The 130,594-nt window shown below is 46.2% G+C and overlaps 9 protein-coding genes, 1 long non-coding RNA gene and 1 pseudogene across 35 annotated transcripts; 7 read left to right on the plus strand and 4 right to left on the minus strand.

The window, feature by feature from the left end:
* Positions 1 to 4,152: 4,152 nt before the first annotated feature.
* LOC134408242 (zinc finger protein 526-like) lies at positions 4,153 to 9,680 on the minus strand. Its single transcript, XM_063140444.1, has 3 exons — positions 9,523 to 9,680; positions 8,117 to 8,206; positions 4,153 to 6,507 (listed from the first exon to the last, which is right to left on the minus strand). The coding sequence occupies exons 1-3, from the start codon at positions 9,580 to 9,582 to the stop codon at positions 4,402 to 4,404; spliced, it is 2,256 nt and encodes a 751-aa protein (XP_062996514.1). The 5' UTR covers positions 9,583 to 9,680; the 3' UTR covers positions 4,153 to 4,401.
* Positions 9,681 to 9,855: 175 nt separating this feature from the next.
* On the plus strand, positions 9,856 to 25,882 carry SMG9 (SMG9 nonsense mediated mRNA decay factor). The gene is made up of 15 exons (XM_063140445.1): positions 9,856 to 9,963; positions 11,458 to 11,686; positions 13,740 to 13,896; positions 13,978 to 14,052; positions 14,645 to 14,888; positions 15,247 to 15,344; positions 16,631 to 16,743; positions 17,529 to 17,640; positions 18,724 to 18,819; positions 19,287 to 19,372; positions 20,915 to 21,021; positions 21,874 to 21,981; positions 23,131 to 23,256; positions 24,082 to 24,226; positions 25,116 to 25,882. The coding sequence occupies exons 3-15, from the start codon at positions 13,753 to 13,755 to the stop codon at positions 25,192 to 25,194; spliced, it is 1,533 nt and encodes a 510-aa protein (XP_062996515.1). The 5' UTR covers positions 9,856 to 9,963; positions 11,458 to 11,686; positions 13,740 to 13,752; the 3' UTR covers positions 25,195 to 25,882.
* Positions 25,883 to 28,366: 2,484 nt separating this feature from the next.
* Positions 28,367 to 84,361, minus strand: LOC134408147 (interferon-inducible GTPase 5-like). 22 transcript variants are annotated; one of them, XM_063140274.1, is made up of 7 exons: positions 64,995 to 65,084; positions 62,033 to 62,248; positions 55,001 to 55,909; positions 52,297 to 52,412; positions 51,920 to 51,986; positions 48,725 to 48,985; positions 28,367 to 30,631 (listed from the first exon to the last, which is right to left on the minus strand). In XM_063140274.1, exon 7 carries the CDS (start codon positions 30,612 to 30,614, stop codon positions 29,376 to 29,378), a length of 1,239 nt encoding a protein of 412 aa, XP_062996344.1. In that variant the 5' UTR covers positions 30,615 to 30,631; positions 48,725 to 48,985; positions 51,920 to 51,986; positions 52,297 to 52,412; positions 55,001 to 55,909; positions 62,033 to 62,248; positions 64,995 to 65,084; the 3' UTR covers positions 28,367 to 29,375. The 22 variants fall into 22 exon arrangements, with proteins under 22 accessions (XP_062996344.1, XP_062996347.1, XP_062996346.1 ...); XM_063140277.1 differs by lacking the exon at positions 55,001 to 55,909; XM_063140276.1 differs by lacking the exon at positions 48,725 to 48,985.
* On the plus strand, positions 35,385 to 44,762 carry LOC134408152 (uncharacterized). Its single transcript, XM_063140297.1, has 2 exons — positions 35,385 to 35,439; positions 43,838 to 44,762. Exon 2 carries the CDS (start codon positions 43,842 to 43,844, stop codon positions 44,760 to 44,762), a length of 921 nt encoding a protein of 306 aa, XP_062996367.1. The 5' UTR covers positions 35,385 to 35,439; positions 43,838 to 43,841.
* LOC134408150 (interferon-inducible GTPase 5-like) lies at positions 63,859 to 65,069 on the plus strand. Its single transcript, XM_063140295.1, has one exon. It carries the CDS (start codon positions 63,882 to 63,884, stop codon positions 65,067 to 65,069), a length of 1,188 nt encoding a protein of 395 aa, XP_062996365.1. The 5' UTR covers positions 63,859 to 63,881.
* LOC134408153 (interferon-inducible GTPase 5-like) lies at positions 70,138 to 73,082 on the plus strand. Its single transcript, XM_063140298.1, has 2 exons — positions 70,138 to 70,257; positions 71,576 to 73,082. Exon 2 carries the CDS (start codon positions 71,589 to 71,591, stop codon positions 72,756 to 72,758), a length of 1,170 nt encoding a protein of 389 aa, XP_062996368.1. The 5' UTR covers positions 70,138 to 70,257; positions 71,576 to 71,588; the 3' UTR covers positions 72,759 to 73,082.
* Positions 76,842 to 89,075, plus strand: LOC134408149 (interferon-inducible GTPase 5-like). 3 transcript variants are annotated; one of them, XM_063140292.1, is made up of 2 exons: positions 76,842 to 77,069; positions 87,852 to 89,075. In XM_063140292.1, exon 2 carries the CDS (start codon positions 87,880 to 87,882, stop codon positions 89,065 to 89,067), a length of 1,188 nt encoding a protein of 395 aa, XP_062996362.1. In that variant the 5' UTR covers positions 76,842 to 77,069; positions 87,852 to 87,879; the 3' UTR covers positions 89,068 to 89,075. The 3 variants fall into 3 exon arrangements, with proteins under 3 accessions (XP_062996362.1, XP_062996363.1, XP_062996364.1); XM_063140293.1 differs by having other exon boundaries at positions 87,862 to 89,075; XM_063140294.1 differs by lacking the exon at positions 76,842 to 77,069 and adding an exon at positions 86,449 to 86,464.
* On the minus strand, positions 85,020 to 89,105 carry LOC134408154 (uncharacterized). The gene is made up of 2 exons (XR_010026082.1): positions 88,993 to 89,105; positions 85,020 to 86,276 (listed from the first exon to the last, which is right to left on the minus strand). It is a non-coding gene; the product is annotated as an uncharacterized LOC134408154 (long non-coding RNA).
* A 5,019-nt stretch (positions 89,106 to 94,124) lies between these two features.
* Positions 94,125 to 97,061, plus strand: LOC134408151 (interferon-inducible GTPase 5-like). Its single transcript, XM_063140296.1, has 2 exons — positions 94,125 to 94,252; positions 95,572 to 97,061. Exon 2 carries the CDS (start codon positions 95,585 to 95,587, stop codon positions 96,752 to 96,754), a length of 1,170 nt encoding a protein of 389 aa, XP_062996366.1. The 5' UTR covers positions 94,125 to 94,252; positions 95,572 to 95,584; the 3' UTR covers positions 96,755 to 97,061.
* Positions 97,062 to 104,149: 7,088 nt separating this feature from the next.
* LOC134408103 (interferon-inducible GTPase 5-like) lies at positions 104,150 to 112,748 on the plus strand. Of its 3 annotated transcripts, none has more exons than XM_063140195.1 (4): positions 104,150 to 104,273; positions 107,095 to 107,801; positions 109,669 to 110,720; positions 112,264 to 112,748. In XM_063140195.1, the coding sequence occupies exons 2-4, from the start codon at positions 107,110 to 107,112 to the stop codon at positions 112,281 to 112,283; spliced, it is 1,764 nt and encodes a 587-aa protein (XP_062996265.1). In that variant the 5' UTR covers positions 104,150 to 104,273; positions 107,095 to 107,109; the 3' UTR covers positions 112,284 to 112,748. The 3 variants fall into 3 exon arrangements, with proteins under 3 accessions (XP_062996265.1, XP_062996264.1, XP_062996262.1); XM_063140194.1 differs by lacking the exon at positions 112,264 to 112,748 and adding an exon at positions 105,369 to 105,446 and having other exon boundaries at positions 109,669 to 112,159; XM_063140192.1 differs by lacking the exon at positions 112,264 to 112,748 and having other exon boundaries at positions 109,669 to 112,159.
* Positions 112,749 to 119,079: 6,331 nt separating this feature from the next.
* LOC134408394 (small acidic protein-like) lies at positions 119,080 to 125,414 on the minus strand (annotated as a pseudogene).
* Between the last annotated feature and the right edge of the window lie 5,180 nt (positions 125,415 to 130,594).

Below are 130,594 nucleotides of genomic sequence, written 5' to 3' on the forward strand. Positions count from 1 at the left end.
CTCAAAATAATCTGAAGACAGCAGGGCTGGGGGAACGTCCCCTTTGTGTCTAGGGTCTGAATGGTTTGCTGGTCCAGGGAAGACTGCACAACACTGGGCTAGATGGACCACGTCATACGGTCAAGCTCTAAAACAGCCTTCCTCAACCTGGGGCGCTCCAGATGTGTTGGACTGCATCTTCCAGAATGCCCCAGCCGGGGCATTCTGGAAGATGCAGTCCAACACATCTGGAGCGCCCCAGGTTGAGGAAGGCTGCTCTAAAAGTTCTCAAGCAACAGGTGGGGATACCCAGGGAGGAGGAGAACACAGAAGTTTCCCCAAGTGCTGGAAACCTTGGGAGTGATCCACTACTGAGGTTCTTTGTTGGCCCAGAGGCAAAAGGCAAGGAGGAGCTTTCCAGCCTCCTGTTCAAGACCTGAATGTAGGCAGGCATGCTTTGGGCAGAGTGTGGATGGAGCAGCTGCAGGGCTGGTCTCAAAAGTAGGTATAACTGGGCACATGCTGAGGGCCCACCCACCCCCTGGAGAAGCTCCTCTTCACCCTTGCAACCTGCTCATTCACCTGCCTCTGGCCCAAACAATGGTGGTGGTGAAGAGATGCAGTTCTTTTGTATGCGGACGATGATGTTTTGATTTCTGCTACCTTAATTGGGATGCGGAGACTTTTGAGGACGTTGAACGTCTTTTGTGCAAAAGAGCAGCTAACAGTCAATCATTCCAAAACTAAAGTGGTGGTCTTTGGGAAGAAGGGAAAACCTCACAGATGGATTGGATAACAAACCCATTGAACGACATTATTTGAAATATTTGGGTTTGGGTTTGAATTCAAAATTGTCTTGGAAGCCACACTTGCTCACAGTTAAGTTGAAATCCTCCCATTCTATCCATTCTTTATTATGCTTCTCCAGATTCCATGGGGGGAGCTCGGTTGCTCCCACAGTTGAGGTATTCCGAAAGAAGATTGTGCCACAATTATTGTATGGTGCAGAGATCTGGGGGTACAGTAATGCTTTCCCCTTAGAAGTGATACAGAACTCTTTTCTAAAATCGTTGCTGGTTGTCCCCAAAGAAACGCCTGCCGCCTTTTTAAGGGCTGAAACAGGGCGAATCTCCATTCAAACTGGTGCACATGTTGCACTAGACAATACTGGCTGAAGCTGGCTAGCATGAGTGATTCCCGGCTCCCCAAAAAATGCTACTTAGAGGGCCCCCCCAAAAACCCCAACCAGCACTGTTGCTTTGTGGCGAAATAGCGATCTCTACATGAAGGTCGCTTGGGTCCTAAACAGCAGGTGGACACCAGGACTGAGCACAGAATGATCAGGCCCACCTCTCCCTGTTTGGTGCCATCTTCGTACACAGTAAGGATGTAAAGGAGGCATCTGAGCTGGCTCTCGCCATCCACGGGAAGCGAGGACATCTAAATTCTTTGCCCCTGTGTCATGGGACGTGGGCTTCGCTTATTTTGCACAGGCTAGATCAATGACCTCAACCTACCTCACATGGTTGTTGTGAGGCTGAAGAACGACATTTTGTAACCTCACCCTGAGCCTCTGGGAAACGAAATCCAGACCAATAAAATTGATATCTGTGCAGCGTTTGCCTCGTTGACAATCTGTAGAAGCCATATATATGCAGCAGGACTCTTGAATTTTGGTGCAGTCCCTCCAAGAGGAGGGGAGGGGAATATCTCCCCCTCTCCCATGGAAATACATCATGAACTCCCCAAAATATCACATCTGATAGTGATGAATTGGGAGCAGGGGGAGGCTCACAACGGAAAAGACACAGCCAACGAGATGAACTGAAGCACTTGGTTATAGATGAGAGAGGATACTAAACCTCTACATATACAGTTGTGACCTGATTCGCACATATGCTAACCTATGGTTTATTTAACCCATGGTTTGTTTGTTTCCCTCCTCCTTCACCCACTCTCTGTCTGTGTCCCAAATTCATAGAATAGTAGAATTGGAAGGAGCCTAAAAGGCCATCTAGTCCAACCCCCCTGCTCAATGCAAGAATCCACTCTACAGCATACTTGACAGTTAGTTGTCCAGCTGCCTCTTGAATGCCTCCAGTGTGGGAGAGCCCACAACCTCCCTAGGTAACTGGTTCCATTGTCGTACTGCTCTAACAGTCAGGAAGTTTTTCCTGATGTCCAGCCGGAATCTGGCTTCCTTTAACTTGAGCCCGTTATTCCGTGTTCTGCACTCTGGGAGGATCGAGAAGAGATCCTGTGTGTTTTTCCCCACCTTCTCTGTAACCTGACAAAACAACCCACAGTTCTGGGCTCCCACATAACAACCACCCATGGTTTAAACAACACAACAAAACATGGATTCTTTCTTGGTAGTTCATGGTTAACAAACCATGCTTTGTTAGCACAGCTGGGTTCACACATCAGAACAACCCAGAATTCAACAATCCATACATGGGTTAGTGTTATGTGTGAACCTGGCTCGCATAGCAGAGAAGGTCCTCACTTTCTTATCCAGGCAGGTGGTGAGCAATACATAAACACTTACGTTGAAGGACTTTGATCTGATCTCACAAATGGGCTTTCATTTTCTTATTAAGAAATAGAAGAAATGGCGTTTAAAAGGGCTTTATCAGCAATATCAAAGCATGCCCCATTCCACCACTTCTCAGAGCACTTTTGCCCAACACAGGGATATTTTTTTTCTTTAGAAAGCAGAACAATGATGGACCCCTGGGATATCTTCTCACGAGATGACTGAAGATTATTCACTTTGTGGACATGTCATAATCATAGGGTTGTCGTATTTTTTACTGGCAGGACACCTCCAACTGTAACGTCTGTGTGACAGACAAATTCTGCAACTGACTCTTTCTCCTGGCCTGGAGGCCTAGCGATGGGAAAGGCTTTGCCTGCTGAAATCAGCTTCTCCCACAGCTTTTAAAGACACAGGAATTCTGCTAGGAAGAAAACCGGCAACTCTTAATTTTTCCTACACAGAAAACATGTGAAACGGTAGTCCTAACAAAGGCTGTCACCCCATTAGTAGATTAAATGTAGGCGTTTTACTCAAATTGATAAGTTTGCATATCAGAATCCAGGTTGAAACCAGGCATAGGGCACAATCCTATGCATGTTTAGACAGAAAGAAGGCCTACAACTAGCATTTGTCTAAACATGTATAGGTCTTATTGTTTACGCCCTTGATGCTCATAAGCATCCAGCGCAGAGCAGGTCACCTCCCTACTTCACATTTTTGCTCGACGGGCTTTTTTGCCCATCTAGCTGGGGCTTTTTTGCCCATCTAGCTGGGGAATTTCAGTCCTCCTCCTGCCCATCTCAACAGCCTCTCTACAGGGTTGACTTCCCCATCTTGGAGAGGGAGCTGCATGGTTCTTTCCACGCTGGCGTGTGTCTCTGACTTCAGACATTTTGGATGGTCTCCCATTTTACCTGACTAGTAAAAGTAGAGGTGGGCAAATTCATTTGAAGATGCTGCTTCTGTCTTAAAATTTGGCGAAGCACTAAGACAGATGAAGGATCGGAAAGACTCTTTGTGACACATTTGGAAAAAAGTGGCCCCTAAGGCGGGAAAGTCCTTTCTGAAACACACGGGGCATAATGTTTTGTTTCGTTTAGGCACCGGAGAATATTTTCTGTTTTGGGGGACACATAACAATCTTCCCCTCTTCCTGTTTCCTGGACTGCTATTTCCATGATCCCTAACCATTGGTTGTGTTGGCTAGGGCTGATGGGACTTGCGCTCCCTGTAACATTGCAGCCTGGGACGTAACGTATCGCCACCCCCACCACCCCAACAAATTCTCAATCATTCCTGCCTTTGTTCACATAAACACACAACTTACAGAACTGATCCAGACCTCTGCTGTGTGGTTCCCTTGCCAGTGTGGTGTAGTGGCTAGTGTGTCGGACTGGGAGTCGGGAGATCCGGGTTCTAGTCCCCACTCGGCCATGGAAACCCACTGGGTGTCTTTGGGCCAGTCACAGACTCTCAGCCCAACCTACCTCACAGGGTTGTTGTTGTGAGGATTATGTATGGCACCTTGGGTTCCTTGGAGGAAAAAAGGCAGGATATAAATGCAATAAATAAATAAAATAAATTTCTGTTCCCAAAAGCCTCAGCGGCAGGCAAGCAACAAGTTAAGCACTCCGCATCCTTCACTGTTTTAATTGCCTTCATCATAATTACACCGGGGTGGGGTGTGTGGGTGAATGGGGAGAACATACATCCCAAAAGAAATCAGTTAAGCTTTACAACCGGTAAACCCTTTCTTGAAGACTGCTCCCCCCGAAGGAAAAGGCCTCGCAGCCTCATGCCCCGTTCCAAGGTGAACCGGAGTTCTGAGCAAGGAGCGCCATTATTTCCACCCTGCCCTCGGTCCCTGAGCAAGGCGGACCGTCTCAGGCCGAAGAGAGGAAGCCGGACAGCGTGTACACCCGCAGGCCGGGCCGCTGGCTCCTCACGTGATGCCAGAGGTAACGGGACAAACGCCGGAAACGGGCTCCACAAGGGCAGCTGAAACGGGCCGGGCCGGGCTGGCAGGTCCCATGTCTCGCTAGGCCCGTGTGTCCCTTGAGGGACTTCCCACAGGTAGCGCAGATGAAGAGCGCTTCCTCCAGGTGCTGGAGCTGGTGCCTCAAGAGATGGAGCAGGCCGCGGAAGGAGGCCCCGCATTCGCACAGGCAGCGCCACCCTCGGCGCCTCGGCCCCTTCCGGTGGGAGCGCAGCTGGGACAGCCGGCTGTAGCGCACGTCGCAGTCGGGGCACGCGAAGCCCTGGACCCGGTTTCTACGGGCCCGTTTTCTAGTCCTGCGTGAAGGACGTCTGCCGGAGCCTTTGCGAGGGCGGCCCACCACCACCCCTTGGTCCCCCGAGTCTCCCTCCAGCTCCACCACGATCACACTGTCCTCCGTCACCTCTGCAGCACTGTAGGCCTCCTGCTCCGGCCGCGCGGTCGCCTCCCATGGCTCGGAGGCCACCGGGATGCCGCCCCCCGTGTCGTACTCCAGGTCTAGGACCTCGGGGTGGTCCCCAGGGGTGCACGGCACCAGGCGGACCACGGCGGGGCTTTTGGGCGAAAGGCCGGTGGTGGGCACGGGAGGCGGCTGCTTGTTCTGCTGGTACAAGCCAGGGAGGTAACCAGGGAGCTGGAAGGCCGTCACCGGCGCCTCCCAAGTCTTCTCCCCTTCATCTGCCGGAGCTGCCTGGTCCAAGGTCAATGAATTCCCATAGGGGACGGTTACAAATTGAGGCTCCTGGTGCACGGGGACAAAATGGAGGGTGGCCGAGTCCAGAGAAGAGAGGTGAGGGTCGGGGTCCAAGTAGAAAGTGGGCGAGACCTCCGACGTCTTAATGATCACCTGTTGAAGGGGCCCAGCCTCCACCGGGCCATCCAGGGCGGCCCCTGGCTCCTCAGCCTGTAGGAACACAGTCCTGTAAAGGGCGCAAGGGCTCTGGCCGAGCTGCAGAGAACTCAAGCTCATCTGCGTGTCCAGCAGGGCGGCCTGCTCCTCCGCTCTGAAGAAGAGGGGCCTCACGGCGTTCACGTTCCCCTGGCCGTCGAACAGGGCGGCTTGCAGCTCGGCCAAGTGGTGCTCCGGCGCGACGGGCACGGCCCCCGCCTCCTCGTCGAAGATGATGATCTGGTTTTCGGCGGTCTGGAAAAGCCCCCCGGCCACTTGACCTTCCAAGACGGCCTCCTGCTTCTGCCAGGGCTGCAAGAGGCTCACGCCGGCGTCCCCGTCCAGGATGGCTACCGAGTTTCCCGGAGAGATGGAGCTGAGCGGGCCCTCGCCCTGCAGCCCCCCGGCTGGCCTTTTTCTGGGGTGCCGGAGAACCTTCCGCTTGCCTGCCTTCTGCAGCCTGGGCGCTTGGAGACGCTTGGGCTGCTTCGGACTTTCCCGCGCGACTGGAAGGCCGGGAGCCTCCCCGGTCCCCGACAGGCTCTCGGCGCTGCCAAGGGGCTTGTAAACGTAGGAGACCTGCAGGGAGCGCCTGCTTCCCTTCCGGTGGCAGACCTTGATGCCCTTCCGCACCAGCTTCAGGTGCCACTTGGTGTGCCGGGCGAAGTGCTCGGGCCGCAGGAAACGCTTGCCACACTCCAAGCAGCGCAGCTTGCGGGGCGGGGAGTGGGGCCGCGGCGGGAGCCGAAGCAGCCGTCGCTGGGCCTCTTCCTCTTGGGCGTGGTCCTGGAGGTGCTGGGCGTAATGCCACTCCTCCATGAACACCTGCAGGCACTGCTGGCACTGGTAAGCGCCGCACACGGGGCTCCCGGGCGAGGCGGGAAGGCTCGGGAGCAACGGGCAGGGGTACAAGGGGGGGATCCATTTCTCGCAGGCCGGCGGCTTGGCGGTGGCGGGAGGGGCTGACGAGCGCTGGGCTGGGAGGCGCTGCACGGGCCGGGGCGGGCGTCTCACGGGCAAGCAGAAGGTCAGGTAGGCCTCTCCATCGTCATCGCTGCTTGAGATGTCCAGGGATTCCCAGGAGAGGCAGTTCTTCGCATTTTCCTGGTAGTAGAGAGAGGGGAGAGTGCTGTTAACGGAAGGAAGGAAACGGATACTATTAAACGTCTCATTCCATAGAGACAGGACTAGGTGTATGTCACAGTTGTACACGAGGCTGGGAAAAGCACAGAATTCAGTTTCCTGAGTCATCTCTCTAAGGTTCTAGTCCTTATTATTCTAAATATAGGCCTGGAAACATGTTGGCATTGCTTGGCATCTCAGAAGCCAATGGAGTCGCTGAATAAGGTTCCACGCTGTTTGGAGGGGGACAATGCACAGCCGTTTGTCCCTGTATTGATTTCAATCACTTGCATCCGACTTTTCCTGTTCAAAACAACATGCCAAACAGCCAGTGGGGTGGAGGAGTAAATTAACACAAATAGAAAGAAAATAATTTTGGGGAAAATAATACAAGACTGACAGAATAAGCAGGTGCATAAATTAACCAAACACACACACACACACACACACTAAGCCAAAAGGGAAATTTAAAGAATCCTGGAAGGCCCAGAAGGGAGCCAGGTGATCATCTGGGGTGGGGGTGGGCAGAGATCTGACTCCCCAGCCTGACACAAGGGGGCTGTCCCATGTACCAACCCACCTGCTTAATCTCAGGAGGTGTGCGGGCAAAGAGCAGGGCTTCGTTGGGGAACAGACAGTCCTTAGGGTATCGAGGTCCTTAATCGTTTAGGACTTTGCACTTTGAAATGGACCCGAGAACAGACAGGGAGCCAACCTGTTTCCAACTGGAACTCTCGCTGCTGCATTTTGTACCCACCGAAGCATTGCAAGTAGTATAATTATTACAGATTAAGGGCACAATCTGTAATAATTAAGAAAAAAGTCCTACAACTCCCAGCATTTCTCAGCCAGCCTGGGGCATGTTGGGAATTGGGGAACCTTTTCCTATCTAAACATGCATAGGATTGCGCCCTACGTACTACAAAAAGAGACAAGGTAAATTATACCAAGCAAGAAGTTCTGCCAGTTTGCATCATTTATACATATCAGAGCCCAGCTCTTCTCGGTGGAGAAACTGGGTTCCTGGTTTCAACCCACAAAGCCCTAAAGTAGCCAGGACTGAAAAAATGTAAATAACACTCCTTTTCATAAAACCAACCAAGAACGCCTTGTTTGAACATCCAAGGCACTTCCTCTCTGTAGCAATTCCACATTTATGGATCATTTCCCCCTGGAGGCTGCCTATAGACTTTGCCCTGAGCATATTTATTTTTTAAAAAATTGTAAACTGCCCTTCACCCACAGGCTCCCAGCTTACGGCTCATGCTTTCTTTCTGCTGTGATCAACAGGGTGATTAACTGAGATTTAATTCAGAGAATGGGGATTATTTAAACACTAGAATGTCTTATCAGTATATTTGATGCCCCCCTTAAGCCTCTGGGTTGGAGCAAATTAAGCAACTGCCAAATAAACTCTCAGGGAATTTGGAGCAATTGCAAAACAAGAAAAAGGGAAGGGAGGTTGCCAGGCATGCACAGAGCAGAATAGGGACCCCTGGGGTCATTCTCCACCCCATATGCTGTATACTGGTGGGCTTCTGTATGTACTGGATTTCGGGTATTCCCACACCAAAAGGCCCCCGCTCCATACCAAGTGCAGAGGCAGCTCCTCTAGATCCCCGTCTTCGGTCACTTCGATTTCAGCCCCAACTTCCATCCCTGTCACCAAGTCCATGACACCCTGAAACGAAGAGAAACATCTTGAGTGACCTTCGGTTTCTCCTGAAAATTGAAACTCTGAGTCCAGAGCTGCCCGTCATGTCGCACGAGCACTCAGGCCCTGGGAATGGGGAACGGGACGGCCTGCTGAGCTTGGAATCTTGAAGGAAGGGAGAACAGAAAGGCAACTCTGATGGTGAGCCTCTTACCGGACAAGGGGAGGACAGGACCCAGGAGCCCTGGATTGATTTAGGGAACCTGATGCAACCGAGGCCATGTCCCCCACACCAAGTCCCCCAAAGCTGGCACAGCTCAGGGTTGCCACCCAATCAGGGCGAAGGCAAATCGCACCTGCCAACGGCCCATTTTCTACATCACTTTTCCTTCTGAGCAAATGCTGGTGTGCCCCACTGATTCCAATGGGACTTATACAGTAAGAAGCGAGTGCAGGCCTGCATTTATAAAGATCCCAAAGCCCTTCCTCGTGCTATTGGGGGGGTCCCAGCCACCCAGCGCTAGTCCTAAATTAGAACCCAAGCATTCCATGTTCAGGTCCTGAACGGCAGACCCCCCCCACCCCTGCTAAAGGCTCGGGAATTGTGGTTTGCAGCCACCCTAACGGGTAACCCTGGTGATCTGGGCAGCAGCAGGCAAGCCAGGCCACAGGCCAACCTCTGCGACCGCCTTTCGCAACCTGCTGCACTTCAGATGTGTTGGATTACGACTCCAGCAGTGCAGGCTGGGAATGATGGGAGCTGGAGTCCAACACATCTGGGGAGCACCAGGTTGGGAAAGACTGCCCTGTTTGGGCCATTGGGGTTTTTTTGCAAAAAGTATCAGTGGCGCCTTGCTTCAGCCCAGGTCATCCGGAGGATCCCTTCACACAAGGGGAGACTCACGCCAACTGCTCAGCTCCCCCTCCCCACCCGAGCGCCCCTCTTTCTGTGCTTTGCACCATTAAAAGCGTCAACGGGAGGTCCTGGTTGAAATAACGAGGATGAGGCCACCCATGACTGAGCCCAGCCCAGCTCTGCTGCAGGCCTTCCTGATTCCGCCTACAGGGCATGAGTTATTGGGCGGATTAGAAACGCATTTAATAATAATAATAATAATAATAATAATAATAATAATAATAATAATAATAATAATTTCACTGCTAAAGAGAAAGAGTCGAAACCCAGCAGACCTGCCCCCCCTCCCCCCGGGGATCCCAGCCAGCCCCCGAGAAGAACCAAAGCCCCCAGCGGTGCTCTCTGCACGGTCCGCGCAGGGATCGGGGCGCCCGCGGGGTCGCCACTCCGGGCTGCAAACTTGCCCGCTGCGGCCAGGCAGACCTACCAAGGCGTGTCCGGTGGGCCTAGCAGCTGCTCCGGGCCAGCCCAGCAATCCCTCCCGCATGGTGCTCGGGGGGCCGCGGCCCGAAGCATCCGCCCGGCGCCCGCGCTCCGAGGAGACCCCCCTGCGCCCACCACGCGCGACCTCCTCGGCGCGGCCGCCTCCCCTTTGCACAGAGCACGGCGGCGCTTCCAGCTCGGCCGGAAACTGGCCCCACGCGCGGGGCGGGGAGGGCGCGGGGCCTGCTGGGAGTTGTAGTTCGTTCTTCCTCCCTCCCTCCCTCCCTCCTTGCTGCAAAGACTCCTTCCTAGCTCCTCCCGGAGATCTTTCCACGCACAGAGACCCCCCGACCCCCGTACTTGGGTTGCTGGAGCTGCAAGGGCTCGCGTCCTCCGTGGCCACGGAAGTCTCTTTCTCCAATTCCGGATGTGCGAAGGCCAGTCGGTGGGTTCAAAAGCGCTCTGCGTATGCTCTAAAGCAAGGGCGGGCCGAAGGTAGATTTCCAGATGCTTTGGACTTTGACTCCCAGAACTCCCCTCCCCCCGCCCGCATGGCCTACGGTCAGGAATGGTGCGGGGGTTGACGTCCCAAACACCTGGAGATCTTATTTTCTGCCCAAACCTGCTCTAAAGCATTCTTTCAGGGCTTGCACATATTTTAAGCCCGAACCCAAGCAAGGGGTTTGGGATGGGTTAAAGGCACTCTGTGCATGCTCTAAAAATACTGGTGGGTAACTTGTGGTCTTTAGAGAGAGGGAGAGACGAAGGGGGCATAAGGTTGCCATAGAATCCAGATCTGGACAGGACTGCTTTTTCACTCCGCATAGATTAATTATGCCAAGTTGCACTTTTTGGTAACGTTGCAGTATTGTGGCTCAACAGCTTAAAGGAAGTACTGCTGGTCAAGGAGCTGCGTATGTGAGTGAACTTCAGATCCGAACTGAGTTTAGATTGCTTTAAAAGGGGATTGAGCAAATATATGGGAGTACAGGGCTATCAGTGGAGATTAGTCAATTTATTACTATTATTAATATTACACATATGCTATTTTTCCCTTTTGCAAGGAACACAAGGCAGTTTATACCGCCCTTCACTTTCTTCTCACAACGATGCTGTGAGGTATCTTAGGCTGAGAGTCATGGAACCTCCGGCTACAGGGGCAGTCTACCAGTTGCGGAGTACCAAGGGAAAGGATTATTGCTTTCAGGCCCTGCTTGTGTACGCAGGATGCTGGATCAACTGGATCTTAGGTCTGATACAACACAGCTCTTATGTTCTTATGGCAGCAATCCTATGCACATTTCATAGAATCCCAGGCTTTTTGGTGTTGGAAGGGGCCTTGGAAATAATTTAGTACAACCCCTCACCTTGATTGGTGCAGGATCTACAATGCAAGGAGTAAATGACACAGAACTCAATGGGGCTTACTTCAGAGTAAAGGTGCTTAGTATTGTATTGAACGTTGAACTAACCAGCCATATTTTTTTGGCTACAAACTTCTGCTTCTTTTAGAGATCTTAGGTTGCATTTCTTCACACACTTACCTGGGAGTAAGTCCATTGAACTTAATGGGGTTCTGAGTAGACATGAGTAGGAGTACATTGTTAGAATTAAGACTCCGAGTAACAGCAAAATGACAGCTTTCGAGTTTTAATTCACATATGACAGTCCCTTTAAAAAACAACCCCAAAACCTGCTCTAACCATTGTACACTACTACCATCCTCCCGTCTGTCCTTTAGCCTCGGTATTCGTTCTACGCCACGCCCCCTAAACAAAGTCGGTTTGGACAGCCTCTCGGCGCTTAGCGCATGCGCACGAAAGAAACTTCGCCTGCAACATCCGGCGTTGGCTGGGGGAGGGCCGCCCCAAAAGGGAGAGCAGCTTTGGCACATACTGGGCATGCGCCAACTCAAAGCTAACGGCGCTCACTCTTCCAGGAGCGAGGAATTCATTTCCTGCGCGTGCGCAGTGGCTAAAACAACGGTGGCCGACGAGGCTCTTTCCCCTGCTACCTTTCCAAGATGTGCTGAGACGCAGTACCACATCCTAGCTGCCTTGCAACGAAGGGATATCGACGCCTGACGCTACCTGCTGGCTCAAGTGACGCTCGGCCGGTATCCTTTCTCCATAAGCAGGGTTATCGGGTTTCACCGCTTCGCCACTCAGGTATTTCTCCCCGGGACGGCGGGCGGGTAGGTAGTCCCAGAATTCACGCTAGTATCCTTCCGCCGTTCGTTAAGGGGTTTTAGTAGTATCCATCCGCCGGCTGTGTAGTTCCGGTAATTGTCGTTATTCTCCCACCTCGTATCACTCCGCAGGGCTGGTGCTTAGCAACGTCAGTACAGCTGATGCACGAGTATCCCTCCGCAGGCTATTATAGTCCCTTTGTACCCCTCCCTCCCTTGGGGGCAAGCTAGAGTTAAGTCTTCCCTAGAAGCCATGACCTCTAACCTGGAAGCTTTTCTTTTAATCCCAGATGTTTGGCTGTTGGTTTTAAGATTACTCAGTTGTAGGGTGACCATATGAAAAGGAGGACAGGGCTCCTGTATCTTTAACAGTTGTATTTATATTATGGTTTTATACTGTTGTTTTATATTATGAATGGTTTTAATTTTTGTGAACCGCCCAGAGAGCTCCGGCTATTGGGCGGTATAGAAATGTAATAAATAAATAAATAAATATTTCAGCAGGTGTCATTTGTACATATGGAGAACCTGGTGAAATTCCCTCTTCATCACCACAGTTAAAGCTGCAGGAGCTATATTAGAGTGACCAGATTTAAAAGAGGGCAGGGCTCCTGCAGCTTTAACTGTTGTGATGAAGAGGGAATTTCACCAGATTCTCCATATATATATATATATATATATATATTTGTAAACTTCCCAGAGAGCTTCGGCTATGGGGCAGTATATAAACGTAATAAATCAAATTAAATCAATATATACAAATGACACCTACTGAAATTTCCTTTTCAATACAACTGCTGAAGATACAGGAGCCCTGTCCTCCTTTTCATATGGTCATCCTACTCAGTAGTGAAACACTCTGCACATGATCAGCCGCACTTTATTATTTGCACGCTCCTTACATACTTCATTATTTATATTCTCGTTACTCAGTATTATTTATTCTCGTTACTTAGTATCATTTATTAAATTTATGTGTTGCTTCCCACTGCATAAAGCAGTCTCGAAGTGAGATACTCACACATACAGAAAACCATACATCAGAAACAAACAAAATGTTAATAATAATTGTTAATAATAATAAAATCAATATAAACCTTAATCTTTTTTATGAAAACGTTTTAAGCCCGTCTTTTGGCCTCACATGCCCTCTGCCCCCCTAAATAAAACCTATTTAACATTATAAATAGATCAAGTGTTAAAAACTAGAGGCAATTTAAAATATAATCTGTAACGGCGGGGAAGAAAAACTTGACTGAACCGTAAAATTTGAAATAATGGGCCTCTTGAGATAGGAAGAACCGCAAATTTGGTATTTTTTATGGCTGATCATCTGAAAAGCAATTTCCTTTCCTGTTGTTCTTTGAGGTATCCCCACTGATCATCACTCACTGCTTAGAAGTGGGCTGTGTTTGTGTAGACACACGTGGTATTCTGAACCACAGCTACTTTCTTCCAACCTAAGACAAGGGCAGTTAACTAAACTGCAAGGCTGTAGCAGAACCCTTTGCCCTAATTTATTTATTTGCGATATTTATAGTCAGCTAAATATAACAAAATCCCCAAGTTGTTATATGACTCAACTGCTCACTTCTGTGTTTCCAACACTTTCTTCTCCAAAACCAGGAGTTGGTTTGGGAGGCAGGGAAGGTGACATGGATAGCGAAGGACAAACTTGAGCAACTTTGATGCAGATTGGCTGAGTGTGTCAAGGAGTCCCCGTCCCCTCCAGAAACAGATGACCATTGCTGGTTATATGCAGACAAATGCCTATCTATTGGTGTTCCCCAGACTTCATGAAATTGTGCCTTCTAATAAACATTCCTATGTGCACGCACACTGCTCCCAAATTAGCAATTTCACTTGATTATACTTACCTGTCTCATGCCTTCTTTGCGATCCAAATGTTGCACCTGTCCAGGCCCTTTCTGTGATGTTTCACCCCATCTGGCTCCTCCCCTGTGAAGTCTCTTTAATATCCTTCTCCCATGTTATCATTCAGAGGCTTGATGGGATCCTCTTCCCCTCTCCAGGTTCCCTTTTCACATGTCAGAGTCGGGGCACAGCCAACCTGGGCTGTACGAACGGCGCCGTCGCTGGAACCGTGAGAAGGAGATGGGTCATCAAAGCCTGTCTGGGCCGGGCCGGGATCGCGACTATGTCCCCTGGGACAGGGACAGGGACCGACGGGTAAAATCCATCCTTTAGCTGCCATGGGAATAAAGTGAGGGAACCTCTTGGGTGCTTAGCCTGACCCTGCTCTCTTTGTAGGACCCTATGGATGAGCCGGTGGGAACCGTGATGCAGAAGACACCCATCATCCTAGCCAAGCCGCCTGCAGAGAGGGTAGGTTGGGGAAGTGTGATCCACCAGACTGTCCCCTGATGCGCCCTAGTAGTTAACTTGATCCTACAGTGCCTATTCTATGGGCCAGTCCTTCAGAGGGCCTGGCTTACTTCTGAGCATCAGCCTTGTCATTCAAGCTGCCAATAAAGCAAAACTAATATCTACAAAGCTTTGAGATAAAAATGGATCTTTAAATGATTCTATCCCCAATGGGTACTATATGCACCCCCCAGTTGCCATTTCTCCCTTTGCTTCCGTCTGCCTCTTACGTTTTGAGAGAGGAGGAGTTTCCTGCTTCTTGCATCTGTCCTTTCTCATTCCGGATTTTCCATGTAAGTGGACTTTTTGGAAGACGTAGAGAGGTTTGTGTGTCTGTATGCAGAGACACAGAATCCAGAGCATACCCGCCAGGGAAGAGACTCTCCTTTACCAGTCCAGCTGCTTTAGGTAGCATGGTGTGGCAGGGAGGAGGAGGAGGAGGCCATATACCCAGCTCTGGGAAAGCAGTGGATCTAGGGGTTTCAGCCAATGCAGCTCTGTATCTATTTGTGGTCGAGAGGGATTTTGGATCTCAGCCTCTGTGTCCTCACAGTCCAAGGGGGCCCCAACCCCCACTCCCACTCCAGCCCCAGCCGCTGCCCCTGCCCTCGAGAAGCCCATTGTGCTGATGAAGCCACGGGAGGAAGGCAAAGGCCCCGCAGGAGCAGCAGAGGCGTCAGCTCAGCCCCCTGCAGCTGTCGCCAAGGTGGAGAAGGAGGGCCAGCGTCCCACGCAGCCTGTCTATCAGATCCAGAACAGAGGCATGGGCTCCACGGCCTCCAGCGGCATCATGGATCGTAAGTACAGCGAAAGGGCCGCGCCCGAGGTGCGGCCGTGGTGGTCTGTTGCAGGAAAAGCAACGGAGTCTTCCGGCATTCAAAAGCTAGCTATGATTAAGGGGCGGCTAGGTTAGGGTGACCCTATGAAAAGGAGGACAGGGCTCCTGTATCTTTAACAGTTTCAGTGAAAAGGGAATTTTGGCAGGTGTCAATTGTACGCATGCAGCACCCGGTGAAATTCCCTCTTCAACATATCCGTTAAAGCTGCCCTCTTTTGGATCTGTTCACTCTAGGCGGGGCCCCTGCAGCTTAAGCCTTTACGTGTGACTCGTCCATGAAATGGTCATTTGGCTCTAACTGACTCTTGCCTTTCTAGCTGTGGTTGGCCAGGCCAAGCTGCTGGCCCCGGAGAAGATGAAGCACAGCATCAAACTGGTGGACGACCAAATGAACTGGTGTGACAGCGCCATTGAGGTATGGTTGAGTCCAAGGGAATCTCCTTCCGTCGGTGTTCCCTTTATCTTCCTGCAACGTCCCTGCTCTCTCTGTCAATGTCCTCCCCCCCGCCCCCCATTACTTGACACTAGTGCTGTGATCTGGCATACTTCCAGTGGAGTGGGCCTTTCCCCTGTGAGCAGCCTCTAAGCTTCTGTGATTTCTGTTTTGGTTGGTGTAGAATTATGCAGTTGGAGATCGCGTACTCCAACCCTCTACTCGCTGCAGATTCTGCAGTGCATCTACAGGAGCCCTAGCAGACCGTTATCCAGCCTCTGCTTTAAAAACCTTCAGCAAAGAGGAAGCCATTTCTTCTTGAGGTGGTCCGTTCCACTGCTGAACAGAGCTATTAGGAAGTTTCACCTACTGCTTAGTTGAAATTTGCTTCCCTGCAACTTCCACTCACTGGTTCTAGTCCTGACCTCTGAATCAACAGATAACAAGTCTGCTCCATCTTCTGTGTGACAGATATTTGAAAACCACTATCAGGCCTCCCCTTAATTTTATTTATTTATTACATTTATATCCCGCCTTTCTTCCTCCTTAAGGAACCCAAGGCGGCATACATAATCCTCCTCTCCATTTTATCCTCACAATAACAACCCTGTGAGGTAGGTTGGGCTGAGAGCCTGTGACTGGCCCAAAGTCACCGAGTGGGGACTAGAACCCGGATCTCCCGATTCCCGGTCCAACACTTTAGCCACTACACCACACTAATTTTCTCTTCTCCAGGCCAAATATATCCAACTTTTTCAGCTGTTCCTTATAGGATTTAGTTTTCAGCCCCCTCACCATCCTGGACTTATTTATTTATTATTTATTTATTTAGAATATTTATATATCGCTCCTCATTGAAAAAATTTCGGAGCGGTGTACAAGGTAAAGTGAAAATAAAAACAGAATAAAACAGTTAAAACAAAATTTAAAAAGAAGCAAAACAACAACAACACAGAAATCCAAGGCTGCATGTTAAAGAAAGGCTTCTTGGAATAAAGATGTTTTCAGGAGGCGCCGAAAAGAGTACAAGGTTGGAGCCTGTCTGACCTCCAGAGGCAGGGAATTCCACAGGAGGGGCGCCATCACGCTGAAGGCTCTTCCCCTGGTGCATTCCAATCTGGATTCCGTTCTCTGGGCTTACTCCAGTTTGTCCATGTCCTTAACATGTGGCATCCAGGTCTGGATAGGCTAACAGACTAGAGCGGAATTGTCCTCCCAGCCTGGACGCTTCACGTTTACAAGTGTGCTTTTTTTCTATCTCACGTTAGTACCTCCTGGACCAAACAGATGTGCTGGTGGTTGGAGTGCTGGGACTGCAGGGTACTGGGAAATCCATGGTGATGTCACTGCTGTCAGCCAATCAGCCTGAAGAAGATCAGAGGTACTTGGGAGCTGGACTGGGGGAAGTGTAGTTGCAAGTGGATAGTCAGATTGTTTAGCCAAAAAAGGGTTGGATGAATCAAACGAGGAAAGTAGTTGGGGAGATTCCTCTTGAATGCTCATGGTTCTGGTTAGTGGTTCTGGCTTTGGGCATTTCCCAGGGTTTTTTGGTTGCAAATAATGAAGCTTGGGCATTTTGGGAAATAAAGTTTTGAAGTAACAAAAAAAGGAAATCTTTATGGCCTTGTAGTAATCTTGATCAGTGAGATGACTTGAGTGGGCTGAAAGGCTGATGTTATAGAGTTACTAGAAGTCTGAAATCAAAGAACTGGTTGGTTCAAATCAATATGACCTTCAGCTCTCCCCTTATTTTTAATTTTTTTAGCATTTGTCTATTTCCTCAGGCCTTTTCCTCCATTTAACTCTTTCTTAGGCTGTTGTGTTTGGAACCTTTCTGTCAGCTACCATGCCTTTGGGGTTCCTGCCCATTCGATTCCCTTAGCTCCCAGGATCTATTTCCAGACCACAGCTTGACACATGAAATTCCACCTATCCCCAGTAGCAAAGTCAACTTTTAAACTCAGCTAAACTGACAACTTTCCCTACCCTTACAAATACTGCACTGCAGACATTCTCTCAGCTTTGTTCCTTGAACGCTTGTCTGAACGTTCCATGTCGTTACACCAGCTCAGCCAATAGGAGTCAGGCTTCACTTCCACAAGTGCAATATATTATAAATTATCAACACCCCTTTCCTGCCTGCCAATTCCTTCTCCTTTTTTCTAGGACCTATGTGTTCCGCACTCAGAGCCAAGAGATCAAGGAGCGTGGGGGAAACCAGACCAGTGGCATTGACTTCTTCATCACTCAGGAGCGTATCATCTTCCTTGACACTCAGGTTTGTAGTTTGGGTGGTCTTCTTGTAATTCCTTCCAGCTATCTTTTTGGAGGAATACTTCATGCAAACTCTCATTGTCCCTGGACAGATTCAAATGCACATCCCAGTTGCTTTGACCAATCACTTATTTGTTTTTTGTTTGAGACTTGAAGGTATTTGATCTCGTTGGATAGTAGATTCTATGCTTGGGGCAGTGTTCCTGCACGTATGGCAGATAACGCAGCCAGAACAGCTTCTAGTTGGTTCCCCTTTGTTAGATCAATGTTCTTTTCACCCAAGGACGAGATCCAAACAGCCCTTAAGCACGACTCCACCATTCCAACGACAGAGGGTTCAAAAGCGCTTTATTGATTAGTAATCAAGGCCTGGTCTCTTCAAAGGGAGCAATCAGACAAAAGACATAGGGAATATGGTACAGTATTAAAGCTTTCAAGGGGCAGGGCCCAGTAGCAGCATTAACCAATCAGAACATAACACTGAGGCATAGCTAATTATGCTAAACAGTCCTGTAAACAATACCTTTGGCCTGACAGTAAGTTACAGAGAGTTAACTTCAACACAGACAGCTGGAGCCAGGACTCTTGTTTATATTAGTAATCAAGGATGCAAGGACGCACACAAGGAGACATTCTCATACAGGGCATTATGACATTTTGCTTGGAGTGCAATGGAGATTTTACAGTTTCCTGTTAAAAATGGAGGTGGTTCTGCTAACACCTTCATACCAGCATATTACGTTTGGGTCCGTTCTGACTTGAATCCCCTCATGCATTTGATAACACCTCTGTTCCGCAAGGTGCCTGATCCTGTAGCGTAGGAGTTCAAGCTAGGGGAGCCTGTACTGTCCAGGCTGCAGGACGGAAGGTGGTGGTCTGGATTTGTTGGAAGGAGTGAAATGGGCTGCAAGAAAAAAGGCAGAAGATTGGGGAAATTAGGATACCGGGTTAAGCGACTTAAGTGAACAAAGGAAGCCAAGCAAATAGAAAGGTACGAGCTTTGGCTAAGAAACTAGGACAGTCGCCAGGATAGCCGTGGTCTGGCATTGAGTAGGCCTTGAAAGGTCTTTATTTCCCCTCTCTGCAGCCCATTCTCAGCCCCTCCATCCTAGATCACCTGATCAACAATGACCGCAAGCTGCCTCCGGAGTATAATCTACCCCACACCTATGTTGAGATGCAGGTAAATGACCGTTCTTGTTCTGTGTTGGTCGATGGGTGCTGCTGATGTGGGTGAAGAGGATGAGCTACAGAACCTTCACTTCTGGCAGACGATGGGGTGAACCCCCCCCCCCTATAGAAATGGGTGGGCCCCTGTCCTTACAGGGTTATGTGGAAGTGAAACATGGGGAGACACAGGGGAAGCAGACTAATCCTTTTTCCATTCAGTTGTGCTTCTTCTTTTTGGCTCTGTCATCCCTTCTATCCTTCTTACAAGCTGGCTTCACCCTCACGGGTTGTCTCTTCAGTCAACTCATCTATATAACGCCAAACTGTTTCCCAAGCATGGTCTGCTCCGTTCAGGAGCAAAGGTGTTACTTGTTCTTCTGAACAAGGACTCGGATCAAAGCCTCCATCTGTGGTTCCTTGTATCCTGGGGTCTTGTAGGACCTGTGCCATCTCTCCCACTCACGGGTGCTTTCCTTTCAGTCCCTGCAGATCGCTGCGTTCCTCTTCACCGTCTGCCATGTGGTCATTGTGGTGCAAGACTGGTTCACTGATCTAAGCTTGTACAGGTGAGAGACGGGGAAAGATCTAGAAGCTATAGGAAACTGAGACAAGCCAATGGCTCATTTAGCCAGGCATGGTCCAGTGCCTGGGGGAGGGCTGGGATAATCTTTCCCGTACACTTAAATATGAACTCTGCTTTAAGGTTACCCAAATCCTGTTCCAAGAAAAGCTGGAATAATAATAATAACGGACAGACACAATACAGCTACAAAAATAATTCACCAACTACTGGCCATCAAATCCAACCTTATCAAGTAACCTACACCATACTATAAATACTCACCTGAAACAATCTTGGAAAATGCAGACCATAAAATATACTGGGTCAGAACAATTCGTACTGACAAAACAGTCCCTTGCAACTGACCAGACATTATAGTCATAGACAAAAAAGAAAAACACACACACCTCATCCACATAGCAATACCGAATGACAAAAATGTTTAAAAGGAAGAGGAAAATAGTACACACCACTGGCCATGAAAGTCAAAGAACTATGGCAACAGGAAAAGGTCACTATTATTCCATTAGTCACATCAGTCACTGGCATCACATCCAAAAACTATACAGAAAACCTTCAGAAACTGGGCCTACCAAAATACATCCACACCACCATCCAGAAAGCAGTCATACTTAAAACATGCTCAATTGTCAGGAAATTCTTGAATCTGTAAAAGACAGCATGACTTGGCAATGCCCATCATGTCCGTCTAGAAAAACTGCCATGAGCGAGAAAGGAAGGAAAGGAACCTCTCGTGCAAGCACTGAGTCATTACTGACTCTTGGAGGGACACCAGCTTTCGCTGATGTTTTCTTGGCAGGCCTTATAGCGGGGTGGTTTGCTGTTGCCTTCCCCGGCCGTTATTACCTTTCCCCCAGCTAGCTGGGTACTCATTTTACCGACCTCGGGAGGATGGAAGGCTGAGTCGACCCGAGCTGGCTGCCTGAAACCAGCTTCTGCTGGGATCGAACTCAGGCCGTGGGGAGAGTTTCAGCTGCAGAAACTGCTGCTTTACCGCTCTGCGCCACTCTTATATAGCACTTTCTAACAAAACGCTGTCCATGATTCCACAACATCCATAAGTTAATGCAACTTACACTGTGTGTGTGTGTGTGTGTGTGTGTGTGTGAGAGAGAGAGAGAGAGAGAGAGGTGGGTGGGGTGGGGGCGTTCATGGGATTTTAGCTCTATTTTAGGCAGGACACAGATCTGTTTCTGTTGTCTACTTTAATGCCAACTAGTAAGTGTAAGTTCAGCAATTTAAGATCTGTTGTCTGAATGAATGCAGAAAGGGGGGGGGAGATGACATTTGCCCTTTCCTCATCCCTTATTCTGCCACCAGCTTGAAAGCCATTGCCCCTTTCTCACCCCACTTCATACTATTGGCGTTGCATGTTTTCCTTGCAATAATTCAAACCGGGACACATCGCTAATAGCACAAAGATCCTGCATTCCTCCCTGTTACCACACGAGGGAGATGATGTCCGTTCTAGCAAGCCATTTTGTCTTAACAGTGCTATACTAAAGCTCTTCTATGTCGGTTGCAGGTTCCTTCAGACGGCCGAGATGGTAAAACCCTCCACTCCATCCCCTAGTCATGAATCCAGTGGCTCCTCTGGCTCAGACGAGGGCACAGAATACTACCCACACATTGGTATAGCAGAGCATATGCCTGGGGCTGGGTCAGCCATCTGCTCCTCCATCCCAGTATCCTATCTCCGAGAGTGGTCGCATCTGGAGTAGGCAGTGGGCTGGAAAGCAGGAAATGGTGGGTGGAGGAGGCAGAAGTTGGAAGGGAGGAGGGGCAGAGGAGACAGGGAGTCGAGCCAACATGGGGCCAAGTGGATAGAGGCCACTAAACGTTTCTTCTTGCAGTGTCCTCCTGTGACTTCTGAGATCCCTAAGTGCTTTCCATACGTTTCCCCCAGCTTTTCTCTTCGATGAAAGCTGCGGTTCCCAAGCTGCGGAATTTCACATTGGATAGTAGATTCTCTGTTTGTGCAGCATTCCTGCACGTATGGCAGATAACACAGCCATAACAGCTTCTAGTTCAGTGGTTCTCAACCTTCCTAATGCCGCGACCCTTTAATACAGTTCCTCATGTTGTGGTGACCCCCAACCATAAAATTATTTTCGTTGCTACTTCATCACTGTAATTTTGCTACTGTTATGAATCGTAATGTAAATATCTGAGATGCAGGATGTATTTTCATTGTTACAAATTGAACATAATTAAATATGTGTTTTCCGATGGTCTTAGGCGACCCCTGTGAAAGGGTCGTTCGACCCCCAAAGGGGTCGCGACCCACAGGTTGAGAACCGCTGTTCTAGTTGGTTGCCCTTCATATCAGCATATTACGTTTGGGTCTGTTCTGACTTCGTGTATGTGTGGCGGGGAGTGGGAGGGGTCCCGTATATTTTCTGTACTACTGAGAATTGGAGGCAGGGTGCATTTAATTCACGGTGCCTGTAAACCTTTATCTTCTCTCTCTCTCTCTCTCTCTAGTTTTTCTCCAGAACAAAGCCAAGAGGGAGAACTTCTGCCCCCGGAACCTGAAGCAGATGCACCTTGTTATTGACAAAATCATGATGCACTCCCATCTGAAATACAAAGGTAACGTCTCTCTTTCCAGTTCGCTTGGAAAACCAGAATGTGGAGCTTAAATCTTAGTAGGTCACGGAATCAAGGTGGGCCTGGTTTATACATGCAGGAGAATGAGGTGGCAGAAAAGAGTGTGTCACTTCAGACTACAGGTGGAGAGATTACCGTGGATTAGTATGGGATTCATCTTTACAGTGGGCCCCCAGAGCGGTCTGAGGACAGGTGACGAAGTTGCATTGCTAAAGGAAAGCAGGTTTTAGAATGAGCACCACAATGGATGGGATTGAGTGTGATGAAGTCGTTTCCCTGACCGTGAGAGCCTTGGTGCTGATGTGATCATGGAGCCCCCATTCAGTCTCTGCATGAGTTGGGACCCCAGAGGCTGCGAAGGCAACATGGCATCAAATGCCTGTGCCAAGCAGCCCCCTAGTCAGTTTGGGGGAGAGGTGGGGAGCGTTAAATGTAAGGGATAGCATGGAGGAAATGGAGCCTATGCAGAGACTGGCATTCTCAACCTGCTTGCATTGGCTGCCTATACATTTCCGAGCCCAATTCAAGGTGCTGGTTTTAACCTATAAAGCCCTACATGACTTGGGACCACAATACCTGATGGAACGCCTCTCCCGACATGAACCTACCCGTACACTGCGCTCAACATCTAAGGTCCTCCTCCGAGTGCCTACTCCGAGGGAAGCTCGGAGGATGGCAACAAGGGAGAAGGCCTTCACGGTGATGGCCCCCTGACTGTGGAATGATCTCCCCGATGAGGCTCACCTGGCACCAACACTATTATCTTTTAGGCTCCAGGTCAAGACTTTTCTCTTTTAGGCATTAAACAGCATCTAACAATACTAAGTTTGTTTTTAACAGCCCCCAGAACTGTTGTTTTTAAATGGATACTGTCGTTTTTATACTGCTGTTTTTATGTTTTTGATGGTTTTAAATTTTGTATACTGTTTACTGTTTTTAATTTTTGTAAACTGCCCAGAGAGCTTCGGCTATGGGGCGGTATATAAATGTAATAAATAAATGTGTTGCTATCCAGGGGTCAGCACTGGCTTTCCGGCCACCTCCTCCTCCTAAGCTCCTGAGCCAGAAAAATCATGTTTCTCAGTGTCTCGGTTAGTTGTCTGCTTAACTGAGCCATTTCTCCTCCTCTAGGTACCCTTTCCATGTTGGAATGTAACATATTCCCCGGCCTGCCCCAGAGTTACCTGGACTCAGAGGTCAACCTCTTCTTACTGCCCTTTATGGATACAGACGCAGATGACGCTCTGCCCAGAGCAAGTGAGTAGCCAGAATTCTGCAGGTCTCTTGCTGTTCATACAGCCAGAAGAGACCAAAAGCCCCTTTTGCCCCCCTTCTTTGGGCAAGTTTGTCCTGAAATCTGTTCCCAGCATATTTAACTTCCATAGTTCAGACCACAATGTGTGAACAGGCACAAGGGGTGGTGCTCCGTGACGCTGCCTTCTCCCGTAGCGGCCGCGGGTGGCTCTTGAGAGGGAGATGGGTGTTGCTTACGCTTTTCTTTCCCAACCATTTGAGCGCTCAGAATCACTGTTCAGATGTGGCTCTAAAATAAATCCTTCCCACCCATGCCAAGCTGCTTTCTTCTAAAGAGGTTAAAAAGTAAGGAGATTTGTATCTTATCTCTTGGTGGGGGGGAAACACACCCACACACCCGGGGGTGGTGTTGAGTGAAGAAACAGCAGGGTTACATGATACATTTCCTCTCCCACCTCTGCTCAGCTGGAATTGCAGAATTCCCCCGCACACACTGCATATAGTTATGCCCTAATATGATGAGTTATGGAGACCGTGACACAGGAAGCAAAATCTATTGATTGAATCATGTCCGATAGGTCGGGCTTGGAATTCAAAGCAATTTACTTCCCAAAGTAAATTGCTTCGGGTTCCAAGCCCACCCTATCAAATGTTCGCTTGGGACGGCCAACGCCGCCCCTGAAAAAAGGAGAAATTGACCTACGGATCTGCATGCGATTGCTTTGTTCTTCCAAGGAGTCCTTTTGGAAGATACTGTTTGCAGTCTGCTAAAAGCTCTGAGTGTCTCAAAAGATGGAGTAATCGCCCCGTCTTCCTTTTCCTTTGCAGCCCCGGGAGGTGCCCCCCTCTTCTCCCTCCTGCCTGGGTACAAAGGACACCCCAGCTTCCAGTCTCTGATGGCCAAGCTTCGGAGCCAGATTATGTCTATGTCCCGGCCTCAACTTTCCCACACCATCCTGACTGAAAAGAACTGGTAAGTGCCTGCGTGTGTGTGTGTGTTTGTGTAAATGCTCGGTAGTGGAAGTATTATGGGAAGATTTATTTTATTTTATTTATTTATTTTTAAACTTGAAGGTACTGAAGGACACTTTGACTCTGTTCAGACGACACGCTCAGCATTTTACGCTAAACGTTATGGCTTAGCCAACCATGGTGGCTACATAACCACAGTTTAAACACGCTCACTATTTGCTGGAAAAGGGGTAGCAGCTCAATCATGGCTTAGCGTGTTGTCTCAACAGGCTCTTTGTGGGGTTAATGTCCTACACGTCTTTCCTGTGTAAAACTGTAGATGTCTCCCTTTGAGGGAAATGCAGGTACGCATTCAGAAGCCTGTCCATACCCACATCCTTTCCTTCGATATGAGCTCTTGAGCTCCTTTTATCCGTAGCAATCCTTACTTGCTGGGTTTAAAAAGCCACCACAGCCACCAATGTTGTTTAGATGTGCTCCGTCTTTCTTTTACTGGCACGAAGACTCTAGTTCAGGGTTCTGCCTCATTCTCAGTTCTGCTAATATTCTTTTTATTGGTCTCCCACCTCTGGATCTTTCTTATTTCATTACTTGATTCTGCTGCTCATCTTGTTATTGATATGCTTCTTTTAAGGCTCTTCAGCTAGATTTTGCTCTTTTCTCAGTGTCTTTTTACCCAGCTTCATTCATTATGCTCCATTCAATCTAAGTGTCTTTTCCTTTGCCACTTCTGCTGCATATTCTATGGCCTCATAGAATCATAGGACTGGTTCACACCTATGTATTTATTTATTTATTTATTGCACTTATAAGTTGACGGCTATGAAGAGGAGGTTAACCGTGCTTTTGATGAATAAAGGAATACATTTTGACTCTTCTCTCTCGGGCAGGTTCCACTATGCGGCACGCATCTGGGATGGTGTGAAGAAGTCCTCTGCTCTCTCGGAGTACAGCCGCCTGCTGGCGTGAGCGTGAAGTTCTCACACTGGAGCTGCCAAGGGGGTAGCCAGGCTCCCCCGCCCCCCGAGCTGGGTGAGCCAGGGTGTCTGTGCCCTCGTCCAGAGGCACAAAGCGATGTGTGTATCCCAGAGAGGGGAGCTGTAGGGGGGCACCAGCCCTGCGGAGGTGCCAGGCCAGGTTTCGGGAGCAAAAATGCAGAATTGGTGGTGTCCCTACTGGGCCACCATACCGCCCACTGCCCAGCATGGATCTTACCCTTTTGTCTTTTAAGGGTCTGATTTCCACCTACTTACCTAGATGGGAAAGAGCTCTTCTTGACTTCTGTGCTACGCGGTCTTCCAGTGTTGCAAAGCCCTTCAGCCAGGGTGAAAGTTAAGGCCACCATCAATCTCTTACAAACCTTATGGGGGTGGATGGACTCCTCTGCAGATGCAGTGCTGGGTCTGGGCAAAGATCAATGGGGGAGTTGACTTGGCTGCTTTGAGTATTTTCAGACTTGATTCCTAATTCTTTAGTGTGTTGAGGGAAGTGTACTCCACCCCATCTCTCTCTCTCTCTCCTTGCTCAAATCTGTGTCCCTTTCCTTGATCCACTCCCCCACCCCACCCTGCTTTCTTGTTCCTCCGTTGCAAAGTGGATCATTCATTCCCCCTTTGCATGAATATACTATTCTTGTTTAATAAACTGTTCAAGCTGCTTCATGTTATGATGGATTTTTTAAAAACAACAACACCCCGACAGCCACACCACCACATTGTGCTCTTCTGTTAGCAGCATTGACTGTGTGTTTGCGTGTGTGTATGCCATCTACAAAAGAGCCTCGTGTGGCGCAGAGCGGTAAAGCAGCAGTTTCTGCAGCTGAAACTCTCCCCACGGCCTGAGTTCGATCCCAGAGGAAGCTGGTTCTCAGACAGCCAGCTCGGGCTGACTCCGCCTTCGCTGGGGGAAAGGTAATAATGGCCGGGGAAGGCAACGGCAAACCACCCCGCTATAAGGCCTGCCAAGAAAACGTCAGCGAAAGCTGCCGTCCCTCCAAGAGTCAGTAATGATTCAGTGCTTGCACGAGAGGTTCCTTTCCTTTTTCTTCCGTGCCATCTATATGTGGGTGAGTGCGCTGATCGTTGCTTGGACTTCAAAATGATTGCAGGAACTTCCCATGCAGAGAGACGCATCCTACAGAAAAATGTTACACTTCTCACATCACGGGTCTGTGTCTGAGATTAAGGGCATAGCTAGACAAGCTGATATCCCGGGGATAACCCCTGGATCATCCCTGTGTGTTCACATGACATACAGGGGATCCTGGGAGCAGGGGGATATCAGCCTACCCTTTCCCCCCGCAGTCTCGGGATGATCCCAAGACCACAGAACGTGTGGGCGGGTGTTGCAGGTTGTCCCAGCTTCTCATGAGTAACCAGGCACGGGAGCCCATCGGGGGTGGGGTGGGGAGAGGGTTTTCGTTTTTTTTTTAAAAAAAAAACTTAGTTTTCAGATGAGCACTCCTTCTCCTTTAAAAAACCAAATCCAAAATGGCGGCTGCGATGTGATGCCCCGCGTGTAGACGAGGGCGATGATCTCGCAATTATAAAATCGCAAGATCGTCGCCCTCCAACCCCCTCATCTAGCCATGGCCTAAGGTTGCCTCGAAAATAATTGCTTCACATCCACACCCTTGAGCTGCTGGAACTTTTCTTTAGCAGGCAGGCAGTTCTAGCATGACACTGGTTTAAATGCTTCATCGTTCCTCTTTGGTGTTAGAGCGTACTAGCCCAGTTTGGTCTTGTGGCTACCAAAGCACAGCCATGATAGGAAGCATCCATTTCTTGGTTTAAACTAATCAGGGCTTATTGTTACATTTGAACTAAACTACGGTTTCTTGAAACAAGCAAGGATCAGAAACCATGCTTTGTTCCTGACTTCTTTCAACAAACCATGCCTGCTGGGGCATGTTGGGAATTGTAGTCCAACACATCTAGAGGTTGGGAAAGGCTGGTTTAAACAAATTGCAGTTTCTTTGTCAGCCATAATGACCCAACTGCTGTTAGTCTAGAAATGGAAATAGGTGCTTCCAGTCCCATGGGTGTACCAGAAATGGGAATAGGGGAGGATTATATGAACTTAATGCTCATTCCTGTCTTGTGCTTCAGTATTGCATCCAAATCGGGCCATTATTGTGCAAAGTTAATGATTTATGGCTTGTTTATCTGTATTGCACAAGTTCCTACTTTCATGTCAGTTTAATGCCCCCAGCCCAAATGGTGGCTTGTGCCGCTGAATCTTGAAGCCTTCTCAAGTGGGGGGTACAAAGGTGTCCAAATCCTTGCTCTCTTTCTGCCCTGCATATTATTTTAGCAGCCTGACTCTATAATCTTTATTCATAAACAGCTCCCACGGGATGGGGTTCCATGGGATTTGCTGTCAAGCAAGTATGCAGAGGAATTATTTGTATCCTGGATTTCACTGGGCTTGTTTATAGGTAGGCAGGAGTGAAGAACATACAGAGTGAAGTCCCCAAGAGCTTTTTGTTTCTGAGCTGGTGCCCATCGGACATCGCGGAGGGTTACTTCCACTGACGTAGCTGGGCCATATTCTGGCCTTGGAGAAAGATGAGATACAGAGAACATCCCAGGAAACACAAGTCATTATTCTCTCTAGAAAGCTAAATTCACAACTATTGGGATTCGACACTTGGGGAAGGAGACCAAGTTTGTTTGCTGCGAAGTCTCATTGCATACTTTCATAGTTCTTACTGTACCCCTCAACCTAAAAGAGAATTAGACAGTGAAAATATGCTCCAATGTGTCTTGCCTGAATTCAGTTTTTAAATCCAAACAGAGAATTTAATAGGAGGAGCTTCGGCTATTGGGCGGTATAAAAATGCAATAAATAATAATAATAATAATAATAATAATAATAATAATAATAGTAGTAGTAGTAGTAGTAGTAGTAAAGTCACACACACATTCAGAGGCAAATTGCAGCACTGCACAGCCAAAAATGTGTATTTCTTTGTCAATGGTAGGAGCACTAGTAGATTCTCCTAACAAATTGGCTAGACTTTCTTGGGTTAACAGCCAAACTTGACCTTTAGTTTGCCAAGGAGTACATGTTTAATCTCTAAATTAAACATCCTGGGGCCTACCTCTAGCTGCAAAAGATGACTTATGAAAATAAAGAGTCCTTATAAAGAAGGATTCCTGTAGCCTTTATTTTTCTTCTTCTTTGAAATATAACAAGAGGATTTGCTGTTAAGTTTAATCTTGAATCCTCCCTGGAGAACCAAAAAGCTAGTGAGATTAGAGCTGGATCACATGTTAACTTTTTCTTCAGAAGTGCCCTGCAGACCTCAATGAAAGTCACTTCTGGATGATTAGATGCCTTGTGGGTTCACTGCCCTGGTTCAAACCTGGAAACCTGTTTTCTTCAGATTGCTTTGGGGGCTAGACATATTTACTCATTCACAAAACATGTGTGAGATGGGCCTTAAGATCCAAGTTGTTCAAAACTATGGCTTAAAACACCACTTTCAACTCCTGAATGCTACACAAGTCACTTCTTTAGCAGACACAGAGCAGCAACTCCTATTGTCTAATACACATCTGTCTTCTGAGGTATCCCAGCTTTAAGCAAAAACAGTCCCCCCCCTCTGTATTTAAAATGTGTGTTTATTAATTAAATTTATATACCGCCCCATAGCCGAAGCTCTCTGGGCGGTTTACAAAAGTTAAAAACAGTGAACATTAATCCTTCAGCTCTTCAATAAAGGAAGCAGGCTTGTTTGAAGGAGGTGTCTGGTCAAAATCCACAATGAGCTTACACCAAATAAACCAGCTTCATTCTGATTTAACTGTCATGGCTTTCCCCAAGGAATGCTGGGAACTATAGTTTTTGGAAGGGTGGTGGGCACTCTTAATTTTAGAGAATCCTATCCACTTCAGAATAATAATTACATTCTCTTGAAACCAAGATAAAAGAGCACATTTCTTTTCCACTCACAGGCACCATTAAAAAAAAGTTACTATCATGGACCCACGTGTGTTGTTATATTTTTGGTATCCTTTCCTGCCAAGTTGGTGAGCTTAGTTCTGAGTTTCCAAAAAGGGCAAAGCTCTGTTAGATTCAGTGAAGTTACACAAGTGAAAACTGAGCACCCATCCCAACTCTTCCACAAAAGTGCCTTAAGAACACCTTCAGACGTCAGTCTCAAAGGCCTTGATGAGGACATTTTGAGCATCTTCTGCTACCTCATTTAGGAAACTCCAGAGCATGTAGTAGGTGGTTCCAAAGGAGATCCCCCCAGCTGCCAAGGAACCAAATATGGGCACTGTGCTGGCAAAGTACTCCACCATCATCAACGCACCCCCACCCGCCTTGGTCAGCATCTTCACCACCAGGTCCTTCGAGATCTCTTTGGCCAGCGGTGACTTGATTGCCTCTTTGATCTCCTCCACAGGCTTATCAACCTTCTCCGCCAACTTGGAGAGAGACTCCTCATCCAGACCAAAGTTCTGACGGTATTCTGAGAGAGACTTAATCAAGATAGTTACATCACAGGCTACAGAAAGGCCCGGGATGGGCACAGCAGCCACTCCACAGGAGAGTGTAGCCAGCTTCCAAATCTGTTTCTGTAAGGCCTCTTTCTTCTTCTTTAAGATGGCTAAGGAGATGTTAGGCAGGGCGAGGAGGAAGGCATGCCTCTTGTGCTTTGGAAGCTCCTTCTCTAAGGTTTCCTCTAACAGCATGAAGTCGTACTTGTTCAGCTCCCAGCTGGAAAGGAGAAAGACCCGAGGAGCGACCACTCCCTCAGCCTCAAGGCACTCTTGGCAATTCTCTCGGATCTGCCTCAGTATCACCTCCTCGTTGTAGGCTCGCGGTCGACGCTTTTTGGTAGCCTCCAGGTCTGCGTCCACTTTGGAGCGCACAAAGTAGAAGTGTTTGCCTAGCCGCTGGATCTCACACGCCAAATGAACATGGTTAGACTTAAAGCGCTCCGAGGCAATGAGAATAAAGAAGTCATAACGGGAGAAGTTTACCTGCTCCAGGTAAGTACTGGAATGGAATTCTGGAGTGCCGATTCCAGGAAGATCCCACACAGTCACATTGGGGTGCTTGGGATGTGAGTAAGGAGTGGGCACCTTGGTGGTCTCCACTACCCCAGTAAGAGCAGATCCATCTTCTTCATCCTCAAGACCTCGGATGGCATTGACAAAGGAGGATTTGCCAGCGCCAGACTCTCCTGTTACTGCAATATCCAGGCAGGCGTTCTCCAAGGCCTGCAGGTTTTCCATAATCTTGGAGGCAGCTTCTGCCATTCTCCCTCCTTCAAGAAAACCCTTAATTTCTTCAATGTCCTCTTCAGTGATGATGTCATATTCTTCTAGCAACCCAGAAACTTGATCTTGTGAAGCTAATGGAGGCTGAACTGCCATAAGTTCGAGTTTAAGGCCTAGGAGAAAGGCGAGAGGGAAAGTGAGCAATAGCCCCAGATTAGTTTGTAAATTTAAGGGAGTGAATTAGAGGTTGAACCGTGATAAACACCAGTCTTAAAATCCCTTCACTGGCTGCCAATTAGTTTCCAGGCGAAGTATAAAGTGTTGGTTATCACCTTTAAAGCCCTACATGGTTTGGGCCCAGGCTACCTGTGGGATCGCCTTCTCCCGTACAATCCGCCCCGCACACTCAGGTCCTCCGGGAAGAATTTACTCCAGCCAACAAAAACAAGGCTGACAACTATTACCCAGAGGACTTTTTCTTCGGCCGCTCCCAGTTTGTGGAATGGCTTGCCAGGAGAGATTCGTCAACTTAACAATCTTACAGAATTTAAGAAAGCCATAAAGACTGATCTTTTCCGGCAGGCCTACCCAGTTGAATTTTAAGATGCTTTTTTTAATGGTGTGCTGCTTTTAATGATGCACTGGTTTTAAACATTTGAATTAGTTATATGTATTTTATGGTATTTTTATTTATGTTGTACCCCACCTCGATCCAGAGGGAGGGGCGGGTAACAAATAAAAAAATTATTATTATTATTATTATTATTATTATTATTATTATTATTATTATGGAATTGATAACCCTTGGAAAGATCAACGGGTTTTAATTTGCTCCTCTTTTATCTGTGATATAGAGAAAGAAATCGATGAATAACCTATGCTATTCAGCTAAAGAGTGTGGCTCTAACTGCTGTTCTTTAACCCCAAACCAAGAATGGGATATTTAAATACCCAAAGTTTGTTTGAATTATTTATTTATTTATTGCATTTTTATACTGCCCAATAGCCGAAGCTTCCTGGGCGGTTCACAAAAATTAAAACCATTCAAAGTATAAAAGAAACAGTATAAAAACAAGATATAAAATACAATATAAAGGCACAACCAGGATAAAATAAGCAGCAGAGCAGAAATACAAATTTAAAACAGCAAAGTTAAAATTTAATTTATAGACTGTTAAAAAATGCTGAGAGAATAAAAATGCCTTCAGCTGGCGACTAGAAGAGCATAGCGTAGGTGCCAGGCAAACCTCTTTAGGGAGCTCATTCCACAGCCGGGGTGCTACAGCAGAGAAGGCCCTATTCCTGGTAGCCACTTGCCTTACTTCTTTTAGCAGGGGCTCACAGAGAACAATTCCTGAGGATGACCTTAGGGTCCAGGCAGGTACATATGGGAGGAGGTTTTCCTTCAAATAGCTTGGTCCCAAGCTATTTAGGGCTTTAAATGTTAATACCAGCACTTTGAATTGGGCCTGGGCCTGGACTGGCAGCCAGTGAAGTTGGAAAAGGACTGGTGTGATGTGGTCTCATTGGCCAGTCCCTGTTAGTAAATGCGCTGCCCAGTTTTGTACCAGTTGAAGTTTCTGGACCGTTTTCAAAGGCCACGTATAACGCATTGCTGTAATCCAAACGAGAGGTTATGAGAGCATGGATAATTGTAGCTAGGCTATCTCTGTCCAGATAAGGGCGCAGTTGGTATATCAGCCTAAGCTGATAAAAGGTGAACAAATCCATAGTCACCTTTCAGCTCTTGCTAAGTTGTTATTCTTATTATTTATTATTTATTTATTACATTTTTATACCGCCCAATAGCCGAAGCTCTCTAGGCGGTTCACAAAAGTTAAAACCATAATAAAACAACTAACATGTTAAAAGCACAATTACAAAATACAGTATAAAAAGCACAACCAGGATAAAACCATGCAACAATACTGATATAAGATTAAAATACAGAGTTAGAACAGTAAAATTTAAATTTAAGTTAAAATTAAGTGTTAAAATACTGAGAGAATAAAAAGGTCTTCAGCTGGCGATGAAAGGAGTACAGTGTAGGCGCCAGGCAGACCTCTCTGGGGAGCTCATTCCACAACCGGGGTGCCACAGCGGAGAAAGTATTATTATTATTATTATTATTATTATTATTATTATTATTATTATTATTATTATTATTTGCATACCGCCCCATAGCCGAAGCTCTCTGGGCAGTTCACATAAGATAAAAACAATATACAAAGATTAAAAACCACAAAAACAAGCAAAATACACATACATTTAAAACCACTATAACAACTTTAAAAACGTTGATAAAGTTCTGAAAACAGAAAAAGTTGTTTCTTCTGGTTGCTTGGCAGCCGTCTTGTGCTAAGCCTCAGCACATTGGGAGTCTGCTCAGTAGAGAGTAACATGCCCTTTTCTAGGCCTTTATGGTCAAGTCAGGCCTACACCCTCAAAGTACAGGAGTCGCCCCACAACCAAGCCTTGCGTCTTTCTTTCTGCCCTACAGCTCTTGGCCCAACACACACGGCCTAAACATTTTCTTAAATCCACCACCCAACTCTCATTTTCCCGTCCCATCACTTTTTGCACCCTTTAAATATTCCTCTCCCTATATTGCCACGGTACCTCCCTCTATGTGATTAGAACCAATTTAATAGGCATAATTCTCTCAAGGCAGGCTTGGGGTCTGCAATGAAGGTACTGAGTCCTACCACGTCCTTGCAGAAGTGTAAGGAACTAACTCCTTGCATTTCTCAAGGTAGTGCTTTACCTTGTATTTTAACTAATTGTATAGAAAGAATTTTGATAGGTGAATTTTTGTTGGGTCAGAGTGCGGCAGGCAAGATCACAAATGCTTTAATAGGTTAATTGGTGGAGATTAATTTCCCCACTTCCCTTTTATATATATATATATGGAAGCTATTTCGCTTCTGGTGTTGTTTTGCAATCGAGAAAGCAAAGGGCGTTTATGATTGACAGCTTTTCCAAACAATGACAGGGTGTCTCTTGTTTATTACATTAGAAGGAAAGGAACCTCTCCTGCAAGCATTGAGTCATTGTTGGGTAAACACACACATTTATTTAAATTGCTGAAATAGTTTATAAGACAGTATTGGCATAGTATGGCCAGAGTGTTAGGCTGTAGCTAGACCTAAGGTTTATCCCTGGTTCGTCCAGGGGTCCAACCTGTTCATCTAGGTGACACACAGGGGATCCAGTACTCAGGCAGGGGCGAACCCTGGATGATCCCAGGATAAACCTTAGGTCTAGCTGTGGCCTTAGTTTAGACTGGGATTGGTGAGTCTGTAGCCATATAATATATAAGATTATCATGTCATGTGTATATTTCATGACGAACAGCAATCCAACTGCAGTTCTGGAACACTTTTAAAATGGCGTGCCAGGATGTGGCCTTGTTTGAGTGACATATCCGGTGTTCCTGTACCTCGATATTAGACGTCTACCGCCACTATTTCCAAACTTTCTTTTTAAGCAACGGCTCACCTATCTCAGTGGCGTTTGCAACAACAACAACAACCTGTTTTAAAAGTTCCACGGAAGTAAAATCGCCTTTTCTTTTTGCCGGATTGACTTAAGGTCATAGCTAGACCTAAGGTTTATCCCTGGTTCGTCCAGGGGTCAAACCTGTTCATCTAGGTGACACACAGGGGATCCAGTGCTCAGGCAGGGGCGAACCCTGGATGATCCCAGGAGAAACCTTAGGTCTAGCTGTGGCCTAAGAACTTAAACACTCCCACAGAAATCAATGGGGCTTTCCCCATCGTCCTGTGTTTTGCTGTGATTTGCTTTTCTCACGCTCCACATTTTACATCCCACCTCCTCCTATAAAACGAAGCGTCTCTTGATGGCCCCCTCCCGAGCGGCGATGCGCCCTAGGGAACCACGTACTGGGCGGACCCAATCTCTTGCTTTGCAGATCCGATTTTTCCCAGCCCCAGTTTTTCCTGCCGGGGCAAACGGCGCTGCCCCTGACCTCTCTGGGTTAACCACATCCAACAAGCCCGCTCTGCTCCTTTCCTTGTCCCGTCCCGGCCTCGTCCTTCGCACGATGCGTTCCTCGCCCACCCTCTCCTTCGCCGTCTTCCGCATACCTTCGTCGACAACTCTGCTGCGATTCAGGGGTTGCAGGATACGGCTCCAAAACACGTCGGAAAGGAGAATGGAGGGAGGGGGGATTGAGGGGGTTTCCTGAGGGCGACCACGGCAAAGTTGAACGCCTTGTGCGCCCTGCTTCCATGGACGTCTGAATTCCCTTTGCACGATGCGTGTGCGTTTATGGTGCCGAGGCGTCCGTGCTGACCTCTAGTGGGCCGAATGAGTTCAGAGCAAAAGATGATGCAAACTGCTTGGCCACTGTGTGGACAGAGTGCTGGACTAGATGGACCCTCGGTCTGACCCAGCAGGGCACTTGTGTTCTTATGATAAGGAATTTTGGAGAGGAATCGATCTCCTCTTCCATATCAGTTTTGGACTCTGTAGTCAAGGCAGACAGCCTTGACTACAACACCCAGGCAACTTCCCCAACCCAAACCTGCGTTTTGTAACATCTTGCCTGATGAAAGGATCTGGAGAACTCGAAAGCTTGCACTTTTTGGTGTGTGTGTGTGTGTGTGTGTGTGAGAGAGAGAGAGAGAGAGAGAGAGAGAGAGAGAGAGAGAGAGAGAGAGAGAGAGAGAGAGATCTTTGAGTTGTTAGTCTAATAAAGGTATTTGCAACAATATGGTTCCTGGCATTTATTTATTTTCTTTCTGCCTTTGTTGTAACAACGGCAGAGAGAACTGACACCTTTAGCGTGAGCTTAACTAGGAGAGAGAAGTGTTAAAGAAATGCGATGCGTGGGAGGTTCAGCACGCTTCTAAGTGGGTGACGTGGATTGAAGGAAAGTGAAACTAATAAGATCAGAGACACAAAGTGAATTTCTTCTCGTTTAAGGAGGAAAGATAGTGGAAAAGTCTGCATTAAATCTGTAAGTTCTGGGGGCTTGACCATAGGCGTGCGCAGCACATTTCATTAGGGGGTTCAGCCAGGGGTTGTTTTTTTTAAGGTAAACATTGATTGAATATACAGTAATAAAGGACTTTTTTCACTCATCAAACAAACGAAATAAACGAAAACTGAAGTAAACTGTATTTTTGTTATTAACAAGTAATATGTACTTTAAAAATACACATTTTGAAACAGAGACTCTGAATACTTTTTTTTGCTGTAGTAATAACCAGGCATATATAAAGATACAGTCAATTTTCACCATCTTTAAATTTAATCAGATAATGACCTAATCCAAACTTACTAAAACAGATTCAAGTTTCTTGATCTTCTTGTCCTAAAGAAGGAGGCGTCGCTCACCAGGTGTTATGGACTTAAATTCCTCAATAACATCATTATAATTAACTGACAAAACCAATTCTTGTTCAATGTACAAAATCATGAGTGAGTCGAGTCGCTGTTGGGACATTGTAGTTCTTAGTTTGGTTTTTACATGTGTTAGTTTCGAAAATGCTCTTTCACATGAACAGCTTGTAACAGGCAAGATTACAAAACATTGAATACATTTGTAAAAGGCCTGGAACATGGAAGACCGATCCGATTCCTTTAGCCAATCAAGCCATTCTCTGGTGGTGTTTGTAGTGCTACCTTTAGGAACAGATCCTTCATAACCCCGAAGCAGTCTGACTTCAGCTTCCAACTCATCCAAGGACACTTTAATTTTTTTGGAAATGATTCTAATATCATCCCTGCCAATGTCTAAGCTCAACAGCTTTCCCACTGCAGTCACAATTTCACAAGTCTCCTGTTCAAATCGCTGGTCAATGCAAGTAATCATTGAGTCTAGGAGTGGGTAAAAGGAAGTTATTCTCTCCTGCTCCTCTTTTGTATCAAAGTGATGCTGGGACTCAAACATGTCATCAATCCGAGTAGATATTCTTCTCTTCTTAACTGGGCGAATAGATATATCACGCTCTTCACGTATTTTCACGCTGTCATTGAAAATAGATTTAAAATGTTCTGGGTCACTTCTCATCGCAGCCAAAGAGTTACGCAAACTTTTCACCCCTGTCATTGCAGTCAGTAGGTTGAGTTCTGGAGCTTGAAGAGCCTTACTCACTTTTACCACCATCTGGAGAATAGGGTGCATCATATGAAGGGCAAAGATGAACTTGAATGAACTTAGTTCATGGATAAGGCCCTTGGCTTTTATTTTAGCGTCAGCAAGGCGAGTTTTTTCATTTATCTCTTTTAAAGCTTGTAAAATGATGGAGTAGTTTTGTTTTACAGCAGCCACTGCTTCTGCTCTGCATGCCCATCTTGTGTTTGACAGTGACTTCAAAGTTTTCAACTGGGATCCTACGTCTTGTGCAATTTTCTCCAATACTGCATGTCGCACAGCACTCCCCTCCATGAAAGCATAAAGAGTCTGAATAACACCAAAAAAATGAAACACAGTTCTGTTTTGTTGACTTGAAGTGCATGCATCTACTAGGACGAGGTTCAAGCAATGTGCATAGCAGTGAACATAGAGTATTTCACTGTTTCGATGTTTACATTTCATTTGAACTTCTGCAGTACATCCAGACATAGTAGATGCACCATCAAAACAGACAGACATCACTGAAGACCAGCCAATTTTAAGAATGCCAAGGACCTGATCTAACTGGTCAAAAACAGATTGAGCATCAACTGCTAATAATCTCTGAACAGATACAAAACGTTCAACTGGACCATGTTTTTCATTGTCAAAATATCGCACCACAATGGACATCTGTTCATGGTGTCCACAGTCAGTAGTGTCGTCAGCAATTATTGAAACCATTTTTCCATTTAGTGAAGAAATAATTTGTTGTTGCACAACATTGTGACAGGCCACAATTAAATCATTTTGGATACGATTGCTCAGATAGGTAGCATTTCGAGGAGAATGTTGCACATGCTCTGCCATTACGGGATCATATTTTTGGAGCGTAGTGACAAGATCTAGAAATAAGCCTTTTTCAACACTGTCAGCTTTTTCATTGTGACCTCTGAATGGTCTCCCACCTTTTGCCAAACACAGAACAATGTCAATCAGACGCTCCATTATTCTTCAGTTATTGTCTGCTCCTTTCTTTATCTTAACCACAAACCGATCCATATTTTAAAATTTGCTACTGTACCCCACTATTTCAGTGCACAGGTTGCTACACTTGATGGTCCCGAGTGCTCAGGATTGCAACTCCCTTTTCTCCAAAGGCCCTTTTTCTGAAAATAAATAAATATTGTAGAGCTAGGAACAGTGTAGAAAAAAGCAACTAAAATGTTCATTTGGCTTTAACAACTTTAGCAAAAACAGCTGAACCCAATGGAAATTTTTATGCAAGTAAGTAGGGTGACCATATGAAAAGGAGGACAGGGCTCCTGTAACTTTAACAGTACTGTAGAAAAGGGAATTTCAGCAGCTGTCAATTGAAGAGGGTGAAATTCTCTCTTCATCACAACAGTTGTTGGAGGAGGGCTAACGTTGTCCCTATCTTCAAAAAGGGCAAAAAGGAGGAACCTGGGAACTATAGACCAGTCAGTCTGACATCCATCCCTGGGAAAATTCTGGAGCAGATTATAAAGAAGTCAATCTGTAAACACCTTGAAATCAATGCAGTGATTACTAGAAGCCAACATGGATTTGTCAGGAACGAATCCTGTCAGACTAATTTGATCTCATTTTTTGATAGGATAACCTCCCTTGTGGACTGTGGGAATGCTGTGGACGTCATATATCTTGACTTCAGCAAAGCTTTTGACAAAGTACCACATGACATTCTGATTAACAAACTAGCTAAAAGTGGGCTAGATGGAACAACTATTAGGTGGATCCACAGTTGGCTACAGAATCGGACTCAAAGAGTATTTATCAATGGAACCTTCTCAAACTGGGGAGAGGCAACGAGTGGGTACTGCAGGGCTCAGTCCTGGGCCCAGTGCTCTTCAACATTTTTATTAATGATTTGGAAGAGGAGGTGCAGGGAACGCTGATCAAATTTGCAGATGACACCAAATTGGGTGGGATAGCTAATACCCTGGAAGACAGAAACAAACTTCAAAGTGATCTTGATAGGCTGGAGTGCTGGGCTGAAAACAACAGAATGAAATTTAATAGGGATAAATGCCAAGTTCTACATTTAGGGAATAGAAACCAAATGCACAGTTACAAGATGGGGGACACTTGGCTCAGCAATACTACAAACGAGAAAGATCTTGGAATTGTTGTAGATCACAAGCTGAATATGAGCCAACAGTGCGATATGGCTGCAAGAAAGGCAAATGCTATTTTGGGCTGCATTAATAGAAGTATAGCTTCCAAATCACGTGAGGTAGTGGTTCCTCTCTATTCGGCCCTGGTTAGGCCTCATCTAGAGTATTGCGTCCAGTTCTGGGCTCCACAATTCAAGAAGGATGCAGACAAGCTGGAGCGTGTTCAGAAGAGGGCAACCAGGATGATCAGAGGTCTAGAAACAAAGCCCTATGAAGAGAGACTGAAACAAATGGGCATGTTTAGCCTGGAGAAGAGAAGATTGAGGGGAGACATGATAGCACTCTTCAAATACTTAAAAGGTTGTCACACAGAGGAGGGCCAGGATCTCTTCTCGATCCTCCCAGAGTGCAGGACACGGAATAACGGACTCAAGTTAAGGGAAGCCAGATTCCGGCTGGACATCAGGAAAAACTTCCTGACTGTTAGAGCAGTGCGACAATGGAATCAGCTACCTAGGGAGGTTGTGGGCTCTCCCACACTAGAGGCATTCAAGAGGCAGCTGGACAACCCTCTGTCAGGGATGCTTTAGGGTGGATTCCTGCATTGAGCAGGGGGTTGGACTCGATGGCCTTGTAGGCCCCTTCCAACTCTGCTATTCTATGATTCTATGATTCTATGAGTTAAAGCTACACTAGCTATAGTAGAGTGGCCAGATACAAAAGAGGGCAGGGCTTCTGCAGCTTTAAGTGTTGTGATGAAGAGGGAATTTCAGCCTCTTCAATTCACACCTGCTGAAATTCCCTTTTCTATATTACTGTTAAAAATACAGGAGCCCTGTCCTCCTTTTCATATGGTCACCCTACAAGTAAGTGATCACCCAATCACTCCCTACGTAGGTGGAAGGGGGGTGGGAGAAAGGGGATGCCTGGCAGGTTATGAAAAAGCCCAGGGCAGACAAATAAAGCCACGTGCATGCACGCACGCACATTGCAACTGGATCTGGAAAAAGGATTTGCACTTGAGGCCAGGGCAGGAGGGCATTGCAACAGCTGGAGAAAGATGGAGTGCGAGGTCTGGGCAGGGAACAACCCCATCAAGCCTCACGCAGTGCAGCTGGAGAGAGGAGGGGCACTTGAGCCCCCGCAGGAAGCAATCCCCGGCAGGCCACATGTAGCACACACCGTGGCTGGGAAAACATGAGGCGTTCGAAGCCAGGGCAGGGAGGGAGCAATCTCCGGGGAAGCCGTGTGCAGCATGCACTGAGGCTGGAGTTAGGCGAGGCGTCCGGCGCGAGGCCCGTACAGGGAGCAACTCCCAGGGAAGCCGTGTACGGTGTGCGCCGAGGCTGGAGATAGGTGAGGCGCGAGGCCCGGGCAGGGCCAGGGCAGGGAGCAACACCCAGGGAAGCTGCAGTGTGTGTGTTTTACGTATGTGGCGCCAGATTTCTGTTCCTCCGTGCCTTGCGAAGGGAAAGGAAATTGGGCCAAGGGCTTCAGCTGGCTGACACACACACACACACACACACACACACACACACACACACACACACACACGATGGAGACTCCAGCTTCAAAATTGTGACACTTGCCTCCAGCACGACACCCACCCAGCCAGTCACCCCAACGCAGTGCGCCCTACACGCCTCCGCCCGCTCGCCAGCCTCCCTCTCCCCATCCAGAACAACACGAGAGAAAACCTTCTCGCCCCGGCGCCGCTTGGCCGCCCCTACCGCGCTCGGCTCCTGCTTCCTCCTCTAGCTGCTGCTGGCTGAGCTGATAATAGTGGCCGCTCTGTGCTGAGGCAATGGGGAGGAGCGGGAGACACCCCAATCACGGACCCGAGTGGCTTCACCCTAACCCAGGGCCGGTGCCAGACTATTTGGCGCCCTAGGCGAGGGGAGCTATTTTCACCCCCTCCCCCCGAAAAATTGCCAACTTTGTTTTGTCTACTCAGAAGCCCAATTGGGTTCAACAGGATTTACCCGGGTGTAAGCGCGCTCAGTATTAGAATCCCGAGCTGATCAACAGCAGCTGGGAATCTCCCCATTGAGAACTGGATCATTCTGAACTCAGACAAAGACGGGCTTTGGCCCACAGGTTTGGAGGTTGGGGTGGGAGCGGAGCCCCCCCTTTTTGTTTCAGTGGGCCCAGCTCACCCGGGACAGCCTAGCAGAGAGCCCCTTACCTTAGAGTAGGCTTCGCTCCCTGTCCCTTCCTCGGCTTCCATCGGCCTGCTCAACTTCCTCATCCGAGCCCTCTCTCTCCCTGCGGCAGAGGAGGAGGAAGCCCCACGTGGGAGAGAGTCCCTTACCTTAGAGTAGGCTTTTCTCTCCCTTCCTCGGCCTCCACCGGGCCGCACCTTACGGCCCCTCTTCCCCGGCCTGCCCAAGCTCCTTTGCCGCACCATGTGGCGCGGACAGCCTTCCACGTGAGAGGAGTTGCGGCCGGAGCGAGGGGCTGGAACCGCCTTGCCAGCCGCTCGCTCCAGAGCCACGTAAACGGGCGCAGCCGCCCCAGCACGAACACATGCAGTGAGGGAGCCGGCCCGCCTCCTCTCCTGCATCTGGGCACCGCCTCGCCTACGGCCTACCTCCTTCGCCTTCAACGGGAAGCCTTCCACCGCTTCATCCCGGCCCACTCTATTTCTTCTCCCCCCCCCCCCCGGCCTGCGGCGGGCACGCTCGCAGAGGGGAGCCAAGACCGGCTTGCTAGCCCAACCAGCGCAACCCGGAGCTGCCAGGTGACATTGGGCTGTCGGAGGGTGGGCCCATCCACTGCCGCGCCTCACGGCCGGGCTCTCCGCCTACACCAGCCGAGACAAAGCGTAGGAGGCTGCGAGGGCCTGAGATCCCAGAGCTACTTTGGCACGGGCAAAGTGAGGGGGACCAATGGCTACTATTAGCAGACCAAGAAAATAGCTTACTTTCACGAACTCGCCTGTAGCTTCGTGGTGCTCCTGGCTGCCCTCGCCTCGCCTGTCGCCTCGTGTTCCTCGGCTATTGCAGCTGTGGGAGGGGCGGGCAGCTTCCGGGCGCGTTCCGGAAGCCTGAATGAACGTGTGTCGAGTGGAGCCGCCCCTCCCCCCCAGCATCCCTCCCTGCTTTGCTCGGCTGGGCAGGCGCAGGGGTGGATCTCTCGCCCGCCCAGTCGTTTCTCCCTAGAGAGCTGCTAGAGCGGCTCTGGGAGCAGCAGCGGGCGGGGGCGGAGGGCGGCTTGCTCAGCAGGGACGGGGAAAACAACATGGCGGCGGCAGCACATTAGGGGGTTCAGGTGAACCCTCTGAATCCCCTGTGCGCACGCCAATGGGCTTGACTGTTGTAGTTTTTAAACCGGGGGGGGGGTTATATAGATAATTCGATTCGATACGTTTCTAGGCTTCCAATAATATATTTACTTTTATTTATAGGCTATAAATAGGCTGCTCGCTGATTAATGACATCCTAAAGTGCAATCCTATACATGTTTAGAAAAATGTCCTACAATTTCCAGCATTCCCCAGCCGGCATGGACAGCTGGGAGTTGTAGAATCTTTTTTTCTGTCTAAATAAGCATGGAATTGCATCCTTAGTCCCAGACCCGCAGCACGGAACTCCAGGGCAGGGTCCGGGAGAACGCGCACATGAACCACTCCGTCATGTACAGGATGGGGTCGATCTTCTGCTTGCTCAGGTGCTTGTAAGCCACGGTGCTTGTAAGCCCGCCTCCTTAGTCAATTCATTGTAAGGGCTTTTGTTGATTGATTAATTAAATCTGCATAAATCTGCATGGGGGGAATAGTTTTTTTATATTTATTTGGGGTCAAAAGAGTAGTTTTCTGGTTTGGAGCTCAGACCCACCTCTTTCTCATACTTAAGTTAATAATAATAATAATAATAATAATAATAATAATAATAATAATAATATATTTATTTATTTCTTACCTGCCTCTTCCTCTGGATCGTGGCAGGGAACAACACTGAATACAAAAATACTATGAAATATATAAAACTGATTAAAAACATGTAAAACTAATACATTATTAAAATAACAGATATCTTAACTTTCGACTGGGTGGGCCTGCCAGAAGAGATAAGTCTTTATGGCTTTCTTTTAGTCTCACCGCTTTGCCTTCTGGGAAATGTGTGTCTTCTGACCGGCTATGCCAACCATGGCAGCCTCATTTCATGAATGGGCAAGCCCCCTTCGTAGGGAAGCCATTTTGTGTGAGCACTCATGACACTCCCATAAAATTTTCAATGTGCTCACCACCCATAAAGGCTGGGGACCCTTAGTGTAACTTAGAGGCTGTCTTTACGATGCCAACTTGGTGCCACTCCACCACCAAACCCTGCGCTATTGGTGTTGCACAGTGGCAGCAAGTGGTCCTTATGAGGGGAGGCGCGCAGGCTTTCCAGTGGCCATTAGGCTCACCAGGCCCGCTCCCTCCTGTGGCTTCCGGCGACCAATAGGAGGTCGCCTTCCACTCAGGAACGCCCCTAGACTGGCTCCGAACAAGGACAGACTGGCAGAAGAGTCAGCCTGACCTTGCTCTGGCTGGAAAAGTCGGGTTAAGTCCCCGACTTCTCAGCCGTGCGTCTTCGCGTCTTTGTCCCGGGGTGGCTTTGAAACTGCAGCTGCGTCATATAACTGACGCAGCATGGACTCGGAGCCACCCTGGCGCAAAGACGACGTCAAGACAGCCCCCAGTCAGAAAGCATAACTTCCATGCCTCTTTAATAGGACAATTTGGGTTGGGGTATGCACTCATAGCTTAAGAGGTTTATGTAAGCTCCATGGGAATGTAACCATGGGATAGGAGGCTCTTCCTCAAAACTAAGGGGGTCACGGCATGGAGGCTTGTGTCTGGCGTATGAGGTGATGAGGCAGAGAGGGATTAGATAGAAATTTTCTTCCTCTTTCCCACCAAAAGGAACTGATTGGCAAAAGATCCAGGATCCAGAAAAGGAAGTGTTACTTTTTTACACAGCACACCACCACCACCACCACCACCATCATCATCATATTTCTTACCCACCTCTCCATTCTGATCTGAATTCAGGGTAACGGGGAAGATGTGGAACTTTAGAATATGATATCAAAGTTTAGAATAGCGTCTTTGGGATATCTCTTTCCAAGTGCTGATGACATCTCATTCCATTTAGGAACATGGCTGCTCTTCTGAGACATGGCTTCCAATGGCCGCTTGATGCATTGATCCCATTCTTTGCAGCCCAGGCCAAAAAATACCTTATCAGACTTTTGACTATTATCATGATTGTGTTGACGCTCTCTGCCCTCCTCTGTGCCTTCTGGCACGCCTCGGACAGCATGGATTATTCTCCCATGACCACTGGGCATGCGGTGGGCATATCAAACAAGCAATGGTGGAAACCCCCGGACATCATGAAAATCCTAAAGGATACTTTGTTGTACGTGGCTACCATGCTTCCATCCTACGAACCGCTGACCGTTGGGAATCTGCTGAAGCACCGCGATCAACTGGGTGGTGTGAACTATATGGTCCAAGCTTGTTTCAACTTGGCCATTGATGTCTTCAACCTGGAACCCCACTTGGTGCAGCAAAATGCCCGGATGGTTATCCAGTGTGACGGACCGCCCATAGAGTTTCTCTCCGGCAATGGAGACTGTGAGATTTCTGTGTTTCTCTTATATGAGAAAATCCATCACAACATCCGGGAACTGACGCCTGAAATGTACCTTGCTAGGCTGTCCGTTCGTAAGGAGCCCTTGAGCATCAATGATCTGCTGAGAGTGAGACGTAAATTGAAGTCCTGGGGGGTTCTTTCGGACGAACTTGGCGGTTGCCTAGAGTTTGCGGTACAGGAGTTTGCCAAGGAGCCCTCCTGCGTCCAAACCAATGCCCACATGGTTGTAGACTGTGGTGGACAAGTGGTGACGTTCGTGTCTGGGAGGGGGGAGAATGACATCAATGTCTATGACGTACGGGAGGGCACCATCCACTACCGGATCAAGGTCTCGGGCCCTTTGACCAGCGCTGTACGGTTCTTCACTGGGAACAAAGATCACGTGCACACCCCTGCGGGGAAGCTCTTGCAGCTTGAATGAGCTCAGAGATAAAATGAGAGTTCAGACCTTGTGGTCTTTAAGGGCCAGATCTACCTTCAAGAGCACCCTATGCAATTTTCCTGAGCTGTACCACTTCAGGCCCAACATGGGAGGGAGGCAGCATGCTTGAGTACCCCCACCCCAAATTTTAATAAACAACAACATGAGCCCTTCTTGCTCATGGGGGAAAAAAAACCTAAGACCTGAAAGAGAAGGCTAGGTGTTCAAACAATACAGTGTGAGGAAATTACAGCTAGTGCAAAACGCAATGGCCCAACTGTTGTCTGGTTTATAGACTGCGTAGCACCAGTCTGGAAACAGCCCCGCTGGCTTCCTATTTTTTCCAGGCTTCAGGGCTGGTGTGTTGGATAGGCAGAGGTGGGCACCTCCTGACAGCCCACACCCCAGCAGGTGCCAACCGTCAGGAGTCCCCTGGACTTCCTCCTCCTCTTCACCACTGTGATCTGCTTATTTCCCTGCTTTTTGCTCTGGCCCAGGGCGACAGTGCTGGTGAGAAAGCGGAGCAGCGGACGCCGCTGCCTCCTTGCTCTCTCTGGCTCTCCGCCTGTCAAGCAAGCAAGTGGTGCCAGTGATGAGAAAGAGGATGAAGAGCAGTAGCAGCTGGTGACAATGGCAGTGAGAAGGTTGAGTCAGTGAGGGTGTCTTGCCCAACTCCCCCTCAGATACCTGGAGCTGGCACTGCTGAGCCCCATTAAAGGTGCTGGTTCCTACCTGTATAGGCCTAAACGGTTTGGGTTCAGGGTATTTGAAATATTGCTTCCTCCCCTATAAACATGTCTGGAGCCTGCATTCATTAGACAAGGGCCTATTACATAGCCCATCACCTAGAGAGGTGAGGTGGGCAAGGACTCAAGACAAGGTCTTCTGTGTAGCAGCCCCCTCATTGCAGAATTCCCTTCCTGAGAGGCTAGGTTGACGCCCCAGTTACTGTACTTTAGGTGGCTGGTAAAATCTATACTTAGTGACTGATGCCACTCTTTCATTTTAGAGGATTTTACTGTTTTATTGCAATGTATGTGTTTTATCAGTCTGGTTTTGTTTTCTTATTTCTATTTTTTTAAAATTGTGTACTGTATTGATGTATTTTATGTTTACTTTGTTTTCTTGTTTGTTTTTAAATGTGTGTTTTATTGTGGATCACTTTGAGCTGGACTGGGGATTCAAAAAGACATTAACGGAGGCTTCCATCTTGTGGACAGCAATTCCATAGGAATAAGAATAAGAATAAGAATAAGGCCAGGATCTCTTCTCGATCCTCCAAGAGTGCAGGACATGGAATAACAGGCTCAAGTTAAAAGAAGCCAGATTCCAGCTGGAATCAGGAAAAACTTCCTGACTGTTAGAGCAGTGCGACAATGGAATCAGTTACCTAGGGAGGTGGTGGGCTCTCCCACACTAGAGGCCTTCAAGAGGCAGCTGGACAACCATCTGTCAGGGATGCTTTAGGGTGGATTCCTGCATTGAGGATGGGGTTGGACTCGATGGCCTTGTAGGCCCCTTCCAACTCTGCTATTCTATGATTCTAATCTTTTTCCTTATGCATTAGCCCTCTTTTGAGTGCCCAGATACAAAAGGGGGCAGGGCTCCTGCAGCTTTAACTGTTGCGATGAAAAGGGAATTCCACCAGGTGCTGCAGATGACACCTGCTGAAATTCCCTTTTCTATACAGCTGTTTGAGATAGAGGTGCTCTGTCTTCCTTTTCATTTGATCACCTTATAGAAACCCATCTATAATGGCAGAGACCGATGCTCTGAAATCCTGTAATTAAAGTATTCTGAGGACCATTTTCCAAGTTAAAGCCATGATATGATGGCTGATTTTAAATCTCTCTATGTGGTGGCTAATACCACATGGTGGAGCATTTGTCATGTTGCTCACCACTCAAGGGGTGACATTTTTTCACCAAACCATTCCAAACATTTCTTTTTGGATATTGGCAGTAATGTGTAGTGAGCTACTGCTTGTGATAGTAACATGCCATATGGAGAGATTTTTAAGGTGTCCTGTAACTGGCACTCATAACACATAAACCATACCTGAAGGAGCCTGGAGATACTGATTATTAGGTGCGCTCTCTGCCCCGGAATTATCTGGTAACCGCAAACATCCGCGGAGCAGTTGATCTTCCAGAGCGGAGATTGGCTGCTTCTAAACCCATCAAATAATTTCAGCATGGAGATGTACCCAATCAGAGCTTCTAGCATCTCCAAAATTATCCGAACATTTTGTGTGTGTGTGTGGTGTGTCTAAATGAAAACCTCCCAATAAGGAATGTGACCGTTTTGTGTGTGTGGTGTGTCTAATTGATGGGGTGGGGTATTTTTAATAATTGATATTGACATCTATGGCTAACCAATTAGGAATTGCTAGAGCACCCGCCCTCCCTGTTCTGTTCTCCTCCAATCACAGTGTTTGGAGGAGAGAATGCCAATTTGTTCTTGGCTTTTTGGTCAGAGAGATAGATAGATAGATTATGCTTGTACACACAGTGCAAAGTGAGATTAGGGAGTGTTTGTTTGCAAAGTGAGATTTAGAGAAAGAGACTGAGGCCGTAGCTAGACCTAAGGTTTATCTCAGGATCATCCAGGGTTCATTCCTGCCTGAGCACTGGATGCCCTGTGTGGCACTTAGATGAACAGGTTTGACCCCTGGACAATCCTGGGATAAACCTTAGGTCTAGCTACGGCCTGAGTGTGTGAGAGAGATCTACGAGTTCTTCTGTTGCGTTGTTTGCAAAGCGAGATGACTGTTTCTTTGCAGAGAGAGAAGGAGAGAGGGTTTTTTTGCTTAGTTAGTTTCATCTGTTCCACCCCCAGCATGTGCGCGCGCGTACAAAAATCTTAAGAAATCCTTTTTAGAAGCCCGCTCTTTCTTTCTTTCTTTCTTTCTTTCTTTCTTTCTTTCTTTCTTTCTTTCTTTCTTTCTTTCATTTCTATACCACCCAATAGCCGGAGCTCTCTGGGTGGTTTCTTTCACTTGTTCCTTCAAATATTCATTTAAGTCCATTCACGGCAGCTCTCTCTCTCTGTGTGTCTGTTCTTTAACTTAAAAATCAGGGAAAAAAGAAGCTGTTTCAGTTGAAATCCTTTTGGAAATATTGCTGCCTGTTCTGTTCAAGCTTTTCCCTCCATTATTATTATTATTATTATTATTATTATTATTATTATTATTATTATTATTTCTTCCCCTTAATGGTTTGACATGCTGTAGCTCTCCTTCCTCTAAGTTGAGCCTTCCTGGTAGCACTTGGCTTCAAAGTTATTAGGGTCTTCTTGTACTTGTATGTTTGTGTGTTTTAGGGTTGTGCCATGCACACTAGCAGTCCACAATTAGTAAAGTACACTTTGATAACATTCCATCATGAGGCGTGGGAAACACTGACTGATGCTGGTGGTTCTGGCCATGGGGGGAGAGCGGGGAGTGCAGCAGGGCTGGTTGGTTGCACATTTCTGCTCATAGAAGTCAGCCACAGTCTGAAAGTCTCATTTCTCAGAATAGGGGAAGCTCGGTTTTTGGCTTTCGGTTTCCATCTTGCACAAATCATTTCAAGAAATCTACTGGGAAGTTTAGTCAAATCACTAATCCTGCTAAGTTCTATCTTTGTGCTTAAAAACCACAAAGTGCCGTGTTTCTCAAAACCTCCTGCCTTCTTTGGAGAAAATAACGAGATCTGCTAAGTAATCTACAAAGCTTTTTTCAAGCAATAAACATCTCTTCCCACCTGAAGAGAGTCTAATCCCTAGGAGCTTTCCCCTAGGCAAAACTATGCAAACTAAGCGAGACAATTGTCCTTTCAAGAACAATGGAAAGCCTTTTCCCAAGACCCGTTAACTTCTAGTTGTGATGCAGCTTCTGATGGGACGCCAGCCAGGCTGACTTTCTCTTGCCTTCCTTTAGCTCCACCCATTTTAGTCGGCGGCCTACTCTAGGATTGGCTAACCTTTTCATGCTCTCTCCCTCGGAAGAATGTTGGCTTTCCACTGACTGTGTATTATTTGCCCTTGAGGAGATAAGCTCTGGAGAGGGTTCACTCCCAGCTGGTGAAGAGCCCGTGAGAGCTTCCTCCCCCACTGGTACGGGCTGGTCTGTGTCTGGTGCCGACTCCTCTCCTTCAGAGTCTGATTCCGATTGACCACCTGAAACACCTTCTTCCAACCCAGGGGGAGCAGGGCTAGGCATGACACAAAGCCTCTTGTGGCATCTGAAAGAATAATTATTTTATTATGGCTTAAGCAGGGCCATTGCTAGGCACTTAAAAATGTCAAACCCATGTGGCACAAATCTGCATAAAATCTGTGTGAGCAAATTTATATCCATATATGTAAATTTAAAAATAATTACTAGGATTTATTTAAATTTCACATGAGGCAAAGTCAGCTAATTAAATTGACATAAATAAAATAAATTCTTCAATTAATTTGCACTTTGACCCAGATCACCCTGAAGAAAGTCCCCCTCCTCAGTGCAATTGCCATGCAAAGGAAGATTTGGGGTGGGGGGTTGTTGCAGGGTGTGGGATGGGGGAGAGTTAACCCTTCCCTCCCTAGCTGCAATCCTTGAAAACTCAATGGCAAACTTCTTTGCATTGTCATCCATGGACAATCAGAGCTCTGCGAAGTAGTTCCGGAGCCCTGGGAAATAGTTTCAGGGCCAGGCTTTTGGGGCCAAGCCTAGCAGAGGTCCTGGGCGTAAGCTGTTGTAGACCAGTGTGTGATTGCTGTGAAAAAGGTGAACTCCATGTTAGGTATAATTAGGAAAGCATTCGAAAATAAAAGTGCCAAGACCATACTCCCCTTAAACAAATTGATGGTGCAACTGCACATGGAATACTTTGTAAATTTCTGGTCAACGTACCTAAAAACGTGATGCAACGAGACCAGCACTGCAGAGCTATTTTTGTAAAATAGACATGGCTGCAATTAAAGCCTCCAGATTTTCCGATAGCTTTCGGCTCATAAAACTAACCCATAGGGAAGAAAAATATCTGACAGAAATTACCCCCGCTGGCCTTCTCAAAGCTCTTACTAGCCTGCGATTCCAGACAATGCCATCCAACTTTAGAGAGGGGGAGATACAAAAACATCCCTAGAGAACAGCGTTTATGTATTTGTGGTGACCAAGCAGTAGAGGATACAGTTCATTATGTCCTATACTGTAAACTATACAACACCCCTAGGGATAAACACCTAGCGAGATTTCTGGCTTCAATTACTCATTATACAGATCTGGATAAATTTGGTTACCTATTCACAAACACAGCGAAATCCAACCTGCTAAACCTGGCTTGTTTTGCAGTGAAAGCGGCAAAAATTAGGAAAGCTTTAGTGTCCCCTGATGAAAACTAAGGCCGTAGCTAGACCTAAGGTTTATCCCAGGATCATCCCGGGATTGTCCCTGCCTGAGCGCTGGATGCCCTGTGTGGCACTTAGATGAACAGGTTTGACCCCAGGACAATCCTGGGATAAACCTTAGGTCTAGCTATGGCCATAGATTGCTGATAAAAAAAATCCCAGCACCATATATGGTGTTTTATATGTAACTATTTGAAGTTCAATACAATGCTGTGCCATAATATAATATTTGTATATCATGACTCTGATCTTGTATTTGGCTAAAACCCATGTTGGGTTGCCTTAATAATAAAATTCGAATAAAACCTAGTACCACCTAAAAACATTTTGGGGTGGGGAAGACCACATAGGGCCCCAGGGGACTGTAGGCAGAAGGGCACATATGTGGGTGGGACTGGTGGTGAGTGGGGCCAAGACATGCTTGCACTCATTCATACACAGTGTGTCTGTCCAAGTTAAAGCCTTGTCCTCCACAGGGATCCAACTCAGCAATTCTGGTACAGGGAAGATTGCTGCTTCTTTGCTATTAAGCCATGACCTTGTTCAAGATTGCTGGGGTGGAGAAAGATCTCAACCACACAACACCCACCCACCCCGGATGAAGTGGTCCTGATGAAGATTGCCGTTTCCCTGCTGCTAAAGCAGTGGACTGCCCAGATGATGGCTGATCATCTGGGCAGTGGGGAAAGATGGATATTTATTTATTTATTACATTTTTATACTGCCCAATAGCCGAAGCTCTCTGGGCGGTTCACATAGATATGGCTTCTGAGATTGCCCATATGCGTGATAGACCATAATGACCTCATCTTTCCAACCATGAGTTCTAGATAGAGGCTGTCCCAAGATCTTGGAAAGATGTAGCAGAGATAGGCTGATGCCAACTATCTTATTCAAGCAGCCGACATTGCTACAAGCCAATGAAATACCTTGATGAAGAATGACACTGTTTTCTTCTGGATCAACCTATCATTTGGCATCAGTCCCCTGAGCTCCACTGTTAGGTTGACATGGCAATAGTCCTTCAACATCTGACCCAGCTACTCCTCAACTGGCCCTTCCTTTCCCCCCGCTGCCCGAATTACATGCAACCGTGTCAGTCATTTTCTTCCCCACAACAGCAAAGTACACACAATGGGACAGGGAATAAGAAAAAGAAAAACAAAACCAGGAAAGGATGGACGATGCCAGCATTCTTATCTGATTGATCTTCTCCATTAGGGTTGGTATTTGACTCTACCACTGATAAAGAGACAAAGATTGGTACATCAGTGGGCTGAGGATAAGATGTAGGCTTCAACTTTCGTAGTGGATGCCAGGAAGAAGAACGTCGTCCTGAGGGATGGTGTGGCTTGTAGTAGCTGGGCCGAGATATGGCACCATGACCTAGATCATGGTCCATTTCAAGTTGAGCTTGCCCAGTTTCCTGCCCATCCACTTCTTCTTGCCCTCTAATCCCTGTCTCATACTCCATAGTTCCCACCAAGCCAGCAACAGGGGTACAGCAGACCACAGAAGCTCTAGACACTTCCAACTTCCTCTTGGGAAGTGGGACCTCTTCTGTGTTCTGCCTAATTCTGCCCAGAAAGCTCCTTCGGTGCCCCTTCCGAGTTTGTGTCTTGGGAAGTTTCTTATGCTGTCCTCTGCTAATTTCCAATTTGGATGACATGTCTGTATTTGTGTTCTGAGCCATGGCTATGCTCCAGCTCTGATAGATAGTGGTTGGCGCTATATTTTCTGCAAGACTATCCAGATGGTTTGCTATTCCTGAAAAGATGTGATACCTGTCTTTCGCGTGTCGCAGATGGGCTGTCATACGATTTTTTGCAGGAGTCGTGGAAGAGGATGTATCTGCAAGGAGATGTCAGATTTTGGTCAACCCCTTGAAACACTGCTAGTGGCTCCTATGTCAAAGGGGATGTGAATCCATTCTGGGTTTCAGTCTGAACCAGCCAGAACCCTAAAAGAGCTATCCAAAGTGCTAAACTCTATCCCCCAAATGGGCCCAGCTCCTTCGATAGCTCCTTTAGAGTCCTGATTGGTTCCAACTTAAATCTGGAATGAAATCACCACCACACTGACATTGGAGTCAACAGGCCCTGCTGGGAATTGTACAACAACATTTGGGGCTCCAATTCCCTTCAAACACTGGAGACTTTACCTCTTCCATTCCGGGCACTGGCCACTCCCAGGAGAACCAAGAGAAAGCAGAGAATAAGTGGAGACAGCATGCCGGTTAGACTTTCAATACACAAAACCCCAGCCAGAACCTGGTCCCTAAAATGTAAGAGGGGAAGGATTTATTCATTCATTATATATTTAAAAATTATGTCCCGTCTTTCTCTTGCTTTCTCACTTAAATACAATAATGTTCCAAAAGAGAATAGGGAGAAATAATAAATGATATAATAAAGGATGCAGTAGAGACATCAGATAAAACATGCACCTGATAAAACAAACACTTACCTAACCAAGAAGGGGGTTTGTCTTATGGCACTTAAGTTAAGAGAGAGCACCAACTGAGAGCAAAGAATTCCGCAATTTAGGTGCGGCCACAGAGAAGGCCCTTTCTCTTGTTCCATCAACCATGGCTCCATCATAGCTGAGACACAGAGACCTTCTCCATCAGGTCTTAGGGTGTGGGCACACTGGTAAAGAAGAATGTGATCTCTAAAATAGGGTGACCATATGGAAAGGAGGACAGGGCTCCTGTTTCTTTAACAGTTGCATGGAAAAGGGAATTTCAGCAGGTGTCATTTGTATGCATACAACACCTGGGAAATTCCCTCTTCATCACAACAGTTAAAGCTGCAGGAGCTATACTAGAGTAGCCAGATACAGAAGAGGACAGGGCTCCTGAAGCTTGAACTGTTGTGATGAAGAGGGAATTTCACCAGGTGCTGCATGCAGACAAATAACACCTGCTGAAACTCCCTTTCCTGTACCACTGTTAAAGATACAGAAGCCCTGTCCTCCTTTCCATATAGTCACTTTACTCTAAGGCAGTGGTTCCCAAAGTGGGCGGTACTGCCCCTTTGGGGGCGGTGGGATTGCATAGGGGGGCGTTAAGAGGCAAAGGGGCGGCAGGGGAGCGCTTGAGGTGGTCTTTTCCGAGAAGCACCTCTCCCGAAGGTCTTAAAACCCAGGGACATTTTTATGGGAGTTTGGTCCCAAGCCATACAGGGGAAGAATCCACACATGTATTAATACCGTTTAAGAAGAGGCCTTTTAACGGTGAATTGAAATGTTTCAAAAACACCAAAACGCTAATGAAGAGACATACCCTGCTTGGTGTGCCCCGCCATGCTGGCTGCAAAACAGGTGTTTGCTCTCTCTTTCCTCTCTCCTTCCCTCAGCAAGTATGCGGCAGGTGCTTCCTATTTAAAGGGGCCATGCGCAGGGGGCACTGGGCATGAGTTTGTGGAACCAAGGGGGCGGTTACCTTAAAAAGTTTGGGAAACACTGCTCTAAGGTATCTTTGACATAAGCCATTTAGACTTCTAAAGATCATCACCTGTACATCCCAGGCATTTAGCAGTATGTAATGAGCTTGGGTCTGTTTTTTAGGCTCATCATGTTTTTTTAAAAGTTGTTATAGTAGTTTTAAATGTATGTGTATATTGTATGTTTTTGTGGTTTTTAATTTTTGTATATTGTTTTAAAGTGTTTTTATCTTATGTAAACTGCCCAGAGAGCTTCAACTATGGGGCAGTATACAAATCATCATCATCATCATCTTCTGCATTATTCCTGGAAACAATTCAAATCCAAATGACTCATTTTAATAACATTCCCAATGGTACAAAATGGGCTGGGTGAGTGTGTTCCCCAAAACTTATTTTTCTATTTAAAGTTTTTGTTTTTTTAAAAAAAGTTGCTCTTCAGGGCTTTGCCCTCACAAAGTGACATGCAAGCAACATCAAGGGAAGAATCACACTTATAATAGCTACATTAGAAGCTGCTATGTAACACACACACACACACACACACACACACACACACCTCAGTTAATGGTAGCACTGAAGAGTAGAGCCTTCAAAGGTCATCTAAATATCTGTACAGTTGGGGCCAGGAGTGAGTCAATAGGAAGAGACTTCCACAGTTTTGGAGAAGTCCCTGAAAAGACCCTAAAACTCACCCTTCCCTAACCTGGTGCCCTCCAGATGTTTCGGACTTCAACTCCCATCAGCCCCAGCCAACATGACCAATGCTCAGCAATACTGGGAGTGGTACTCCAAAATATTTGCAGGGTATGAGATTGGGGAAAGGCTGCTCTAGCATATAAGAATTTTGATACTGACATTATGTCCATACCTTTTATTATTTTTAAAATATATATCAGCAATACAAGTTCTAGTTTTTATAAGTCTCTTTCAAAACTGAATTTTAACAGAGCTTCTGAATGTAACCATTTCAGGTTTGAATTTGAAATATCTGGCCCATTTCAAATTGGTATGAAATCCTATCCTATCACAGGCAGGTGCTTTCGGACTGATGGTTCCTCATGCTACCAGTGAAAAGACATTCTGTAGCTACTCCGTCTTTCCTTAACAGAGTATTTTGGGGAAAGAAAGAAAAAATAGAAAAGAAGAAGTGGTGGGAAAACATGTGTGGTTACAAATGGAAGACATCATCTGGACACACTCACATCATAACATTTTGTGAAAGAGGCAGGGCGATAGCACAATAAAAGCATTGTCTGGAAACATTGGCCCTCCTGATATTGCTGGACTACAACTCCCATTGTCCTTGTCCATTTTTTCCGTACTGGGAGTTGTAGTCTAGCAACATTTGGTGGGTCACTGGTCCTCCCCAACACCACCCCTGCAATAATCTTTGCTAACTGAATCGAAAGAATAGCTTACCAGGCACGTTCCTTGGAGAATGCCAGTGATTTTGATCTCTTGCGTCAGATAGGGATTAGGTTGTAGCCATCAATTCTGCCCCCTCTGTGCTCCATGTGTCCCAAATTTCATTTGCTAGTGGGAAAGGTTGATATGTTTCCCATGGAGATGAGAGCAAGGTGTGAAACAATTCCCTTTTAATATCGAAGAGCTGTTAACCAATTGGTGATCAAGGTCGTCCCAAAACTGCAATCAGGAAATGGGTCGTTCTTTAGCTCTGTTTCATCCAAGACGTAGCCTGACCTACTTTGTACATCGCTCACTGGCCTTCTTTATTTACAAAGGCATAGAAAGCCACACAACTTGGCTATTGAGTGTGTTTTGCTGTCAGATTAACTAGACAAAGGCTAGTGGCAGGGAAATAGCAAGAGTTCTCGGAATGTGAGACTCATCACGTCAATGGAGCTTTTAGAGGACCACTTCCTGGTGGATCGTGCCCATTGGCAACTGTTGTGTGTATGAAAAATAAATAGAGCTGGACAATTATGGTATTAATGCTAAAAAAAAAAGTAAATGAACCATAGGATGGAGAACGGAAGGAAAAATAGAAAATCATGGAACCTTTTGGAAATCAATAAATCAAATTTATTGTCATGATTTATTTTAGTCATTTATACTATTTATTAATTTATTGCATGTTTATACCGCCCAATAGTCGAATCTTTCTGGGTGGTTCAAAGAAACTTTCTCAAGGGGGCTTAATAATAAAATCAGAAATACGATAACAGAACAAAAATACTAAAACAACAGCACTAAAATTCTGAAAAAGTGACTGGGCATTTCTCCCTCTCTCCCCACATGGGCTACCCTCTCTGGTTGGAGCTACCCAGGAAATAGAAAGATGTGGAAGTGTAGGTGAATTAGGTTGACCTGCAGGTAGAGAAGTTGATTTTTTAAAAATGGTTCACCACTTTTTAAACAATTCTTAATTAAATAATAAAATATCAGTTTCCCCCCTTCCTGTAAAACACAAATACCATACTGCACCTTCCTGCAGGAAGGCTTCCCACTCTCCAGGTGGGGAGAGTCTTGGGAAATTTGTTTTTTAACGATAGTCTGGCTAAGCTAGGGTGACCATATGGAAAGGAGGTCAGGGCTCCTGTATCTTTAACAGTTGCATAGAAAAGGGAATTTCAGCCGGTGTCACTTGTAGGCATGCAGCACCTGGTGAGATTCCCTCTTCATCACAACAGTTAAAGCTGCAGGAGCTCTGCCTAGCATGACCAGATACAAAAGAGGGCAGGGCTCCTGCAGTTTTAACTAGGGGTGTGCACGGACCCCCCGCTCCGCTTCACTTGCAGATCCGCCATTTTTCGGATCGGGCCGCTCCGCCCCGCCCCCGCTCCGCCCACTTCTGCTCCGCTCCGCCCGGAGCTCCGGATCCGGATCCGGAGCTCCGTTTCCCCCCCCATAGGCTTGCATTGAAAGCTAAAAAATTATACAACTTTTTTTCTGTTCAAGTTAGAAACCTCATGTTTGGCACCATGACACCTCATGGGGATATACACACGCACGCCAAGTTTCAAAGCAATCCCATCATCCCCTGATTTTTGGCGAATTTTTGAAAATCGGGCACCCCACACACAACATCCCTGCGAGGTGTGTTAAAAAACACGGGGAAAAGCCCGTTCAGATGAAGAAAGAGAAGTTTCCCAGAATCCCAAGTTACCTGTTTTGCCTATGCCCTCCTCCAACTTTGGGATCATCATGACCGGGAGCTGACTCTGCCCCTCAGCCCTTTGAAAAAGGTATTTTTCCCGCCGATTTTTTAAAAAATTCTAGCCCGCGACCCGTACGATGCAGAAAGTTGAGAGTGGTCTCAAAATGACCCCCATCCACGACTCTCTGTGCACAAGAATTTTCAGAATGATAGCTTAAACCCCCCCCCCAGTTATCCCCGATTCTTTCCCTCAATGCAATCCTATGGGCGAAAAGCCGAAAACGCAGTTTGAGCCGCGCGGTTGACCCGATTTTCACAAAAATATAGCCCGCGACCCGTACGATGCAGAAAGTTGAGAGTGGTCTCAAAATGACCCCCATCCACGACTCTCTGTGCACAAGAATTTTCAGAATGATAGCTTAAACCCCCCCCCAGTTATCCCCGATTCTTTCCCTCAATGCAATCCTATGGGCGAAAAGCCGAAAACGCAGTTTGAGCCGCGCGGTTGACCCGATTTTCACAAAAATATAGCCCGCGACCCGTACGATGCAGAAAGTTGAGAGTGGTCTCAAAATGACCCCCATCCACGACTCTCTGTGCACAAGAATTTTCAGAATGATAGCTTAAAACCCCCCCCCAGTTATCCCCGATTCTTTCCCTCAATGCAATCCTATGGGCGAAAAGCCGAAAACGCCGTTTGAGCCGCGCGGTTGACCCGATTTTCACAAAAATATAGCCCGCGACCCGTACGATGCAGAAAGTTGAGAGTGGTCTCAAAATGACCCCCATCCACGACTCTCTGTGCACAAGAATTTTCAGAATGATAGCTTAAACCCCCCCCCAGTTATCCCCGATTCTTTCCCTCAATGCAATCCTATGGGCGAAAAGCCGAAAACGCCGTTTGAGCCGCGCGGTTGACCCGATTTTCACAAAAATATAGCCCGTGACCCGTACGATGCAGAGAGGTGAGAGTGGTCTCAAAATGACCCCCATCCACGACTCTCTGTGCACAAGAATTTTCAGAATGATAGCTTCAAAAACAACGTAGTTATGCGCGATTATTTGCCGCAATGCAATCCTATGGCGAAATGTTTTCAAGATGGCGACCGGAGTGCTCCGCCTGAACTCGGAGCTCCGAAAAATGGCCGCTTCTCTTCGCCTTGCTTCTAGGGGGTCCGCGGTCCGCTCCTACTCCGCCTCTGGGTAAGGCGGAGCAGGCCAATCCGCTACTGCTTCTACGCTCCTAATCGGAGCGGAGCACATCCCTAGTTTTAACTGCTAGGATTCTCAGCAATTTTGGTGCTACGACCAGGTCCTGCTATTCTGAAGACGCGTCCATGGTCTGGCGAAGAAAAATTAAGCTTGTATCAACATATATGAGCAGATCAGACAGAAGGTCACTTTCTGGAAGAAGTGACCCTCTAGATAATAGTTTGCAATTTGCTTACCTAAATATCCCACATGAAGTGATAAAAGGACCAGGAGGATCCCCAGAGCCGTGCTGGAGAGCTGAGGGGTCAGCCCCGTGGAGCTGTAGAAGTTAGGGTGACCATATGAAAAGGACGACACTATCTGTAACAGTTGCATAGCGAATGGAATTTCGGCAGGTGTCACTTGGATGCATGCAGGACCTGGTGAAATCCCCTCTTCATCACAAAAGTTCAAGCTGCAGGAGCCTTGCCTAGCATGACCAGATACAAAAGAGGGCATTTAATGATATGTTATGGGGCATTTATGTCTGCTGTTTTAGAACAGAAAAATGATTATTTGTTTTTAGCTGTTTACATTGTTTTATACTATGTTAAAAAAAATTGAGGCTATTTTTATTACGCTGTGTTTTCTTGGTCATGCTAGCCCCTCACTTGCCTGCATGTTTCAAAAAGTTGTTTTTCTTCAACTCCTCACTCCCCTGTCCCTATTGCATGCCACCCAAGACCTTGATGGGTAAAGGGCAGAAGAGGACGCAGACACTTTCTCTTTCAGGACGGAGTTATTTTCTGTGTTTGGAAATATATGTGATCGGTAAAGGTCAGAACACGAAGTGTATACTTTCCCTTTCAGTATTCAGTTATTGAAAAACAACTTTCATCCAGTAAGTGCCTGACCATGAGTAGGCCTGCCTACTGCTTACTTTTTCCTCCTTCTCCTAGAAACTCTATAGTATCTTTATATTTTTGTCAATACCGGGAGATAGACTAATGAAAGATGGAATAATACCTGAACGGCATTTGCTACCTGTGCAAAATAGGAAATTAATCAAATAAGAAGCACCTTGGGTGTTTGTGTTTATAACCAACACTTCTACATGGCTGGTGAGAGATGGAACACCACTCCAAGGGCATTTGCCAGTTGGGAAAAACCAAGGAGTTGTTTTTCACCCACTTGCTGAATGAAAGTTGTTTTCCTTCAACTCCTTGCCCCCTCGACCCCATTGCATGTCACCCAACACCTTGATGAGATGCAGCCACTTTCACTTTCAGGATTCAGTTATTTTCTATGTTTGGAAACATATGTGATGGGTAAAGGGCAGAAGGTGAAGCACATATTTTCCCTTTCCATATTCAGTTATTTTCTATATTTGGAAACACAAGTTGCTTATAAGGTGGAGCACTTATAAGGAGAGAAGAGACACCTTGAACTCCAGCAGGCAGCTGGCCTGTGGGTGAGGATTTCCCCTTCTTCAGCTTCCCAATGTCAGTCTTGGCTGTGAAGAGTAAGGACACCTTTCTCTTGCTATCAGCTTTGCTTGCTTTACAATAGAGTCGTTGCTGCTTTGTGTTGGCTTTCAAAGGAAATGCGGGAATAACCAAAATGGCTAGTCAGGGAAGACTGATGCCTATTGGGTTTTTATTCTTTCTAAACATGCATAGGATTAGGAACATAGGAAGCTGCCTTATAATGAGTCAGACCATCTAGCCCAGTATTGTTGACACGGACTGGGGATTCCTCACGTCGTACTGAGGGTGCCCCCAGTGCGCCCCCAAAGCGATCGTGTAGCTTGCCTGGAAGAGACGAGGAAGTGGCGTCCTTGCCCCCGCCGCCGCCACCCACCCACCTCCTCGCTGGCTGGGTCGGAGAGCTCAGCGGAAGAAGGCGGGGCGGAGAGCGGAAGAAGCTCACCGACCCGGCTGGCTCTTTCGCCGGCAGCAGGAGGCCGGCGGGGAGGTGGGCGGCGGCGGTGGCAAGGACGCGGCCGGATTCCCCAGCCTCCTCCTCCTCCTCTTCCTCGTCTCTTCGAACAGGCAAGCTACACGATCGCTTTGGGGGCGCACTGGGGGCGCATGCAAGCGCCCTCAGTACGATGTGTAGAATCCCCCCGGCAGTGCCTTTTGAGGGTTTCAGGCAGGATTCCTTTCCTCGCCCTACCTGCAGAAGCCAGGGATATAACCTTGGACCTTCTGCATGCAAAGCACGTGCTGTTTCACATTGAGCTATGACAGGCATGACTCTTAGGATTCCATGCTAAGACCTGTTTTCCTCCAACCCTCCCCCACAAATGTTATTGTGATTCCTGTTCAATTGCTGCTATGCGGGTTGGAGATGTTTTATACAATGTGCAAATGAAAATAAGGAGAAGCTGAAGCCACCAACGCATTAAAATCCATGGAAAGACACACTGGGATGAAAGGAAGACAGGAACATGAGGAAGCAGGCTTTGGAATGAGATGGAATTCACTAATTGCAACGCAGGATTAATATGCAATCCATCTGATGAAAGGTTCAATATGTTACTTGGTATATTTTTATAAGTTTAAAATCAATAAAATATTTTTAAAAAACATGTTTAATGCTACTTTTCAAAACCTTTAGTAAAATCTAAATTTGCTGTTACCTTGTAGTAGTGTTTGTCTGTCTTATTGCTCTCAAAGACGAATTCCCCATGTCTCCTAACTCAGCGCCCCACCCACCCCTTAGAGAAAAGCGCCTGGCTTCTAAAATAGGGTGACCATATGAAAAGGAGGACAGGGCTCCTGTATCTTTAACAGTTGCATAGAAAAGGGAATTTCAGCAGGTGTCATTTGTATATAAGGAGAACCTGGGGAAATTTGCTCTTCATCACAATAGTTAAAGCTGCAGGAGCTATACTAGAGTGACCAGATTTAAAAGAGGGCAGGGCACCTGGAGCTTTAACTGTTGTGACGAAGAGGGAATTTCACCAGGTTCTCCATATATACAAATGACACCTGCTGAAATTCCCTTTTCAATACTACTGTTAAAGATACAGGAGCCCTGTCCTCCTTTTCATATGGTCACCCTATCTAAAAGATTCTTCACCATTTCCTGGTGGATATAGTCCCAAATGTTTTACCATGTAACATGAAAATTAGATCTCTTTGTGTTAAAGCCAGACCTGTTGTACCAATTGCTCTCCTTGGCCAGATGTACACCAAGCAGGATATAACACTTTGAAAACATTTTGAAAATGGTCTATGGAATGTGTCCTGGGCCTGAACACTTGTCAAAACTGTTATGAAGCAGTAGTGTAGATCCTGCCCAAGCCTTACAATAGATTTGCAGGTTAAGGGTAGCTATGTAGCCGCCCCTATTCACCCAGGGAATAGACTAGATCCCCTGATGCGCTTAGGAAAGTTTGCTTGTAAAGAAGATTGGCTTTTAAACTGAGCTGCCATTTCACGTTTCATTTAAAAGTTTGCTTTAGATATCTACATATGTTAAGAACTTGTAAAATTGTAGTCTATTTTAAATGTTTAATGTTTTAATATTGTAATATATATATATATATATATATATATATATATATATTTGTATATATCTTTTCATACGTTTTAAAATGTATATGTTTTAAATTTTGTAAGGCTGCATTGAGGCCCAGTATTAGGCAAAAGGCATAATAATAATAATAATAATAATAATAATAATAATAATAATAATAATAATAATAATATCTCCATGATTAAATTGCAAACTTAATTTTTGGCAGTCAAGAGGATTTCTTGTGGTTATTTATTTATCATTCCTGCTAATAGCAAACTCAGGTGTGGAGTGCCAAAATGGAGAGTCTCAGTTGTATCCCTGAGAAATGAGACTGTACTATTAGCATGTTTGGGGCAATCTTGAGATTTGCAGAAGTACAAATAAAGACTTTTGTTGCTGCTGCTGCCATTATTGAGCTGGGATTTGTAATCCTGCAGTGAAATCCTAAGTATGAGGAGTTGCAAACCTGGATCTTTGCGTATCTCCAGTTTATCAAAATAGAGACCTGCCACATTTGTTCCTTCCCAACCCGATTCATACTACCAGTAGCAGGGGGAGCCTGGAGAAGAGCAGGTAACAAACTTCTCTTATTGTTGCTATTGGTTGTACCAACCCACCTGACCTGGAAGTATGTTTCTCTCAGCACTGAAAAAACGGGTTTTGGGGATGGCTGGTCCTGCCATCTAACATTGATGGAGCTGAGCTGATTTCATACTGCAGAGAATAAGTGCAATGTGCTTTCCTCCCATGCTCTTCAAGATGAAGTCCAGGAGTCTCGCTGATTGGGTTTGTCGAATCTCCCAGAGAGAGGCTCTTCACTCTGCACCTTCTTCCTGCAAACAACAACAGATACAAATAGCAGCTGTGGTGTGTGTGTGTGTTTGAGAGACAAAGACAGAGTCAGAGACAGAGACAGAGTTTTATCAACAAAACCAGCACAGAACCCCAATCCATACTGTATATTATGGAATGGACTTTTCCTTCCAAAAAAACAAACAAAAAACAAGTGACCAAATTACACCTGCTTTTTAAAAAGGGTGCTTATCATAGTGTGCCGTTTTCCTGTTCTAAATGAGGTTGTGCTCCCTCAGAAAGAACAGGTACGTAGTTTGGGCTGCTCCTGGATTCACAGTTGTCATTAGAGGCCCAAGCAACTTTTGTGGAAAGGCGTGCTTATTACCAATTTTAGTTGGCATGTCAAGTCTGCCGTTTCTTGGACAGGGATAACCTGGCCATTGCAGTCCATGCATTCGTAACCTCATATTTAGATCAGTGTAATCCAGTTTCTGTGGGGCTAGCATTGTGGTTGGTCCAGAAACTGCAGCTGGTGCAGAATGGGGTGGCCAGGACGCTGGCCAGGATGCTTGGCTGTGCACTTGTTACACAAGTGTTGAAGCATTTACACTGGCTGCCTGTTAGCTATTGACCTATGTTCAATTTTTTTAAATTTTTTTTTTTGCTGGTGTATAAAGCTCGGTTACCACCTTAATCAGCTTCACAAATATGGACCTGTTTTATTACTAAGCTTGTCAGAGAAGAACTAAACCAGCTTATCTGGTGTGAAGGCATGGGGTGCTGCGACTTTGATGAAGCTAAGCTGGTCTAGGCCTGGTCAGTTTCTGCAGGTGTGACTACCTGGGAACCCCATGTACATGGATTTCTGCATTGAGCAGGGGGTTGGACTCGATGGCCTTGTAGGCCCTCCCAAATCTACTATGCTATGATTCTTGGTTATACAGCAACTGATGTTTGGTTGTCACCTGGAAAATCTCACCTGGTGGAATGCTGCCCCTTGGTATGTGGGAAATACTAACTGTGGCATGTTTTAGGTACTAGTTGAAGACCCATCTTTTCAGCGAGGACTTCCCTGACTGCTTGTGCTGCCCGGCATTTTCACTGCCAGTTTTCTAGATTTAAAAGATTAAACTGAGGATGGTTACCTTTTGATTTTAACTTATTTTAATTGAGATGTTTCCCCTATTTTTTAATGTTTTAAACCACTATGGCCTGGTTCAGACAACACACTAAACCATGTGACTTAATCACAAAATGGTTAATGCAATGCATTCCATTAACCATTTTGTGGTTAAGCCACATGGTTTAGTGTGTTGTCTGAATGGGTCCTTTGTGATTAATTTTTTAATATCATCAAGTGGTTTATAAATGATTAAATAATAATAAAAAAGTATGGCCCTGAGAAAAAACATGTCAGCCCATACCAAGATTTTGGGTGCATGAAGAAATGGCCATGGAGGGGGGATCCTGCACCTTATTCAAATAGTGTTCATAACTCCAATATATATTGGATATCAATCTAGTTTTCCACCAATGGAGGAAGTTTAAATAAATCTAATTCCCCAAATGGGAGATGGTCAAAGATGCCATCTCAACACTGTCTATGGCAAGCTAGCAATCACAGTATCTCTTTTCTTTCTCAGAATAAGTGAGCCAGCAAGAATCAGCACCATGGATAACACCCAGTCAAAACAATTTCCAAAAGAACTTGACGAATTGAAGGATGCTTTGGCTAAAGGCAATATTCCAGACCCTGCAGCTAAAATTAAAGAGGAATTGGATTTACTCGAAAGAACCACACTTAACATTGCCATCACGGGATTCTCAGGTGCTGGTAAATCATCTCTTGTCAATGCCCTACGGGGTATGACAGATTATGAAAAGGGCTCAGCTAAGACTGGGGTTACAGAAACAACAAAGCGTCCAGTGGGATACCCACATCCTGTTTTCCCCAATGTCACCATATGGGATCTACCAGGAATTGAAACAACTCTGTTTAAAGCAGAGAATTACCTAAAGCTGGTAGGATTTGACAACTATGATTTTTTCATCATCGTTGCTGGTGACCGATTCACTGTGCATGACAGCAACCTGGCCCATGAAATAAAGAAATTGAATAAGAAGTTCTACTATGTGCGCACAAAACTAGATGTCAGTTTAAGTTCTGAAGCAAGGAAACCCAACTTCAATGAAATGCAATCCCTTAAGAGGATAAGGGAATATTGCTATGAAAATTTGAAAGAAGCAGGAGAGAGTTCTCCAAGAGTTTTTCTAATATCGAGTTGGGATTTGAGCAAGTATGATTTCCCCCTCCTGCTACAGACCTTGGAGAGTGAACTGGGAGGTATCAAGAAAGAAGTTCTGATTATGGCTATGCCGACTTTCTCAAAAGAAAGCCTTAGAAAGAAACAGCAAACTATGGAAAGTCTTATATGGAAAGTATCCCTTCTCTCCTGTGCTGTTGGGTTGACTCCTGTCCCAGGCCTTTCCCTTGCATGCGACATTGCCATCTTGGTGAAAACAATGAAAGATATGTACAAGGCCTTTGGCTTGGACGACGATTCTCTTCGTATACTTGCGCACCGTGTTGGCAAACCTTTTGATGAGTTGCACTCTGCAATCAAAAATATCCCAAGTGGTGGTGAGATCACCATTCAATTTGTAAGGGATAGTTTGAAAAAATCACTGTTATGGGGAACACTGACAGTGGTAGAGCTGGCTCTGGATTTTGTACCCATTGTAGGCTCTGTGTTTGGGGGAGCTAGTTCTTTGGCAAGCACTTACTGCATACTGAAGAGCTTCCTGAGAGATGTTGTGAAAGATGCTGAGAATGTTCGGGCAAAAGCTTTTGAGCGTTAACTGTGAACAAGCCAAGAAACCCATCTGGAAAGAGAAAGTCAAGCACACAGCATATGAATATATCTTCTCTATATTTCAATTCAATTTATCACTGTCCTCTGGGTCTTCCCAATAGCAACCAATTCTCCCCACCCTTTGATTGCTACTGAAATTCAACTCTCCCTCTTTCCCACCAAGCTCCTGGGGTATGCTGCCCACTCCTGCTACCACAACTGTCTTTCTCCCACTCCTGTCTTGACCTCCTATAACCATGCTTCAGCCCTCTGTACAATGAAACTGCCCTCACCCAAATCACTGGCGGTAAAGTGACTTCTCTGCCATCATTGATACAGCTGAGAACTCTCTCTCTTGGTTGATTCTGTTCATTCTCCAGCCAGGACTCTGTGATAGGGTGGTTGTCTTCCTGCCTATCTAACAATTGTTTCAACATTTCCAGTGGGGGAAGCTCTCCCTCTTATTTGCCTCTTTCTGTTGTGGTTCTTCTGGGATCTATTCTCAGAACTCAGCTGTCTGCTACTCTCACTCTGCACAATGTCCTAGTGTGACCCAATCAAATCCCCTGTCACCCAATGACACCAATATGTGAATGATATCCATCTCTCCACAGCCTCATCCCCAACTGCTTGACTGATATTTAGGCTTGGATATTTCACCATCTTGTCAAATTTGGGATTTCTAAGTCCAAACTTCTCATCTTTCATTCCAAGCCCTTCTCTCCTTGTGTACTGTCCATAGTAGTGGTAGGAAAAACCAAAGTGAAAGGAGCAAAGCCCCCAAGTCAAACAAAAGAATGGAGAAACACACCCAAGTCATAGTAGTGGTAAGGACCATTTTGGGGCCGGTGGCCATATTTAACAGCTTGAGAAAGTGCTGTGAGTGGGTACCACCACGAAATAGAGTTTTCATGGTTGCTGGATGCACTGTAGAGGAAAGCGCCAGCCTCCAGCTGTCCGCTGTCCTAATTTCAGAAGAATATCCCTAAGACTCATGTGTATCCCAGAGGCTTTTGTGGGGAATGATAGCAGCAGTGGCAGGCTTCCACTTTGCACTGAAGCAGTCCCAAATTAATATTTGTTAGTTAAAAATGTAAATAGGAGGAGTAGGGCATCTTGGTGGGGGCCACGGAAGATGTACAGGGTCACACTGGTACCTACAGGTGCCACGTTGCCTACGCCTGGAGGGAATCTACACGTCGTACTGAAGGTGCTTGCGTGCGCCTCCAGTGCGCCCTCAAAACGATGGTGTAGACGGAGAAAGAAGAGACGGAGGAAGAGGTGGAGGACGAGGCGGCTGGGGAACCGGCCGCGTCCTTGCCACTGGTGCTGCTGGCGCCGCCTCCCCGCCGGCCTCCTGCTGCCGGGGTAAGAGTGGAAGCTGAGCTCTCCGACCAGGGTGGCTCTTACCCCGGCAGCAGGAGGCCGGCGGCGGCAAGGACGCGGCCAGTTCCCCAGCCACCTCCTCCTCCGCCTCTTCCTCCGTCTCTTCTTTCTCCGTCTACACCATCGTTTTGAGGGCTCACTGGAGGCGCACGCAAGCACCTTCAGTACGACGTGTAGATTCCCTCCTGCTCCGCAGCTTTTGACAACTTCACCATTCGCCTTATTGAAGAGGGACAACGCTTTGGATGTATCTTCAACTCCCCCCACCCCGAAATTCCATCTGCCCCAAAGTTATGACACGTCTCCCTTTAAAATATAGCAAAAATTCAGCCCTTTCTCTCTTTCACTGAAAGTCTGGTAGTTCTGAATCTGGTCCTCTGTCACCTCTGCCACAACTCTGCTGCAAAAAACATTTGCATCAATTGTCAGTGTTTGGGTAACTATGGAGTCTTAGACCTGTTCAGATGACACGCTAAGCCATGGCGGTTAAGAGCTTTGAGCGAAACATTAAGGTTGAGTGTGTCTTGTGAACCAGTCCTAACCATGGTGGCTCCATAACCATGGTTTAAACACGCTCCCAAACCATTTGCTGCAAAAGGATTAGCAGCCTAACCATTTCTGATGATAGAGCTTGGATTTATTTCCAAGTCTTTGATTTTTCTGTTCACTTTAGGTTTTACCTTTAGCTGAATAATACTTCACATGCCCAGAGGAATGTAGAAATGCTTTAGCTTTTATGTGCAAGTAATGTGCAGGAGGAAGTAAAAGGGAGAATTAACCAGTATGTTTTAAGTTTAGTTGTAAATTGCAAGCAGTAAGCAGAAGGATAAAAAGGAGACTCATAACCATGTTAAATGCTCAAGTCATTATCTCGCTAGCTACATTTGTAGTGCCAGCTTTGTCAATTGCAATTCTTTTAATTAATCTCTCTTTTTTTGTTATTTTCTCTTTCCCTGTAATCACAGAGGATGTTTCTAATGCTCATATAACCAACATGCTACTTTCTTTAACTTTGTAATTTTCTTCAATAAAGCATTTAACAGATTTCAGTTCACAATTTTGTCCGTGGTGATGTTTGTCTGTTTGGATTTAATTTAATTTATTTATTTATTTATTTATTTATATTTTTTTATTACATTTTTATACCGCCCAATAGCCAAAGCTCTCTGGGCGGTTCACAAAAATTAAAACCATAATAAAACAACTAACAGTTTAAAAACACAAATACAAAATACAGTATAAAAAGCACAGCCAGGATAAAACCACACAGCAAAAATGGATATAAGGTTAAAATACAGAGTTAGAACAGAAAAAAATAAATTTAAGTTAAAATTAGGTGTTACAATACCGAGAGAATAAAAAGGTCTTCAGCTGGCGACGAAAGGAGTACAGTGTAGGCGCCAGGCGGACCTCTCTGGGGAGCTCATTCCACAACCGGGGTGTCACATTCAGATTGATTAGCCACCTAAGTGCGTAGAGTACCCATTTGGTGTAGGTCTGAAGTTAAGCAAGATCAAATTAACACATCCCAGAATTATCTATTCCATTTCTGTCAGTCTTGCTGATTTGGTGCAGCCAGGCTGATAGGACCAGTAGATTCAGGACTAATGTAGGGTTTGTGACTAGGCAGTGGGGGAAATGTACCTATGTGCTGCTGAGTGGTTAAGTGGCTGCTTTGGGAGGCGTCCGGTGTGGATTTTAATCAATGGTGCATCCTTTCTTTTGCCCCTGACATCACTCCCTCTCCCCAGACATTCAGGGTTGGTTCCAGAGAGGGGTCCATCTCGGCTCAGACAAGCAGCTCTGGTGTCACCACTGCAGACATTCATAAAAGGAGAGAGAGGGATCCCCCCCACTTCCCATAGTGGGCTCAGTCTCCTTTCTGCAGCTCCATAGCCCCTCCCTACCCGATGCCCTTTGGAATGCGCCATGGAGGCTGTGGGAATGGGGGTGCTGTGGTGCCTTTGTATGAAAGAATGTAATGTGCCAGGGAAAGGGGTTAGAACCACCCCTCTGCCAAAAGTGGTCACATGCCAAACATTCCTTAATGGTGGACATCATGTGCTAGCTGACAAAGAGAAAAACTTTCAACCAATGGAGCATCAAATGTAAGCTATGACTCATTGAGTTTGTGCACCTTAACCTGCTAATTGAATATAACTTAACTTGCTAACCCCACCCTGACCAATCAAAGGGTTAGAAAGAAACTAACACCCCCTGAGTAATCAGGGCATCTATATACTTTAAGATTCCTTTGTTCAGGGTGCCTCCATTTTGCATGTCATCGGAGATACTGCAGTATCGGAAGTAAACGATTAAGAGAATTCTCCAGCCTTGTGTGTTTGATTAGATATTAACGCACTGGGGTAGCGAGCCTTTCACCCCTTTGGGGGACAACACTATGATAGGGTGACCATATTTGGGAAACCAAAAAAGAAGACACCTAGCGTGTGTGTGGGGAAGCAGCTTTCTGAGTCCCGCAGAAAGTACGTTATTCCCCTGCCACCTTAAAGAACCCGATTGGAGTGGAGGAGGGGAAAGGATTTCATTCTGCACCACCACCATCCCCTCCAATTGGGGCCTTTTCTATAATGTCCGCGAATGACCCACTTTCCCCTTTAAGGCCTCAATTGGAGCTCGGGGTGGGGGAATGATGTGCCTCAAGAAAGCATGTCATTCCCTCCTGCCATGCTAATGGCAGCCTTAAAGAGGAAGGTGTGTCATTCCAGGACATTATTGAAAATTATAGAAATTCCCCCCTGACACCATGGAAAGAACAAAAACCAGGACAAATCCGGGGAAATCCTGACAGTTGGTCACCCTACACTATGGGGGTGCCTGTTGCAATGCAGAAGGTGTGGCGTTGGAGTGGCCAGTTCATAGTGTCCTCATTGGCCGTCTCCACATTTCCATGTGCTGCACATTCCATGGGTGTCTGTGGCAGAGGTTTGAGCTATGCTGGAGGCATGCCCATCATTTCTCTGCCAAGTTATTCTCTTTTGGCGTTCCCCCTCCCCTCCCAGGCTGAGTGGGGGCAGGATCCAGAGGAAGGTCTGTTAGTATCCCCTCCCCTAATGGCCGGCTCCAGGGGGTGGCAAGGTTGGACATTCGCCAAGACCCCAAGGTCAGCAAAGGGCCCACCACCCTAACAGTGCCATCATGACCATTTTGCACTGAGACTTCAAGAAAACCAGATGCTGCCTAACAGAATTGCCAGCCACCATGTCCTGCTACTACAGGTCGAGGGACGGATGCACGGAGGGGGTGCCATGCTCCAAGGGTCCCCCAAATCCAGAAGTCACCACAGTCCCACAAGGATTTGCAGTCATAAGATTGCTGAGCCCCTGAGACTTCGATTTATCCAGCAGGGCTCTTCCTCTTTTTTGATGTTCTTTGGGGCCAGTAGAAAACTTCCCCATCTGTTTCATCCCGAGACTCAAAGCATTCAGACTTCTGCCCCTTTCTGAAATAAATATGAGAAAAGGTAGAGAGGTGGTTTCTCTGCCACCCCCTCCCCTCGCCGAAATAAATCTAACAGTTGCTTTTAGGTGTAAATTTGATTCTGGTGCCTCCCCGTCATTCAGTAAATTACAGAACCACGTTCTGGCTTTTGCTCTTGACAAACCTCTTAAGGGTTCATCTTTCAGCCACTTTTTACTTTCGCTTTCTATTAGCTTTTTATAGAACCAGGATTGGGAGGGAGAAGGAAGAAAGCAAACGGAGAGGCTTGGAAGGGGAGAACCTAACAGAACAGGCTTCAAAGCCCCAGAAGCCACAAGCGAACCTTTGTGCTTTGCTAGAAGCAGCAGGTAAGGAGCTGGGCTTTCCTCCTGGGATGATTTCCATTTCTTTCAGGGGTTCATTGGGGGTAAAGAAGATAAACGCATCAGGAGCAGCTGCAACGTCTTTCTCACTCTCTGCTTTTAATCCATGCCGGAGGCAGCTGGCAAGGAGCTGCACTCTGAGCCTGGATCTGCTTCTCTTTCTTTACTTTGTTGGAGTAAAGAAGAGAAAAGCTTCTTGCAAAGAGCCAGGACTCTCCCTTAATTTGTTTCTCTTCTCTTTGAATGCTGTTGAGAAGAGGGCTTCAGGCACACATAGGGTGACCATATGGAAAAGGAGGACAGGGCTGCTGCATCTTTCACAGTAGTATAGCAAAGGGAATTTCAGCAGGTGTCATTTGTATGCATGCAGCACCTGGTGAAATTCCTTCTTCATAACAACTGTTAAAGCTGCAGGAGCCCTGCCCTCTTTTGTATCTGGTCAAGAGGACAGGGCTCCTGCAGCTTTAACAGTTGTGATGAAGAGGGAATTTCACCCGGTGCTGCATGCATACAAATAACACCTGTTGATATTCCCTTTGCTATACAACTGTGAAAGATGCAGCAGCACTGTCCTCCTTTCCATATGGTCACCCTATGCATGCAGCTCCAGAGGTATGGGCATCATTGGCCCACGAACGGAAGACAAACATCTCAAGATACTGAAACAAAGATTTAACATTTTAAGGCTTCTTCAAGGGGTGACAAAACGTCTGCAGAGATTCCTGTAACAAGGTCTCCTGCGAAAATTCACTGGCAACCTGCACCCTCTCCGGGCTTCCACTCACGATGTTACTCTGGGAGCAGCAACAGCACCTGTTCTTGCTGCCCTTGCCCGGTCTATTCCTACTTTCATTTTCCAGCTTCAGAGGCAAAGCTCAGGACAGGACAGAAGGTCATTCATTTGAGGGTGGTGGGGAAAGGCCCTCAAGTTTAACTGAGGTCATAGGAGTGTCTGTCCAGAAAGCAGAGCTGGCTGCATCTTGAAGTCCCGCACGAGACAGTGAACCCGTGCCAAAGGTCCCACCTCTGCAAGGCAGCCTTGGCTTGCTAGGAAGGAGGGTGGGAGCACCTTCACACAGCAGGGGTCACTTCCAGACAGCCTTGCCGCACCCTCCCTCCAGACAGGAGGAGCCAGTGCCAGCCCAAATCCACGCGACTGCGCCGATTTAGTCTGGCTGACTAAATAGTGAAGGTGTTGCTCATTTTACCAATGACACCATGAGTTGCAAATAAAGTTCTTCTTAAATAAGGTCGTGTTTTTATTTAGGCAAATGCTAAAACTCTTTTTGCTTCCTTCCTGTAGTTCACTGACGTCCATGGCTATGGAAGACTTCAAGGATGCTGTGTATCAGGGGAAACTGACGGACGCCGTGTCTAACGTGTGGGCAAAACCACCACAGTTCTTTAGCAACACTTCGCTCAACATTGGCTTCGTAGGAGAGCTAGGCTCTGGAAAGTCCTCCTTGATCAACGCCATGCGGGGCTTAACTGTAAATGACCCGGGTGCTGCTGAGACAGGCATTCAGATGACGACACTAGAGGTCAAGGAGTATCCACATCCGGTGCTCCCAGGGGTCACCCTTTGGGACCTCCCGGGAAAGGGAGCCTCGCCTTTCGGTGAGGACCCTTTTGCTAAGAAGGTAGACTTGAATCGCTTTGATTTCTTCATCATAGTGGGCTTCCAGCGTTTCCGGTCCATCCATGCTGAGCTGGTCCATGAGATCCAAAAGATGGGCAAGAGATTTTACTTTGTGCGTACCAAAGCAGACCTAGACCTGGAGGCATCCAGGCGGCAACGGCCATCAGAGTACAATGAGGAGAAGATCCTCCTAGTCATCAGGAAGGACTGCAGGGACAGCTTGATGAGTGAAGGGGTGAGCAACCCTCAAGTCTTCATAGTGTCCAACTGGGAATCCGACCGCTTTGACTTTCCCCGCCTGCAGGAAACCCTGAAGAACGATCTCTTGGAGCTGAAGCAGGAAGCTTTTCTGCTCAGATTGCCAAGTGTCTGTTTACCAGTCTTAGAGAAAAAGAAAACCAACATGAAGAAGAAGATTTTGGTAGGAGCCCTTTGCATGGGGGTTATTGCTGCTCTCCCAGTCCCAGGCCTCTCCTTCCTGTCTGCCATCTTCCTGTTTATGAAGTTCCGCTCCTGGTGTTATCTTGACTTTGGCCTGGATGATCCATCCCTCACAGCTCTTGCTCAGCTTGTTGGGAAGACAGCAGCAGCTCTTAAAGAAGTGATGAAGCCCTTGGAGAAGACCACAGTGGCTTTATGGAGGACACCAGATTTAGTGGGAGCAGCGGTGATGATAGCAGAATACCACTACTGGCATCGTTTTCCCGTCCTTGGCTGCCTGTTGTCCGGAGGAATGTCGCTTCTTTCCTCCTACTTCATGCTATGGACATGTGCGTCTGATGGTGCCAACGACACCCAGAGGGTTCTGAGCAAAGCTCTGGCAACAGAGGAGAAAAAGTCCGTTTAGCAGCAAAGAGCCAAAGAGATACTATTACAGGGATCTCATTTCCTGCAGGGCTCAGCAGATTCCGAAGTCATGACCTGCAGGCATAAAATCCGGGTGCTGGGCACTGCATTCAGCAAAATGATAGCATCCGCTTCCTATTATATAGCTTCCTATTAGATTAGTATCCGGACCATATGGCAGCAAAGGGTAGAGACAGGCAATAGGGACGTGTGTCATCAGTACTAATAAAAAGGAAATTTTGTACCAAGGCCATCAAAAAACCATAGCCAAGAAGCTGAATTCTCCTATCTGTTCACTTTAGTCAAATAAAAGAAATTTACATAACTTCGAATTTTGCATAATTTATTCCAGATTTGCTTTTAGGAAGGGGGCAAGGAGCTATTCAGCCCCCTGTAGCCCCTGATGATTCTTGGAAACATCACTGAGCTCCACATTGTGAGCATTGCACTCATACTTGCAGGGATATTTTTACAGCCATCATAAGGGCTAGAAACTTATATATATTGAGATTCGCAGCAAGTTGAATTCTGCCGCCTACACCACATTCTTCAGGTTTTCTATGCTTCTGTGAAATTCTGACATACTTGCGAGAAGGTAGCATTTAGAGTCGTTTTGAGAAGGTGAGACGTGGAAGCTTTTAACTCACAAGGTGTCTGCCTGGTGGAATGGAAGCACGGCTTTCCTCCCCCTAGAAACTCTGGGCAGTTATAAAAAACCCCCCCCCCCATGCTTTGTAATCTGGAAAGGAAGCTAAAGTCTTTGCCACAGTAAAAGTGAAATATGCTAAGACTCTTCTGTCTTGTATCTTTCAAGATATTGGTCACATTGCAACCCTTAAGGAGAGCCTAAGCGAGATACAAAGACATAGCTTTATCGAATTATCTAATAACTACTCGCAAGACATATGAGTATATAAAGGCAAAAGAATACCAATTGGACCTCACTGTAACATCAAACCTTTCATCGGATGGATTGCATATTAAGTCTGCATTGCAATTAGTGAATTCCTTCTCATTTCAGTTTGCGTGTGCGCGGCGGACAAGTTCAGTTCCTGCATCTCGCTCTCCCCCGCATTGTCATCTCCCTGGGACTCTCTTTGGTGTGTGCTTGCACATGCGCACGCAAACGCAAATACAAAGATACCGAGGGAGAAAAGTGTTTTGCAGGAGGAGCCGCCGCCGCCGGGATGCACCAGAAGAGCCGCCAGGTGGGAGGGGGGATTATTCGAATGGAAGAACACGCGAGGGAGAGATTCTTCCGCAGGCGGCGCTGCCTAGCTCACAGTACACACAGTAAAGAAAGAGGCGCTTCTTTTAGGTACGTCTCTAAAAAAGGCGCACGGAAGCGACATCGCAACGACATGTAGATCTGGCCCAACTTTAGTCTATAGTCACCAGTCTTCCCCAGCCAGCCACTTTCATTATTCCACATTTCCTTGAAAGCCAACACAAAACAGGTATGACTTTATCGTAAATCAAGTAACGCCGATGGCAAGAGAAAGATGCTTACTCTTCAGAGCCAAGATGGACTTTGGGAAGCTGAAGAAGGGGAAATTCTGCTGGAGTGGAAGATGTCTCTTCTCTCCTTATAAGCTCCCCACTTTATAAGCAACCTGTGTTTCCAAATATAGAAAATAACTGAATATGGAAAGGAAAAGTATATGCTTCTTCTTCTGCCCTTTATCCATGAAGGTGTTGGGTGACATGGAATGGGGGCAAGGGAGTGGGGAGTTGAAGAAAAACAACTTTCATCCAGCAAGTGGGTGAAAAAAACTCCTCAGTTTTGGGTTTCCATGGCTGAATGGGGACTAGAACCCAGATCTCCTGACTCCCAGCGCAACACTTTAGCCACTCCACCACACTGGCTCTCCATTTCATCAGATGCAATCCATCTGATGAAAACTTGGATATGTTACTCTTTGTGTATTTTTATAAGCTTGAAATCAATAAAAATATTTTTAAAAACACATTTAATGCTGCTTTTCAAAACCTTTAGTAAAATCTAAATTTGCTGCCACCTCTCTTACTTCCACCAAATCCCTCCTCCCTTATAATCAGCTTTGACTGTGAAGTACTCCCAGGCATCCTGCTTTAATTGTGATTCTTGGGGGGGGATCTACACTATTGCTTTTAAAGCACTTTAAAGCACTTTGAAAACGTTTTGAAACCTGTATATGCAGCGTGCACTGGCCCCCAACAGTTGTCAAAACTGTTATAAAGCGCTTTAAAGCAGTAGTGTAGATCCCCCCCAAAAGAACCGACCTATTTTGCTACCCGTTTGTTGTTCTTCGAGCAGCCACTGGGGGCGCAGCAGGAGGATTTGATATGTTTAAAGTACAAATTAAACAAATGCTTACATCTGCGTAAGTTTTAAAGATAATATTAAGCAGGGCTTTAAGCATATCAAATTTGAATCGGATTTGGTCATCTGTTGATTTTTTAATGATTTTTTACATTTCTTCCCTTAAACCCTTTTCCTGGTATGCAAAGGATCTGAGGAGCGCTGCCACCCAGGATGTGATTTAGCCAACAACAATGACAACTTTATGCTATGGGGATTATTCGAGGGAAACAGGTACGTGGGATGAAGCCTTGTGATAGGGTGTCCATGGTGAATGGGCTGTGAGGTCACACATTTCCCCCCATCCCAAAGTTGCAAAATCTCTCTGCCCCCCCTTCCCATATTTACAATTACTTTGACAGGGAGATAGAGCTCCTTTACTTGTGCTGTTTCCCGCATGATTAAAACCTTGCATGATCACTGAGTAACACAACTGGAAACTTGGCATCTGCCAATACAGATAGAGAGAGGTCATGTGGAGTCAATACTTTCGAAACTCAGGAGACATGTGACAAACAGCCATAAGACGCGATTGACCGCAAAGGCTCCATGCCCTTATTATCACCACGGCACTCCACAGGGCATCCTGCTTCCCCCGCCCTCTCTCTCTCCCTCCCCATCCCTACAGCATATTCTGGCCAAACAACTGATTTACAAGAAACAGAAACTTAAGCTATCCAAGTTAGGTTTCATTTTCCTGTAAATCTGCCGTTTCACCAGCCTGCTCTGTGAAGTAAAGGAATTGTAAACAGGATGGGATTTCTGCTGGAAAGATCCAATCAACACAAAATATGTGATCAGAACCAATTTAATAGGCCTAATTCTCTCAAGGCAGGCTTGGGGGCTGCAGTGAAGGTACTGAGTCCTACCACGTCCTTGCAGAAGTGTAAGGAACTAACTCCTTGCATTTCTCAAGGTAGTGCTTTATCTTGTATTTTAACTAATTGTATAGAAAGAATTTTGACAGGTGAATTTTTGTTGGGTCAGAGTGCGGCAGGCAAGATCACAAATGCTTTAATAGGTTAATTGGTGGAGATTAATTTCCACCCCCCCCCCCCGCCCTTTTATATATATATATATATGGAAGCTATTTGGCTTCTGGTGTTGTTTTGCAATCGAGAAAGCAAAGGGCGTTTATGATTGACAGCTTTTCCAAACAATGACAGGGTGTCTCTTGTTTATTACATTGGAAGGAAAGGAACCTCTCCTGCAAGCATTGAGTCATTGTTGGGTAGGGTGACCATATGAAAAGGAGGACAGGGCTCCTGTATCTTTAACGGTACTGTAGAAAAGGGAATTGCAACAGGTGTCAATTGAAGTGGGTGAAATTCCCTCTTCATCACAACAGTTAAAGCTACACTAGCTATAGTAGAGTGGCCAGATACAAAAGAGGGCAGGGCTTCTGCAGCTTTAACTGTGTTGATGAAGAGAGAATTTCACCCTCTTCAATTGACACCTGCTGAAATTCCCTTTTCTACATTACAGTTAAAGATACAGGAGCCCTGTCCTCCTTTTCATATGGTCACTCTACACAGGACACGAGACCTGCAGTGAGAATTTCTCAGATTTGTTTTGCACATTGTGAACGCTTGTGAAGCTGCTTTGGTTTTGTAAATGAGACCAGACAAAGAAGAGCCATTTCACAAATTGCCCTGGAAACCAGAGCATGGTGTTTTCCCTCCCAATTCTCCTCTTCTGTCCCATTGTTAGATTGATCTAACACCATTGCCTTGAAAATGTACTCCCAGAGCTGGTTTGCCTGTTTGCTCTTTCATTCAGACAACAGGACTTTCACCAGTTGGCTGATAGATAGTTGGGAGAAGAAGCCAAAATATGACATCACAGCCCTATTATAAAAAGTCAGACATGAATCCCCAAAGTGTTAAACAAGAGGCAAAGCTGTCTACAGCCCTTCAGTCCACCTGGTAACCTCAGGAGAAGGTAGATTCCTACTGGTGCTTGAAGATCTTGGTAAGCAAACACCCTTTCTTTTCAGAGACCGGCAACATAGGCCTTAGCTAGACTTAAGTTTTATCACAGGATCGTCCCTGCCTGCACCCGGGATATCCTGTGTGTCATTTACATGAACAGGGATGACCCTGGGACAATCCCAGGATAAGCCTTAGGTAACACACACATTTATTTAAATTGCTGAAATAGTTTATAAGACAGTATTGGCATTGTATGGCCAGAGTGTTAGGCTGTAGCTAGACCTAAGGTTTATCCCTGGATCGTCCCAGGTGTCAAACCTGTTCATCTAGGTGACACACAGGGGATCCAGTGCTCAGGCAGGGGCGAACCCAGGGGCGAACCCTGGATGATCCCAGGATAAACCTCAGGTCTAGCTGTGGCCTAAGAACTTAAACACTCCCACGGAAATCAATGGGGCTTTCCCCATCGTCCTGTGTTTTGCTGTGATTTGCTTTTCTCACGCTCCACATTTTTCATCCCACCTCCTCCTATAAAACGAAGCGTCTCTTGATGGCCCGCTCCCGAGCGGCGATGCGCCCTAGGGAACCACGTACTGGGCGGACCCAATCTCTTGCTTTGCAGATCCGATTTTTCCCAGCCCCAGTTTTTCCTGCCGGGGCAAACGGGGCTGCCCCTGACCTCTCCGGGTTAACCACATCCAACAAGCCCGCTCTGCTCCTTTCCTTGTCCCGTCCCGGCCTCGTCCTTCGCGCGATGCGTTTCTCGCCCTCCCTCTCCTTCGCCGTCTTCCGCATACCTTCGTCGACAGCTCTGCTGCGATTCAGGGGTTGCAGGATACGGGTCCAAAACACGTCGGAAAGGAGAATGGAGGGAAGGGGATTGAAGGGGTTTCCTGAGGGGCGGCCTCGTTGCGACCACGGCAAAGTTGAACGCCTTGTGCGCCCTGCTTCCATGGACGTGTGAATTCTCTTTGCACGATGCGTGTGCGTTTATGGTGCCGAGGCGTCCGTGCTGACCTCTAGTGGGCCGAATGAGTTCAGAGCAAAAGATGATGCAAACTTAAAAATGAATGAAAGAAAGATAATTGGGGGAAGGGAAATTTGGAAACTGCGGTGGGGTTCACGTGGGGGCGGGGTGTGTGTGAAAGAGAGGAAATCTCTTTGTTTGGGTCAGAAATAAATCCGAAGCGGAGCAGCCTAATAGAGAGCGAAGGCTATTCCTGGAGGAGGCTATCCATGGCTACTAGCTCTGGTGGTGATGTGCTACCTCCAGTATCAGAGGCAGTAAGCCTGTGTGCACCCGTTGCTGGGGAACATGGGTGGGAGGGTGCTGGTGCACCTGTGTCCTGCTTTGTTGGTCTCTGGCCTACAGCTGTTTGGCCACTGTGTGGACAGAGTGGTGGACTAGATGGACCCTTGGTCTGACCCAGTGGGACTAGATGGACCCTCGGTCTGTTCTTATGATAAGGAATTTTGGTGAGGAATTGATCTCCTCCTCCATATCATTTTTGGACTCCTTGACTACAACACCCAGGCAACTTCCCCAACCCAAATAAATAAATAATATAACCTGCGTTTTGTAACATCTTGCCTGATGAAAGGATCTGGAGAGCTCGAAAGCTTGCACTTTTTGGGGTGTGGGTGTGATCATTGAGTTGTTAGTCTAATAGAGGTATTTGCAACAATATGGTTCCTGGCATTTATTTATTTTCTTTCTGCCTTTGTTGTAACAATGGGAGAGAGAACTGACACCTTTAGCGTGAGCTTAACTAGGAGAGAGAAGTGTTAAAGAAACGCGATGTGTGGGAGGAACGCCTGAATGGTTCAGCACGCGTCTAAGTGGGTGACGTGGATTGAGGGAAAGTGAAACTAATAAGATCAGAGACACAAAGTGAATTTCTTCTCGTTTAAGGAGGAAAGATAGTGGAAAAGTCTGCATTAAATCTGTAAATTCTGTGGGCTTGACTGTTGTAGTTTTTAAACCGGGGGGGGGTATATATAGATAATTCGATTCGATACGTTTCTAGGCTTCCAATAATATATTTACTTTTATTTATAGGCTATAAATAGGCTGCTTGCCGATTAATGACATCCTAAAGTGCAATCCTATACATGTTTAGAAAAATGTCCTAGAATTTCCAGCATTCCCCAGCCGGCATGGACAGCTGGGAGTTGTAGAATCTTTTTTTTCTTTTCTGTCTAAATAAGCATGGAATTGCATCCTTAGTCAATTCATTGTAAGGGCTTTTGTTGATTGATTAATTAAATCTGCATAAATTTGCATGGGGGAAATAGTTTTTTTATATTTATTTGGGGTCAAAAGAGTAGTTTTCTAGTTTGGAGCTCAGACCCACCTCTTTCTCATATTTATTTATTTATTTATTTCTTACATTTTTATACCGCCCAATAGCCGAAGCTCTCTAGGCGGTTCACAAAAATTAAAACCATAATAAAACAACCAACAGGTTAAAACAACCAACAGGTACTTAAGTTGCTAATTATTATTATTATTATTATTATTATTATTATTATTATTTATGTATTTATTTATTTCTTACCTGCCTCTTCCTCTGGATCGTGGCAGGGAACAACACTGAATACAAAAATACTATGAAATATATAAAACTGATTAAAAACATGTAAAACTAATACATTATTAAAATAACAGATATCTTAACTTTCGACTGGGTGGGCCTGCTGGAAGAGATAAGTCTTTATGGCTTTCTTTTAGTCTCACCGCTTTGCCTTCTGGGAAATGTGTGTCTTCTGACCGGCTATGCCAACCATGGCAGCCTCATTTCATGAATGGGCAAGCCCCCTTCGTAGGGAAGCCATTTTGTGTGAGCACTCATGACACTCCCATAAAATTTTCAATGTGCTCACCACCCATAAAGGCTGGGGACCCTTAGTGTAACTTAGAGGCTGTCTTTACGATGCCAAGTTGGTGCCACTCCACCACCAAACCCTGCGCTATCGGTGTTGCACAGTGGCAGCAAGTGGTCCTTATGAGGGGAGGCACGCAGGCTTTCCAGTGGCCATTAGGCTCACCAGGCCCGCTCCCTCCTGTGGCTTCCAGCGACCAATAGGAGGTCGCCTTCCACTCAGAAACGTCCCTAGTCTGGCTCCGAACAAGGACAGACTGGCAGAAGAGTCAGCCTGACCTCGCTCTGGCTGGAAAAGTCGGGTTAAGTCCTCGACTTCTCAGCCGTGCGTCTTCGCGTCTTTGTCCCGGGGTGGCTTTGAATCGGCAGCTGCGTCATATAACTGACGCAGCATGGACTCGGAGCCACCCTGGCGCAAAGACGACGTCAAGACAGCCCCCAGTCAGAAAGCATAACATCCATGCCTCTTTAATAGGACAATTTGGGTTGGGTTTCTTTCTAAACATGCATAGGATTAGGAACATAGGAAGCTGCCTTATAATGAGTCAGACCATCTAGCCCAGTATTGTCGACACTGACTGGCAGTGCCTTTTGAGGGTTTCAGGCAGGATTCCTTTCCTCGCCCTACCTGCAGAAGCTGGGGATCTAACCTTGGACCTTCTGCATGCAAAACACGTGCTCTTTCACACTGAGCTATGGCAGGCATGACTCTTAGGATTCCATGCTAAAACCATGCTAAGACCTGTTTTCCTCCAACCCTCCCCCACAAATGTTATTGTGATTCCTGTTCAATTGCTGCTATGTGGGTTGGAGATGTTTTATACAATGTGCAAATGAAAATAAGGAGAAGCTGAAGCCACCAACGCATTAAAATCCATGGAAAGACACACTGGGATGAAAGGAAGACAGGAACACGAGGAAGCAGGCTTTGGAATGAGATGGAATTCACTAATTGCAACGCAGGATTAATATGCAATCCATCTGATGAAAGGTTCGAAATGTTACTTGGTATATTTTTATAAGTTTAAAATCAATAAAAATGTTTTTGAAAAACATGTTTAATGCTACTTTTCAAAGCCTTTAGTAAAATCTAAATTTGCTGTTACCCTGTAGTAGTGTTTGTCTGTCTTATTGCTCTCACAGACGAATTCCCCATGTCTCCTAACTCAGCTCTCCGCCCATCCACCCATCCACCCCTTATAGAAAAGCGCCTGGCTTCTAAAAGATTCTTCACCATTTCCTGGTGGATATAGTCCCAAATGTTTTACCATGTAACATGAAAATTAGATCTCTTTGTGTTAAAGCCAGACCTGTTGTACCAATTGCTCTCCTTTGCCAGATGTACACCAAGCAGGATATAACACTTCGAAAATGTTTTGAAAATGGTCTATGGAATGTGTCCTGGGCCTGAGCTGCCATTTCACGTTTCATTTAAAAGTTTGCTTTAGATATCTACATATGTTAAGAACTTGTAAAATTGTAGTCTATTTTAAATGTTTAATGTTTTAATATTATATATATATATATATATATATATATATATATGTATGTATATATCTTTTCATATGTTTTAAAATGTATATATTTTAAATTTTGTAAGGCTTCATTGAGGCCCAGTATTAGGCAAAAGGCATAATAATAATAATAATAATAATAATAATAATAATAATAATAATAATAATAATAATATCTCCATGATTAAATTGCAAACTTAATTTTTGTCAGTCAGGAGGATTTCTTGTGGGTATTTATTTATCATTCCTGCTAATAGCAAACTCAGGTGTGGAGTGCCAAAATGGGGAGTCTCAGTTGTATCCCTGAGAAATAAGACTGTACTATTAGCATGTTTGGGGCAATCCAGAGATTTGCAGAAGTACAAATAAAGATTTTTGTTGCTGCTGCTGCCATTATTGAGCTGGGATTTGTAATCCTGCCGTGAAATCCTAAGTATGAGGAGTTTCAAACCTGGATCTTTTATTCTTTCCTTTGCCATTGCACAGCTGCGTATCTCCAGTTTATCAAAATCGAGACCTGCCACATTTGTTCCTTCCCAACCCGATTCATACTAGGGGTGTGCACGGACCCCCCGCTCCGCTTCACTTGCAGATCCGCCATTTTCCGGATCGGGCCGCTCCGCCCCCGCTCCGCCCACTTCCGCTCCGCTCCGCCCGGAGCTCCGGATCCGGATCCGGAGCTCCGTTTCCCCCCCCCCATAGGCTTGCATTGAAAGCTAAAAAATTATACAACTTTTTTTCTGTTCAAGTTAGAAACCTCATGTTTGGCACCATGACACTTCATGGGGATATACACACGCACGCCAAGTTTCAAAGCAATCCCATCATCCCCTGATTTTTGGCGAATTTTTGAAAATCGGGCACCCCACACACAACATCCCTGCGAGGTGGGCAGGGGAGGAGGGAGGGAAGGCAGGCAGGCATGCAGCTGGCATTTCTGGGGGCATAAGGAAGTGAGCCAAGGATAAGCCAGTAATGCATATAAAATGGAATAAATCAATAAATAAACAAAGGAGGGGTGGAATTAAAAGCAGCAGTGTTGCTCAATAAACAGCAAGAAGAATTTTTTTAAAAAGGCTATATCTGTCTTTTACCAGCAATAGCGGGACGTGCCCGGGGGAGGGGGAAGTAGCTGCCAGTTCAAGACACTGACAGCCACCAACAGCTCCGAGAAGAAGTAAAACGCTCACTTCGACTCAGAACAGGCATTGCTCCACCACTGAAAAGTGACCATTCACTTCAACTCATGATAGGCATTGCTCCACCGTTTTACTCTCTTTGGAAGGCTCTATGGCCTTCCAGTGCAGGAGAGAGTGGGGGCACGTCCACGATGAGATGCCCTAGGGGAGCTCATCCCCTTGCACCACATCGATTCAGTTGTTCACCAAGGTTAGGGTGGGGAGCAGTGCTGTGTTTCTATCTCTTATTCTTGGCTTAGTATATGATTTCAGGTTGTGTTTGTGCATTTGGTGGGGCTACTGTGTTAAAAAACACGGGGAAAAGCCCGTTCAGATGAAGAAAGAGAAGTTTCCCAGAATCCCAAGTTACCAGTTTTGCCTATGCCCTCCTCCAACTTTGGGATCATCATGACCTGGAGCTGACTCTGCCCCTCAGCCCTTTGAAAAAGGTATTTTTCCCGCCGATTTTTTAAAAACTTCTAGCCCGCGACCCGTACGATGCAGAAAGTTGAGAGTGGTCTCAAAATGACCCCCATCCACGACTCTCTGTGCACAATAATTTTCAGAATGATAGCTTAAACCCCCCCCCAGTTATCCCCAATTCTTTCCCTCAATGCAATCCTATGGGCGAAAAGCCGAAAACGCAGTTTGAGCCGTGCGGTTGACCCGATTTTCACAAAAACATTGCACGTGAACCACAGCACGCAGAAAGTTGAGAGTAGTCTCAAAATGACCCCCATCCACGACTCTCTGTGCACAAGAATTTTCAGAACGATAGCTTAAACCCCCCCCCAGTTATCCCCGATTCTTTCCCTCAATGCAATCCTATGGGCGAAAAGCCGAAACGCAGTTTGAGCCGCGCGGTTGACCCGATTTTCAAAAAAATATAGCACGCGACACGGACAACGCAGAGAGGTGAGAGTGGTCTCAAAATGACCCCCATCCACGACTCTCTGAGCACAAGAATTTCCAGAGCGATAGCTTCAAAAACAACGTAGTTATGCGCGATTATTTGCCGCAATGCAATCCTATGGCGAAATGTTTTCAAGATGGCGACCGGAGCGCTCCGCCTGAACTCGGAGCTCCGAAAAATGGTCGCTTCTCTTCGCCTTGCTTCTAGGGGGTCCACGGTCCGCTCCTACTCCGCCTCTGGGTAAGGCGGAGCAGGCCAATCCGCTACTGCTTCTACGCTCCTAATCGGAGCGGAGCACATCCCTAATTCATACTACCAGTAGCAGGGGGAGCCTGGAGAAGAGCAGGTAACCAACTTCTCTTATTGTTGCTATTGGTTGTACCAACCCACCTGACCTGGAAGTATGTTTCTCTCGGCACTGAAAAAACGGGTTTTGGGGATGGCTGGTTCCGCCATCTAACACTGATGGAGCAGAGCTGATTTCATACTGCAGAGAATAAGTGCAATGTGCTTTCTAGGGGTGTGCACGGACACCCCGCTCCGCTTCACTTCCAGATCCGCCATTTTCGGATCGGGCCGCTTCGCCCCGCCCCCGCCCCGCCCATTTCCGCTTTCCGGATCCAGATCGGAGCTCCATTTTTTCCCCATAGGGTTGCATTGAAAGCTAAAAAAGTAAACAACTTTTTTTCTGTGAAAGTTAGAAACCTCTAACTAAAAGTTTGGCACCATGACACCTCATGGACGTATACACACGCACACCAAGTTTCAAGGCAATCCCATCATCCCCAGATTTTTGGGGAATTTATGAATATCGGGCACCCCATTCAGACCCCTTGGGATAGCTCCGTCAATTTGCACGTTAGAAACCTCAAACTTGGCACCATGATAGCTTATCCACGTGTCCACACACACGCCAAGTTTCAAGGAAATCCTATCATCCCCTGATTTTTGGCGAATTTTTGAAAATCGGGCACCCCATTCAGACCCCTTGGGATAGCTCCGTCAATTTGCATGTTAGAAACCTCAAACTCGGCACCATGACAGCTTATCCATGTGTCCACATGGATGCCCAGACTCAAAGCAATCCCATCATCCCCTGATTTTTGGGGAATTTATGAAAATCCAACACCCATTCACAGCACCCCTTTCCATAGCTCCGTCAATTTGCACGTTAAAAAAACCCCTCAAACTCACCACCATGAAAGCTTATCCAGGGATACATACGCACGCCGAGACTCAAGGCAGTCCCATCATCCCCTGTTTTTTGGCGGGGCTTAAACCTGAAAAATTTGGAACTTCCAAAACTCCAAGTGAGCGCAGGAAGGACTTCTCCCCTGAGACAAAGCCGCACACACACAACATCCCTGCGAGGCGGGCAGGGGAGGAGGGAGGGAAGGCAGGCAGGCAGGCAGCAGACATTTCTGGGGGCATAAGGAAGTGAGCCAAGGATAAGCCAGTAATGCATATAAAATGGAATAAATAAATAAATAAACAAAGGAGGGGTGGAATTAAAAGCAGCAGTGTTGCTGAATAAACAACAAGAAGAACTTTTTAAAAAAGGCTATATCTGTCTTTTACCAGTAATAGGGGGACGTGCCCGGGGGAGGGGGAAGCAGCTGCCAGTTCAGCTCATGAAAGCCATTGCTTCACCAACAGCTCTGAGGAGTAAACGCTCACTTCAACTCATGATAGGCATTGCTCCACCACTAAGAGAAGTAGAATGCTCACTTCGACTCATGATAGGCATTGATCCACCGGGTTACTCTCTTTGGAAGGCTCTGATGGCCTTCCAAGTACAGGAGAGTGTGAGGGCACGTCCACAATGAGATGCCCTAGGGGAGCTCATCCCCTTGCACCACATCTTTTCAGTTGTTCCCCAAAGTTAGGGTGGGTAGCAGTGCTCTCTTATTATTGGCTTAGTATATGATTTCAGGTTGTGTTTGTGCATTTGGTGGGGCTACTGTTTTAAAAAACACTGGGAAAAGTCCGTTCAGATTAAGAAAGAGAAGAATCCCAAGTTACCCGTTTTGCCTATCCCTTCCTCCAACTTTGGGATCATGTGATCATGACCGGGAGCTGACTCTGCCCCTCAGCCCTTTGAAAAAGGTATTTTCCCTGCCGATTTTTAAAAAAATTCTAGCGTGCGACCCGCACCACACAGAGAGGTGAGAGTAGTCTCAAAATGACCCCCATCCATGACTCTCTGAGCACAAGAATTTTCAGTACGATAGCTTAAAAAACAACCCAGTTATCCCCAATTCTTTTCCGCAATGCAATCCTATGGGCGAAAACCGCCGTTTGACCCGCGCTGTCCGTTTGTTTACCCGATTTTTAAAGAATTCTAGCACTTGACCCACACGATGCAGAGAGGTGAGAGTAGTCTCAAAATCACCCCCATCCACGACTCTCTGAGCACAAGAATTTTCAGAACGATAGCTTCAAAAACAACCCAGTAGTTATCCACGATTGTTTTCCGCAATGCAATCCTATGGGCGAAATGTTTCAAGATGGCGACCGGAGCGCTCCGCCTGAAATAGGAGCTCCGAAAAATGGGCGCTTCTCTTCGCCTTGCTTCTAGGGGTCCGCGGTCCGCTTCTACTCCGCCTCTGGGCAAGGCGGAGCAGGCCAATTTGCTACTGCTTCTACGCTTCTAATCGGAGCGGAGCACATGCCTAGTGCTTTCCTCCCATGCTCTTCAAGATGAAGTCCAGGAGTCTCGCTGATTGGGTCTGTCCAATCTCTTCACTCTGCACCTTCTTCCTACAGACAACAACAGATACAAATAGCAGCTGTGGTGTGTGTGTGTGTGTGTGTGTGTGTGTGTGTGTGTGAGAGAGAGAGAGAGAGAGAGAGAGAGAGAGAGAGACAGAGACAAAGACAGAGACAGAGACAGAGTTTTATCAACAAAACCAGCACTGGGACCAAATTACACCTGCTTTTTAAAAAGGGTGCTTATCATAGTGTGCCGTTTTCCTGTTCTAAATGAGGTTGTGCTCCCTCAGAAAGATCAGGTACGTAGTTTGGGCTGCTCCTGGATTCACAGTTGTCATTAGAGGCCCAAGCAACTTTTGTGGAAAGGCGTGCTTATTACCAATTTTAGTTGGCATGTCAAGTCTGCCGTTTCTTGGACAGGGATAACCTGGCCATTGGAGTCCATGCATTCGTAACCTCATATTTAGATCAGTGTAATCCAGTTTCTATGGGGCTAGCCTTGTGGTTGGTCCAGAAACTGCAGCTGGTGCAGAATGGGGTGGCCAGGATGCTGACCAGGATGCTTGGCTGTGCACCTGTGACACAAGTGTTGAAGCATTTACACTGGCTGCCTATTAGCTATTGACCTATGTTCATTTTTTTTGCTGGTGTATAAAGCTTGGTTACCACCTTAATCAGCTTCACAAATATGGACCTGTTTTATTACTAAGCTTGTCAGAGAAGAACTAAACCAGCTTATCTGGTGTGAAGGCATGGGGTGCTGCGACTTTGATGAAGCTAAGCTGGTCTAGGCCTGGTCAGTTTCTGCAGGTGTGACTACCTGGGAACCCCATGTACATGGATTTCTGCATTGAGCAGGGGGTTGGACTCGATGGCCTTGTAGGCCCTCCCAAATCTACTATGCTATGATTTATGGTTATACAGCAACTGATGTTTGGTTGTCACCTGGAAAATCTCACCTGGTGGAATGCTGCCCCTTGGTATGTGGGAAATACTAACTGTGGCATGTTTTAGGCACTAGTTAAAGACCCATCTTTTCAGTGAGGACTTCCCTGACTGCTTGTGCTGCTCGGCATTTTCACTGCCAGTTTCCTAGATTTAAAAGTTTAAACTGAGGATCGTTACCTTTTGATTTTAACTTATTTTAATTGAGATGTTTCCCCTATTTTTTAATGTTTTAAACCACTACGGCCTGGTTCAGACAACACGCTAAACCACGTGACTTAATCACAAAATGGTTAATGCAATGCATTCCATTAACCATTTTGTGGTTAAGCCACATAGTTTAGCGTGTTGTCTGAATGGGTCCTTTGTGATTACTTTTTTAATATCATCAAGTGGTTTATAAACGATTAAATAATAATAAAAAAGTATGGCCCTGAGAAAAAACATGTCAGCCCATACCAAGATTTTGGGTGCATGAAGGAATGGCCATGGAGGGGGGATCTTGCACCTTATTCAAATAGTGATCTTAACTCCAATATATATTGGATATCAATCTAGTTTTCCACCAATGGAGGAAGTTTCAATAAATCTAATTCCCCAAATGGGAGATGGTCAAAGATGCCATCTCAACACTGTCTATGGCAAGCTAGCAATCACAGTATCTCTTTTCTTTCTCAGAATAAGTGAGCCAGCAAGAATCAGCACCATGGATAACACCCAGTCAAAACAATTTCCAAAAGAACTTGACGAATTGAAGGATGCTTTGGCTAAAGGCAATATTCCAGACTCTGCAGCTAAAATTAAAGAGGAATTGGATTTACTCGAAAGGACCACACTTAACATTGCCATCACGGGATTGTCAGGTGCTGGTAAATCATCTCTTGTCAATGCCCTACGGGGTATGACAGATTATGAAGAGCGCTCAGCTAAGACTGGGGTTACAGAAACAACAAAGCATCCAATGGGATACCCACATCCTGTTTTCCCCAATGTCACCATATGGGATCTACCAGGAATTGGAACATCTATGTTTAAAGTAGAGAAATACCTAAAGCAGGTAGGATTTGACAACTATGATTTTTTCATCATCGTTGCTAGTGACCGATTCACTGTGCATGACAGCAGACTGGCCCATGAAATAAAGAAATTGAATAAGAAGATCTACTATGTGCGCACAAAACTAGATGTCAGTTTAAATTCTGAAGCGAGGAAACCCAACTTCAATGAAATGCAAACCCTTAAGAGGATAAGGGAATATTACTGTGGAAATTTGGAAAAAGCAGGAGAGAGTTCTCCAAGAGTTTTTCTAATATCGAGATGGGATTTGAGCAAGTATGATTTCCCCCTCCTGCTACAGACCTTGGAGAGTGAACTGGAAGGTATCAAGAAAGAAGTTCTGATTATGGCTATGCCGACTTTCTCAAAAGAAAGCATTAGAAAGAAACAGCAAACTATGGAAAGTCTTATATGGAAAGTATCCCTTCTCTCCTGTGCTGTTGGGTTGACTCCTGTCCCAGGCCTTTCCCTTGCATGCGACATTGCCATCTTGGTGAAAACAATGAAAGATATGTACAAGGTCTTTGGCTTGGACGACGATTCTCTTCGTATGCTTGCGCACCATGTTGGCAAACCTTTTGATGAGTTGCACTCTGCAATCAAAAATATCCCAAGTGGTGGTGAGATCACCATTCAATTTGTAAGGGATAGTTTGAAAAAATCACTGTTATGGGGAACACTGACAGTGGTAGAGCTGGCTCTGGATTTTGTACCCATTGTAGGCTCTGTGTTTGGGGGAGCTAGTTCTTTGGCAAGCACTTACTGCATACTGAAGAGCTTCCTGAGAGATGTTGTGAAAGATGCTGAGAATGTTCGGGCAAAAGCTTTTGAGCGTTAACTGTGAACAAGCCAAGAAACCCATCTGGAAAGAGAAAGTCAAGCACACAGCATATGAATATATCTTCTCTATATTTCAATTCAATTTATCACTGTCCTCTGGGTCTTCCCAATAGCAACCAATTCTCCCCACCCTTTGATTGCTACTGAAATTCAACTCTCCCTCTTTCCCACCAAGCTCCTGGGGTATGCTGCCCACTCCTGCTACCACAACTGTCTTTCTCCCACTCCTGTCTTGACCTCCTATAACCATGCTTCAGCCCTCTGTACAATGAAACTGCCCTCACCCAAATCACTGGCGGTAAAGTGACTTCTCTGCCATCATTGATACAGCTGAGAACTCTCTCTCTTGGTTGATTCTGTTCATTCTCCAGCCAGGACTCTGTGATAGGGTGGTTGTCTTCCTGCCTATCTAACAATTGTTTCAACATTTCCAGTGGGGGAAGCTCTCCCTCTTATTTGCCTCTTTCTGTTGTGGTTCTTCTGGGATCTATTCTCAGAACTCAGCCGTCTGCTACTCTCACTCTGCACAATGTCCTAGTGTGACCCAATCAAATCCCCTGTCACCCAATGACACCAATATGTGAATGATATCCATCTCTCCACAGCCTCATCCCCAACTGCTTGACTGATATTTAGGCTTGGATATTTCACCATCTTGTCAAATTTGGGATTTCTAAGTCCAAACTTCTCATCTTTCATTCCAAGCCCTTCTCTCCTTGTGTACTGTCCATAGTAGTGGTAGGAAAAACCAAAGTGAAAGGAGCAAAGCCCCCAAGTCAAACAAAAGAATGGAGAAACACACCCAAGTCATAGTAGTGGTAAGGACCATTTTGGGGCCGGTGGCCATATTTAACAGCTTGAGAAAGTGCTGTGAGTGGGTACCACCACGAAATAGAGTTTTCATGGTTGCTGGATGCACTGTAGAGGAAAGCGCCAGCCTCCAGCTGTCCGCTGTCCTAATTTCAGAAGAATATCCCTAAGACTCATGTGTATCCCAGAGGCTTTTGTGGGGAATGATAGCAGCAGTGGCAGGCTTCCACTTTGCACTGAAGCAGTCCCAAATTAATATTTGTTAGTTAAAAATGTAAATAGGAGGAGTAGGGCATCTTGGTGGGGGCCACGGAAGATGTACAGGGTCACACTGGTACCTACAGGTGCCACGTTGCCTACGCCTGGAGGGAATCTACACGTCGTACTGAAGGTGCTTGCGTGCGCCTCCAGTGCGCCCTCAAAACGATGGTGTAGATGGAGAAAGAAGAGACGGAGGAAGAGGTGGAGGACGAGGCGGCTGGGGAACCGGCCGCGTCCTTGCCACTGGTGCTGCTGGCGCCGCCTCCCCGCCGGCCTCCTGCTGCCGGGGTAAGAGTGGAAGCTGAGCTCTCCGACCAGGGTGGCTCTTACCCCGGCAGCAGGAGGCCGGCGGCGGCAAGGACGCGGCCAGTTCCCCAGCCACCTCCTCCTCCGCCTCTTCCTCCGTCTCTTCTTTCTCCGTCTACACCATCGTTTTGAGGGCTCACTGGAGGCACACGCAAGCACCTTCAGTACGACGTGTAGATTCCCTCCTGCTCCGCAGCTTTTGACAACTTCACCATTCGCCTTATTGAAGAGGGACAACGCTTTGGATGTATCTTCAACTCCCCCCACCCCGAAATTCCATCTGCCCCAAAGTTATGACACGTCTCCCTTTAAAATATAGCAAAAATTCAGCCCTTTCTCTCTTTCACTGAAAGTCTGGTAGTTCTGAATCTGGTCCTCTGTCACCTCTGCCACAACTCTGCTGCAAAAAACATTTGCATCAATTGTCAGTGTTTGGGTAACTATGGAGTCTTAGACCTGTTCAGATGACACGCTAAGCCATGGCGGTTAAGAGCTTTGAGCGAAACATTAAGGTTGAGTGTGTCTTGTGAACCAGTCCTAACCATGGTGGCTCCATAACCATGGTTTAAACACGCTCCCAAACCATTTGCTGCAAAAGGATTAGCAGCCTAACCATTTCTGATGATAGAGCTTGGATTTATTTCCAAGTCTTTGATTTTTCTGTTCACTTTAGGTTTTACCTTTAGCTGAATAATACTTCACATGCCCAGAGGAATGTAGAAATGCTTTAGCTTTTATGTGCAAGTAATGTGCAGGAGGAAGTAAAAGGGAGAATTAACCAGTATGTTTTAAGTTTAGTTGTAAATTGCAAGCAGTAAGCAGAAGGATAAAAAGGAGACTCATAACCATGTTAAATGCTCAAGTCATTATCTCGCTAGCTACATTTGTAGTGCCAGCTTTGTCAATTGCAATTCTTTTAATTAATCTCTTTTTTTTTTGTTATTTTCTCTTTCCCTGTAATCACAGAGGATGTTTCTAATGCTCATATAACCAACATGCTACTTTCTTTAACTTTGTAATTTTCTTCAATAAAGCATTTAACAGATTTCAGTTCACAATTTTGTCCGTGGTGATGTTTGTCTGTTTGGATTTAATTCAATTTATTTATTTATTTATTTATATTTTTTTATTACATTTTTATACCGCCCAATAGCCAAAGCTCTCTGGGCGGTTCACAAAAATTAAAACCATAATAAAACAACTAACAGTTTAAAAACACAAATACAAAATACAGTATAAAAAGCACAGCCAGGATAAAACCACACAGCAAAAATGGATATAAGGTTAAAATACAGAGTTAGAACAGAAAAAAATAAATTTAAGTTAAAATTAGGTGTTACAATACCGAGAGAATAAAAAGGTCTTCAGCTGGCGACGAAAGGAGTACAGTGTAGGCGCCAGGCGGACCTCTCTGGGGAGCTCATTCCACAACCGGGGTGTCACATTCAGATTGATTAGCCACCTAAGTGCGTAGAGTACCCATTTGGTGTAGGTCTGAAGTTAAGCAAGATCAAATTAACACATCCCAGAATTATCTATTCCATTTCTGTCAGTCTTGCTGATTTGGTGCAGCCAGGCTGATAGGACCAGTAGATTCAGGACTAATGTAGGGTTTGTGACTAGGCAGTGGGGGAAATGTACCTATGTGCTGCTGAGTGGTTAAGTGGCTGCTTTGGGAGGCGTCCGGTGTGGATTTTAATCAATGGTGCATCCTTTCTTTTGCCCCTGACATCACTCCCTCTCCCCAGACATTCAGGGTTGGTTCCAGAGAGGGGTCCATCTCGGCTCAGACAAGCAGCTCTGGTGTCACCACTGCAGACATTCATAAAAGGAGAGAGAGGGATCCCCCCCACTTCCCATAGTGGGCTCAGTCTCCTTTCTGCAGCTCCATAGCCCCTCCCTACCCGATGCCCTTTGGAATGCGCCATGGAGGCTGTGGGAATGGGGGTGCTGTGGTGCCTTTGTATGAAAGAATGTAATGTGCCAGGGAAAGGGGTTAGAACCACCCCTCTGCCAAAAGTGGTCACATGCCAAACATTCCTTAATGGTGGACATCATGTGCTAGCTGACAAAGAGAAAAACTTTCAACCAATGGAGCATCAAATGTAAGCTATGACTCATTGAGTTTGTGCACCTTAACCTGCTAATTGAATATAACTTAACTTGCTAACCCCACCCTGACCAATCAAAGGGTTAGAAAGAAACTAACACCCCCTGAGTAATCAGGGCATCTATATACTTTAAGATTCCTTTGTTCAGGGTGCCTCCATTTTGCATGTCATCGGAGATACTGCAGTATCGGAAGTAAACGATTAAGAGAATTCTCCAGCCTTGTGTGTTTGATTAGATATTAACGCACTGGGGTAGCGAGCCTTTCACCCCTTTGGGGGACAACACTATGATAGGGTGACCATATTTGGGAAACCAAAAAAGAAGACACCTAGCGTGTGTGTGGGGAAGCAGCTTTCTGAGTCCCGCAGAAAGTACGTTATTCCCCCGCCACCTTAAAGAACCCGATTGGAGTGGAGGAGGGGAAAGGATTTCATTCTGCACCACCACCATCCACTCCAATTGGGGCCTTTTCTATAATGTCCGCGAATGACCCACTTTCCCCTTTAAGGCCTCAATTGGAGCTCGGGGTGGGGGAATGATGTGCCTCAAGAAAGCATGTCATTCCCTCCTGCCATGCTAATGGCAGCCTTAAAGAGGAAGGTGTGTCATTCCAGGACATTATTGAAAATTATAGAAATTCCCCCCTGACACCATGGAAAGAACAAAAACCAGGACAAATCCGGGGAAATCCTGACAGTTGGTCACCCTACACTATGGGGGTGCCTGTTGCAATGCAGAAGGTGTGGCGTTGGAGTGGCCAGTTCATAGTGTCCTCATTGGCCGTCTCCACATTTCCATGTGCTGCACATTCCATGGGTGTCTGTGGCAGAGGTTTGAGCTATGCTGGAGGCATGCCCATCATTTCTCTGCCAAGTTATTCTCTTTTGGCGTTCCCCCTCCCCTCCCAGGCTGAGTGGGGGCAGGATCCAGAGGAAGGTCTGTTAGTATCCCCTCCCCTAATGGCCGGCTCCAGGGGGTGGCAAGGTTGGACATTCGCCAAGACCCCAAGGTCAGCAAAGGGCCCACCACCCTAACAGTGCCATCATGACCATTTTGCACTGAGACTTCAAGAAAACCAGATGCTGCCTAACAGAATTGCCAGCCACCATGTCCTGCTACTACAGGTCGAGGGACGGATGCACGGAGGGGGTGCCATGCTCCAAGGGTCCCCCAAATCCAGAAGTCACCACAGTCCCACAAGGATTTGCAGTCATAAGATTGCTGAGCCCCTGAGACTTCGATTTATCCAGCAGGGCTCTTCCTCTTTTTTGATGTTCTTTGGGGCCAGTAGAAAACTTCCCCATCTGTTTCATCCCGAGACTCAAAGCATTCAGACTTCTGCCCCTTTCTGAAATAAATATGAGAAAAGGTAGAGAGGTGGTTTCTCTGCCACCCCCTCCCCTCGCCGAAATAAATCTAACAGTTGCTTTTAGGTGTAAATTTGATTCTGGTGCCTCCCCGTCATTCAGTAAATTACAGAACCACGTTCTGGCTTTTGCTCTTGACAAACCTCTTAAGGGTTCATCTTTCAGCCACTTTTTACTTTCGCTTTCTATTAGCTTTTTATAGAACCAGGATTGGGAGGGAGAAGGAAGAAAGCAAACGGAGAGGCTTGGAAGGGGAGAACCTAACAGAACAGGCTTCAAAGCCCCAGAAGCCACAAGCGAACATTTGTGCTTTGCTAGAAGCAGCAGGTAAGGAGCTGGGCTTTCCTCCTGGGATGATTTCCATTTCTTTCAGGGGTTCATTGGGAGTAAAGAAGATAAACGCATCAGGAGCAGCTGCAACGTCTTTCTCACTCTGTGCTTTTAATCCATGCCAGAGGCAGCTGGCAAGGAGCTGCACTCTGAGCCTGGATTTGCTTCTCTTTCTTTACTTTGTTGGAGTAAAGAAGAGAAAAGCTTCTTGCAAAGAGCCAGGACTCTCCCTTAATTTGTTTCTCTTCTCTTTGAATGCTGTTGAGAAGAGGGCTTCATGCACACATTAGGCGACCGTATGAAAAGGAGGACAGGGCTGCTGCATCTTTCACAGTAGTATAACAAAGGAAATTTCAGCAGGTGTCATTTGTATGCATGCAGCACCTGGTGAAATTCCTTCTTCATAACAACTGTTAAAGCTGCAGGAGCCCTGCCCTCTTTTGTATCTGGTCAAGAGGACAGGGCTCCTGCAGCTTTAACAGTTGTGATGAAGAGGGAATTTCACCCGGTGCTGCATGCATACAAATAACACCTGCTGATATTCCCTTTGCTATACAACTGTGAAAGATGCAGCAGCACTGTCCTCCTTTCCATATGGCCACCCTATGCATGCAGCTCCAGAAGTATGGGCATCATTGGCCCACGAACGGAAGACAAACATCTCAAGATACTGAAACAAAGATTTAACATTTTAAGGCTTCTTCAAGGGGTGACAAAACGTCTGCAGAGATTCCTGTAACAAGGTCTCCTGCGAAAATTCACTGGCAACCTGCACCCTCTCCGGGCTTCCACTCACGATGTTACTCTGGGAGCAGCAACAGCACCTGTTCTTGCTGCCCTTGCCTGGTCTATTCCTACTTTCATTTTCCAGCTTCAGAGGCAAAGCTCAGGACAGGACAGAAGGTCATTCATTTGAGGGTGGTGGGGAAAGGCCCTCAAGTTTAACTGAGGTCATAGGAGTGTCTGTCCAGAAAGCAGAGCTGGCTGCTTCTTGAAGTCCCGCACGAGACAGTGAACCCGTGCCAAAGGTCCCACCTCTGCAAGGCAGCCTTGGCTTGCTAGGAAGGAGGGTGGGAGCACCTTCACACAGCAGGGGTCACTTCCAGACAGCCTTGCCATACCCTCCCTCCAGACAGGAGGAGCCAGTGCCAGCCCAAATCCACGCGACTGCGCTGATTTAGTCTGGCTGACTAAATAGTGAAGGTGTTGCTCATTTTACCAATGACACCATGAGTTGCAAATAAAGTTCTTCTTAAATAAGGTCGTGTTTTTATTTAGGCAAATGCTAAAACTCTTTTTGCTTCCTTCCTCTGTAGTTCACCGACGTCCATGGCTATGGAAGACTTCAAGGATGCTGTGTATCAGGGGAAACTGACGGACTCCGTGTCTAACGTGTGGGCAAAACCACCACAGTTCTTTAGCAATACTTCGCTCAACATTGGCTTCGTAGGAGAGCTAGGCTCTGGAAAGTCCTCCTTGATCAACACCATGCGGGGCTTAACTGTAAATGACCCGGGTGCTGCTGAGACAGGCATTCAGATGACGACACTAGAGGTCAAGGAGTATCCACATCCGGTGCTCCCAGGGGTCACCCTTTGGGACCTCCCGGGAAAGGGAGCCTCGCCTTTCGGTGAGGACCCTTTTGCTAAGAAGGTAGACTTGAATCGCTTTGATTTCTTCATCATAGTGGGCTTCCAGCGTTTCCGGTCCATCCATGCTGAGCTGGTCCATGAGATCCAAAAGATGGGCAAGAGATTTTACTTTGTGCGTACCAAAGCAGACCTAGACCTGGAGGCATCCAGGCGGCAACGGCCATCAGAGTACAATGAGGAGAAGATCCTCCTAGTCATCAGGAAGGACTGCAGGGACAGCTTGATGAGTGAAGGGGTGAGCAACCCTCAAGTCTTCATAGTGTCCAACTGGGAATCCGACCGCTTTGACTTTCCCCGCCTGCAGGAAACCCTGAAGAACGATCTCTTGGAGCTGAAGCAGGAAGCTTTTCTGCTCAGATTGCCAACTGTCTGTTTACCAGTCTTAGAGAAAAAGAAAACCAACATGAAGAAGAAGATTTTGATAGGAGCCCTTTGCATGGGGGTTATTGCTGCTCTCCCAGTCCCAGGCCTCTCCTTCCTGTCTGCCATCTTCCTGTTTATGAAGTTCCGCTCCTGGTGTTATCTTGACTTTGGCCTGGATGATCCATCCCTCACAGCTCTTGCTCAGCTTGTTGGGAAGACAGCAGCAGCTCTTAAAGAAGCGATGAAGCCCTTGGAGAAGACCACAGTGGCTTTATGGAGGACACCAGATTTAGTGGGAGCAGCGGTGATGATAGCAGAATACCACTACTGGCATCGTTTTCCCGTCCTTGGCTGCCTGTTGTCCGGAGGAATGTCGCTTCTTTCCTCCTACTTCATGCTATGGACATGTGCGTCTGATGGTGCCAACGACACCCAGAGGGTTCTGAGCAAAGCTCTGGCAACAGAGGAGAAAAAGTCCGTTTAGCAGCAAAGAGCCAAAGAGATACTACTACAGGGATCTCATTTCCTGCAGGGCTCAGCAGATTCCGAAGTCATGACCTGCAGGCATAAAATCCAGGTGCTGGGCACTGCATTCAGCAAAATGATAGCATCCGCTTCCTATTATATAGCTTCCTATTAGATTAGTATCCGGACCATATGGCAGCAAAGGGTAGAGACAGGCAATAGGGACGTGTGTCATCAGTGCTAATAAAAAGGAAATTTTGTACCAAGGCCATCAAAAAACCATACCCAAGAAGCTGAATTCTCCTATCTGTTCACTTTAGTCAAATAAAAGAAACTTACATAACTTCGCATTTTGCATAATTTATTCCAGATTTGCTTATAGGAAGGGGGCAAGGAGCTATTCAGCCCCCTGTAGCCCCTGATGATTCTTGGAAACATCACTGAGCTCCACATTGTGAGCATTGCACTCATACTTGCAGGGATATTTTTACAGCCATCATAAGGGCTAGAAACTTATATATATTGAGATTCGCAGCAAGTTGAATTCTGCCGCCTACACCACATTCTTCAGGTTTTCTATGCTTCTGTGAAATTCTGACATACTTGCGAGAAGGTAGCATTTAGAGTCGTTTTGAGAAGGTGAGACGTGGAAGCTTTTAACTCACAAGGTGTCTGCCTGGTGGAATGGAAGCACGGCTTTCCTCCCCCTAGAAACTCTGGGCAGTTATAAAAACCCCCCCCCCATGCTTTGTAATCTGGAAAGGAAGCTAAAGTCTTTGCCACAGTAAAAGTGAAATATGCTAAGACTCTTCTGTCTTGTATCTTTCAAGATATTGGTCACATTGCAACCCTTAAGGAGAGCCGAAGCGAGATACAAAGACATAGCTTTATCGAATTATCTAATAACTACTCGCAAGACATATGAGTATATAAAGGCAAAAGAATACCAATTGGACCTCACTGTAACATCAAACCTTTCATCGGATGGATTGCATATTAAGTCTGCATTGCAATTAGTGAATTCCTTCTCATTTCAAAACCTGCTTCCTTTCATCCCAGCGTGTCTTTCTATGAATTCTAATGCGTTGGCGGCTTCAGCTTCTCCTTTTTTTCATTTGCACGTTGTATAAAACATCTCCAACACACATAGCAGCAATTGAACAGGAATCACAATAACGTTTGTGGGGTGGTGGAAAGGAAAACAGATCTTAGCATGGTTTTAGCACATAACACTAAAAGCAATGGTTGACATAGCTCAGTGTGACAGAGCACGTGCTTTGTATGCAGAAAGACCCAAGTTCGATCCCAGGTTTCTCCAGCTAGGGCGAGAAAAGGAATCCTGCCTGAAACCCTCAAAAGCCACTGCCAGTCAGTGTTGAGAATACTGGGCTAGATGGACCAATGGTCTGACTCAGTATAAGGTAGCTTCCTATGTTCCTAAACCTAAGTTCCTATGGAACTTAGGAACATAGAATCTTGTTCCTATGTTCCTAAACTGTCCAGTTCTGGGCTCCACAATTCAAGAAGGACGCAGACAAGCTGGAGCGTGTTCAGAGGAGGGCAACCAGGATGTTCAGGGGTCTGGAAACAAAGCCCTATGAAGAGAGCCTGAAAGAACTGGGCCTGTTTAGCCTGGAGAAGAGAAGATTGAGGGGAGACATGATAGCACTCTTCAAATACTTAAAAGGTTGTCACACAGAGGAGGTCCAGGATCCCTTCTCGATCCTCCCAGAGTGCAGGACACAGAATAAAGGGCTCAAGATAAAGGAAGCCAGATTCCAGCTGGACATCAGGAAAAACTTCCTGACTGTTAGAGCAGTGCGACAATGGAATCAGTTGCCATGGGAGGTTGTGGGCTCTCCCACACTGGAGGCATTCAAGAGGCAGCTGGAGAAGCATCTGTCAGGGATGATTTAGGGTGGATTCCTGCATTGAGCAGGGGGTTGGACTCGATGGCCTTGTAGGCCCCTTCCAACTCTGCTATTCTATGATTCTATGATTCTATGCTAGGGTGACCCTATGAAAAGGAAGACAGGGCTCCTGTATCTTTAACAGTTGTATTGAAAAGGGAATTTCAGCAGGTGTCATTTGTAGATATGGAGAACCTGGTGAAATTCCCTCTTCATCACAACAGTTAAAGGTGCAGGAGCTATACTAGAGTGACTAGATTTAAAAGAGGGCAGGGCACCTGCAGCTTTAACTGTGGTGATGAAGAGGAAATTTCACCTGGCTCCCCATATATACCAATGACACCTGCTGAAATCTCCTTTTCAAAACAACTGTTAAAGATACGGAGCCCTGTCCAACTTTAGTCTGTAGTCACCAGTCTTTCCCAGCCAGCCACTTTCATTATTCCACATTTCCTTGAAAGCCAACACAAAGCAGCAATGACTTTATCGTAAAACAAGTAACGCTGATGGCAAGAGGAAGGTGCTTACTCTTCAGAGCCAAGATGGACTTTGGGAAGCTGAAGAAGGGGAAATTCTGCTGGAGTGGAAGGTGTCTCTTCTCTCCTTATAAGCTCCCCACTTTATAAGCAACCTGTGTTTCCAAATATAGAAAATAACTGAATATGGAAAGGGAAAGTATATGCTTCCTCTTCTGCCCTTTACCTATCAAGGTGTTGGGTGACATGCAATGGGGCTAAGGGAGTGGGGAGTTGAAGAAAAACAACTTTCATCCAGCAAGTGGGTGAAAAAAACTCCTCAGTTTTGGGTTTCCATGGCTGAATGGGGACTAGAACCCAGATTTCCTGACTCCCAGCGCAACACTTTAGCCACTATACCACACTGGCTCTCCATTTCATCAGATGCAATCCATCTGATGAAAACTTGGATATGTTACTCTTTGTGTATTTTTATAAGCTTGAAATCAATAAAAATATTTTTAAAAACACATTTAATGCTGCTTTTCAAAACCTTTAGTAAAATCTAAATTTGCTGCCACCTCTCTTACTTCCACCAAATCCCTCCTCCCTTATAATCAGCTTTGACTGTGAAGTACTCCCATGCATCCTGCTTTAATTGTGCTTCTCAGCCAAAAGAACTGACCTATTTTACTACCTCTTTAGGGGCAAATCTTTTGTTGTTCTCCGAGCAGCCACTGGGGGCGCAGGAGGAGGATTTGATATGTTTAAAGTACAAATTAAACAAAAGCATACCAAATTTGAGTCGGATTTGGTCATCTGTTGATTTTTTATGATTTTTTTACATTTCTCCCCCTTAAACCCTTTTCCTGGTATGCAAAGGATCTGAGGAGCGCTGCCACCCAGGATGTGATTTAGCCAACAACAATGACAGCTTTATGCTATGGGGATTATTCGAGGGAAACAGGTACGTGGGATGAAGCCTTGTGATAGGGTGTCCATGGTGAATGGGCTGTGAGGTCACACATTTCCCCCCATCCCAAAGTTGCACCAACTCTCTGCCCCCCCTTCCCTGTTCCCTGTAATATTTACAATTACTTTGACAGGGAGATAGAGCTCCTTTACTTGTGCTGTTTCCCGCATGATTAAAACCTTGCATGATCACTGAGTAACACAATTGGAAACTTGGCATCTGCCAATACAGATAGAGAGAGGTCATGTGGAGTCAATACTTTCGAAACTCAGGAGACATGTGACAAACAGCCATAAGACTCAAGGCTCCATGCCCTTATTTTCACCACATCACTCCACAGGGCATTCCGCTCCCCCCTCCCACTCTCTCCCTCCCCTACAGCATATTCTGGCCCAACAACTGATTTACAAGAAACAGAAACTTAAGCTACCCAAGTTAGGTTTCATTTTCCTGTAAATCTGCCGTTTCACCAGCCTGCTCTCTGAAGTAAAGGAATTGTAAACAGGATGGGATTTCTGCTGGAAAGATTCAATCAACACAAATGGATACCCTCCACTGAAATGTCTCTTCTGAAGAAGGTCTGGCAAAGTGTCCAGCAACTCCACATTGAGTCCCAAAGACAGGAATGCATCAGGGTTGTTGTTGTTTTGGGGGTGTTGAATGTGGTAGAGTGGTTTAGTACATCTCCCCTTCCCCAGCCCAGTTACAGTGGCCCTGTTCAGAAGACACCATAAACCCCATCTTTAACCACGGTGGTTAAGCCAGAAAGCCAGACTGTGTTCAGAAGACTCCTTAAACCATGGCTTTAACCATGGTGAATAAGGTTTTTTACGTTTTCCACCAGGGTTTAAGGTGTCTTCTGAATGGAGCCGGTGTCTCTATAAATGGCCACATTGATCCAGACTTTGGTTCAAATAATATCTTAATGATCTCAATCACAGCCATATGTCACAATTTAACTAACTTTATAATATATTTTAGTCAGTTTTAAAATGCTCTTTGACTACCACGAAGTTGAAGTAGCACCTGAAAAATGCCACTAATCAGGGCCAAAATAGACATGATGTTTGTCCATGTGTAGTTTATTATTATTTGAAGTATTTACGTATATACTGCCCTTCATTAACAAATTCCAGGGTGGTGCCCAATATTAGAAGCAACCATTAAAGTTGAGATAATAATCTACAATAAAACAGAACATCTAACAAAGCTAGGCATTAGAATTAGCAAATGGTTGCTTAAACACACGTCTTCAATAAGTGCCAAAACACCACCAGGGGTGGCACTTGTCATGCTAAAGGGGGGAGAGATTTCCAAAGGTGTGGTGCCACAACTAAAAAGGCCCTGCCCTGGTTGCTTTAAGACAGACCTTTGCAGGAAATGGAACAACCAGGATGCCCTGATCTGTTTTTATCTCAATGAATGGGCAGGTTGATATGGGAAAAGATGCTCCCTCAGGTAAATTGGTTCCCAGTTTTTAAGGATCTTATATGTCAATAACATCACCTGGTAACTAGGGTGACCATATTTGGGAAACCAAAAAAGAGGACACCTAGTGTGTGTGTGGGGAAGCAGCTTTCTGAGTCCTGCAGAAAGTACGTTATTCCCCCGCCACCTTAAAGAACCCGATTGGAGTGGAGGAGGGGAAAGGATTTCATTCTGCACCACCACCATCCCCTCCAATTGGGGCCTTTTCTATAATGTCCAGGAATGACCCCCTTTCCCCTTTAAGACCTCAATTGGAGCTCGGGGTGGGGGAATGATGTGCCTCAAGAAAGCATGTCATTCCCTCCTGCCATGCTAATGGCAGCCTTAAAGGGGAAGGTGTGTCATTCCAGGACATTATTGAAAATGATAGAAAATCCCCCTGACACCATGGAAAGAACAAAAACCAGGACAAATCCAGGGAAATCCTGACAGTTGGTCACCCTACTGGTAACATACTGGCAGCCAGTGCAGTTCTTCGAACAAGGATGGAACATGCAAAGACGTAACGCGCTTCGAGCAGACTGTCTCATTTAGCAACCTCAGCCATCGAGTCCTGCATTAGCTGCAGTTTCTGTACCAGTTTCAAGGAATGCCCCACACAGAGTCCACTGCAGTAATCCAAGCTCAAAGTTACCAACGCTTGGATCATTGTGGCCAAGAAATCCCTGTCTACCAAAGCTGGTAAAAGATACTCCTCGTCACCAAGCTCCCTTGCAGCTTTCAGTGGCAGAGATGGTTCAAGGAGTATCTCCAAATTATGAAGCTGATACGTTAGGGGGACTTCAACCTTGTTTTGAACAGGTAACCAGCCTAATTATATACATCTACGATCATCAGAGGAGGTCCTGCTGCTCTTCATTCCAAAATGATCGGAAAGTTGCCATGAAGGACCTCGACCGTGGGCTTTCTCTGTAGCAGCCCCCACCATCAGGAAAACCTTCCCTCGTGCGGTTCTGGAGGTGGAAAATGGGGCGGAAAATGTAACAGCCTTTAAATGCCTCCTGAAAACTTATCTTTTTAGACAGGCTTTCCCTGTACTATAAGTTATTCCTCACCATGCTGCAGACAAAAAAAGTCAGGGTAAATTCCCAACTGCTTCAGAGCTTCGGGGGCAAGCCCCGGGCTGCCTGCGCAGTGGCTTATGCATCATATAATTGACCACGCACCCACCCCGGGGCTTTCCTCACATATAGACATCCACTGGGTGGACAGGATGGAGAATATGATATGCAGGGGTGGAAGTGGAATTGTGGAAAACATGATGAACAACTTAGAACCACCTACTTCTCTTTTTTTTCTTTTAGAGCAGACTTCCCCAACCTGGTCCCTTCCAGATGTCTTGGATTGCAATGCCCATCATTGCTTGCCAGCCTATCCATCGGCATCCTCTTTCCAGAATCCTGCTTCCACCAAGGAACTCCAAAACAGGTGAAGCACTTTAAATAGACTATTTTAAATCAAATGAGGCACTGGCTATTTTAAACTGCCTTGTATCTTACTTGTATTTATTTATTTTTGCCTGCCTCCCCAAATACAGGGGGATTTAGAAGTCTTTGAAAACTGCTTAGAACACCATTTTGACACTCCATTTCATAAGGGATGGGCCAGGGTAGTATTTGAAGACAAGAAAATAGCAGATGCCTTTTATTTGTTAATCCCTTATCACACAAACCCGAACTCCTGCGCATACGCACAAGAACCTAAGAAGTTCCATGCTGGGTCAGACCAAGGGTCCATCGAGTCCAGCACTCTGTTCACACAGTGGCCTACCAGCTGTCGGCCAGGGACCCACAAACTGTCTAGCTCCTTCCTATCTCTCCTCTCTCATCTCACACTATTGCCCCGCTCGTGCTCTTCGCTCCTCTGATGCCATGTTTCTCGCCTGCCCAAGGGCCTCTACTTCCCTTGCTCGGCTCCATCCATTTTCTTCTGCTGCCCCTTACACCTGGAACGCTCTTCCAGAACATTTGAGAACTACAAGTTCAACCGCAGCTTTTAAAGCTCAGCTAAAAACTTTTCTTTTTCCTAAAGCTTTTAAAACTTGATTTTGTTCTGACTCTATACTGTTAGTTTTACCCTACCCAGTGCCTGTTTGCATTCTCTTCCCCTCCTTATTGTTTTATTATGATTTTATTAGAATGTAAGCCTATGCGGCAGGGTCTTGCTATTTACTGTTTTACTCTGTACAGCACCATGTACATTGATGGTGCTATATAAATAAATAAATAATAATAATAACAGCAGCCTACCACCCATGTTCCACAGCAGCTGGCGTAGATAGGCTTGCTGCCTCGGATACTGGAAGTAGCGCATGCGCACACACACAGAACTTTTGGTTTCTAGAACTGACTTTGTTACAATAATTATTGCAGGGAGGGGATTACTTCAGAAGCAGAAAACGCTAGATATTCCTGGCATCTTTAGGAATTAAATAATGGTGGGTCTACGGGGCAGAGTTTTTGTGTGGAATTATTGCTCCTTCTTGAAAATTTCCAGATCCCACCTCCTTGGTGGGTGGAGTGTATCAGGCTGTCGGCTGTAGTTTTGAGAAAGAATCAACTATGCTTTCTCTTTCGTTGTGAACTGGACTTCAGTCAAGAAACCACAGCAGAGTTTCTCAGAGTGGGAAGAAAACAGCTATCCAATCAACCGTTGAACAGATAGTGCTGTTTCTTCAGCTCCTCCAAACCAGTCCTTCCTTGGGCGTAAAAGGTAAGTCATTCTCTCCTGGTCTCATTTCCCCCCACTTGCTTCTTTGACCTTGCGAGGTTTCTCAAAAGAGCAATGGTCAAATAGTATTTAGTTACATACACAAATGTTTGGATTTTTTACTAGGGGTGTGCACTGCCCATAAGATTCAGTCTGCTCTACAAAGAACTTGGGCCGGATCTACACTATTGCTTTAAAGTGCTTTATAACAGTTTTATAGCGCTTTGAAGCAGTTAAAGCGCTTTATAACTTATAAACCGCTTTAAGGCAGTAGTGTAGATCTGGCCCAGGACTTCTATGACAGATCTTGAATTTTGAATGGATAAATTCGGCCAGCAGTACTTATCTTGCAATAGAAATAATAGGAAAATTGTTCAGATATGTACAGTTTTAGAATGTAGATAAATGTTTTGCCATGAGCTTTGGCCAGGAAAGTGTGTACTTGGTCACCTTCAAATTCAGTTGCACCTTCCAGGTCCACATTTCTTGCAACTTTATTATTTACAGGAATCATTAAATTAGTGATTACAGAGGTGGGGAAGTAGGAGGAAATTTTCTTGTTTGCCCAAGGAGGTGGCCTGGCTATTCTGAGCTGCTTTTGTCTCCTCAGGCTGCCAGCTCAATTCTGAGCCTTAAATCATGTTGAAGTCTTATGTTTGCTGCTATATGTGGGCTAATAGCTTCATCACACCAGGGTTATACTGTGCAATCACTGCAAATTGCGTGCAAAGGACTCTCAAGTTTTCCAGCTTACAATCTGCTTTGACTGTGAAGTACTCCCAGGCATCCGGCTTTAATTGTGCTTCAAAGGCAAAAGACCCAACCTATTTTGGAACTACTTTTGGAGCTAATCATTTGTTGCTCTCCGAGTGGCCAATGGGGGTGCAGGAGCAGGACTTGATGTGTTTAAAGAACAAATTAAACAAATGCTTATGTCTGCGTAAGTTTTAAAGATAATGACATCAGAATTGGCACAGTAATAGATATTAAGGAGAGCTTTAAACATACCAAATTTGAATCTGATTGGGTCATCTGTTGATTTTTTATGATTATTTTTTTTACATTTCCCCCCTTAAACCCTTTTCCTGGTATGCAAAGCGCTGCTGCCCGGGGTACTACTACTACTACAACAACAACGACAGCTAAATGCTGTAGGAGATAATTCGAGGGAAACAGGTACGTGGGATGAAGCCCTAAATGGGGTTTTCTACTCCAGCAGTTGCCCAAAATCTGCTGGAGGTTGCCACTCTACCCTGCGCCTCTTATTACAGACACATCTTCCTTAGTCTTCCATGGGCCTTCACCCCCATCCCCTCCTTTATTTTTTCCACCTGTCAAAGTTGTGATGGCTATGTAGTGCATCAATTTACATATTAAATATTTAAGGTGATGCCCAAGGGATTGGGGTGGGGGAGCCTGGATGTCATGAAGGAATTAGTGCCTGGACCCTAGTTGGGTGACCATCTACTGCCTACGGTATGGATTGTGAATCTCTATCTCATGGGCCAAAATCCCCTTCCAGCTCATGGAAGTCTCAGGTGAGAAGGGGTGGATGGGAGCTCCCAACAGATCTGCAGCCTCAATGAGCACTCCTCAAGCTTGCAGCTCAGTATTACTTTGCTTGATTGGGGAAGGCGATGGAGGAGTGAAGCCAGCTCCCAACTCAGCCGATGCCTTGATGACCCTCTCCTTGGGGAAGCAGCTACGAGGGTTTCATCTGCCATTCCAATTGGGGACGGTGCATGATAGGCAAAGGCCTGCCATGCCTGTATGTGTACCGGGGAAGCCTCCTAAGCACTGGGGTTGTTTGATAAGGTGGCCCAGTTGGCTGCAAGGAGGCCAGACCTCTCCACCATCCCTCCCACAATGTGGAGGTTCAGGAGGAACAGCTTTGCTGAAATCACATGTCCTCCTTGCCGTGAATGTTATACAACTTGAGCAGAAAAAGGCACCTTGCCATCGACACAGTGATTGTGTGAATGTACGCTAGTTATCTGGGTACATAAAATAGCAAAGGAATACAGGTTAGAATACAGTGGGGAACATCACATGATTTGGAATGCAGGTGTGTCAACAGAGAAGCAAAGCCCTGCTGTATATGTATATTTGGGGCATGTCTACACCAGTTGTTATCCCAGGGATCACCCTGGGATCATCCCTGTGCATCCACATGACCCACAGGGGATTCCGGGGGCAGGGAGGGAAGATCCCTGCATTTCCCTGGGGTAACCGGGACGGCTTTAATCCCAACTTTTCCCATAGTCTCGGAATCATCCCGAGACCGCAGGGTGGGCGGCCGGGCGGCCCAGTTTTGTCCCTGTTCCTCACGAGCAAATGTGAGGAGCTGGGAACCGGGCATAGGGCTCCTCAGGGGAGGGGAGTGGGATCAGGTTTTTTTTATTTACATTTTTATTTTCGCTGGAGCACTCATATGCTCCAGCTCTTTTTTCTTTCTTTTTTAAAAATGGCCACTGCGACAGGCGAGATGCCCGGGATGTCACATGGCCATGTATGCATTGAGGGGGAGGATCTTGCAATCAGAAAATCATGAGATCCTACCCCCTCCCTCCCGGAATACCGGGAGGTCTAGACATGCCCAGAGAGAGAGGGGGGGGGGGGATACAAATACAGATATAGATATATAGATATTCATCTTGTCCTTTATCATAATATGAAAATGCATCTCATACGGGTTTAGTTGCTGCAGGTATGCCTTCAGCAAATCAATTTTTTCACTAACGTAAATTCATATAGTCAAAGGAAACTTTCATGTAAACATTATGTTGCAAGAGTTAACTATCACAATCTTTCTGTCCTTCTTTAGTTCAACTAAATCATCATGGGTGGAAAAAGCTCAAAACAACCATTAAGAAACAATGTCCCCGAAGCAAAAGCTCGGCTTTTTCATTCATTGGGAAAAAACACACTTGACATTGCCATCACAGGGGAATCTGGTGCTGGTAAATCATCTCTTATCAATGCCCTGCGGGGCATGATTAACGATAATCAAATAGGTGCAGCTGTGACTGATGTGATAGAAAGTACAATGGAACCAATGGCATATGTGCACCCCGGACATCCAGAAGTAACACTGTGGGATCTCCCAGGCATAGGAACAAATACGTTTACAGCAAAGGAATACGTAAAAGAAATGAATTTTCACATATATGATTTCTTCATTATTGTTGCTAAAGAACGCTTCACCGAGATAGACGCTACACTGGCCCATGAAATTCAGCGAATAAAGAAGAGCTTTTTCTATGTGCGCACAAATTTGGATTTCGATATGAATTCTGAAAGAAGGAACCCACATTTCAGTGAGGACAAAACGCTAGAGAAGGTGAGGGAAAACTGCTGTGAAAATTTGAGAAAGACAGGCGAGTCTTCCCCAAGGGTTTTTCTAATATCCAGGTGGGATTTGAAGAAGTTCGATTTTGAAAGTCTTGAAAAGGCCCTATGGGATGAATGTGACAAGCTCAAGAGACATACCTCAACACTGCTCCTGGACCAAGAAAGGAAGAGATGTGATAAGTATGTTGGGTTTAAATAAGGCAACAACATTGATTAATTATGGATCTGCAACTATATATATTGTTTTGTATAAAATAACCTGTTTTTTTCCCCATATCCCAGCGTGGGTTCCCAAATCCTCGTATATAAGGATGTGAAGACCATGCGCTGCCCCCCACCCCAATCCTCACCTTCACAGTATGGCTAGAAGGCCCCAGTGGTGTCATCAACTCCTGAGCTAAGTCTTGTGTTGCCCTAGCCTGATAGGCCATGGGATGGGGTAACCACCCCAATTCCCCTCCAGCTCTGGTGGAGGCTAGCTTTGTACCATAAGGATTCTTCAGAATGCTTACCACTATCACAGCAAGATCTCCTCTCTACCTTGCATGGGGCCAAACAGGAAGAAGGGCTAGCTTAACTTGGCATCATGCCTCCCCGCCTGCCACTTGCCAAGTATTAAGTCATTCTGGTCCACTTAAAAATCAGCAAAGAAGGTGGCACACCCTTCCAGGGCATCATGCACAAATTCCTCAAACTGTGGCAGAGAGGAGATCCCCTTGTTGGATGTCAATGCCATCATTAGATGAGGTTCATATTTCTCCTGACCATGTCAACTGGGTTGACTGCTCCCTTCCATGCCCTCTGCTCCAGACTATGGTAATGTCTGGAAACCAGGCCTCACTAGCTGCAGGTCCATTAACATTCTCTCCAAATTGCAGCACAAGGACACTGAGAAGTGGGTGCTTCTTTGGACAATGGAAAAGAGCAAACAGGGTCTGGTATCCTATTCAATGCCTTCTGAACTTCTTGGCCTGGCTTTCAAACTGGAGCCAAGCTAGGATCCAGCAGTGGAACTACATGCCTGCTTGTGATCCCAGGAGATGTTGCTAAGGCTGCATGTCAGCACCTGCTTAGGAGGCTCCCAACAAAGAGGAAATAGGAGTCTCCATTGTACACAGCATCTCCAGCAAGGGAAGCAAGCCCCCATTTCATCCTTGATCCACATTCAGGTGCTTGATGTCAATTTGCTCTTAAGTCTTTTCAAAGGCTGTGGCACTGCATACTATCGTGCCCTGTATGTCTTGCACCAGAGGATGAACCTCGAACAATCCATCAGCAGAGGGAAATAGGTTACTCTTGAACTAAACTAACAAAGCCAGTTTTTCAACACTGCCAATATGCATTGGCAAGTGACAACCAGGCCAAAACTTTCTGTTCAGATTGATCATGGAATCAAAGAGAGAAATCCTCCCTCAAACATGGTTGATGAAAAATAACTGCTCTGCAATGGGAAAATGGTCAAAACTCATACTTCTGTCCAGGATTCAGACTCCTGTCCTGTATCCAATTCTTGTACTTCCATGGGAGGGATTTCTGTCCATGAGAATGTGTGATCATGTTTGCATAAAATCTAGTTAGGTTTGGTTAACTGGCTTGTAATAATACCCAACCCAGGCTGTACTGGGAATTTAGCTTTGTTTTATCCTTTGAATGAATTTTCTACATATTCTTGTAATATCTTGCTCTTTCCTATATTTGAGATTTCCAATTGCTCAAAACCCAATGCCCAGCAGAATGGGGGTATTAAGGGAAGGGCTGAACGGATCCCACAGCAGTTTAATTCCAACAATATGCAATCTCCACTCCACCCCTTCTCCTTGAAGATACTTAGGGCCAAACTAGATATAACAACAGTAATCACACAATCAGCAATTGCATTTTTAAAAGAAAACAGCAGCTAGTTTTTAATTGGTGCATGCTTTTCTCAATGGTAAGCATGCTCAACTTCCCACATGATTAAATATACAATTCAAATTATTGAAGGAAAGGGAAATTTAGACATTAAACAATACAAGTTAACAATCACAATGTTTCCCTTCTTTCTTAGATCAAGTAAACCTTCACTAAGAGCTATCCTGGGTGGTGCCATCTCCAGAGCCATCTTAAAAATTGACCTTAAAGAACTGAAGACAGCTTTGGAAAAAATGGATATTCAAGATGTTATAGCTCAAAGCCTTCAAGAGTTGGACTTACTGGAAAGGACCACACTTGACATTGCCATCACTGGGCAGTCAGGTGCTGGCAAATCATCCCTTGTCAATGCCCTGAGGGATATGACAGATTTTGAAGGGAGCTCAGCTGAGACTGGGGTGGTACAAACAACAATGGAAGTAAAGGAATATCAACATCCCTTATTCCCCAAAGTCACGATATGGGATCTACCAGGAATTGGAACACCTGAGTTTAAAGCAGATGAATACCTAAAAAAGGTAGACTTTAAGAAGTATGATTTTTTCATCATCGTTGCTTCCGGGCGTTTCACGGAGCAGGACACCAAGCTGGCCTGTGAAATTCAGAAAATGGGCAAGAGGTTTTACTATGTGCGCACCAAAGTGGATGTCAGTATTGATTCTGAAAGTAAGAAACAGAACTTCAGTGAGGAGAAAACCCTTGAGAAGATAAGGAATTATTGCTGTGATAATTTGAAGAACGTAGGGGAGTCTTCCCCAAGGGTTTTTCTAATTTCAAGGTGGGATTTGAGTCTGTATGATTTCCCTTTCCTGCATGACACTTTGGAGAAGGACCTGGATGACCTCAAGAGACATGCTTTAATAACAGCTATGCCAGCTTTCTCAAGTGAAATGTTGACAAAGAAAAAGGCTGCAATGGAGGCCCTGATATGGAAGTTAGCACTTGTGTCTTGTTTTATTGGGGCTGTTCCTGTCCTGGGCCTCTCTTTCGTTTGTGATATTGGCATCTTGGTGGGAGCTATGATACATTTGTGCAAGGTCTTTGGCTTAGATGAAGCTTCCCTCCGTTCGCTGGCAAACCGGGTTGGCAAACCTATCCATGAACTGAAGTCGGCTATCAAAAACACCCCAGGAATCAGTGAAATCTCAAAAGAACTGGTAGTTGGCCTCTTGTCAAAGTCATTGTTATGTACGTCACTGACGGTGATCGAACTGATCTGTGATTTTGTACCTGTGTTGGGCTCTATAGTTGGAGGAGTTAGTTCTTTTGCAACCACATTCTTCATGCTGAGAAGTTTTCTGCAAAATGTCGTGGCAGATGCTGTAAATGTTCAAGCAAAAGCTGCCAAGAGTTAGGAGTTCTGACTAAAGATCCAAGTCTATGAACCATTCACAGGATCAACTGTGAAACATGGGGGGGGGGGGAGGAAATTGGACTGGGATTTCTGATTAGAAGCTTTCTTCCTGCTTTAGCTAATGCCAAGATTGAAAAATAAAACCAAACAAATGGCAAATAAAGAATATTGCTATGCAGAAGTGCCTAGATAGAGTATGCTTCAGGGGTTTATGATTCAATGTATCTGACGGAAGAGAAAAACACTAGGGGTGTGCACGGACCCCCCACTCCGCTTCACTTTCAGATCCGCCATTTTCGGATCGGGCCGCTCCGCCCCGCCCCCACTCCGCCTGTGCCCACTCCGCTCCGCTCGGAGCTCCGGATCCGGATCGGAGCTCCGTTCCCCCCCCATAGGGGGGGTTACCGGGCCCTGCCGCCATCGCCGCCCATGCAGCGACGGCGGCAGAGCCCAGTAAGGGACCAAGGGAGAGGGGGACTTTACCTGCCTCCGTCCGCGGTCCGTCGCCGTCTTCAATTGAGCCTGTGGTTCCACCAGGAAGTCTGGGCCGCAAGTGGCCCAGACTTCCTGCTGGAACCATGGGCTCAATTGAAGACGCTGACGGACCGTGGATGGAGGCAGGTAAGGGAGAGGAGGGCGGGGGGACAGCAGCAGGGGCCGGTAAACCCCACTTACCTTTCTGGCGGAGCTCCGGATCGAGGTGAAGGATCCGCCTTCACCTCGATCCTCTTCGCCACGCTCCGCCGGCCCCCCAATCCTCTTCGCCTCTGCCTTAAGGGCAGGCGAAGCCCCCTGCTCCGCTCCTGCTTCTACGGTCCGATTAGAAGCGGAGCACATCCCTAAAAAACACTATGCGAATCCAATGGAAAAGAGATAGTCTCTAGTGTTGGAAAATAGAAAAAGGGTTTTATTTTTTGCTACGTATATCTTCAATCTTTAAAAATTGTATTGTTGTAAAAGGACTTAATGTATAAGAGACTATCTCTTCTTTTCCATTCAATGTATCTGACACCGAGAAGCTACATGGGGAATGATTTATCAGGGACAAGCAAGAGAAGCACAGGCAGTACATTTCAGAAAGATAACTGTTGTTCAAACACTCTATGCAAGCCTTTGATATTGATTGTTAGATTGAGAGGAACCTAGGTTTAACTATGTTATCAATATGCTTGCTACTATTTTCATTGATCATAACTTGTGTGTATTTAGGAATGTTTGTGATCTGCCTAATCTGCCCTTAGACTGAGCAATAAAAATGTATTCTTTGATACCATATTTGTGTGGTCTAGCTTGAGAGGCATTTTCAGGGATCACTACCCATATGCTTTATTCCACGAAGCTCAAAACACTTGGTAAAGATTTTCAAATCTATCACAGATGCACCCATTCAAGTTTGAGAAACAAGCTCTAGTTGGATGGAGTCAGAAGCAGTTATTTGTCTCAAATGGATGTGAAGAAGGCAAGAACATAAGAAGAGCCCTGCTGGATCAGACCAAGGGTCCATCTAGTCCAGCACTCTGTTCACACAGTGGCCAACCAGCTGTTGACCAGGAACCCACAAGAAGGACACAGGTGGAACAACACCCTCCCACCCATGTTTCCCAGAAACTGATGCCTCTGATACTGGAGGTAGCACACAGCCATCAGGGCTAGTAGCCATTGATAGCCTTTGCCTCCCCTTTTAAAGCCATCCAAATTGGTGGCCATCATTACATCTTGCAGTAGTGAGTTCCATAATTTAACTCTGTGCTGTGTGAAGAAGTACTTCCTTTTATTTGTCTTGGATCTCCCACCAATCAGCTTCATGGGATGAACCCGGGTTCTAGTATTTTGAGAGAGAATAAAATGTCTCCCTATCCACATTTTCCACACCATGCATAATTTTGTACACCTCTATCATGTCTCTCCTTAGCTTCCTTTTTTCCAAGCTGAACAATCCCAGTTGGTGTAACCTTCCCTAGGGAAGATGTCCCAGCCCCTTAATCATTTTAGTTGCCCTTTTCTGCACATTTCTCAATTTAAGGGGTAGAATGACATAATACAATGAGGCAACAACTTTCTGCTCCAGCCAATCCTTGCTTCATTATCATCATCATCATCATCATCATCATCATCATCATCATCATCATTATTTATTACATAACTGCCCCATAGTCAAAGCTTCCTAGCTGGTTTATATAAGTTTAATTAAAAACATTATACAAAATTTTAAACCATAGGAACATGCAGCATACACAAGAACATACAGCAAATATATACAACATTTTTAAACCACAGGAAGATGCAGCATATGCAAGAACATACATTAAAAAAACACCCTATAAACAACGTGCTTCTTTCTGCCTAGTATGCAATCCCAAAGTGAGGTGGCTGTCCTCAGCCATACCCATTTGTACTTGAAAGGAAGCCTAGGCAGGTGCAACTGAACTGGCTCACCTTTGTTGGCACCTGATGAACCTGATAGCTACTTCTCCATAAAATTCCAGATACATCGATATATCAGCAATCCCCAACCTGGGACCCTCCTGATGTTCAACTCCCTCCTGTTCAACTCCCATCAGCCCTGGTCAGCATGGCCAATGGTCAGAAACACTAGGGAACTAGTGATGGGCAAATGTGCCTCTGGTGAATTTGTTTCTCCCCCCACCCTATATACCTGAATTCACCTGTATTCACTCAAACAAGAGTTCTCTTTTAGTATGAAATCTCATTCAATGTATATGAGGTTTTGCCTTAGAGGTTTCCCCACACTCAGCTCCATCTCCAGGAAGGATCCGTTAGGATGCCAGTAAAAGCATCATACGATCCGATTCTATCAGGGCACCATGGCTAAGCTGAGATGTCCCCATGAAGAGGACTCTGGCTGTGTGTCACACAGTTCTAAGTCATCCATGTGCTGATGGCCTATAGCATTATACTCTGTATGTGTCTCAGGATACACAGAAGGTATGGGTTTTCCTCTTCTCTGAAACATGATGTGTTCTTATATCCTTGATATTCCCTTTTCTTTACTGCAAAAAAGGGATTTCATTAAATTCCCCCAGGTGATCAGGCTGGAAGTTGGGATTTCATGAGAAGGAGTCAGGAAACTCAACCAGCCTCCAAAGGAGGAAAAAGCCATGTCATGCTATGCAACAAGATTTAGGGTAGCAAGAAATACTCTGTGTGCTGAGTATTAAACTTTACCTTTTTTTACTTACAGAGGCGGTAAGGTCCACTTTCCTAAGTCTGTTTTGCTGGGGGTCCCTCTGTGTGCAAAACATGTAGTTTACTGCTGAGCAATGGCCCTTCCTTGCGCATACGACATAGAGGCAGAGCTGATAGCCATGCTTTAGGTCAGGCTAGGCGACTTTGTGACTATAGGTACATTTGGCCATTTGAGAAACTGCCTTGTGCAACACCACAAGATGGCTGCCATGGCAGGTGTTGCAACACCACAAGATGGCTGTCATGGAAGGTGTTGCAATACCACAAGGTGGCTGTCATGGCAGGTGTTGCAACACCACAAGATGGCTGCCATGCCAGATGTTGCAACACCACAAGATGGCTGTCATGGAAGGTGTTGCAATACCACAAGGTGGCTGTCATGGCAGGTGTTGCAATACCACAAGATGGCTGCCATGCCAGGTGTCGCAACACCACAAGATGGCTGTCATGGCAGGTGTTGCAATACCACAAGGTGGCTGCCATGGCAGGTGTCGCAACACCACAAGATGGCTGCCATGGCAGGTGTCGCAACACCACAAGATGGCTGTCATGGCAGGTGTTGCAATACCACAAGGTGGCTGCCATGGCAGGTGTCGCAACACCACAAGATGGCTGCCATGGCAGGTGTCGCAACACCACAAGATGGCTGTCATGGAAGGTGTTGCAATACCACAAGGTGGCTGTCATGGCAGGTGTTGCAACACCACAAGATGGCTGCCATGCCAGATGTTGCAACACCACAAGATGGCTGTCATGGAAGGTGTTGCAATACCACAAGGTGGCTGTCATGGCAGGTGTTGCAACACCACAAGATGGCTGCCATGCCAGGTGTCGCAACACCACAAGATGGCTGTCATGGCAGGTGTTGCAATACCACAAGGTGGCTGCCATGGCAGGTGTCGCAACACCACAAGATGGCTGCCATGGCAGGTGTCGCAACACCACAAGATGGCTGTCATGGCAGGTGTTGCAATACCACAAGGTGGCTGCCATGGCAGGTGTCGCAACACCACAAGATGGCTGCCATGGCAGGTGTCGCAACACCACAAGATGGCTGTCATGGCAGGTGTTGCAATACCACAAGATGGCTGTCATGGCAGGTGTTGCAATACCACAAGATGGCTGTCATGGCAGGTGTTGCAATACCACAAGATGGCTGCCATGGCAGGTGTCGCAACACCACAAGATGGCTGCCATGGCAGGTGTCACAACACCACAAGATGGCTGCCATGGCAGGTGTCGCAACACCACAAGATGGCTGCCATGGCAGGTGTCACAACACCACAAGATGGCTGCCATGGCAGGTGTCGCAACACCACAACCTCTGTTTTATTTCTTTGGTTGCATTTCATTGTGTTTTGTTAATAAATGCTTTGACACAATTTCCGGCTCACAATTTCCTTCCTCCTCTGCCCTCTGCTCACAAATCCCTCCCTCCTCTCGCTCCTCCCACGCCCATCATTTCTGCCTTCTTCCTCCCCTCCCCTCCACGCCGCACTTGTGGATGCAAAGCTAGAGGGCACGATAAAAGGAAAGGCCATGGTGGTGGTGGTGGTGGATGAGGAAAAAAGGGTCTAGAGTTGAGCAGGGTCTGGCTAGCACACTTGTCAGGTGCCGGTGTGCCCATAGTCACTGCTTTGCCACACCTTGTTCTTACTGACTATATCTCACCCCATATATTTGTGCCATGGACCAATGAGCTAAATTACTTAGAGAGTGCTAATATTTGAGGGGTAGTTGGTTGTCTTGGCTAGAGGCTAGCAGCTTTCACAGTCCTAGCTCAGGAGGTGAGTTGGGTATCTCCCTCAAAATGGTTAAGACTCCTACTTGTCTTTAACAATAGGTGGAGACAGGTTCTGATTATTTTTTTTCCTTTGAGGCAGGAGATGTTTTTTTAAAAAATATCCTGCCTCCAGGGAGTCCTTTTTCTCATTAATCTGCCGGCCAAAGGAACTCTGCATATCTACCATGGAATTGCCAGGTATTGCAGAGGTTAATGTGGATAGTTCAAGGCTGGGTGTACCCTCAGCCCAAGTAGGCTGTTGGTCATATCTGTTGAGACTCACCATCAGGTATACTGGGGTTTTCTCTTAGCGAGTGATTTATTGCATGCTTGTGGAGGTTTGTGGGTCCATTTCAAGAGATCTTCAACACCCAGGACATCTCCCGTGCTATCCCCTGGTAATCTTGCTTTTAAAAAGAAAGATTGGAGATATTGTAATATTGGAAGTTATCTCTGGGATTTCACAGAATCTCCCCAGTGTGAAGTCAGTGTTGTGCTATAATTCCACCACTAGAAGGCGCTGTTTCATTAAAAATAATGCTGAGAAGGGAAATTTTGCATTCAAAATCACATGGTCATGTATAAAGAAGCATGTCGTGACTGCGGAAAGACTGCGGAAGGCGGAAGCCCTGGTAAGGCTGCAAGATTTTTCTTATGTGCAGAGAACCGTCCAAACCCTTGTTTACAGCTGCACATTGCAGAGAAACTCCAAACTGGTGAACAGGTTTTTTTTTTGCCATTACTGATGTTACTGGAACATCCCTGCACCCCCGCACCCCCCTCCACACCCGTTGATGTTCCAATAATCCCTCCCCTGGGGTTCTCTAAAATGCAGTTTGAAAAACACTGACTAATACCAGCCAGGGGTTGAAACCATATGCTTCATGGTATTAAACACAGGAAGCCTTGAGCAAATGGGAGATATCTCCCATTAAAGCTGCAAGAGGAACTGATTATGCCATGAAATTATGACCAAACCACGCAATGATGTTTTAAAACAAAATAAACTCATCAATGATTAATCCCTTAAAGTTGTGCACTTTACAACAGACGTATTAATGGACTGGCTTACAAGTTCACGGCCTGCAAGCCTTTCAGAAAGATTAGGATTTGTATCGTCTGTAAAGCTGCAAGAGCAGGACAGCTCTGAACGGCGTAGGGGTGGTGGGTGATTCCATAACTTCAGAGCTATTGTGCTATAAAGGCCCCTTTCTTTCCTATTGGTGTCCTGCACCTAGCATAGAGGCATGAACCCATTGTGGGGTTCATAAACTGCCGGGGCACTGACCATCAGCATATTGAGGACTGGAAGGAAATTGGCCAAAGGGACACAATCCTCTATCTCCCTAAATCAGCCTTCCTCAACCTGGGGTGCTCCAGAGGTGTTGGACTACAACTCCCAGAATGCTGGCTGGGGCATTCTGGGAGATGCAGTCCAACACATCTGGAGCGCCCCAGGTTGAGGAAGGCTGCCCTAAATCATCACAGAATTCTTCTTCCTCCCCTGTAATACTATCCTTTTCCCATTATATGCTTGATTGACCATTCAGTCATTCCTCAGGTTCCACTCATTTCTACCCTCCCGCTTTCAATCATGTTGGTTTCAAAACCCTGGGCCAGATATTCACACTTTTAATGGAATCACACTTCCCCCTTTCAAGTATTTGTATTGGTGAGGCTTGCAGATCTTTTAACACACAATGCCACGTGCAGCCCGTGAGCCATGTAGTACCATGCTCAAGGCCCACCATCATTTTTGCAATTCCTAGCCCTCCTCCTACTCCTCTTTCTAAAAAATAATCTATCATTCAAAGCCCAAACAGAACGCAGCTTTAAAAATAAAGCACAGATAAAGACATTAAGTATCATTTTAATAAAGCATTTTAACAAGCTTAAGAACGATTCAGTAGCCCTTGTGGAATAGGAGGGAGACAGAAGGCTACGTACAAGTGGGCTGAGAACTCAGTTCAGCTCTGCCCTATTTTATTTTTATTCTTTAAATAATAAATGATGCAGCCATACTGATTAAATAATAATTTAAAAAGCTTCATGGCACTGGGGATGCAAACACTATTTGTTCTCTGAAAAGGCCTTATTAAAACCATAATAGAAAGATCTGTCTGTAAGCAGTCCAGTACTTTGCTCTATAACAACAAGGCTTATCCTCCACATAAAGAATGACTGGGACAGGATCTACACTACAGCTTTAAAACTAGGGCTGTGCACCAGCCCCACAAACCGATTTGGGCTGATCCAACCCTCCCCCGACCTGCTCCGGATCTGGAGCGAGATCCGAAGGGTTGGATCGAGATTCCCCCCCCCATTTTGCCCCCCTTCCCCACTTACTTGCCTCTGCACCAGGCAGAGGCAGGTAAGTGGGGAAGGGGGGACAAAATGGGGGACGATTGAACCCCCCTCCCCCTCCCCTGGCTCCGCTATCCGCCGCCGCATGGGCCACAGCGGCGGGCGCAGAGCCAGGTAAGCCCCCCTCCCCTCCACTTACCTGCATCTGTTGCGGTTCAGTGGCGGCTTCAACTGAGGCCCAGGCCTCAAGATGGAAGCAGGCCATGGCCTGCTTCTGCTTTGAGGCCTGGGCCTCAGTTGAAGCCGCCGCCGGACCGTGACAGAGGCATGTAAGCTCTCCTCCCCCCTGCCCCCTTACCTGGCTCCACCACCATCACTGCACGGGCTGCAGCGGCAGAGCCAGGTAAGCTCCCCACCCCCCCCACTTACCTGCATCCATCGCGGTCTGGGTGGCGGCTTCAACTGAGGCCTCAAGCCGGCCTGCTTCCGCTTTGAGGCCTGGGCCTCAGTTGAAGCTGCCAACGGACCACGACAGAGGCAGGTAACCCCCCCTCCCCTTTACCTGGCTCCACCGCCATCACTGTACAGACTGCAGCAGCGCCGGTGCCACCAAGTAAGCCCTCCTCCCTCCCACTTTCCTGCATTCAGAGCTCCGGATCGAGGCGAAGCGATCCGCTTTGCCTCGATCCGCAGCTCCCCCGACCTGATTCGGATCCGCCCTTAGCAGATACGGATTAGGCCGCTCCGCTCCCAATTTGGGGATCCAAATCAGAGCAGAGCACAGCCCTATTTAAAATGGTTTATAACAATAGTGACAACTGTTGGGGCCCAGGATACACTCCATCTAGAGTTTTTAACCCATTTTCAAAGTGTCATTTCCTGCTTGCCTTGATTTGTAGTTATAGTCCACTGGATTTAACAAATATAATTTTATAGTTGTTTATCACATCTTTCTTGGCTTGAGGATTTGCACCTATAGATTGCATCAGTTGTGAAGCCTCTTCTTGCTCAGTCACTTTCAGAGCTTTCTGGCTCCAGGAAGTCTCTTGTACCCTTCTGTTCCCCTTTATCTTCCTCTACTCACTGAAACCAAGTCCACAATGCCTCCTGTGCCTTTCTACCCAGCATGGTGCTGTCTATGCTTTGCTGAAACTGAGTCTCTAGCTCATCATTCATCTTCTTGCGTTCTTCCACTGTTTGAAAATGGGACATTGATCTGTGTCAGTAATAAGGCAGCCCATCCGTCTCAAGAACATTTGCTTTCTTTCTTCATTATCTAGGTCCGCTGCCTCCCAGCTGCCTGATCCAAGATTGAAGGAGGCCTCTCATTTCATGGCATGGCTGTGCTTGGGCTGGGGCAGAAGTTTATAAAGCTTCTGGTGGGCCACCATACATGTCTGGTGGACTACATTGGGTTTGGTACATTGCACATTGTCCAAGATTGGCACCTGGGGAAGAAGCTTGGGCAGAGTGAACTCTTAGCTGTCTTCTCTTTCTTTCTTTGTCATATATCTATATATCTATATCTATATCTATCTATCTATCTATCTATCTATCTATCTATCTATCTATCTATCTATCTAGGTGTTACATACCTTTCATACCATCTCGTAGGCTTCCTGTTGATACCATGCCAAGGAAGACCTCCAGTTATGATAATAAAGGCAGTTTCACTTTAAGATAAATGGAATCTTAGAGGCTTAGGAGACTGTTATTGGAGGTAGGTTGAACATGAGCTTGAATGGAGATGCATTGTATTGTTAGCGTCGATCAGGATGACGACAGTTCATTCATGCTAGCTGTTAGTAACAGTTCCTGCTGATCTTAATGTATAAGAGAACACAACCCACTTTCCAAATGTCTCCTGTGTGTCTCATCCTACTTACTCTTGCTTCTTCATGTCTCATCTGGTGGATGTCATCTGTTCCAGGCCCATTCCCCCTCCCCCCAAGAAGGGACTCCAGAACCACCCACTTCCGTAATCCTTCAGCTTCCCTCTAAAGCCATCTTTTGAGGATCCCACAGTGCAGTAGGGGGGTCCCCTACTATCAGAAGAAAATGGTGGGTGCAGTTATCCCTTGTCAAAAGTCCCAGTTCATCGAAGGGTGAAGACAGATGGCCATTGACTGCAGGTGTGTGGAGCTCCTACAGCACATAAATAACTAGTGACAGATAGCGGTTAGACTGTTGAACTGGGACTGGGGAGATCCAGGTTCTAGTCCCCACTTGGCCATGAAGTGCACTGGGTGAATTTGGGCCAGTCATTGACTTTCAGCCTAACCTACCTCACAGGGATGTTGAGAAGATAAAATTAAGAGGAGGAGGAGGATCTTGTAAGCCACTTCGAGTTCCGTGCAAGAGGAAAAATGATGGAATATTAATGTAATAATAATAATATTAATCATCATCATCATCATCATCATCATCATCATCATCATCTGGGCTATATAACATTCTGCTTTTCTGGTTCCTTAGGTTTATGAGGGTAAAACACTTGGTGTACACGCTTCCCCAAGATGTCATCAAAGGTCCTTTGAGGCAGAGAATTGGCTTCCTTGCAGAGAGCATTGCTGTGGTAGCTTTCACACTGTAGAATTCCCATTACCATGCGGACGTCTCTGAGATTCTTCCTCTTCCATGTGGTTCTAACAACAGGTAAGGAGGAGCTGGTAGCCCAATGGAGATTTCTTCCATTGGAATAAATGGGGCCAGATCTAAGCTGGTGTTGCATGATTGGTATGTACACAAAGTGGATGATACACTCAGCATTAGAGGTTTGGGAAAAAGTAAGCCCATGTGGTTCTCTCCCCACTCCCTTTTCAAATTCCCTCTTGGAAACAACGTCTGCATCTAAGCGTAACTTATCCTGAACTAAAACAAAGCCTAAATATGAATAACTGCCTCTCCAATTGCTCGAATGTTTGTATTTGTACTTATTACAAATATAGCTGACCCTCTTCCTCCTTGCAAGGCACCCAAGGTGGCTTATATGGTTTTCCTTCTCTCCATTTAATCCCCACAACAACCTTGGCCATAGCTAGACCTAAGGTTTATCCCTGGAACGTCCAGGGGTCAAACCTGTTCATCTAGGTGACACACAGGGGATCCAGTGCTCAGGCAGGGGCGAACCCTGGATGATCCCAGGATAAACCTGAGGTCTAGCTGTGGCCCTTGTGACGTAGGTTGGGCTGAGGGTCAGTGACTGGCCCAAAGTGACTGGACAACCATATTCCTGCATTGAACAGGGGGTTGGACTTGATGAATCTACTATTCTATGATTCTATGAAAGTCACTCAGTGAGCTTCAACATTGACTAGAACCTGGATCTCCAGAGTCCCTGTTCAATACCTTAACTACTAGACTACACTGGCTCGATATCTCTTCATCCACCCTCTTCCCAGACTCTTGTGACATCCCTAATTGTAACCGTCCATTTTCGCATCTATTTTTAACATTGCTTCCACAGGGTTTTTGGGGTTTTTTTGAGCTGGGAAAATCTGGCATTATTTGGGATTGCAAAACAAAGTGCAAGTCCCCACCAGACTTAGGGTTGGGTGAACAAGCAATGTTTGCATTTGCCAAGGTTTTCTGGACATCAACTTGTTCGCTCCTCTTCCTTTACGTTTATGATCTCTGTTTGTTTTGCACAAATGGGAAAACTGCACAAAATGAATGGGAAAAGTGCAAATTGTTGCATATTCCCCCAAAGTGCGCACTTTCCCCCATAGACTACAGTCTGAAAATGCACATTTTTAAAACTGTGCACATTTTCTTTAAAATATACACTTTAAAAATGTATTGAATGCAAACACAGCTTTGAGAATTTGCAAACAGTTTCATAGAACACGTCAGTCTTATGAATTTTCACCTCCTGTCATTCCAAACTGTCACTCTTGGTAAAGTGATGAAGGTGGACACTGAAATGTTTAGCTCTAAGTATATAATTTTTAAATTACTATGTTGTTAGTATAGCTATCTTTCTTATAAGAAAGGGAGTATATTTTAAAATCAAAGAAACCACTGTATTTCTTTAGTTGAGTAATCCTATTTAAGGAAGAAAGTGTTTCTACCTGTAGTTCAAGAAGATTTTAATCCTCTAGTTTCTAGGGGTCAAACAGAATAAGTTCACAACCGCATGATTACAACTGCATATTCCGCTGAAGAAATCAAGTGGTTTGATACAATACAGTACTTGTACAAAAGGATTCTTCCCCCGGACCCTTTTTCTTCCCTCTTCCAGGTACTACTCTGGAGTGTGAATACTGTTCTGCCAATAACGCCACATGCAATGGCGAAATGGACACCTGCTTTTTTGATGAGACTACCTGTGTCATTCAGTTATCTGAAGATACTCGAGGTAGGTGAGAAGGGCCATAGGCCAGATCAGGGTAGTAGATAAGCTAGGGTGTCCCTGTGGAAAGGAGGACCAGGCTCCTGTATCTTTAACGGTTGCAATGAAAAAGGAATTTCAGCGGGTGTCATTTGTATGCTTGAAATTCCTTCTTCACCACAACAATTAAAGCTGCAGGAGCCCTGCCCTCTTGACCAGATACAAAAGAGGGCCTCTACTAATATGAGGGCCATATTGCACAGTGGCTAATTTCTAAAATAATAATAATAATACAATAGAATCTGATTTCTTACAATACACATCCTCCAGCCAAACAGTCTCCAATTTTCGTAAGGAAGATGGACATTTTCAACTCACTGGATTATTATTATTATTATTTATTTATATAGCACCATCATTGTACATGGTGCTGTACAGAGTAAAACAGTAAATAGCAAGACCCTGCCGCATAGGCTTACAATCTAATAAAATCATAGTAAAACAATAAGGAGGGGAAGAGAATGCAAACAGGTACAGGGTAGGGTAAGGAGGCACAGGGTAGGGTAAAACTAACAGTAGAAAGTAACAGTAGAAGTCTGCACAACATCAAGTTTTAAAAGCTTTAGGAAAAAGAAAAGTTTTTAGTTGAGCTTTAAAAGCTGCGGTTGAACTTGTAGTTCTCAAATGTTCTGGAAGAGCGTTCCAGGCGTAAGGGGCAGCAGAAGAGATCAACCTTTCTCTTTACTTCCAAGATGGCAAGTTGGTTCAGAAAGTGGAGAAACACTGTGGGGCTTCTGAAATCTGCCAGACTTCCCCATATCACATGAATATGGGACGTGGAAGATTCTTACGGTCAGCTTTGGCATGCTGTGAAGGGAAAGCCTGCTCAAAAACCTTGCCTCAATGTAAGTGTACATATTTTTTTGGGATGCAGCCCTGCCCCCAGCTCCTTCCCACTTCACTTCCTTTGATTCACCACCTGAAGCTGAGTGTGGCTAGGAACAGGAGACCCCAGAGAGGGGGGCTCCTTAGTGTGCATGGAAGCCTCAAGAAAGTCCCGCAGGTGAGCGGGCAGGTGAGCGGTGTGTGTGTGTGTGTGGGGTGGCTGGGAGGGGAGGGGGGCAGTCCAATGGACAGCCAGTTGGCCTCGTGCTTGGATTTTCCTGAGGAAAAGCTGGGAAAGTGTTTTAGTAGTGCTTCCTTAGCCCACAGAAGACAGAGACCTACTTGCTGTGATTAAAGCTTTATTCAGAATGAGACAGGATCTGCTGAACTTCCTGAGGCTCCTCCCTCATGACCTCTGTACTGGAGTTCAGCTTCCAGTCTCTTTGCAGTCCCCTGTTAGGATGGAACATCCCCAATGTCATATTTGTTGAAAGAATATATTTATGAGGGTGACCATATATAACATAAGGCTAACCTTCCCAAACTAAACATGTATAGCAATTAACTTGAAAGTAGTACTAGTCCTGAATTACTGATAATTGAATTGCCCATTAGTCATTTAATACAAAATCTATGTATTGCTTAGGTGGTTTGACATGGCTGCGGGTACGGGTACTTTTCACAAGATCACTGCGTACAGAAATACCTTGATCATGCAAGTTGTTGCTGTTCTGTGTTGGTGATGCATTTGCAAGTGTCTCTTGGTTTTGTGGTGCAGGGTCAGGAATATGGCATACATTTTCACGAGAGCATGGGATGACAGAATAGACCTATATATCATCATCCACCATATCTGGGGTATCTTTGAGTCCTTGAGGCCTCATTAGACAAATGAACTTGTGATTCCGTCGATATGAGCGTCCATTAACTTCAGTAATATAAGTGCAGGGATTTAATGCAAGTTCCTTTTAATAAAGCAATAAGATGGTCTGTGCAAGTCAAGTTAGTTAAGGAAGTAAAAATGGGAGAGGTGCACAGTGGCTTCAGATTGGTAGCGCTAGGAGATTCCCCCATATGAAACTGCCCTTTCTCTAATTTCCCTATTAAGCCACCAGTAACCTTAAATTATATGTAGTACCTCTTTACCTACATATTTATTAAGAACATAAGTTCCATGCTGGATCAGACCGAGGGTCCATCTAGTCCAGCACTCTGCTGGCCAGGGACCAACAAATCAGGACATGGTGCAACCACACCCTCCCACCCATGTTCCCTTGCAACTGGTGCACACAGGCTTACAGCCTCTGATACTGGAGGTAACACATAATGCTACTAGCTAGGGGTGTGCACGGACCCCCCGCTCCACCCCGTGGGTCGATCCGAAAATTTCTGATCGTCTCGCTCCACTCCGCGCTGCTCCGCGCCGCTCCGCCCATACTCTGCTCCTCTTCGCCGCAGAGCTCCGGCTCCAAATCGGAGCTCCGCAGTGGAGGGGAGTGGTGCCAGGTAAGGCCGGGAGAGGAGGGTGGGGGGGTTTACCGGGCCCTGCCGCCGTCGCCGCCCGTACGGCGATGGCGGCAGAGCCCAGTAAGGGACCAAGGGGGAGGGGGGCCTTACCTGCCTCCATCCACGGTCCGTCGGCGTCTTCAATTGAGCCCGCGGTTCAACCAGGAAGTCTGGGCCAGTGCGGCCCAGACTTCCTGGTTGAACCGCGGGCTCAATTGAAGACGCCGACGGACCGCAGACGGAGGCAGATAAGGGAGAGGGGGGGTTACCGGGCCCTGCCGCTGTCGCCGCATGGGTGACAGCGACAGCGGCAGGGCCCGGTAAACCCCACTTACCTTTCCGGCGGAGCTCCGGATCGAGGCGAAGGATCCGCCTTCATCTCGATCCTCTTCGCCATGCTCCGCCGGCCCCCCAATCCTCTTCGCCTCCGCCTTAAGGGGAGGCGAAGCACCCCGCTCCGCTTCTAATTTGCCGGTCCGATTAGAAGCAGAGCACATCCCTACTACTAGCCATTGGTAACCTTCTCCTCCAGGAATTTAACCAATTTTTAAAGCCATCCAAATTGGTGGCCATCACTCCTTAATATAATAAAATATCTTAGTGGTTTACCTCCTGCTCTAGTTCTTAATGTGCCACCCTCTCTCCTTTGAAGTTATACCAATAGAAATCAAGCCCAATGGAATGCGGTGTGATGCCTGTTACTCTTGGAAAGGAGCATGTGAACCAAAGGCATTAAATTGTAGTGGATGGGAGACGTTCTGCTTTGAAATATTCTCACGAAAATATGATGGTAAGTTTTGTTTTGGAAGCAACGTGGCTTTGAGTTCCCCCCATTTTTAAGTGGATTAATTCAACCTGCGGTGACACCAAACCCACACTTCGCCTGGGGGATGGAACCAATAGGCACTTCCAGTAGGTGGCCAACCAAGAAAGAGATCTTGAGGTTGTGGTGGACAGCTTGATGAAAATGTCAACCCACTGGGCAGCAGCTGTAAAAAGGCAAACTCCATGCTAGAAAAGGAATTGAGAATGAAACAGCCCATATCGTATTTATACAAATCTGTGGTGTAACCACACTTGGAATACTGTGTACAGGGGGGCTTCCACACACAGTCTTCGGGGCGCCCGGAAAGCGCTTCAGGGAGCCCTGAAACTCCTAGTGTAGCTACCTGGTCAGAAGAGATGGAGGAAGAGGCGGCGGCGGCGGCGAAAAGTTCCCAGGGCTCGGCGACTTCCTTGCCGCCGAGCCCAACTCCCCGCCGGCCTCCTGCTGCTGCCGGCAAAAGAGCCACCCGGGTTGGAGAGCTCTTCCTGTGTGTGGAAGCCCCCCAGTTCTGGTCATCACACCTAAAAAAGATATTATAGAGCTGGGAAAAGTGCAGCAAAGGGCAACTAAAATGATAAATGGACAGGAGCATCTCCCTTATGAGGGAAGGTTACAACAGTTGGAATTGTTTAGCTTGGAAAATGTATTTATTTATTTATTTATTTATTTATTTATTTATTTATTTCATTTTTATACTGCCCAATAGCTGAAGCTCTCTGGGTGGTTCACAAAAAAGGAGACTAAGGGGAGACATGACAGATGTACAAAATAATGCATGGTGTGGAGAATATGGATAGTGAGACATTTTCCTCCCTTTCTCACAACACTAGAACCTGGGGTCGTCCTACGAAGCTGATTGATGGGAGTTTCAGGACAGATAAAGGAAGTACTTCACATAGTTCATAAGATGGCTTTAAAGTGGGGGGTTAGACAAATTCCTGCAGGAGAAGGCTATCAATGGCTACTAGTCCTGATGGCTATGTGATACCTCTAGTATCGGAGGCAGTAAGCCTATATACACCATTTTTGGGGGAACATAGGCGGGAGGGTGCTGTTGCACCGTGTCCTGCTTTGTTGATCCCTGGTTGACGGCTGGTTGGCCACTGTGTGAAGAGATTGCTGGATTAGATGGACCTTTGCTATGATCCAGCATGGCTCTTCTTATTTTCCTATATATTGCTGACTTTCCTAAAAGTTGAGGGAGCCCTTCCATGAGACTCAGTGAGATGACTACCCCACTGGCAGGTTTTGGTTATTCTTTGGAACAGTGGAGTGAGAGGCAGATCAAACCCAACAGACACAATTTATTGGGATGTTCTCTTGCAGGAGCCCCATTTAATGAATGGTGCCAATGTTGGGCTGAGCCAAAATCCTGGCCACCCCACCCCAACCCCCCAGTGTACGTGTGTATTTGTGAGGGTATTTGGTGATTTTGGGTGATGGTGGTGAATTTCTAAACAAAAAGCTTTGCCACGTCTCCAAAGTAGGTGGTATTTCTGATCGAAATGTCCCATGGAAATGATGCTACATCATTCCCATAGGGCATTCTGGTCCAGTTCAGGAATGCTGCCAGGCTTCTACAGGCAGCAGAGACGCTGTTCAAGGTCATGCTCAAAGGCTTTTGAATAGAAAAGAAAGTAAAGTAAAACAGACAGACAGGCCTTGGCCATCTTGAATTGAGAGGTAAGACGTTGAAAAGGCTTAGAATTCCCTCCCAAACTGATTCAATCTTCAGAGGGTGTCTTCAATGCCCCCCCAACACATCAGAAAAAACTCCCTGACTGTTAGAGCAGTACGACAATGGAACCAGTTACCTAGGGAGGTCGTGGGCTCTCCCACACTAGAGGCATTCAAGAGGAAGCTAGACAACCATCTGTCAGGGATGCTTTAGCATGGATTCCTGAGGCCCCTTCCAATTCTACTATTCTATGATTCTATAATATTCCTCCAAAAATTGAGCTGAATACTTTGCCCCTCCCCGCAAATAGCATAAGGGTGCAAGCAGTTAAATCCAACAAGCCTGCATTGGTCTGGATAGAAGGTCCTTTCAGAGCTCTGTTCTTTAGCAGAAGACCTGACTTTGCAGCACGGGTGAAGTTAATCTCAACCAGAAGAGGTGGACCCATCTGGGAAGCAATGGTTGGCAATGATGATTGCATTAATCGCCCGTCCTTTCTTCCTTATCCAGCTGACGGAATCAAGAACTTGATTATGATGGGCTGCACTACCAAGGCTACTTGTCGCATGATCAACTATGGCAAAAAGCTCGAGTTGGAAGGTTTAGATATAGATACGGTTGTGATAAAGGCCCGATGTAACCGAGACTATTCGAAGGGCACTCGACCCGCTGGGCTCATCCTGCCGACCTTCACTGGGCTGTTGCTGCTAAGGAGCATCTGGTAAAAGGCACCTACGTGGGACTGCATCAACTCTGCGTTCACTACATCCATTTTTCCGAATGAACTTTAGCTATCTAAATAGATTTTCTCTGTTTTCCTCAGTGAAAATAAACACCAGGTTTAAAAGCAATGATATTTGAATGTATGGTGGTAATGTTTTCATAGACCCTTGTGTCAGGAACACATTTCCCTATCTATGGGCCTGCTTAGATGACACTTCAGGCTCTGTGGTTAGCGAAACTGTGGTTCTCTGGAGTTAGCCCTAACCACAAACCATGCTGTTGCACACAACACTTTAAGCTATGCGTAGAGCCTCTGCAGACAGGCTGACTGGGGTTAGAAAGTGACCAGGGTTTAGCAAAACGCATTGCACACAACACTTTAAACCCTGCTGCTTAACCAAAAGCCTTAACTAGCAGGGTTTAAGTTGTCTTCTGAACAGGCCCTATAAATCCTGGCCACAACCCTCGCAACTAACTGCAGGCAAAATAGTTTGTCCCCGTTCCTTTTTGCACATCCCCTCTTCTGGCCTTTTCTTGCTGCCCTGTTTGGAAATCTCCCTGCCTACATCTGGTTGCCTTTACCAAACCAGCCTTAAATCTCTGAGCTCATCACCACTTGTGTGGACAGAACTCCATAAGCCAGTTGAGCAAGCACCTCCATGTGTGATCTGAGTGGCAGGGCAGTAGCCACAGACATTTGCAAAGAATGAAAAGGAGGACCGGGCTCCTGTATCTTTAACAGTTGCATAGAAAAGGGAATTTCAGCAAATATCATTTGTATATATGGAGAACCTGGTGAAATTCCCTCTTCATCACAACAGTTAAAGCTGCAGGAGCTATACTAGAGTGACCATTTTAAAAGAGGGCAGGGCACCTGCAGCTTTAACTGTTGTAATGAAGAGGAAATTTCACCAGGTGCTGCATGCACACAAATGACACCTGCTGAAATTCCTTTTTCCATACAACTGTAAAAGATACAGGAGCCCTGTCCTCCTTTTCATATGGTCACCCTAGCAAAGATGGCTGCCATCTTTCGTTGAAACCCTAATTCAGGCTTGGGAAACCTCAAGCCTAGAGGCCAAATCTAACCCTCCTGGGGGTCACAATCTGACCCTCTAGGGTTGCCCAAAGGGCCATGTCACTTTCCCTATGTCCCAAACCCTTTCTTTCTACCATCCATCAATTGGTGGTTTTCTGGCTTTTGTGCCGTTTCTTCCCATTTCAAAACATCAAGATGCCTCTCCCAAGGCTTAGTTACTGGCAGTACAACCTTTAAGCTGCAATATTCCGATTTTTTAAAATTATTTTTTTTTAAAGAAAGAGGGACTCTTATCTGTTTTGCTAACGTTGTGCTGTCACTTTAAGGGAAATAGAATATTCAAGGCTTAAGTGGCAGTTACTGGAGGAAGTAATATGAGTGGAATCCATGCAGGTATTCTGAGTTGAGCTAGCTTCCATCAAGATGAAGGCCTTTCCAAAGTAGCACACTGGAGTCGGTTAGTTCGTCCTTCTGATGACATATATACCTGAGCATGATCCACTACCCAAAATCTCTCTGACCCTCCAGTATCGAGAGCCATGACACTACCTTCCCCTGTCCCACTCCTTTAGCTATCGACTGGTGTGTATGTGTGGGATGGAAGGGTTTTGGGGAGCTTGAAGTACACCCCCTCTAATATCACAATGGTATTGTGGCAACAGTTATTTCCTAATCCAGTTTATATAGGATGAATAATACAGATCTCCATTGACCAAGAGGGAGGAGAGTCTTCTCAGCATGTAATTGACCATGTGGAAAACTGGTGTGGATCCTCTTCTGCCAAGAGGAAAGTAGAATCCGGTCTCTCCTTCCATGGGTTTCTGATGGCAAATACTCTTTGCACGTGCCAAGGATGTCATCAGTGTATATGGGAAGTTCGGATTTTTTTTTTTTTTATTTGTTTGCCACAGTGACCTTGTTCAGACAACCCGCTAAGCCACATTGGTTAAGCATTTTGAGCCAAACATGATGGCTTAGCACGCTGTGTGAACCATTCCTAACCGCCGTGGCTAAATAACCATGGTTTAAACACACCCACTAACCATCTGCTGCAAAAGCGTTAACGGCCTAACCATGGCTTAGGCAGCCTTCCTCAACCTGGGGCGCTCCAGATGTGTTGGACTGCATCTCCCAGAATGCCCCAGCCAGCTGGCTGGGGCATTCTGGGAGTTGTAGTCCAACACATCTGGAGCGCCCCAGGTTGAGGCAGGCTGGCTTAGAGTGTTGTCTGAACAGGCCCACAGTGTGTAATTTTATTCTCACTCACATTGAACTCACCCTTGCCATTTAGTTCGACCTTTTGGGGGCTCTTTGCAATCCACATGGATTGTTTTGTTTTCACCACCTAAATAATTTGACTTACCCTATTTCTTCGATTCTAAGACGCACTTCCCCCCCATATAAACATCTCTAAAAATGGGGTGTGT

The sequence above is a fragment of the Elgaria multicarinata genome, chromosome 13 (assembly GCF_023053635.1).
Source record: "Elgaria multicarinata webbii isolate HBS135686 ecotype San Diego chromosome 13, rElgMul1.1.pri, whole genome shotgun sequence".
In the NCBI taxonomy this organism is placed as follows: Eukaryota; Metazoa; Chordata; class Lepidosauria; order Squamata; family Anguidae; genus Elgaria; species Elgaria multicarinata.

Bases quoted from the DNA above. Each gene is read 5' to 3' on its own strand.
- LOC134408242 (XM_063140444.1), bottom strand. From the start codon at position 9,582: ATGCGGGAGGGATTGCTGGGCTGGCCCGGAGCAGCTGCTAGGCCCACC. The intron at 8,207-9,522 runs GTAGGTCTGCCT...TCTTCGTTTCAG, and splicing joins GGCCCACCGGACACGCCTTG to GGTGTCATGGACTTGGTGAC. The intron at 6,508-8,116 runs GTATGGAGCGGG...CTCTACTACCAG, and splicing joins AGGAGCTGCCTCTGCACTTG to GAAAATGCGAAGAACTGCCT.
- SMG9 (XM_063140445.1), top strand. From the start codon at position 13,753: ATGTCAGAGTCGGGGCACAGCCAACCTGGGCTGTACGAACGGCGCCGT. The intron at 15,345-16,630 runs GTATGGTTGAGT...ATCTCACGTTAG, and splicing joins GGTGTGACAGCGCCATTGAG to TACCTCCTGGACCAAACAGA. The intron at 23,257-24,081 runs GTGAGTAGCCAG...TTTCCTTTGCAG, and splicing joins TGACGCTCTGCCCAGAGCAA to CCCCGGGAGGTGCCCCCCTC.
- LOC134408152 (XM_063140297.1), top strand. From the start codon at position 43,842: ATGGCTGCTCTTCTGAGACATGGCTTCCAATGGCCGCTTGATGCATTG.
- LOC134408147 (XM_063140272.1), bottom strand. From the start codon at position 58,286: ATGCAACTGTTACAGATAGTGTCGTCCTTTTCATATGGTCACCCTAAC. The intron at 30,632-58,147 runs GTAAGCAAATTG...CCTTTCTCCTAG, and splicing joins ACTTCATGTGGGATATTTAG to GCCTTAAACTCGAACTTATG.
- LOC134408150 (XM_063140295.1), top strand. From the start codon at position 63,882: ATGGATAACACCCAGTCAAAACAATTTCCAAAAGAACTTGACGAATTG.
- LOC134408153 (XM_063140298.1), top strand. From the start codon at position 71,589: ATGGCTATGGAAGACTTCAAGGATGCTGTGTATCAGGGGAAACTGACG.
- LOC134408149 (XM_063140292.1), top strand. From the start codon at position 87,880: ATGGATAACACCCAGTCAAAACAATTTCCAAAAGAACTTGACGAATTG.
- LOC134408151 (XM_063140296.1), top strand. From the start codon at position 95,585: ATGGCTATGGAAGACTTCAAGGATGCTGTGTATCAGGGGAAACTGACG.
- LOC134408103 (XM_063140194.1), top strand. From the start codon at position 107,110: ATGGGTGGAAAAAGCTCAAAACAACCATTAAGAAACAATGTCCCCGAA. The intron at 107,802-109,668 runs GTATGTTGGGTT...CTTCTTTCTTAG, and splicing joins GAAAGGAAGAGATGTGATAA to ATCAAGTAAACCTTCACTAA.